The sequence below is a fragment of the Dromiciops gliroides genome, chromosome 4 (assembly GCF_019393635.1).
Source record: "Dromiciops gliroides isolate mDroGli1 chromosome 4, mDroGli1.pri, whole genome shotgun sequence".
Lineage (NCBI taxonomy): Eukaryota > Metazoa > Chordata > Mammalia > Microbiotheria > Microbiotheriidae > Dromiciops > Dromiciops gliroides.
Genome location: NC_057864.1, coordinates 99085736 through 99229451, shown reverse-complemented (window position 1 = coordinate 99229451; position 143716 = coordinate 99085736). Strand labels below are relative to the sequence as shown.

At 43.9% G+C, this 143716-nt stretch overlaps 4 protein-coding genes across 8 annotated transcripts; all 4 read left to right on the top strand.

Moving 5' to 3' along the window:
• The first annotated feature begins 49111 nt into the window (after positions 1 to 49111).
• TNNI1 (troponin I1, slow skeletal type) lies at positions 49112 to 57679 on the top strand. Its single transcript, XM_044004711.1, has 6 exons — positions 49112 to 49199; positions 50325 to 50456; positions 51273 to 51362; positions 52965 to 53141; positions 53807 to 53917; positions 57147 to 57679. Exons 1-5 carry the CDS (start codon positions 49191 to 49193, stop codon positions 53912 to 53914), a joined length of 516 nt encoding a protein of 171 aa, XP_043860646.1. The 5' UTR covers positions 49112 to 49190; the 3' UTR covers positions 53915 to 53917; positions 57147 to 57679.
• Positions 57680 to 70171: 12492 nt separating this feature from the next.
• LOC122726721 (ladinin-1-like) lies at positions 70172 to 93987 on the top strand. The gene is made up of 3 exons (XM_043964626.1): positions 70172 to 70674; positions 92063 to 92200; positions 93549 to 93987. Exons 1-3 carry the CDS (start codon positions 70637 to 70639, stop codon positions 93985 to 93987), a joined length of 615 nt encoding a protein of 204 aa, XP_043820561.1. The 5' UTR covers positions 70172 to 70636.
• Positions 93988 to 94016: 29 nt separating this feature from the next.
• LAD1 (ladinin 1) lies at positions 94017 to 104134 on the top strand. Its single transcript, XM_044003145.1, is given in 9 exon segments — positions 94017 to 94306; positions 94308 to 94448; positions 94450 to 94511; positions 94514 to 94689; positions 95936 to 96038; positions 98876 to 98915; positions 101459 to 101531; positions 101797 to 101934; positions 104012 to 104134. Coding segments are annotated over 9 exon segments (1146 nt in total).
• TNNT2 (troponin T2, cardiac type) lies at positions 104036 to 141143 on the top strand. 5 transcript variants are annotated; one of them, XM_043964620.1, is made up of 20 exons: positions 104036 to 104101; positions 104255 to 104321; positions 105199 to 105886; positions 108904 to 108956; positions 114202 to 114252; positions 117130 to 117140; positions 117238 to 117252; positions 119652 to 119681; positions 122406 to 122468; positions 122822 to 122857; positions 126667 to 126700; positions 129372 to 129432; positions 129981 to 130097; positions 132815 to 132892; positions 133992 to 134102; positions 135050 to 135058; positions 136031 to 136140; positions 136831 to 136921; positions 140529 to 140569; positions 140861 to 141143. In XM_043964620.1, exons 3-20 carry the CDS (start codon positions 105884 to 105886, stop codon positions 140904 to 140906), a joined length of 960 nt encoding a protein of 319 aa, XP_043820555.1. In that variant the 5' UTR covers positions 104036 to 104101; positions 104255 to 104321; positions 105199 to 105883; the 3' UTR covers positions 140907 to 141143. The 5 variants fall into 5 exon arrangements, with proteins under 5 accessions (XP_043820555.1, XP_043820556.1, XP_043820557.1 ...); XM_043964621.1 differs by lacking the exons at positions 104036 to 104101; positions 104255 to 104321; positions 105199 to 105886 and having other exon boundaries at positions 108735 to 108956; positions 114207 to 114252; XM_043964622.1 differs by lacking the exons at positions 104036 to 104101; positions 104255 to 104321; positions 105199 to 105886; positions 119652 to 119681 and having other exon boundaries at positions 108735 to 108956; positions 114207 to 114252.
• Positions 141144 to 143716: the final 2573 nt, after the last annotated feature.

Here is a 143716-nt window from a genome sequence, read left to right as displayed (position 1 = left end):
TAGTGAGTTTGAGAAGTCATTATCCCCAAGAAGGTCGGACTTTACAAAAGACTTCATTGTGTGACATTGGTGTAAACCAGATTCTAAGTCTGATGTTAGCACCAAAGAAATTCAAAGGATGTTTGGCTGTTGAGCTTTCAGCTCAGCTCTGTTGGACATACTGAGGTGGAAAGAGGGAAGGCAGTGGAGTCAGATGACATAGTCTCAAATCCCTGCTGCTCTGATATTTCCTAGCTGTAACAATAAGATTTGCCCTTCCCACCTCAGAGAGCTGTACTTTGTAAACTTCAAAATGCTGTATAAACATCAGTCATTGTTATTACATTAACTTTGGGCGAGTCACGTAGCCTGGCCGGGCATTGGTTAAGACCAAATAATACTAGGAACCTCTAGGGTTCCTTTCAGTTCAAGATTTATGTCCTACAACTCTGGACACTCCTGACCTTGCTTGACTTCCTGGGATATTCTGAGAGTAGAATGAAGTCAAGAATAAAGTGCTTTTTAAACAATCAAAATTGTCATACAGGTGGGAGAAGGAGAGAGAGTAGAGGGGACTCCCTATTAGGATACCAGTGGTCTAAAAGAATCCAACGATTGTCCCATGCTCCTCAGGATCAAACTCCTTCTCAATTCCATTTCTCTAGAAGGAGATACTGAGGCATGGAGGAGAATACCAACACGATGGTCAAGGATGGAACCCAGGAGTTTGCACCACACAGGCCTTCCTGCTTATTCTGAGTCTGAGAGAGGCAGGGGCATCTGACCAGGTCGAGTTCTCCTCCCACCCAGGTTTCCTGGATCCTGCTCAGCCCCCTTCCTGGCTCCCCCTCCCCACTCTAGGCGCCTGTGTGGGAGGCCCTGGCTGAAGGACAGGGGAATCTGGCTTTGGCAAGAAGGATAAACTTCCCCCCACCCCAGCAGGAGCCTCACTCTCCCACACAGGGCTCAGCAGCTCCATTGGGCTGCAGGATAACTGTAAATCCACCGCCCACGGAGACAGCTGGGTCCAGGGTGCCTCTTGCAGACTTAACCCTTTCCAGGGCTGCTGACCTGTCTCTGCACTGGGTCTTGTGGATCTGGGTCTGTTATCTTCACCACACGTAGAGCAACTGCGAGCTAGAAAGGGCGGGGCATTCAGTGGGCCAACAGGGTGCTTCTGCCCCGATGCACAATGTTTCCCAAACAGTCTAGAGTCCTTGGAAGGAAGCGCGGGTATTGTTTATTGTGGGGCTGCTGGGAAGATGGCCAGACTCTAGCTAACCCTTTGTGAGGCTTGTGGGGAGGATCCTTTTGCAGCAAAGAGGTTATTAAGGTTGTAAGCCTCCTCCACCATAACAAGTATCCCAAAGGCCTTTACTCAACACGAAAGAGGGATGGATGCCAGTATGAGAATATGCCCACAGTCCTGGTGGACAACTAGTCATTTGAAGAGTATTGAAGGACTTGGGCTGAAGCATCTTCCTTTCTGGCCTGTCATGGAGAGAGCCTCGGCTTTTCCTGAAATTGCCACCATGAAAATCACTAAGGCATTAGCTAAAGGAAGTTGAGGCAGAGACATTGTCTCCAGAAGATCACCCTTAAAAATATAACTTGGTTCTCTCATTTATTTATTTTGTTTTTTTAGGGCATTAATGATCGGAATGCTTTTATGCTCTGATGAAGCATGATTCTATCTGGTATTGTGGAAACGACATCAGGCCTGAAATCAAGAGATCTGGCTTTGATTCCTTGATCTGACCTTTGAGGCTTCAGTTCCTCAGCTGTAAAATGGGCATAATAATGCTTCCATTGCCTAGTTGTTGTGGGGTGGATCTTAAAGCACCATAGAGGTTTGTGTTATTTAGTAAATTGTAAACTCCTTGAGGGCAGGAAGTCTGATATTTTTCAACTTCACATTCCCAGTGCTAGTTGGATTAGCAGTAGGTACCTCATCACCCTTTGTTGAGCCCGTGAGGGCTCTCCCTTCACCAGCGAAAACTACAACTTCTCCACATCTTAGTAGACAGTCTTCTGGTATTGCTTCTGTTGAAAAAACAACCATCCCCAGGTGGCCACATGTCTGGGAGTGAGCCTTTCCAGAATTAACTATGATGAAGCCACAGTCCATCCATCACCAGGCTGATAATGGAAACTTTTCCAATTTGATTGGGTTGGCCAAAACTTGTGAACCCCCATCCAAGCTAAGAGAAGCCAGAATCAATACTGTGGCATGATGAGGGATCAGAGGAGGATGGTGAAGGAAGCAATAGCTGAAACAATTGTACTTTCATATAGTACTTTGGAAACTCAGTGTAGAAAGTGCCCGATCTATATTCTCTCATGTGACCCTCACAACAACCCTATAAAGTAGGAGGAGCAGGTACTATTCTTCACATTTTATAGATGAAGGGGTTGAGGCTCAGAAAGGCTCGTCATTTGACCAAGGTTATACAGCTGGTCTTTGGTCAGATTCATTCACTAAGACAGAGAACAGATGAGTTCGGTGGGGATGAGATCCAGGGCAAGGACATTCCAGTGAGATAATGACCTAGGCAAGTCCTAGCAGGTGGGGGAGTAGGAAATAGCATGATGGGTCCAGTCAAAAAAGGCAAAATGAGGGCATGGCATGGGAGATAGCATGTGTATGTATGTGTTCTTGTGTATATGTATGTGTGTATGCATGTGTGTGTGCATGCACATGTGTGAGTTGCCCCAAAGATGAATTTTTCCTGCTTCATAGTTTGGCCTAGGACTATGCCAGGCCCTGTTCTTTAGAAAATTATCATTCAAAACAGTCCATTAATCAGCAAACATTTAAAAGTGGCTTTATTTTTATTTTGAATTTAACAAATGGCAAATAAAATGGACACTTGCATATATTTAGTAGAATAGAAAGACAAGGATTGTACATGAAACTATTTAAGTTTTAGTCCTTTGGGTTAAATGCTGCTCTCACCCCCCATCCTTCAATGGACTAGCAAGAGAATTGGATTGGGAATCAGTAACCTGGGTTTAAATCCCAGGTCTTCAATGGTCTACCTGCAGGTTCTTAAGGAGTTCACTTCATTTCCCAGAGCCTCAGTTTTCTTATCTGCAAAATGGGAATGATAATGCCTTCTCTTCCCATCACTATGATTGGTCATCAGAATTTAATGAGATTATTTCTATGAAAACTTTTTGAAAATGATAAAGGGCTACAAAAATACAGGAATTTTAAATTGTCTTCTTTTCAAATACAAATGGGAGAAGTGACTCATTCATTCTTTTTTTTTTTTTTTTGGCAGGGCAATGAGGGTTAAGTGACTTGCCCATGGTCACACAGCTAGTTAAGTGTCAAGTGTCTGAAGCTGGATTTGAACTCAGGTCCTGCTGAATCCAAGGCCAGTGCTTTATCCACTGTGCCACCTAGCTGCCCCCACTCATTCATTCTTTATGAAAGAGTTTCTCAAATCCCTTCTCTTCCTTGGACCAGGTGTCTTGGCTGCCAGTTCAGTGTTCTTTCCATATTCTCATACTCTGGGAATCACATTGTAGAAGGATATTGACAAGCTTGGGCATGGAGAGGGGAAGGTGACCAGGATTGTGAGGGGCCTGGAGGCCCTCCCATAAACAGAAACACTGAAATAAGTTGAATTCATTTCAGTTCAGCAAATACTTACTAAGCTCTTAAGATGTGCAAAACACCGTCTAGGAAGTAAAGATCTAAGACAATAATAATAATTGCTAGCACTTAAAGTTTGCAAGATACTTTACAAATATTATATCTCATTTGATCCTTACAACATCCCTGGGAGGTGGGTGTGATTATTACGTCCATTTTATAGATGAGGAAACTGAGGAACAGAGCGTCATTCATCTTGTGTATGAAGCTATATTCGAACTCAGGTCTTTTTGCTTTGAGGTCTAGCACCCTATCCATAGTACCACCTACTTGCCTTAAAAGAAAAATAAAAAAAGAAATAATCCATGTCTGCAAAGGCCTTAATTCTACTAGGGGATGTAACAAGTAGGCAAATACAGGGTAATCTGAAGACTGTCACAATTGGAGGGGAACAGGAAAACTTCAGGGAGGAGACAATAGGGATGCCTTGATCGTTGTCCCCAAATATTTGAAAGACTGTCCCCATGGAAGAGGGATAAGATTTATTCCACTTGGCTCCATAGAGAAGAATGAGGCAAAATGGGTGGAAACTGAAGAGAATCAAATTTAGGTTTGATGTAAGAAAAAAACTTCCAATAATTACAGATATCCAAAAAACCATAAAAGGAATAAATTACCTTAACAAATAATGAAGTTGGGGCAGCTAGGTGGCACAGTGGATAAAGCACTGGCCTTGGATTCAGGAGGATCTGAGTTCAAATCCAGCTTCAGACACTTGACACTAGCTGTGTGACCCTGGGCAAGTCACTTAACCCTCATTGCCTCGCAAAAAACAAAACAAAACAAAACAAAACACAATTAATGAAGTCCCCATCACTGGAACAAGGTTGGGTGATCAAGTGTCAGGGATGTAGATCAAATTCATGAGCAGAGATTGAACTAGATGAGTTCTCTTCCAATTCTGAGATTCTATTATTCCCTGATGAGGTTGTTTTACCTCATCATTTACCAATGATTACTCAGTGCAGTTCCTCTCTGCTCAGGTCAGGAAGTTCTCCTTGATGTCCAATATCTGTCTGCCCTGCTGCAACAGAAAGTCAATATCCTTTTTCCAAGTTTTTTTAATAAACCTGAGGCTAGAAGGAAGGGATTGGGATGAGCGTTTTACCCACTAATATCCACAGGAACAAGTAAAGTGTCCAAGGCCTGCCTGGTATGGGACTTAACAGGCAAGGCAAAATTCTTGGTTTCCTGGAGCTGATGGAGGAGATGAGAGATTCACGGAGTCTTAGTGGTTTGCAGAGAATGGAAAAAGTTCTTGGCAAAGAGCTAGGCCAAGAAAATCTGAGAAGAAAGAACAATGCCCAAAGCTATAGCCATCTGGTTGCTCATTTGAGGTATGAGAGAAATGGCTGTACAGAACTCAGGACAATGCACAAGAGAATGATGGACACATCAAATTAGTTTCTCCGTTTGGCCAAGCAGTACACACTCCCTTTGCTTGGGGTCTGGACATCTTTGGCTGGAGTAGCAGAGAAAACCCTGTGCCCTCCAGTTTTCCTTTCTGGGCCTCAGTTTCTTCGACTGTAAAATGAGGGAGTTAAATTAGATGATCCATAGCTCCCAGATCCTATGATTCTGTGGAAAAGAAGCTAGGCTTTCATTGTTTGTCAGCCTCTGTACTTGCATGAAGTAAACACTGGTTTCTTCCATTCTGGATATCTACACTCTCCTCAGTAGGATCCAGGCAGGGGTCGGTCTTCCCTACCCACTGGGTAGACAGTAACACAGGCTCCCCTTCTCTTCCAATCAATCCCCAGAGGGAAAACAGCCCCATAGAGACAGACTTCTCCAGGGGCACGTCATCTCCCTCAGCTAGACAATGGCTCTCTTGTGAACAGCTCTGAGTTCAGATCCTGCCCCACCCTAGCTGCTGGAGGTTGTCGGAAGTTCAGATTCTGGGAACCGGGGTGGGGAGATGGGGCGGGGGGAGAGCTCAGAGATTCTGTGCCCAGGAGCTGCAGGCATTGTACTGGGCTCCAGTTTTTAATTTTTTTGGAGGGGGTGGAGTTTCAACAGAAGTGGGGCAGAGCCTTGTGGCTTCCGGAGGCCAGAGGTAAGGGATGTGGGGGCGAAGGAAACTCAGGGAGACCAATAGGAACAGCAATGCAGTATAGCCTGGCACAGAAGGGATTACTAGCAGGATCATAGGATTTAAAGCTGGAAAGTATCTGAGGGATAATTGAGTTTAACTCCCTCATTCCATTGATGTAGAAACTGGGAGAGTGTGGGGGGCAATAGATAAAATGGTTCCATCTGGAATCAGAGGACTTGGAATCACATCTTGGTTGATTTTTGGACAAGTAATTTAGCCACTGTGAGGCCCAAATGTCCTTCTCAGTAAATGAGGGGATTGACAATAATAAAAAGGAAAGCAGTATTAGAATTCTGACCTTTACCTGTGTCTAATCCTGACTTCATGCCTTGCTGTCCTTTGTAGAAAAAAAGTTGAACATAAGTATGGAATGAAACAGACATCAGGCCATTGTATTGATTTATTTTTCTTAATAACATTTTTCTATTACAAAGGAGAGTTCATTGAGGATGGGGGGGAGGGATAATCCCTGGGAAATGATGGTGATTAAAAAAAATCAGTGAAATATGAAAATAAAAGATTAAATGAGATGATTAGCTTACTTCCAACTTTAAATCTATGGTCCAATAAGACTTTAGGTGTGTGAGGTGCTTTACTTAGATCCACAAAGCTATTGGTAACAGAGCCAGAAGAACCAGGTCTCCCCATTTCCCACCACCACCACCGCCGCCAGTCATATCCCACTTCCTCTATCCCAGTGTGGAGAGCTGGGGGAATGGGAGTGGGCACCAAAGATGGGTGGGCTCATTGAAGAGTGGGTGCACACAGAGATTATGATTTCTGCCCATTCCATAGGGTAGGAGACTCCCCTGGGGATCCTGATGGTTGGATAGCTGGTTTCATAGCTGTAAAACTAAGGTTGCCCTCTTAACTCTTGGCCAAGCTGCCTTTCACCAGGACCTCTAGAGCCCAGTGTAAGGGAGAATGGCCAGGGCAGGGAGTCAGGTCAGGGAGGTGGAAAGTCCCATCTGAACAGACCAAACCCAGCCATCTTTTCCCTGAAATTCCACACACCCTGGGCGTTTGGCAGGAGCCAGGGAATGTGCATCATCTGAACAATTTGTCTTTCATGGGATGTTTGCATCAATTGCCTTATTGTTTCTTTTCTTTGAGACTGATGTGGTTAGTGCTCTGTGGGCTTGCTGAGGCATTGGGGTGTGTGTGTGTGTGTGTGTGTGTGTGTGTGTGTGAGAGAGAGAGAGAGAGAGAGAGAGAGAGAGAGAGAGAGAGAGAGAGAGAGAGAGAGAGAGAAAGAGAGAGAGAGAGAATATGCATATGTGTGTATGGAAGAGAAAGAGGGGAAGAAAAGGGAGGGTGGTGCTGCCCCCTGGTGGACAAATTTCCCCCCTCCACACTCATTCCCCGTCACAGATTTATATCTAGAAGGGACCCAGAGAGTTCTAGTCTAATCCTCCTCATTTAACAGATAAGGAAACTGAGGTTTCCATATACTAACTTGCCTAGGTTCTCACAGACAGTAAGGAGTAAAGCCAGAATTTGAATCCCTATCCTCTGACTCCAAATTGATTGCTTTTTTGTACCAATCTTGTTAAGGCAACAAGGACAAGTAGAGAAAAGAATGAGTAAAGAAGGCCCCTTTTTCTATCTGGGGCCAAATGTCCGGCCGTAATTCCCTAATGCTGTTTCCGAGGTCCTAAGGAGCGGGAGAGCGAGATCTTGAGAATTTAGAGTAACACTACTAGGAAACTATGACCCTTGGCTTCTGGGAAAGAAACGATTAAAATGTTGAAGCTCCAGCAAAATAATAATAATAATAATAATAATAATACTTATTGTTTTGAGGAGTATTCAGTACTAATATAGTACAAAGAAGGTATCAGATTTCACTCTGTCTCTGTCTCTTTCTTCCATGCTCCATGCTACTTTACAGATGAGGAAACTGAGCCCCAGAAAGGTTAAATAGCTCGTCCAACATCACAAAGGTTAAAAAGACCAGGGTTTGAGCCACATCCTTGTACTCCAGAACCAACGCTTGTCCTACTGTACCACAGTCCCTGCCACTGACCATGTTGAAGGCCTTCCTGAGGCATTTAATATTGTGTAGACATGAATGTAATACTTATAGGCTATCTGTTGTCCCTCATGTTCATTACATTTCTATTTGGCAGTGTGACCATGGGAAATTTGATTAACCGTGCCATACCCCATGAGGTTCATATCCCATAGTCCACCTATAAAATGGAAATAATACCAAGTGCACAACCTATTTTGCTGGAGACTAAGTGGTATGGTGGATAGTGTGCTGGACCCAGAGTCAGGAAGACCTAGGTTCAAATCTGGACTCAGGCACTTAGTAGCTATGTGACCCTGGGCAAGTCACTTAACACTGTTTGTCTCAGTTTCCTCATCTGTGAAATGAGCTGGAGAAGGAAATGGCAAACCACTCTTGGATCTTTGCCTAGAAAACCTCAAAAGGGGTCACGAAAAATCAGACATGACTAAAAAAAATGACTAAACAACAATACCTATTTCATAAGTCTGTTGTAAAGAAAGTACTTTATAAACTTTACGCTATAAAATGTGAGCTATTCTGTATAATCCTATGAACGAATCTTAGGTATCTACTATGTGCCATATGCTGTGCTAAACCCTAGGTATACAATGACAAGAATAAAATATCCCTTTCCCTCAAGGGGTTTACATTTGACCAAATTACTGAAAAACAGCAAGCTGGCACAGTGGGTAGAACTCAGGAAGAACTGAGTTCAATTCTCAACCTCAGATACTTGTTAGCTGTGTGACCATAGGTAAGTCATTTTGCCTCTGTTAGCCTCAGTTTTCCATAAAATGGAGATAATAATAATACCTACCTCCTGGGATTATTGTAATGAGATCAAATTATTTTATAAATATATAAATAAATGTATAAATATATAAATAAATGAGATCAAATTATTTTATAAAACCTTAAAACACTATATAAATGCTAATTATTATTATTATATTATACATATTATAATGTATATCATATGTATAGTTACAAATGTATTATTGTTATTACTATATATGTGATAATATCTAGAGCATCTTCAGACTATCTGAAATTCCACCAGGGCCCATTATATTACAAACACTTTGAGCATAGGGACCACATGGTATTTACCTTTGCATCTCTCTGGTACTTAGCACAACACCAGACATCCACATCCTTACATACTCCCATGGATAATGAATCTCTTTATCGTGGGCATTCCTTCCAATGATTCAGATTACAGCACATCCATGCTTATCCATGTGATGTTATTCTTTTTCAGAGCTCGACCATAAGACCAACCCAGGGGGTTCCCTCATTGCACGGGGAACTTTTGTCAAGCTCTCTTGACTTTAGGAGATTATCAGCAAGACACATGGGCATGTCTATCCATTTCCCCTAGTTCTTGCCACTTAACCAGCCCATCTTCCTTTTTGCTCACAGATGACATCCTTTACACTGCTTGATAGCTGTCAACATCATTTTCCTAAAGCAAAAATCAGACCGTGTTATCTCCCTTTCCCACCCGCACCTTCCCTTCCAATAGACGTTAGTGGTTCTTTGTCTCCTCTAGGATCAAACAGAAAATTCTCTTTTGGGAGTTCAAAGCCCTTCATAATCCGATGCCTTCCTACCTTTCCAGTCTTCTTCCACCTTACTCTCCATGTATTCTGTGATCTAGTGACATTGTTCTCTTTGTTATTCCTGGTACAAGACACTCCACCATCTGACTCTAGACATTTCTACTGGCTGTTCCCCATGCCTGGAACTCCCTCCCTCCTGGCTTCTTTCAAGTCTCTGCTAAAATTCCACTTTCTGCAATAAGCCTTTCCTGTCCTTAATCTCTTAAAAAAATAAAGTAAGCTTTTATTAATATCTTTTGTTGTAATTTAAAAATACTTCAAGGGACCAAGCTGTGTTAGCATGCGTAGGAAGCAAATATTTATTTCAAAGTAAAATTATAATATCTGTTTATGATTATTTGTATTTAAAGTTTACATACACAGATAAGAGAAAGCAAATATTTCTCATCAAATATATTTCCTTGTCAATTGATGTGCCTGGTTCTTGTAGTGTTAAAAGCACTTCAGAATTTCCCAAAGGCTGTTGAGCCATTGAGCCTCCTCCTCCTGCTTAATTCTGAGCTCTACTTACTGGGGCTCTTAATAATCAGTCATTTAATTAAATTTGGTGGTAAATGCTAGATTTGCTGGTCATACTTGTTTGCCTGGTTCAGGTTCAAGTTCTAATACATGAGCCTCGCTGATGCTGCAGAAATGGAGCCCAGTTACATTTCTTCAAGCCACCAGGGGCCATGCCAGACTCTTGGGAATCAAGAAAGCAGTTAGGCTAGCCATGGGTGGAGCCACCACCCTTTGGGCAGAATGTGCTATAAATAACCAGCAGAAAGATTTTTCATACAGGTCATTATCTCCAATATCCCATCCTCCCCTTCCTCTCCTCCTACCCCGTTATATGCTATATCTTTCAAGAGCAAGAACTCTATGCTCCAGTCATATTTGGGTTATCTCTGGCAACAACTTTCTCAGAATTGTCTGATATCTTATCCTGTGTCCCCTGTAGGTCTGAGTGTTTTGTGTTTCACTGGGGCTTGAGGATTGTATCAACCCAGTCAGGAATGTCCAATAATGCCTTGGGGGAGAGGGGAGAGTTCTTATTGAACCATATAAGGAAGTGGAAATAGGGATGCAAAAGAGTCAGTCACCATACTATAGGTATGGGTGGAAGCTTATACTGCCAATTACAATCTGTTGTCAATTCTCATCATTTCTACCTTCCCATCTCTCCTAGTTGTCTTATTCTCTCCACTTCCACAACCACCTTTTAGTTCAGGCTCTTACCACTTTTCATTATGATAATTGTATTTTCCTTCTATCCCATTTCCTACTCTCCTTTTTCCCATTTCCAATCCATTCCCCACTGGGCTGCCAAAGTGATTCTCCTAAAGTGCAGGTCTACTCATGTCTCCTCTCCCCCACACACGCAATAAACTCCCTAATATTCCTGGGATCAACTATGAAATACTCTGTTTGGTATTTAAAACTCTTCATAAACTGGCCCCTTGTCTTGTTGCCCTTTGCTTCCCTACCCATACTCTATGATCCAGCTACATAACGCTCTATGCCCTTGTGCCTGGGATAGTCTCTGTGTCATGGTACTGGCTGTCTGCCATGTTTAGAATGTTCTCCTTCCTTGCCCCAACATTTTAGAATCCCTGGCTTCTTTTAAGACTGAGGTCAACTCTCACCTTTTTAGGAGGCCCTTGCTAGTCCCCTTGCTACTCATGCCTTCCCTTCTGAGCTTACCTTATTTTATCTTTCCATTTACTCTGTACATAAATAACATATCTCATTATTTACCACTTTCTCTCCCTATTAAAATGTGATCTCCTCGAGCATAGGGACAGGGCCTTGCCTTTTTTGTATCCCCAGAATTTAGCACGGTGCTTGACACCTTGCAAGTGCTTAATAAATGCCTGTTGAATGACTGATACAGTAACTTTGGAAATACTATGTGCCCTCTAGTGGCAAGAAACCAATGGAAGGTGTCAGGAAACCACTACCAGGGACACTTTGGACTAACACTGTCTATATAATTGATTCTGATGAACTGGCAAGTAGTGGAATTTGAGGTCTTCATATTTGGTGCATCAGAACTCATGTTACATTAATGATCTCCTGCACCGTGAAAGGTAGAACAGTACAGTCATCATAAAGGCTTTGGAATCAGAGGAATTAGGTTCAATTCCTTACCCTGTTACTTTGTGACGTTGGGCAAATTACTGAACTTCTCTGGGACTCAACTTCTTCATCTGTGAAATGAGAGATCAGACTATGTGGCATCTAAGGTCCTTCCCAGGACTAAATCTTCGTCCCTGTGATCTTTCCATCATCATCCTGAACACTGGCATTCAAAGGCTTTCACAATATGCCTCCTCACCTTCCCAGTATTCTTCCACCTTACGATCGCCCTCCTCCCACCCCCATATAATCTTCCATCCAATGACTCTGGCCTCCTGGATGTTCCTTGAATAAGATACTCCATCTCCTGATTCTGTGGATTTTCCCTGGCTGTGCCCTAAGCTTGGGATACTTTCTCTTCTCATTTCTGACTCCTGGCTTCCTTCAAGTCTCAGCTTACATTCTACCTTCTATGGGAACCCTTTTCTGATCCTCCTTAATTCTAATCCCCCGCCCCACACCCCCACATTGGTTACTTCCAACTGATCCCATATGTGGCTTGTTTGTACATACTTGTTTGTGCGTTGTCTTCCTCAATAGATTGGGAGCTCCTGTAGGTCAGGGACTGTCTGGTGCCTTTCTTTGTATCCCCAATGCTTTAACACAGTGCCTAACACATAGTAGGTGCTTAATAGATGTCTATTGACACACTAAATGATTCGGCCACACATCTATTGGGGAGTGAAGTGTAAGCACTATTGACCTAATTTTATAGCTAAAGAGACCGATCGATGATCCAAGAAGTAATTTGCTCAGAGCGGCAGGGCCCAGACTCGGCCTGGTGTAGTCAAAAAAGCCCTAAATTTGGAGTCTGAAGCTCTGGGTCCAAATCTTGCCTCTGTCACTACCTGTGCATCCTTGGGCAAGTTACATCACCTCACAAAGGGGGTTGGCCTGCATGGCCTGCAAGGTCTTGGCTGATTCTAAGTCCCCGACTCCATGAGGCAACATCCTCTCTGTGCCTTTAGGCAAGTCATTTAACATCTCTGGTCCTTGGAATATAAATGGATCTATAAAGTAGGAGGCCGGACTGGGTGGTCTCTGATATTTCTTCTATCTGTAAGTATGTACTCGTAGGTAGTGGCCCAGTCATCGGAAGTTCTCAGAATTACAATGGATTTCTGTCTATGGTAATAACATTAACAATTCTCCAAATCGATGTTCTTTCCATTCTACCTGAATAGTTATATTATCAAAAGATCAAAAAACAGATGGATTTTAAGGCTGGAAGAGACCTTAGAGAACATGTAGTCCAACCTCATCATTGAACAGATGATGAAACTGATGTCAGAGGGCTTAAAGTGACTTGCTTCCAAAGGATCCAGTATAACTCAGAATACTCTAAGTAGGAGGGAGTGTACCACCATTGGGATAGGATGGCATAGACCTGTCATTAATTAACACAAAGAATCTGAAAAATCCCCTAAAACTTTGTTCCAAGAATCTGAAAATAATTCCCCTCAAATTTGACTTTTTCCTTACTCCACATTGCCCCCTAGTGGCAGCAACCTTTGCTCAAACTGCGCCCTTTTTTTAATCATCTTAGGTCAGGATATTGAATATCAGTTAGCCTCCAAACACATGTAAAAGATGTGGCTAGGCATTGGTTCTTGAGGCTTCAGGATTATAGCTCAGTATGAGTCAGCAGTGTATCCTGCAGGCCCCTAAAGTTAATTTGATCTTAGGCTGCATTAGTAAAGGTACCAGTGTCCATCACCTTGGTCAGATTACATGTGGAGAACTATGCCCAGTTCTGAGCACCACATTTTAGGAAGGAGGTTAATATCAGAGGTGTCAAACTTGCAGAAGTTTCTGAATACATCAGGAACTGGATCGCAATTTCACTGGGAAAATGTTTAACAAAATAAAAATACAATTGTTGTTCAATCTTTTCAGATTTTTTGTGACCCCATTTGGGATTTTCTTGGCAAAGATAGTGGAGTGGTTTGACACTTCACCAGATCATTTTACAGATGAGGAAACTAAGGCAAACAGGACTAAGTGATTTAGTCAGGGTCACATAGCTAGTAAGTGTCTGTGGCCAGATTTGAAATTAGGAAGCCTTCCTGACTTGATGCCCAGTACTCTGTCCACTGTGCCACCTACCTGACAATATAATGTTAATTTGTGGTTTTCTAAGTCAATGTGAGCTATAGGGATCCATTTCTACTTGAGTTTGACACACTGAACTAGATCATGTCTAGGGGAGGCTTACCAGGATGGTGAGAGCATTTGAAAACATGCCATGTAAAAACTGATGGAAGGAAATGAGGATTTTTAACCCAGAGAACAGAAAACATGGGAGGCACTAATTCTGCACATCCTCAGTACTGAGGACCAAGGTAGAAATTAGAGGGGGATAGACTAGCTCAATGTTGGGGAAAAACTCTCTGTGCTCCACGACTGGCTAGGTGACAACTTGCTGGAGATGTTTTTATGTTTCTAGGTTTGATTGAAAATGAGGAGGTCTCTCCCAACTCTGGGTTTCTGTGATTCTTTATGTAAAAGAGGGTTCCCCAATGAGATTTCCTCAAAAGCTGTAAGTCTGCAAAGGCAGAAATGTTTCAGTGAAAGCCTTTAAGTTCAAAATAGACATTCCCAGAAGCTCAGCTGGGCTAATTCCCAGAGGAGTATGGGAGGAGAAACTGACCAAAATTGAAACAACATTGATGCCATGAAGTTCTGGAGTTGTCAATGTCCTTGACCACGTGTGTTACTTCTAGTTGTTTCTCCCTACCTTGTACTTTAAGACCATGCCCACTCTTTCTACAAGACTCTGGGTATATTTGTGAGAAGGTCTGTCTTTGGAGGAAATGCTTTGTAACTACTCTTCTTGCTAGGTCATTTGAGTAAATAGTTTTGCTAAAAATAACTATTTGGGGCGGTGGATAGAGTGTCAAGCTTGGAGTCAGGAAGACCTGAGTTCAAATCCAGCCTCAGACACTCACTTAGCTGTGTGACCCTGGGCAAGTCACTTAACCCTGCTTGCCTCAGCTTCCTTATCTGTAAAATGAGCTAGAGAAGGAAATGGCAAACTACTCCGGTATCTTTTCTGAGAAAAACCCAAATGGGGTCACAAAGGGTAAGACGTGACTGAAATGAGAATAAAAAGTTTAGGGGAAAAGTAGGGGAATCAAATGGTGAAGTCTGACCCTTGATATTTAGACTGTGCACTGAGGGATGCCTTTAAGAGAACACCCAAATACAAAATAATCCACATTTGAAAAACAGATCAAAGGATCATGAAATTGGAGTTGGAAAAGACCTTGGAGGTCATCTGGTCATAGGATCATATAGCAATAGAAGGGAACTTAAAAACCATCCAGGGGGCAGCTAGGTGGAGTCGGGAGGACCTGAGTTCAAATCCAGACACTTGACACATACTAGCTGTGTGACCCTGGGCAAGTCACTTAATGCCAATTGCCTCAAAAAAAAACAAACAACCCACAGTCCGACTGAGGAAACTGAATCACAGAAGGGTTAAATTTAGTGATTTGCCTGGTATTAACTAGTAAGCACCTTAGGTAGGATTTGGACACTGGTCTTCCTGACTCTTCAGTCTAATACTCCATATTGCCTCACATGGAGAGTTCATTCCCTTAATTTACAGCTGAGTAAACTGAGGCCCCAAAAGATGAAGTGATTTGCCCAGGGTCTTGAAGTTAGTCAGTGGAAGGGCTAGAATTTAAAATTTAAAACCTGGACCACTGAATCCAAAGTCTGAATTCTTTCCACAGAATTGTTCCTACCACAGTAAGAGCACTGGACTGGGGAATGAGAACTGGATTCTAGCCTTGGCTTTTCTACTACTAACAAGCCTTTCATGTCCTGACTCCTCCCCTCCCACTTCTCCAGTTTTCTAACTCCCCAGTTCTCCAAAATGTTCTGTAATCCAGTGACACTGGTCTCTTGCTCTTCCTCCAACATAATAGTCCATCTTCTGACTTCAGGTCCTGTCACCAGCTGTCCCTCCATGCTTGGAAAGCTCTTCCTCCTTGTCACCTCCTCCTGGCTGCCCTGGCCTTCTTAAATTTCACCTTCTGCAAGTAGTTTTTTCCCAATCCCCCTTAATGTTAGTGCCTTCCTTCTTCCTCCTTAGAAGGGCATAATAAATGCCCATTGGTTGATTATTGTATTGGAACTTACCAAATATTCATAATAATAAAAATGTGGGATGGTGGCTAAGCATGAGGTTGACTATGAAAATGATTGATCTTTCATGACTGATGTGAGATGGACCCTGTGACTGTCAGTAAATTTCCTTTCCTCCCATTCTAGACTTCTCTCTTGGTTCCACCCACCCAGCTGATAAGGTATCAAAAGGGCTTTCCTGTCTGACAGCCTTCCTTGTCTCTGCTCTGACTTTCCCCTGCTCTGAATATCTTTTTCAGAGTTGGATAAGTGAGGCAAGTTTCTGGCTTGAAGCGAGGACCAGGACAAGTACAATGTGACCTAAAGAATCACAGACTGTTGAAGCTGAAAAGGAATGTAGAGATCATCTAGGTCTGTGACCAGCCAATCATTTAACAGATGAAGAAAACAGACCAGGAAAATAAAGCAGTGACTTGCCGCAAGTCGTGAAACTTGTCAAAGCACTGTGCTGAGATCTGAGGATACAGATAAAGGCATATATATATATACACACACACACATACACATATACATATATACATATATATATATACACATATATACACACACATATATATATACATACATATATTCCCTGATCTCAAAAAGGTTATAATCTAATGGGGAAGACAATAAGCAAAAAACACCACAAAAAACAAAACCCAACAACTATCAACAAATAATAGATACAGGATAAATTGTAGATAATCTTAGAAGGAAGTCTTTCAAAGTTATTTTTTTCTTTAATATTGTTGTTATTGCATACATTGTTTTGTTCTACTCATTCCACTCTTCATCATCTTATTTTATTTTTGTTGTTCTTGTTGTTCAGTTGTCTCTTACTCTTCATGACCCATTTGGGGTTTTCTTGTCAAAAATACCAGAATGGTTTGCCATTTCCTTCTCCAGTTCATTTCACAGATGAAGAAACTAAAGTAAACAAGGTTAAGTGACTTGTCTAGGGTTACACAGCTAATAGGTATCTGAGGTTGGATTTGAACTCAGATCTTACTGACTTCAGGACCTGTCCTCTGTCCACTGTACCACCTAGATGCCCTGGTCATCAATTTATACAAGGTATCTCTGAAACCATACCCTTCCCCATTTTGACATAATAGTATTCCATTAAATTCATAAATCTTTTCTTCAGCCATGCCCCAAATTATGTGTATCTCTTCAGTTTCCTGTTCTTTGCCACCACAAAAAGAACTGGATTAAATATCTTTAGGACCCTTTCCTCTTTCTTTGGTCTCTTGGGGGTGTAGACCTAACATAGATCATATCAACTGGCCATGGATGTCCATTCCACAGAGCTCTCTCCAGGGCCCTTATTTCTTCTCCTTCTATGCTATTTTACTTGGTGATCACATCAGCTCCCAGGGATTCATTATCATCTGCATGCAGATAATTTTCAAATCTGCCTATTCAGCCCTAACCACTCTCCTAACCTTCAATCTCTTGTCTCTAGACGTCTCAAGCTAGATGTTCTGTAGATATAGCTCAACACATCCAAAACAAAACTTATCATCTTTCCCCCAAACCCTCTGGTCTTCCTAACTCCCTGAGATATTTAAGGGTATCACCATTCTTCCAGTCAGCCTAGGTATCATCCATGACTCCCTGATCTTCTTAGCCAATCTGTTGTCAAAGCCTGCTGACTCTACTTTCATGATGTTTCTTCCTCATAGTTGTTTATATCTTGGCTCCCTCAATAGACTGAGAGCTCCTTCAGAGAATCTTTTGCCTTTTTTTGTATCTCCGTCAAGTAGCATGAGCACATAGCAGAGGCTTCAAGAATGTTAATTGACTTACTGACTTTGTATTTCTCTTTGAGCCCAGAATATTGGTTTGTACACAGTGGGTGCTCAATAAAGGCTTATCCAATTATAATTGATGAATCCTTCATGTAGCATTCTGCAGTAACCAGGGGATTTCCCCATATTTTAGCTTCTTAAATCCTTATAACAACACTGGGAGGTAGGTATGTGATAATCCTCCCCAGTGTACTGACAGAGCTTAAGAAATGTGCATTTAATATTTAGCCAATAGATCCCCATTTGCTGATGATCAGAGCGGCCCAAGGGGACAGCTAGGTATCTCAGTGGATAGAGTGCCTAGCCTATCAGGAAGAACTGAGTTCAAATCCTGCCTCAGACAATTACTAGCTATGTGACTTTAGGCAAGTCACTTAACCCTGTTTGCCTCAGTTTCCTCATCTATAAAATGAGCTGGAGAAGAAAATGGCAAGCCACTCCAGTATCTTTGCCAAGAAAACCCTAAATGGGATCACAAAGACTAGGACACAAGTGAAATGACTCAACAAACAAAAATAAGAGCAGTCTAGTTCATAGTTCCACAACTAGTAAGTGGCAGGATTAGGAGTTGACTCTAGGGGGCAGCTAGGTGGCACAGTGGATAAAGCACCAGCTCTGGATTCAGGAGGACCCGAGTTCAAATCCAGCCTCAGACACTTGATACTTACTAGCTGTGTGACCCTGGGCAAGTCACTTAACCCTCATTGCTCTGCCCAAAAAAAAAAAAAAAAGAGTTGACCCTAAGTCTTCCTGATTTCAAGTCTAGCACTCCTATTCACTGCAGCACCCAGCTGCCTCCAAGGAGCTATGGCTCCCTCTGGGGCCCTAAATCTTGGCTTCTGAAATGCTCTAAATAAGATAAAGCAGTTTGTTCTAAAAGAGAGCTTCAGGACTTTTCCATGAGAAGATAGAGGTCAAGCCCGTGTCTACTCCAGGCAAATGCCCTGGCTTTCTCAGGAGCAGGGGGGAAGGGAGAAGAGGCAAGAAGAAATCAAACAGTTTATTAATCTCCTTTTCCATTTGGCTTTTCAAACTGTTGACTTTTTTATCACGACTCTCCTGCATTGCTCTCATTTCCCTTTCCATTCTTTCCTCCTTTTCTCTACATCTTCTTTCTATTTCTCCTACTTTCTCTTCAAAGTCCCTTTTGAGAGCTTCCATGGCCTGAGACCACTTCAAATTTTTCTTGGAAGCTTTGGATGTTGGAGCTTTGACCCTGTTATTATCTTCTTCTTCTGAGGTTATATTGTGGTCTACCTTACCCCCAAAGAAGTTTTCAATGGTCTTCTGCTTTCTCTGTCTGTTCATCCTGGCTTACTATTTCTTGGCTTTTAACTCCTTTTTTTTCTGTTCTTTTCTCTTTTTTAGTGAGGCAATTGGGGTTAAGTGACTTGCCCAGGGTCACACAGCTAGTGTTAAGTGTCTGAGGCCGGATTTGAACTCAGGTACTCCTGACTCCAGGGCTGGTGCTCTATCCACTGTGCCACCTAGCTGCCCCTTTAACTCCTTCTTAAAGTGTGGCGCTGCTTCCAGGACACACTGTTCAAGCTACAGTGTGGCCGGGGGACGGTTGGGCTTCTTCTTCTTCTTCTGCGTGGCCTTGCTTTCATTTGATTTTAAACTCTCTACTGGGGAGTGGGGGAGGCTGCTTCTCAGCTCCACTCCTGTTCTCAGCTTCAGAGGGTCCCAGGTGTTTTGGGTTGAGGGAGGGCAGGCTTTAATCTCACCTGGCCTGTTCTGAGGTCTGGAGATAGCCTCAGGCCTATTTACTAAGCAACCAACCAGCCAAGCTTTCTGTGGTGTGGTTCTCAGCTTCCGATGAGACTGCTCCCCTGCTCCTCTCCCCTACCTGGGGCTCCCGCTGCTCAGGATTTCTTCCTGGTTCCCCGCCAGGGTGGGACAGTCGAATCCTTCCCCCCAGTGCACTGGTAGCCCTGCCCTTACCCCCTGGGCCAGCCTAAAGTCTTCCTGACTTTGGGGTTAGCACTCTATCTACTAGGCCACCAAGCTGCCTCTCAAATGAAGGTTTGGAATCAATGGATTTTGAGGTCCTTTCATCTCTAAATTTATGATTCTCTAATGTTCCAGCTTGAAATCCTTAATCCTTTGACTCTCCTAGGATAAATCTTATTCTTGCAGGGCTGGGCTCTACGGTATCTATTCCACCCTCAAAACCATTTTAGAGTGGGCTGTTGACTAAACCTAAAAGAAGGGTGGGAGGAAAGGAGGGAGCTCTTCCCACACTTCCCATGGAGTATTTTGCTTCCTGAATCTGGAATAAGTTGGAGGTGAAAAAGAGTAACTATGAGACCAAGAAAGGAAAGAGAGCTGGTGGTGGGGAGATGAATGGTTTGGGAGGTGAAGCTGCATTAGGAGGGAGCAGGAGCAGAGAGGAGCCTATGACCCCATGAAGAGGGTTGGAAAAGGGGCCAGACGGAGCCTTGCAGGGGAAGGCAGGGCTGCTTTGGCTCTCAGCCTGCCCACCAGACAAAAGGCCCCAACACCCTTTGTCTGAGTTGGCATTGTACTCTCTCCTAACATTACATGGCCCCCAGATTGGGCAGGGGCTGGGGGTGGAGTGAGATGCAGGCATATTTCAGGGGTGACCTCTGAGGGGCTATGTTTAAAACCAACAAAAGCTCAGCTGTTGTTTCTATGTCTGTCTCCAGTGGCTTTTATTGGAAGGGAGGAAGTGGGGGGGAGGGAGAAATATCACCTATTTCAAGGTCGATGAGGGAAACAATGGCAACTTTCTCCTGGGATGGGAATACTACTGATAGGACTTACGGGCTCCTATTGGCCCCAGGAGCTTCATAAAATAGATTGCTTCTCACCTAGCCCCTAGTAGTGTTGGCAAGGGATCCAGATCCATCTCCCTAGCATCTTAGACCTCTCCACAACCAGAGAAGAAATCAATTAATTAACCTATAAGCCTTTAATAAATATTTGCTATGTGCCAGGCACTGTGCTAGGGTCTGGGAATAGAAGTACAAAAAAAATGAAACACTCACTACTCACAAGGTATTTGCATCATTATAATTGTAAAATAATAATAGCTTTCATTTCTGTAGTGCTTGAAGGCTTACAGAGCACTTTGTATGTATCATCTGATTTTCTCCTCATGACAATGCTGTTAGATAGGAGTTATTATTATCCCTGGTTTACATATGAGGAAACTGAGGTTGAGAGAGCAGTTAAGTGACTTGCTCAGAGTCACGTAGTTAGTAAGTGTCTGGTGATGAATTTGAGCTCAGCTCTTTCTATCTATAACACCAGAACCTAGCTGTTCCATGGGAGAGACAAGTGTATATAAAATAGGTGATACATAAATATGAAGTTAATAAATACAACTATATAAAAATAGTAAAACCATAAAATATGGAATATGTGCAATTCTAACTTCTAATGGTGTGAATTTGCAGGATTTATTATTTTCCCTAATCAGGCCAACCTGTATCTCTAGAGTATTTCTTATTTCCTTATTCTTTCTCCCCACCCCCCCTTTTAGCCCTAGCAACCACTTAACAAATTGAAGGAGACTCAGTCTGAATATGATATCCACACTAGAAATACCATTCCCTGCACATAAGAATACTTCAAAAATATCTGTGACCTATTAGCTAAGAAGACAGAGAAGGAAAATGATAAATGCTGAAGAGGATGTGGAAAAATAGAGACACTAATGCACTGTTGGTAGAGTTGTGAACTGGTCCAATAATTCTGGAGAACAATTTGGAACTATGTCCACAGGGATATAAAACCAGCAATATCACTACTGGGTTTGTATCCCAAGGAGATTAAAGAAAAAGGAAAAGGATCTATATGGATAAAAACAATTTTATCAGCTCTCTTTGTGGTGGCAAAGAATTGGAAGTTGAGGAAATGCCCATCAATTGGTGAATGACTGAACAAGTTGTGGTATATGATTGTGATGGATTACTAGTGTGCTATAAGAAATGAATGAGCAGGATGCAGGATGCTTTCAGAAAAAAACACTAGCAAAACATATTAGAACTAATGCAAAGTGAAATGAGCAGAACCAGGAAAACATTGTACACAGTAACAGCAATATTGTAATGGTGATCAACTGTGAAAGACTTAGCTACACTAATTAAGACAACAATCCAAGACAATTCCAAAGGACCCATGATGAAAAATGCTCTCCACCTATGGAAAGAGAACTGATGAAATGCAGAGTGAAGCATGCTTTTTTCACTTTCTTTGTATTTCTTGATTTTTACTGATTTTTTCAACATGGCTAATAGGGAAATATGTTTTGCCTGACTTCCCATCTATAATTGATATCATATTGCTTGCCTTCTCAATGGGTAGGCTAGGTGTGAGATGGAGGGAAAAATTGAGAACTAAGGGTTGTGTTGTTGTTTTTTTCAAATGAATGCTAAAAATAAATAAATAAGCAATTTAAACTCTCACCCCATGTAGAGTCTGTCCCAGTCCCCTCTACCTCCATGTCTTTGAAACATAGATTTTTTTTTTAGGGGAATGAGGGTTAAGTGACTTGCCCAGGGTCACACAGTTAGTGAGTGTCAAGTGTCTCAGGCTTCAGGCCAGATTTTAACTCAGGTCCTGCTGAATCCAGGGCCAGTGCTTTATCCACTGTGCCACCTAGCTGCCCCTGAATCATAGATCTCCATGAGTTTCCCTGGGCAAAACCTCCATTCATCCTCTGGTGGCCACCCGCTGGTAGTGAATGTGTCTCTCTGAGCTGAGGCAGCCTGGTGCTTACATGACAGATACACAGTGCACCCCAGACAGGAAACAAATACTCTTCTAAGCTTGATCAGACCTGCTAGAGCTTGTGCTTCATTGGTAGAGGTTTCCAGAAGTCGGGCTTACCTTATGTCATGATGAGGCATCAAAAGAAGACTTGAGGATAAGCCACATCATAACAGTTCAGATTTATATCAGCTTTACAGTTGACATATACTTTCTTCAGAAGAGGTGGTAAAAGCACTATTAGCACCATTTTACAGATGAAAACACTGAGACTCCGAGAAGGAAAATGATTTGCCCAAGATCATAAAATGACAGATTTTTTGAACAGAAAAAGATCTTCACTAGAATCTAGTCCAACCCATACCCAAAAGGAATCCCCACCATAGCATATAGGACAGGTGTGCATTTACCCTCTACTTGAAGATCTCTACGAAGGGGAATCCACAACCTCCTGACTCAGCTTTTTTTTTAATACTTTGAGACATTTCTAATCTAATAGCTTTTCCATTGACTTCTAGTTTAAATTTATCCCCTTACCTTACAACTTCTATCCCATTGTTCCTGGTTCTGCTCCCTGGGATCAAACAGAACAAGGATAATCTCCTTTTCATAAGAAAGTTCTCCAAATACTAGAACAGAGCTAGGATTTCCATTGCCATCTCTGAGTCTTCTCTTCTCCAGACTAGGCATTCCCAGTGCCCTCAATTTATCTTCATATGACATGGAGTCAAGGTCCTTCATCATCATCCTGGGTACCCTCTAGCTTATCAATGTCCTTCTTAAAATGTAGCAACAAGAACTGAACATGATAATCCAGGTATAGTCTTCCCAGGGCAGAGTATGACATTTTTATAACTTCTTTATTTCTGGAATTATGTCTATCAATGCAACCTAAGAACACACAAGCTTTGGGGACTTCCCCATTACACTCTTGACACTTAGTGAGCTTGAAGTCTCTTAAACTCGTCCAGATCTTTCTCAGACAAATTAATATCTAATTATGCCTTCCCTATTTTGTACTTGGAAAGCTGATTCTTTGAACCCAAGTTTAAGACTTCATCTTTATCTGTATTGCCTTTCATATTAGATTCAGTCCAATGCTCGACCTTGTCAAGGTCTTTTCATATCCTATCACCCTATGTCTTAACTATCCCTCCCAAGTTGGTGTCATCTGCAGATGTGATGTCCATGTCATTTCTTTTTTTTTAATCTAAATTACTGGTAATTATGTTAAGCTACTCAGGCTTACTTGTTAAATTGAAACTGAGGGAAGCTAGCTAGGTGGCACAGTGGATAAAGCACTGGCCCTGGATTCAAGAAGACCTGAGTTCAAATCTGGCATCAGACACTTGACACTTACTAGCCGTGTGACCCTGGGCAAGCCACTTAACCCCAATTGCCCCTCAAAAAAACCAAATTGAAACTGAACCATTAATGATTACTCTTTGAGCTAAGCTATTCAACCAGTTCCAAATCCATCTATGTTATTGTCTTGCTTATATCCCTCCACCTTTTTGACAAGAATAGATACTTTATAAAAAAACATTTCACTAAAATCTAGGTTAGATGTATTTATAGCTTTCTCACAACCTACAAAGTTAGTAGAACTGTCAAAAAAGGAAATAGTGTTCTTCTGTCATGACTTGTTTTTGATAAAGCCAGGTTGGCTCTGTAATAACTTATTCCTTCTTTAGATGTTTATAACCATTTTTTGAATGATCTCCTCTACAATTGTCCCAGGAATTGAAGTCAAACCCACTGGCCTGTAGTTAGCTATTAAGATCTAGCTTGGTTGTTAAATTAACTGTGAATCCAATTTGATCTCTTCAGACCACTTGTTTTTACTCATTAGGGCTGTTCCCATTTGTATCTTCAAAATATTACTCTTGATTATCCCTTAAGAGTTGACTCTCTGGGGCAGCTAGATGGAGCAGTGGATAGAGCACTGGCCCTGGAGTCAGGAGTAGCTGAGTTCAAATCCGGCCTCAGACACTTGACACTTACTAGCTGTGTGACCCTGGGCAAGTCACTTAACCCCAATTGCCTCACTAAAAAAAAAAAAATTAAAAAAAAAAGAGAGTTGACTCTCTCTAGAATTTTAGGTCATCGGATAGTTACGGTAGCCAACGCATATAGCATGTTAACATTTGCAAAACTCTACCTCCCTCACTCCCTCTATATAGATATATCTATATTTATACAAAATCTGTGTTCTGGAGCTTATCTCTCAACTCCTGGCTCTCACTGACAGGTTGGGTCCTCAAAGAGAAGCTGCTACATCTCCCATAAGGGTCCTAGGGATTGCCCTGAGATATTTGGTGTGTTTAAACTATTACTTTGCTTTTTAAAGTTTTGAACGTGGTAAATCAATAGATTGACCAATTGAAATATCAAGTGAGAGCGATTGGAAATGTCCTACAAGGGTACAGAGATAGATTTAAAAATGGTACATTTTGCCAAAGTGAGATTTCAGGCTGGGGGCTCAAAGCTCAAAAAAAAAATATTGATTCATTTTTATAATTTCCCAAGACAAAGAGAATTAATTCATGGGGATCTTAGGGCAAATGAGTCAGCAACAGTTGCTGTTGCCCGAAGACCCCCATGAATGAATTCTCACATTGAAAGGAAAAATAATCCTCCAGAGGGGAGGAGGCAGAGGGAAAAATTAGAGGCATACCCCAAGGGGAAGAGAAACTTGGCCCACAAAGGGGGAAGGGTGGGGTTGGGTGCAGGGGAACAGTGAGTAAGAGTGATTGACAGTCCAACTCAGCATCCAGCCACCATGACTGTTAGACATTTTTAATGTCATGATCCAGAAATCTAAATATCTTTCTGAGCCAACTGTTTACTGACCCAGTCATCTTCTTTTTGACAGAGGGTGGCAGTGAGAAAGATAGAATTGGTACTCCTACAGCGTTCTGTTTTTTGCCCAAAGCTTTGCACCCATTAGCAATACATTTTAAGTTCCTTCTGGCAGTGTCATTTGAGTCCATATGATTCATCAAAATTGCATTAGCAAGTCATCTTCATCTGTTTTGACTAGTCTTGGGAGGTGTTCTACTTTATCTTGGATGTATATTTTGGGAAGACCTACAGCTGTAAATAGCAGAGCTAAGGGAAGGAACCCGTGTCTTCTGTCTCCAATGTCCTTTGCTTTTCCTACCCCATAATGCCTTTGCTGGGCACCATGAAAAATCATAAGCTCATAGCTATCATTGACCAAAAGCAGGAAGGGACCTCAGAGGTCATCTTGAGGAGCCTCCTCCTTTTACAGAAAAAGAAACTCGGGCCCAGGGAGGTGAAGTAGTTTGTTTGTATCAATAGTAAGCATCATAAGTAGGTAGTGTTTGTTGTTGTTGTTTGTCCTTCGTTCTCAAAGAGGACCATGACATTGGGGTGATGTCATGACTTGCACTGAATTGAATTTAAGTGAGGGAGGACTGTGCAAAGTCACCAACCTCACTTTCTCCTCCAGAGCCAGTGGTGAGATATACGTCAGGATGGCTGGAGATGAATTCTCCGTGTGTTTGAAGCAATTGGGGTTAAGTGACTTGCCCATAGTCACACAGCTAGTAAGTGTCTTAGGTGAGATTTGAATTCAGTTCCTCCCAATTTCAGGGCCAGTACTCTATTCACTGTACCACCTAGCTGCCCTATTTATTTTGTATAGTATTCTAAGGTTCGCAAAAGCACTTTACAAATATTGTTTCATTTGATCCTCACAACAACCCTGAGAAGTAGGTGCTATTATTATCCCAAATTTACAGATGTGGAAATTGGGGTGAACAGAAGTAAAGTGACTTGTCCAGAGTCACACAGCTAGTAAGTTCTGAGGCTAGATTTGAACTCATCTCTTCCTCACTCCAGGAACAGTGCTCTAAACATTGGAAAACCCAGCTTTAGAGCAATGATCTCAAATTATTTAACTTTAAGCCTTCTCATCTGGTAAATGGAAATAATAAAACCTGTAGCACTCACCTTCCAGGCTCACTGTGAAGGTCAAATGAGATACTGTATTTAAAATTCTTTGTGAACCTTAAAATACTATAGGAAATCATCCAGACCCCTCATTTCATAGATGACTTGTCAATGCTCACTGAATCATGATTTGAACCCAGGCCCTCAGACCCCAAATTCAGTAGTATTTTCACTCTATCATACTGTCTCTCCAAGTGTAGAATGCTATAGGGGTTCAGGGGAGGGAGAGATCACCACAGGCTGGAATGTTCAAAGAAGGCTTCGTGGAGGAGGAGGGTTGTAAGATGAGCCTACAACAGTGAACAAATAGAATTCAGGTAAAGAGAGAAGAGTGAGGGGGAAGGCATCTAAGTAAGAGAAATGAGCTGAAGATGGGCAATCAGAAGGATTCATAGAATTACAGATTTCAAGTCACAAGAGACCTTAGATTAGAAGTCTTCTGTCCAACTCCCTCATTTACAAATAGGAAAACTGAGGCCCAGGGAGGTGAGGTGATATTTTGAGGTCCATATAGGGGAGTAGTGGGAAATAAGGCTGGGAAGGTCAAATGATGGCAATTAATGGTATTTGGGGCAGAGGGTGGGTCCAGTGCATAATTGGGGTGGCCAGCCAGCAGCCCTCCTTATTGAAATAGATCTCCCATGACCTACTACCCCAATTCCCACCAATGAAGGTCTGCACATATAAAGCAGATTTGTGAGAACTTTGGTTTCAAGGGTGGGGTCCACTTCCTGACTTGTTACTCTCCCGATCCACACCCCAGCCCACACACTCTCAAGTCTCACAGGGTCGGCCCCATACATCACCTGCTTATTACCTGGATTTGTTGAAAGGCCCGTGCAGCAGGGAACATGCCAAGACATGGTCCTTAGACCCTTGGCTCACCATCTGAGAGGAACAAGCTACCAACACAGCAGCAGCAGCAGCAGCAGCAGCAGCAGCACGAGAAGGAAGCCATAAGGAGGTCATGGCTTCCCCACCCCCAACTAGAAGGCTTCACCCTAGTAAGTGGGTGGGGGAAGGAGATACACCTGGGAGATGAAGCGTTTTAAGGAGGGTCAGGCCAGGCTGAGCCTTCTGGCCTAGTGTTGTAGGAGGAGCTGCCTTGGGATGGGTTGGGGAAGAAGGGAAACCAAGGGAGAGGTTAAGTTACAGGTTTGGGCAGGGCCAGCAAATAGGGAGAGAGGAAGGGAGGAAATCGAAGCTTAAGATGAGAAAGGGTGGAGGGTGGAGAGAAGCTCAAATCTGATGCTGAAGGCAAAGGGGGGAGCCAGTTCCCCAAGAAAGGCAAAGAGTGAGGAGACAACCGGCCTATCAGTCATCATCTTGTCCTCACTGACTTGGGCATCCTTATCCACTATGAGTCACATAACCCACCTGTCCTGCTTCCACTGGACCTTGAAGGGTGGCTCATCTCCTTTCCCTCCCCCAAGGAGGGGTGGGGCACTTTGGTAGCTATTTGCTTACCTGGAGTCTGACCCCTTGACAGGTCCTGTCAAGGCAATGTCTAAGACCAGCCCAAGTGACCCCCTACCCTTAATCCTTAGCCCCACCCTTGAGACTATGGAAAAAAAAGGTTTTTCCATTGAGCATTCCACAAGAATGTTTCAGAAGAAATCCTATCAAGTTTCCTCACACCCCAGTGCTCCCCAGAACCACCCCTGGGGAGCTGAAATCAGAGCACTCTGTAGAAGCCCTTTGGGGTGGAGCAGGGAGGTGGTTCTCTTGGGCAGTGACTCAGCTCTGCCATTTGCTTCTAGAAAAGACCGAAGGCCCCTGTGGATACAGTTGGGCCATGGATTTCTTGCCCTCTCTGTCCTCCCCAAGGTAAAGCAGATTGGTTTCTTTCTTTCACATTCCACCCCTGACTTCCTCTGTTTTATGGTCTCCTTGGCACAGTGTGGTAGATAATAGGGTCACTGGATTGGAGTTCATAAGACCAGAGTTCAAATGCAGGCTATGCTAATACTTATCTCTGTAACTGAACCTTAGTTTCCTCATTTGGAAGATGAAGCAATTGGACAAGATGTTTTTAGAAGACCCATCTAGCTTCAAATCCTAAGATCCTATGATCTATTTCCTCCCTCTCAAGACTGTCCTAGATGTTAGGAGCCAGCTGACAGAGGGGAAAGAGCATTAGGCTTACTATGAAAAAACCTGGGTTCAGAGCCCAACTCTGCCACTCACTAGCTCTGTGACAGAGTCAACTAGGTAGTACAGTGGATAAAGCATTGGCCCTGGAGTTAGGAGAACCTGGGTTCAAATGTCATCTCAGACACTTACTAGCTGTGTGACCCTGGACAAGTCACTTAACCCCAATTGCCTTAAAAAACATCCTTCTCCAGTCATCCTAATATCTATCTTGCCACTGGACCCAGATGGCTCTGGATAAGAGAGTGAGGCTGGTGACCTTGCACAGCCCTCCTTCACTTAAATCCAATTCAGAGCAAGTCATGGCATCACCCTGATGTCATGATCCTCCTTGAGAATGAAGGACAAACAACAGCTCTGTGACCATAGACAAGTCATGGTACTTTTCTGTACCTCAGTTTCTTTGTCTGTGAAATGGTCTTAATCATACGCATACTACTAACAACTTGTAATGTTGTAGGAAACATGTTTTGTTAAGTAGTTCAGAATCCAGCACACTTCCTTCCACATGATAGGTGCTAATTAAATATTTGTGGAGTTAAAATGGATTAAAGCTCTTGTAGGTAGTTGTGCTAGGAAGGGGAGGGTTAATACACAATGTCTTCTCTTCCTCTATCCCTCTAAAATTGGTTGGATGCTTTGACACCTGTGTATGATGGGGCATGTTACCTTCCCTTGTTCCCCACCTCCATCAAGAATAACCAAGTTGAAGGCCTTACCTATGGCAGTGAAGAAGGGGCCAGTATGGCCCAGGGAGGCTTAAACCCTGTAATGTTAGCTAGCGCTTTCTTTGCTTTCTTTTCTTCCTTCCTTCCTTGCATCCTTCCTTCCTTCCTTTCTTCCTTCCTCCCTCCCTCCCTCCCTCCTTTCTTTCTTTCTTTCTTTCTTCTTCTTTCTTTCTTTCTTCTTTCTTTCTTTCTTTCTTTCTTTCTTTCTTTCTTTCTTTCTTTCTTTCTTTCTTTCTTTCTTTCTTCCTTCCTTCCTTCCTTCCTTCCTTCCTTCCTTCCTTCCTTCCTTTCTTTCTGCCAGCACTTTCTAATGCAGAGCCCTCTCTCTTCAAGCTGCTACAGCAACACTGGAGGTCCCCACAGAATGACTGGAGGGGTCAGAGAGTGCCTCTGCTGATGAAAATCCTGGACATTGTCACGTCCTACTTTGGAATGTAGTTTTTGTGGCCTTGTCTTATCTCCTCCACGAGATATTTATGGGTCAAAAAAAGAGTTGGATTCCAGCTTCCCATCAGTCAATGCAGTCAGCAGCCCCTCAAATACTATAAGCTCTCATTCAGTGTCACATGGGAGATGATAGCTATTGTCGTTTTACTGAGAATTTCAAAATCTCAGTTTAATCAAGCAAACATTCATTGAGCACCTGCTGTCTCCTGGAGATGTGCTAGGTGCCGAGGAAACAGAAACAACGCTGAAACAGTCCTTGCCCTCAGAGAGCTTACAGTCTACTGAGGGTTGACACAAATACACTAATTGATAGCTTAAGTGGTCCCTCCACTAAATTCCTACTCCATTCCATTGTGTGGCAGAAGTAACTGTGGCATTTGAAGACCAAAAGCACTGGGAGGTTCCTTATCAAACTAGAAAGGCGTTAGATATGACCTGGTCATGGACTGTATATTGATTGTCCAAGGATGGGTCTGGCTTAGTCCAGAAAGGTGGTCATCAGATTTCAGGGTGGGGAGAATTGGGAAGTAGCACAGCAACTCAGGAAAGTGACCTATTAACAGGAGAGGCAGTACCCACTGGTGAAGTAACAGATCTTTTGATGTCTTTAAATAGTCATTTATAGGGTTTGGCTTAGAGGCGACCGTCATATCTTTTCATTTAATCGAGGCTTGTAAATTTAGCTTAACATAAATAATCTGGACTGTAAATATGCCAGTTGGTATGTAAAATGTTTAGGGACACTGAATAGCATATTTGTCTGGCACATTTTTAAAATAAAAAGGACAATCTTTGTAAGGAATAGAGCAACAGCTTTGACATCAAGAAGACCTGAGCTCAAGACCCACCTCTGACACATTCTACCCACGTGACCCTGATTAAATTACCTGACTCCTCATCCTCCCTCCCTCTCCTGCCCCCTAACTATCTGAAACTACTAGTTAGAGACAAGTTGCCAATCTGTATCAGTGAAAGAAGTTTTTATGCAGGGAGTTCCCACAAACTCTCCCATTCAGACAAAAAAAGACATTCTTTTAAAATTTAAAAAAAAACCATGTTTTATTGATTCCCTTTATCTCTATATTGGTCATTTCACATTCCCCACTCCCAGAATGACATATCCTTTGTGACAAAGAAAAATAATTAAGTAAAAACATCTGAGAGTGACTACATCTGACAGTGTGTCCTAGGAAGTCCCCATTTCTCTGCTTTGAGGGAGAGTGTGAGCTTTCTTAACCATTTTTCACCCTCTATTAGTTTTCCAATTATTGTGAGTTCTAAGTTCTACATGCAACAGAACTTTGGAGCATACACACACACACACACACACACATATATTTGTATATATATGTGTATATATATTTCTATACACATATTTATGATTTTATGTGTCTATATATGTATGTGTATAAATGTGTGTATATGTATATGTGTGTATACATATGCATAAATGACATCTATCCATTTTGGGTAGGAGGGAATCAGGAGAAACTAATGGAGAATTAGGAAAGCCTCAGCATGTCACAGAGTCAACAATGATATAGATTTTACTGAGCAAATGATCTTTTCTTTGTTCCTTTTCTACCCACTGGGCCCCACCCACCTCCCCCCCCTTCCCCCAAGCCCCCACTCTTATTCTGAGCCCCCACCCCCAGCTCAGAAAGTCAGCGGGGGAGGAAACCTGAGCCTAGAACAACTGATGGAGCTCGGAAAAGTAGAACCTTTTGTCTGCTGGCTGTTACATCCCGCTGGGGCGAGGGAGGGTTGGGCAGCGATGGGGGCTGGGGAATGTTGGGGAAATTGACCACAGCCCATAGTTGTCACCTGCTAAATTTGGATCCTCTGTGCTCCGAAAACAATCCCTGAGGAGGCACAGGCTGACAGCTGTCATCAGGCCAGATGCTTGGGGCCTTCTCCCCTGGACCCTGGCCTTATAAAGGTTTAACTGCATCTGTTTAAAGACTTCCCTCCTCCCAGCCCTCTGGCTTCATGAAAGCTATGGGGAGGGGATAAAGGTGTCAGCTGAAACTGGAGAACTTGGAGCCTGGAAATTCTCCAGTCCCCAAACCCTCTTTTCTTCTGTTCTCCTCCTCTTGCCCACCGCCTCTGACCCTTTCCCTTCTTCCTCTTTCACTGTTTTCTTGCCTCAGTTCTTCCAGATCCATTATCAACTTGTGCCAGCTCTGGAAAATGGCAAAAAAGGGAAGAGTCCCTGGAGGCAGGAGACCTTGGTCTGAACCCTGGATCTGCCCGCTCCTACTGGGGTGACCTTGGGCCAAAGTGTCCTATTCTTTCTTTCTTTTTTTTTGAGGGGCAATGACAGTTAAGTGATTTACCCAGGGTCACACAGCTAGTAAGTGTCAAGTGTCTGAGGCTGGATTTGAACTCAGGTCCTCCTGAATCCAGGGCCAGTGCTTTATCCACTGTGCCACCTGGCTGCCCCATGCCCTATTCTTTCTATACCTCATTTTCCTCATCTATAAAGTGAAGGGCTTGGACTAGGTGGCCTTTAGTGTTCCTTCTAGATGTAATGATCCAGTTCCATGATCTCCTTGTGCATATGTGTATGCACATGTGTACATGCAACAACACACACGTATATGTATACACACACGTGTACACACATGCACATGTATGTACTACTTTCACTTTCTTTGTTTTTTTGTCCCCCTCCCCACTTTTTTTATCTATAAATATAAACAACATGTTCATCTTTCTGTCTCTCTGTTTCTGTCCCTGGCTCTGTATCTGTCTGTCTGTCTGTCTCTCTTCTCTTTCGGTTTTTCTCTTTCTTTAGTACCATAGAATATAAGAGCCCAGAGCTGGAAGGGGTCATGCCTAGTTCCGTGATTCCAGGGAAGGTTAGGTCTCAGCACACCCCTGGGCACTTTAAGCCAACGTAGTCATTATACAGCTTTTTACAACCTGGCCCTAGTGGACCTTTCTAGCCTTAGACATCACTACCTGCTGTCTAGTCATACTCACCTTTCCCCCCCTTCTCTTGATGTTCAACTCTCTGTCTCCCAACTCAGGGTCTTTGCATGGGCTACTTCCAACCCTAGAATACAATCAATCAATTATGAAGTCCTCTCTCCTCATTGATGAGTCTTAGAATCCCTTCTTTCCTTCAAATATTGCCTTCTATGTGACTTCTTCCTGACTTCTCATCATCCCCTCATTTCCTAGTGCCCTCTCATCCAAAATTACCTTGTTCTTATTTAGCATATAAGATGTATATACTTCTGTGACCAAACTGACCACAGAGGTTGGCAGCAGGCAGAGCTCCCCGGTTCATGTTGTAAAGACTAGACCTTTATTAGCTAGTCCCCCTTCACATTTATCTACATGTGTCTCCCCCTATACAATGCACTCTCCTTGAAGGCACAGGTTGTCTCTCTTTTTCATTTGTGTCCTCCAGTGCCTAGCATGGTGCTTGGTGCTTGGAAGGAGCTAAATACATTCTTGTAATTTGATTGATTTATTAAGTGAATACTGTGCTAGGGTTTGGGGGAGCTACAAAATATAGATAATAATCATGCATACATCAGTAATTCTTTTTTCTTTGGTGGGGCAATGAGGGTTAAGTGACTTGTCCAGGGTCACACAGCTGGTAAGTGTTAAGTGTCTGATGCTGGATTTGAACTCAGGTACTCCTGAATCTAGGGCCGGTGCTCTATCCACTGCGCCACCTAGCTGCCCCTACATGAGTAATTCTTAAACAAAGTAATCCCAATATTTGTTGTTGTTCAGTCATTTTAGTTGTATCTGACTCTTTGTGACCCCATTTGGGGTTTCCTTGCCAAAGATACTGGAGTGGTTTGCCATTTCATCCTCCAGATCATTTTACAGATGAGAAAACTGAGGTAGATGGAGTTAAGTGACTTGTTCAAAGTCACACAGCTAGTATGTGTCTGAGGCCAGATTTAAACTCAGGTCTTCCAGACTCCAAGCCCAGCATTCTACCCACTGCCCCATCTAGCTGCCCAAATAAGGGTATTATAGAGGTACAAAATAAAATTATATGGGGAAAGGTTGTTCAAGACAGAGAGGTCAGGGAAGACTTCCAGGAAGAGGTAGCTTTGGATGTAGCTTTAAAAGTTGAATGAGAATTCAAAATGCTGAAGGAGGGCATTTCCAGCATAGGAAACAGTGTGAACAAAAGTATGGAGCTAGGAAAGGTCAGGGGCTGGACAGACAATTAATTTGGGGTAGAATGTGGAGTATGTGATGTGGAAGACGGGGAGAGAAGGTTGGAAATGGAGAGCACCACCAGCTTGTACAGGGCTTTAAAAGCCAGGCTACAGAATCTTAACTCTGCTCAGGAGTTTTCACAGACTTGGGGCAGGGGAATCACAAGACTAGATCCAGGCATAAGGAGCATGAGCCAGAGGTGATAGGAAGAAAAGTTGGATCGAGGGAAGGTAGAAACTTGATTAAGAGGCTATTGCACTTGTTTAGGTGAGTGACAAGAAGGGTCTATACATCGGAGTAGAAATGAGGGGATAATTCTGAAGGGGTGTTACTGATGTAGAAATAAAAAGGCTTAGGAACATACCATAGCATAGTAGATAGAGCACCGGGCTTCAATGCAGGAAGAGTTGGGTTTCAGCCTTGTCCAAGCCACTTCGTGGTTTTATGCAAATGATTGAACATCTCTGAGCCTCAGTTTCCATAATTGTAAAATGAGGGATAATATATATCTCACATTGTTTTAAGGGTCAGATGAGATAATGAGTAAAAGCACTCTGTACCTGTTATTATTTGGGGAGAGACAATCAGGATTAAGTGACTTGCCCAGGCTCACACAGCTAGTAAGTGTCTGAGGCTAGATTTGAACTCAGGTCCTCTTGACTCCAAGGCCAGTGCTTTATCCATTTCATCGAATAGCTGCCTCTGTGCCTATTATTAACTAATTAGATTTGGGAGGTAAGGAATATTGGATACTCAAATATGGGGCAGGTAGGTGGCACAGTAGATAAAGCACCAGTCCTGGAGTCAGGGAGACCTGAGTTCAAGTTTGACCTCAGACATGTATGACTCTGGGCAAGTCACTTAATCATGTTTGCCTCAGTTTCTTCATCTGTAAAATGAGTTGGAGAAGGAAATGGCAAACTCTTCCAGTATCTTTGCCAAGAAAATGCCAAATGAGGTCATGAAGAGTCAGACATGGTGGGAAAAAACTAAACAACCACAACAACATAGTCAAATACAACACCAAGATTTCTAACCTGGAAACTAGGTGACAGAAATAGTGAAATCAGAAGCAGAAGAAGTTTAAAGAGAAAGATCCATAAAAGATCCACATTCTACCCCAAATTGATTGTCTGTCCAGCCCCTGACCTTTCCTAGCTCCATACTTTTGTTTTTTTTTGTTTTGTTTTTGTTTTTGTTTTTTTCATTTTTAGGGATACTTTTTGTAACATTCAGGTAGAAATGAAGAGCTAAAGCTCAGATATTGGAGACACATAATCTCTCTGAGCTTCAATGTTCTTGTCTGTAAAATGGGGGTAATAATACCTGTTGTGACCCATTCCAAATTACTTTGCATTTACTTTGAGTAGATTTAGTCTATTATTTCCTCCAGGTAAGATCCTTGAAGTCAAGAACTATTTCCTTTTTCTCTGGATACTCAGGACCTCAAACCATGCCTGGCACATAATAGATGCTTAGTAAGTACTTGCTGAATTGAATTAAGTTGAGATATATGTGTGAGTCATCTGCTTGAGTGTGATATTTGAGTCCACAGGAATAAATGAAACTGAAAAGGGAGAAGAGAGGAAGACTTAGGGCAGAATCCTGGAATCTCAATCAATCTCTCTCTCTCTCTCTCTCTCTCTCTCTCTCTCTCTCTCTCTCTCTCTCTCTCTCTCCTGTGAAAGAAGAAACAGAACAAAAGTGGGGGGGACACAAAAAAAAACAAAGAAAGTGAAAATAGTATACTTTGATCTGCATTCAGACTCCATTAGTTCTTTCTCTAAATGAGGACAGTATTTCTGGAGAGTAGTCTTTAAGAAATTAGTAAGAGAATGAAGAGTAAGTGAGAAAGAGAAGGCGCAAATAAAGAAATAGGAGACCCATGGAATGTAGTACCCCTGAAAAGAGAGAATATCTAGAAGGAAGGGATGGTTGACAGTTCATCAAGAGGTATGCCTTTATGTCCATGGTGCTGATTGAAATTTCCTTGTTTTCTGGGGGCAAAGGAGAAAAAATGGAAGCTGCAGCCCGGAATAACATTGTACTCAGTAACAGCAATATTGTAGCAATGATCAACTGTTAAAGACTTAGCCGCTCTAATCAAAACAATGATCCACCACCATTCCAAAGGACTCATGATGAAAAATACCATCTCCGGAGACAGAAATGCTGAACTTTGAGTAAAGATTAAAGCAGATTTGGGGTTCACTTTATTTTCTTACCTATTTTTGCCACATGACTAATATTGGAAATATGTTTTGCATGACTTCACACATATAATAGGTATCATATTTCTTGCTTTCTCAATAGGTTGGGGCAAGGCTGGAGGGAAGCAGAAAATCAAATTCAAAATACAAAAATTAATATTAAAAATAAAACTAAATAAGTGGATAAATGAATAAATAGATAAATAAACAAAATAAAGTGAGACAAACGGAAACTGTCTTTTCTGGCTCAGCCTGGAGTTTAGATTAGAATTAGGATGAAGGTTAGATAGGGTGTTGATCTTGATGTCAGAAAGACCTGGGTTTAAATCTCACTTTAGCTATAATCTTGCTGTGTAATTCTGAGCAAGTCACTTTACGTTTCTGGGTCTCTGTTCCTCACCTGTGGAATGAAGGGGGGAGGGTGGGCCACCAAGTCTCTGAGGTCCCTTCAAGCTCTAAATCTATAATCCCATGATATTAGCATGCTCATACAGATTCACATAATTGGACTCTGTTTCTGACTAGATATTTAAGGTGTCCAATGAAGTGTCACAGGATCATAGATTTAGGGCTAGAAGGAACCTTGAATGGCAGGTAGTCCTTCTCCCCCATTTTACAGATCAGGAAACTGAGTTCCACTGAGTTTAAGTGACTTTATCTACTGAGCTACCTAGCTGCCTCATCCCCCTTAGTAGATTGTAAACTCCTTGAGGATAGGAACTATGTCATTTCTCTTCCCCATCCCATCATTGTATTTTCAGTACCTGACAAGGTACTTTGCAATTAGTAATTACCTAATAAAGTGCTTGTCGAATTGAATTCATTGGATTTGAATTGAAGAGAAAAGAGAGAAGCAGGAGGTCCCTATGAAGAATCCAATCCTGTTGACACAGCAGACATGATTCCCCAGCTCCAGAAATGAATGTGTGGTCCCTGCCCTGAGGCCAGAAAACAAAGGTGGCTGTAGCATGGAGCAGGATCTGTGCAGAAGGGGGATGACAGCTTTATGGTGGTGAAGCAATTGCAAGAAGAGAAGACTGCAGAAAGACAGCCTCCGCACCCATGCCAGATGACTCTGCTGCTGTCCCAGCAAAGAATCAAAACGGTGGCGACCTGGGGCGGGGGTGGGGGGTGGTGTAAACAGGGACAAGCCGCTCTCCCCAAACATATTGTTTCCAAGGCCAAAGGCATCGGTGCACTTCCAAAGGGGGGCGGGGGAGAAACTCTAGCTAGAAATGAAGAGCAGACTGAATATGGTTGTTCATTTATAGGACTTAGGATTGCAAATGAATTTGGAGATCACCTAAGCCGCTTCTTTCACAGAGGAGTAAACTGAAGCCCAAGGAAAGGAAATACAGGTCAGACAGATAGGTCCTGTTTAGTTCTACTGATGAATCTCATGAAGTGGTTCCATGTATTTGCATTCACCCTATTTGAAGTTATATTTATGTCAAAGAGAGTATTTTGTTCCAGCGCAATGGAAACCATGCACTGTGAATGCAACGGCGTCCCAGGATTCATCAGTTGCACTTATTGGGACCTGATTGTATCAGAACTAGGAATCCAAGCCATGTGCTTTAGCTCCAGACCCAACACTTAGCCCACGATGGATTTGTAGGTATTAGGACACATCTCTAAGTTCAGTCACAGGTCTTGCAAGCCACTCTCAGTGTGTCCTGAACTTCCTAAATTACTCTGTATTTTTTTGTATGAATCCTGTATATACTCATCTACGAACATGTCTCCTGGAAGAAGGTTTTTTTTTTATATTTTTTTTTGTTTTTTTTGTGGGATAATGAGGGTTAAGTGACTTGCCCAGGGTCACACAGCTAGTAAGTGTCAAGTGTCTGAGGCCAGATTTGAACTCAGGTCCTCCTGAATCCAGGGCCAGTGCTCTATCCACTGTGCCACTTCCTGGAAGAATGTAAGTTCCTTGAGGGAAGGACTATCTCATTTTTTATATTTGTATTCTCAGTGCCCAACACATCTATTAGTACTTAATAGATATTTATTGATCATCAGGTACTTAATAAATGCTTGTTGATTGCCACCTTTGAAGAGACGGTAAGAGAGCTAGGGAGAGAACTGTATTCCACTGGTTCACAAAACCACCAACCTGTTTTTCTATCACAGAGAAAAATTATTTAAGTAAATAATGAACCAGGGTATTGAGAACACCCGAATTCTGGTAAAGCCCCCATGGACCTTGTAGGCCTCATTCCTGTCTATGAGGAGGATACATGCATCGAAGGGGCCTGAGCTATCCTTAAAATCCCTCCTTTACCTGACTCCCTTACATAGAATGGATGCTCTTTGAGGGCAAAAAATAATAATTACTTTTTTCTTTTTATCTCCAGTGCTTAGTGCAATACCTTACACATAGTAGGTGCTTAATAAATGTTTGCTGAGGAATTGATGTTGATCCTGTTCTTCTCTTCTCAATCTTGCCTGTCCTCATTCTTCATGCTTGGCTATCCCTCCTACCTTAACACTGCCCAGCTCCCTCCCCACGCCTCTTTCAGTAAAGCCTCCCTGGATTGAGTTAAGGAAATTTGTGCTACCAGCAAACTTGAGTGCTTCTGAAGATCAGAGAAGAAATTCACAAGTAGGAGGAGAGGAATCAGTCTTGTCTCCAAAGAATTTAAGCTGTTGAAAATTAGGAGGCAAGCTTCTGAACATCATAAACCTTGGCACACTATAGGTGTTTCTGTTGATTGATGATAGATTTCTTATCTAGGTCTCCTAGCCCATTGGTGTCAAACCCAAATTATTTATTGCATATTGACAGTTTTAAAATGTAATATTATCTATGTTTTTTATATTTTTATTTATTTTGCTAGATATTTCCCGATTACATTTGGAGGAGGGAGGGGCAGTGGGGGAGTGGGGGTTAAGTGACTTGCCCAGGGTCACACAGCTAGAAAGTATCAAGTGTCTGAGGCCAGATTTGAACTCAGGTCTTCCTGAATCCAAGGCCGGTGTTTTATCCTAGCTGCCTCCCCAATTACATTTTAATCTTGTTCAGGCTGTGTGCCATTGTATTGTGAATCTGCTGCCACGTGTTTGATTCCTGTCTTGGAATGTATACCTGCTCTCCCTTGAGCACATTGTGAGGAGGTGGGGGAAAGAGACAATGAAAGCCAAAAAAAGTTCTTAAGGGGATATTGGATGATAAAGGGTCTCTCCCTTAGCTCTTCTGTAGAGAGAACAGTCCCCCTGTCCATCACCAACGGCTCCCTCTGCCCCAACCCTGGGGATTCCAGCCCCATGCCCAGCTAGCAACTTCACTATAATAACCTTGAGGATTAACATAACCGGTATTGTCTTTCCATGACTATAGGACTGGTATTATGTGTTCAAACCCTCTCCTAAAAATACCCAAAGAACAGGTGCAGTCCACAAGGTTCAGGTCATGTCAGAGTCCCACTTGTGGTTTAGCTAGAAACAAAGCGGTGAAGGGCCCCTCAGATGTGGCTTGTTCTGAATTCAGTGAACTGAATTCCTGGAAACCCACCTTTCTAAGATTTCAGAGCAGCTCTGGACCTTCACACCCATCAGGCAAGGAGAGCAGGATTCACCCATTTTACACCCACCCCATTGGGCATACTAAGCCTACTATTTATTGCCAGTGAACATAGTAAGCACTCAAATGCTTGTTGACTGACTGAGTGCGGCTCCTCATCCCCACCTCCATCCCTCCTTGCTGCTCCCATCATTAGCCCCATACAACTCAAGCATCTCTACCATCCCAGATACACCCAAGGCTCTCCTGTAAACCACCAGAGTCTGGGAAACTTACTAAGAAGGAGAGGCAGAGCTGACCATGGGTCTTGGAGGATTTCAGTCCTATTCCTTCTAGGCCCTGCCTGACTTCATTGAGTCCCTGATCTCATGGGCTTTGGGAGCTTATTTTCATTTCTGCCCTTAAAGACAAAGAGCTGAGGAATAAATCCATAGCTTAGCAGCAACATGCTGCTTCCCCCTGAAAAGCAGTCCCCTGCCATGCACACATACACTCATACACACACATCTCCGGATCTTTTAATGCCTTCCACTCTCATCTCACTGTCTACTTGTATGGATCCTGCCCAGTCCCTCATTTCTCTCTGTCCTCCATAGCTTTTAGCCTCCTTCTTCTGTCCAAGGATGGTCTCACATTAGTCTTAGGACTGTGACCACAAAATGTGTGTGTGTGTGTGTGTGTGTGTGTGACTGTGTGTACTGGGGGAGTGTGTGTATGGGCAGCATGAAGAGTGTTTGGCCCGACTCTGTGTGTATCTATAGTGTATGTCTATAGTGTAGGGGGTGGAGAGAGGGTGGGGGTGCTCAGAAGGGTAGCAGAGCTTGTTCTATTTTTACTGGCCAGTTGCTGTGGACCATAGATTTCATAGTCTCCACCAGCCTTCAGCCCCTTGCAGTCTGCAGCCCTCCGGCAGCCACAGATCATCTCAACTCTGCTAGTAGGTAAGTGTCTGAAGCCTGGCTCCTGATCTTGGAAAGTGAATCCTAGATTGGCTGGGGTTCCAGTCTAGGGAAGACGAGAACAAGGGATCCCAGAAAGACTAGGAAAGAAGAAGTGGCTATTCTGTACCCATCTGATTAGGGTTTGACACTCTAACATACCACCTGAAAAAACACCCAGAAAATTTCTTGTGGTGGAAAGAATGTCATTTTCTCCAAAGCAATCATCAAAGGAGAAAGATGCATCTCCAAACAGAGAGAGAGACTGAGTCTTTTTTTTTTCAGGCTGGGTTACCTCCACCTGGGCTGAGAGGTTGTGGGTTTCAATGCTTGCAAACTCTTCCAGAGCATGAGCTGATTGCAAACGAACAAAAATAGGGAAGCCATATAGGGAAATTTGTGGAGAATGGAATTTGAGAACTTTGAGAATAGGGGTGGGAGGAGGAACTGAGAAATCCCAAAGACATCACTAGGAAATTTTTCTTGCTCCTTTTTTTCTGTGTCCTGGAGGGAAGACTAGGATATATATGTTTCTCATCTGTGCCCCTGGAGAAAGGAGCTGATAGGAAAGCTAAGGATCGAGTGCCACCACAGAATGGCATGGAATCCCCACACCTCTGCTCCCCACCAAATGCACCACTTTCGCCACTAAGGGACGGAGAGCAGTGGCTAAAGGGGCAGTGACAGGGGAGGGCAGGGCTGCATGGAGAACAGCAAGAGCATCACTCAATGCTGCTCAGAGTTGGGGTCCATGAATCAATGCATCCAATGCAATATGAGTGTGATCTTATCTGCAGGTGGTTGGAGAATGTCTGGGGTCTCTAGGAACAATGGAGGCTGTTTTTTTAACTGGAATGACAGATATTGCTGGAATGTGACACCCAGGCAGTTCAGCTCTAGAGAGGGAAAGAGATAAGAGTTTCTTATTGACAGCTATAGGAAAGGAGAGGTGATCCAGAACCCGGAGTGATAAGCACAGGAATACTGTTCTCATTGGCCCTTCCATCAGGGAGGAGAGGATGCTTTGAGCTCGGGACACAGTGCCTGGGGTCAGCAGGGGTGGTGGGTAGGTAGGTAAAGTAATAGGAGAGAAGTAGAAATAATATTAAGATATGATTTAATATCCCTGTTTGTTTTACATACACACAAATCCCTCTGCCTAATTTTTAACCCAATGTTCATTTGAAAAATCTTTCTCCAATGCCTTGATTTTTTGTTTTTTGTTTTTTGTTTTTTTTGCGGGGCAATGGGGGTTAAGTGGCTTGCCCAGGGTCACACAGCTAGTAAGTGTCAAGTGTCTGAGACCGGATTTGAACTCAAGTACTCCTGAATCCAGGGCCGGTGCTTTATCCACTGCGCCACCTAGCTGCCCCCAATGCCTTGATTTTTGTAAGGTGGAGACACTGGCTTGTTTTTGTAGCTCTCTCTGTGCATTTCCTGAAGGACTCCACTCATCTGAGCTTGGGAATATGAGACCACCGACACTGTAAAGACTTAATGCTCCCCCCACCACCACTTCCATCAACCTTCTTTATCTCAAGACTCAACCCTTGTTTATATTCAAAAGACAGTACCAGATAGTCACATCAAGCCCAAACCTGTCAGTTGATGAGAGGCCCTCTCTGCAGAATGGGAGTGCCTGGGTCCAGATTTACTTTGTAGGGAGTTACCAGTGGCTCCTTTGAGAGAAGGGGCCCCAGGAGCTCAATAGTAGGGAACAAAGACATTCCCAGGATAGATGAGGGGGAGTTCAAATCTGGTTCATATTAGTACAAGGAGATGTGGGCACCAGCCAGGAAAGTCCATAGAGATGGCAGTATTGGTGACCACTTGGTGAAGTCTGTATTTACATGTGGACATTAGCATATGCCTACTGAAATGCTGACCCACCTCAGGGAAGTAGATGTAAAAACTGTCCATCTGAGAACTGACTTTTGGATACTGAGATTATGAGAGCATGAGAAATAGTGATAAACTGATCTGGGGAGTGCATCTTGTGGCACCCTATTAGCTCCTATTTCTCTCTGGACTTGCCCAGAGTCTTGGGATGAGTGGGAATAGCAGATTAAGTAGCCGGCCATAAAAGGTCTAATTTCAGCTAAGCATTTCAGGAATTTATAAGATGTCTCCCAGCTTCTGAGCCTGGCTCTGCCTCTCTCCCTCTGAATAAGGGGAAGACAGCTGGGACTGTGGGGTCAGAACCTTAGCAGGTTCAGGGACAGTAGCAGAAGCAAAGGTGGTGGGGGAGAGAGGTCTTCCTGAGATAGATAATAAAGTCAGGCAGAGTGAAGACTAACTAAAACCTCCTCCTCTTGGGGGCTTGGAAGTAAACATTTCATAAAGGATAGAAATAGGAAGGAAAGAGATAGATAGGAAGAGGAGGGAAGGAATAAGAAAGGAAGCAAGTGTACAATGAATTATTTATACATCTCTCTATCATGTATATGTATATCTGAATCTATATGTCTGTATCTGTATCTATATCTACATTGCTACATCTACATCTAACCTATATCTATATCTAACTATCCATCTATCTATCCATCCATCTATCCATCTATCCATCCATCTATCCATCTATCCATCCATCCATCCATCCATCCATCCATCCATCCATCCATCCATCCATCCATCCATCCATCCATCCATCCATCCATCCATCCATCCATCCATCCATCCATCCATCCATCCATCTATCTATCTATCTATCTATCTATCTATCTATCTATCTATCTATCTATCTATCTATCTATCTATCTCACACTCTTCTCTTCAGAAATGGCTTCCTGGAGCAGGTCCTAATTCTTAATCTTGGATTTCAAGGACTCTCCTCCAGATTCTCTGGCACCTCATGCAGGTCTGCACGATAACAGGATGCTGGAGCTAGAGGAGATCTCCAAGATGTACTTGGTCAAGCTCCTCATTTTGCAGATGGGCAAACAGTCTCTTCCTTAAGGTCACACAGTTAATTAGTGGCGGATGATTCAGTCCCAGGCCCTCTGATTCTAAGTCCAGGGCTGTTTCCCTTACCCAATACCTCACTTTATCGAGGCATACATAATTCAGATTTCCCATTCTAACGAAGCACTCCCATCTCCCCACCCCCCACATCCCATATACATTATCTTCCCCCACCTCTGGGCCTTCACAGAATCCTAGCATTTTTAGAAATGGAAGAATTCTGAGAGCTCTCTTAGACCATACATACTCCCTTACTTTAAACATGAGAAAGCCAAGGCCCTGAGTCCAAGGTCAAAGAGATGGCCCTTTTAAATCCAAGTTCGATGTTCTTCATATTCCCCACTTCTTTCCTTGCACAGGCTATTTCCCATCTCCCAATAAACGCATTCCCTTCAGGCCCCAGACAACCCAGATGGTCAGGGCGTCACTGCCCTCCAAGCCCACATACAGCTTCCATCACCCAGAGCTAACTTTTACCATAATTCCCCCTGTATCCCCTCTCCATCCCTCACCCCCCAGGGCCCAATGCATCATTGAGATGATCTGAGAAGCCTGAGCTCATGCAACAATAAAAGAGGTCTGGGGCTCCCCTCTCCTCCATCCCCAGGTAACATGTGCTTGAAAACTGTGCCTTTCTGGCAACACTAACAATCTGTTATCAGACTCCTTACTGAATTCATGACTGAAGATTTCAGAAGAGGTAGGAGAGGACCAGCAGCATCCTGGAATTCTTCCTATCATACTATTTTACAGATGCTCACTCTACCCAGAAATGTAGTTGTCCTTCCTTCTTGCCAATCCCGGCTCAAAATTCTCCTCCTCCAGGAAGTCTTCCCAGAGTAGCACGATTTGGTTCAGGCCACTGAATTTGGTTGAGGACCTGCTTGTGTCCTTTCACCCAGTTCCCATCAGCTGGGTCCTAATTCCTCTGTCCCTGCTATTTCCCTCTCATACTCAAGCTAAAGAGACCAAACCTGTTTCAGTGTGCAACCAGGCTGGTGGCTGGTGGTGGCTAGAGTGTGAATTGGGCTGGGGGGAGGGGACATGGCAATACCACTGATGCTCAAGTTAGAAGACCTGGGTTCAAATCCTATCTCTGACACTTACCTATGTGACCTTGGTCAAGTCACTTCTCTGAGCCTCAATTTTCTCACGTGTAAAATAAGACTGTTGGACTACATGGCCTCTGAGGTCCTCACAACCCCCCAACCTCTAGATCTATGATTTCCCCTTGCTAATGAGCCTGTATCTGTGTTGGTTATAGGTGTTGCTCTCCTTGACACCATGCCTGAACCGTAAGTAATTCTGAAATGCATTCTTTCCTCCCGAGAGAAAATATGAATGTACCTCTGTGTGTGTGTGTGTGTGTGTGTGTGTGTGTGTGTGTGTGTGCGTGCGTGCGCGCGCGCGCGTGCGCATGTGCACACACAAGCACTTGAGGGGCTGGATGGATATGGGTATGTGGGTGAGGGGTTCGAGTCTTGGAATCAATGTACAGCCCAGGTGATCTGCCGTTCAAGGCAAGTTGCTTTTTTGGGAGAGGCTCCACATTTATGAAAACCAAACTCTTTCATTGGTGACTGCTCCAAATTCCTCAATGCAGCTGCTATTAGACACCAACTTCGGCCAATAATGAGCCCTTGGGACAGCTAGGTGGTGCAGTGGAAAGAGCGCCGGGCCTGGATTCAGGAGGACCTGAGTTCAAATGCGGCCTCAGACACTTAACACTTACTAGTTGGGAAATAGTAGGGACAGAGGAATTAGGACCCAGCTGATGGGAACTGGGTGAAAGGTAAAAGGACACAAGCAGGTCCTCAACCAAATTCAGCTGGGCAAGTCGCTTGACCCCAATTGCCTTTACCAAAAAAAACAGCTATTGTGTTCCCTCCAAGTTTTCTCCTTAGCTCAGGTGAAATATACTCCATTCCTTCAAACAATTCACATCTGACATAAACTAAAGACCCTTCTCCAACCCGGCTGGCCTCCTCTGGATGCTCTTGAGTTTCTCATTGGCTTTCCCAAAATGTGACTCTCAGAACTGAAAAAAAATAAAACAGTATGCCAGAAATGACTTGATCAGGGTCTTTTAAAAAATATTTATTTACTTATTTAATTTTTTCTCAATTACATGTAAAGATATTTTTTGAGTTCCAAATTTTTCTCCCACCCTCCCTTCCCTCCCCTCTCCTGAAGCCAGTAAGCAATTTGATATAGGTTATATATTACAATCATGTTAAACATATTTCCACATTAATCAGAACAAAAGGGAAAAAATGAAGAAAAAATAAACAAGAACAATAACAAAAAAGCAACCACAAAAGTGAAAATAGTATTTTTCATTGACCAGGGTCTTATATCAAGGTGGAGAAAAATTTCCAATAAGGAATGAGGCATCTTACTCTAAGAAGCCTAAGAACTGAGGGTGGTGGTTTACAGAAGGAAGTATCACTTTTTATTCCATTTTAATTAAAATTAAAATGTATTTCCTTTTAATTTAATTCTATTTTAATTTTAATTCCTTTCCTGCTCCTCTCTTCCTTCCCTGTCTCTCCCCCCCCCCCCCAGTCCTCACATTGGCCCCATTGCCTGATTTCTTTTAGGCCAGCCATTCTTTCTTTTTTTTCTTTTTCTTTTTTTGCGGGGCAATGAGGGTTAAGTGACTTACCTAGGGTCACACATCTAGTAAGTGTCATATGTCTAAGGCCGGATTTGAACTCAGGTCCTTCTGAATCCAGGGCCGATGCTTTATCCACTGTGCCACCTCAGTCTTTATTTCTTTCAGGTGGTTTTCCCCACTGAGTCTGCATGCCTTTGTTATAGTATACATTTATGCTTCATATTCACTCTGTGTTCCAATCTTTTTCTCTCCTTGCCTCTCCTGGGATGGCTGCTTGAAGGGAGGTAAGATATATTTGGGATGCCTAAGTTGAATCTCCAGCCTGGTGAATGTGGGGTGGGCATTTGAGGAAAGGAGTAGAATTAGAGTCAAGGCAGCCCCTATTGCATCCTTTCCCCATACTCACAGCTGTCAAGCTCTTCTGGCTCTCTGAGACTGGTCATCTCCAAGCCTGACAGCCAAATCAGTTGATGAGTCAGTCAACAACACCATCTGACCCCCTTTTGTTTTTGAGAGCCCTGTAATAGACACTGTTACAGGATCCAGAGGGAAGAGATAGATGTGGTCTTTGTTCCCAGTGTGATAAGGGAGTAGTTCCTAACCTTGGAGAGCTTCCAGTCTGATGGAGCAAATGCTGTCTCTGTCCTTGAGGATCTCCCAGTCTAATGGGATAAAAATAGTCTCTGCCCTCAAGGGGCTCTCCATCTGATGAAGGGGAGCCTCAGTCCTTACCTTCAGAGAGTTCTCAGTTTGCACAGGTGATCTAGAACCAGGAGGGCAGATGAATGTGACTGGCTGTGTAATCCCCAGATTTGATATCGAGGGGGAAGATTTCCTAAGGCAGGGGCCATGGGGATTGGTGACATTTTGTATCATGTCACTAAGAAGGAGAGGCTAGGGACAGAGAAGAAGCAGAGTTTGGGAGTCAAGTCTTACTCCCCCCCCTCTCTCTCTGTGCTCTCTAGCAAGTGTAAAAATGCCCTTTGGATCTTGTCAGCTCCTGGAGTGATACCCATGTTCTTGCAAAGGTGAACCAGAGCAAATTCCTTTATGAAAGAACATTGGAGCAGGATCCTGGGTCCTTTTACCCAAGTCCACAGTAGGCCAATGATGGTGTAGGCTTAGACCAACAGGGAATCCTGGGACAGAGTCTTAAGTAGCCTGGGAAACCCTGATCTTGGTGGTTCAGTTTGACCTGGACAACCTTAGCGCTATGGAGCTGTTGAACTCTTGGCCGTTGTGGTTTCACCAGGGCTTATGGTTTGGGGGAGACTCTGAGCACCTCATAGCCCTGAGGCTCAGGATTGTGGTAGGGAGGCCTCAGAGCTAAGCAAGGTTGGAATAGTTGCAGTGTTTGTACTAAATGAAGGGAGCATTGACATATAATTCAAAACAGCCTGAGGATCCCTTGAGGGATATTTGAGGGACTATAGATTTACACGCTGTTTTCCTGGGTCTCATATTTAAAAAGACCTGCTATCCCTGAGACCACATTGATAGGTGATGAAAGGAAGGGGCCCACAGATGTCTTGGGTGGCAGGGAAATTCTATGTAAGAAAATGCCCTGGGGATACAAGGAATTAACATTACCAGACAGAGCCCAGCCTCATTCTCCGTGTACTTTGGAAAATTACCTTGTAGCTACCACCAGCCCCTCTTTCTTGGATTCTTTTAGGGTTCCTGCCACCCTCCAGTTCCTCAGACCAATGCAACACAACCCCCTTCATCCCCTAATTTATCTTAATAGAAAACAAATGGATCGAAGTAAAACTTTACTCAATAATTCAAGGAAGAAGTAAACAGAAAATAAGGGGTATGCAACTTAGGTAGAACTTTTGAAGTAATAAAATGGTTAATTCAAAGAAGTGGCTCTCAATCTAGTTCTGCCTCCCCTGCCCTTTCCAAGTTTTCACATGCAGTATCATAGTCTGAAATTAAATAATTTTGGAGAATTCACAGGGGATAATTTAGCCATGGCTATTTTTATAGTTACAAGTCACTTCACTTATCTGGCAAACTCACCTGTCTGGAGTATAAGGGAGAACCAGGAAATGAGCAAAACTGGTCTCTGGGCTGCCAAGGTAGATCATAGGATCTAAAGCTGGAAAAGGTCATCTAGAGCCCACCCCCTTTTACAGATGAGGAAACTGAGTCCCAGAGTGGGAAAGTGACTTATCCAAGGTCAAATTGTAAGTAGCAAAGCCAGGATTCAAACTTATTTCCTTTTATATCAAATCCAAGCCTCTTCCAACAATATCCCATTGCTCTTTATGTCATCAAGTCCATACATTAAAGCTTATTTATTTTACTCAAAGGAAAACCCCTCACTCAGAGTATATTTACTTTTATTTTAGATACAATTCTAACAAATTCTTTATCTGGTTTCCGGCTCTACAGCAGATTAGTCGTTTCAATTAGAATAATAGGGCAGGATGAATGCTGATAATAGCAAGACGTGACAGCAGACAGACTCACATAGGGGGAGGAGACAGGAAAATTATAAAAAAGCAGGAAACAAAACACAAAAAATACAGAAGCCTGGGACTGTTTAATGTCCGGTCATATAGTCCCACCCACCTCAATGACCGCCAAGGGTATCTGGTCTTAGGATAGCCTCTGATATCCATAAAGAAAAGAAAATGAAAATTGTGTTTAAAAGTTCTGTTTAAGAAACCAGGAGAGTGAGTCTTATGTTTTAGAAAGATTTTAATCCCAAATGATTAAAATAAAATAAAAATTATGTCATTTCTAATTTTCAGTTACATGGAAAAATTACTTGTGGGGTTCAACTCATTCCTAAATGGTGATGTGTGACTGTTACCAGCATCATTCATCATTATAATAACTTGAATCATCATAACACTATCTATGCATTTCAAGGTCATTTCATATTCAATATTTTATTTTGTCTTTACAACATCCCTGGAGATAGGTGAGGAAGTGGTTATTATTTTCATTTTACAAATGAGGAAACTAAGGTTCAGGAAGATGAGCAGGAATGATTTGCTGATGGTCACACAGTCTGGACTAGAACCTAGCCAGGTCTCTTGTCTTCTAAGCAAACTTATAGTCACTTTTCCTAAATTCAGGGCTCTCAAATCAATCCAACAGAGGAGCTTTCTAAGGGGAGATTCTGGCTATTAATAGGCAAATTGCCCTCCAAATCTCACCCCACTTCAGAATTCCAGGCCCGCAATATTTCTCTTGTCTGCCTCTCCCATTTTTTTCTTTTTCCTTCTCAGAGAAAATCCAAGATCACTGCTTCCCGCAAACTCATGCTAAAGGTGAGTCTGAACCCACAGCTTCTCTGGGTACTTCCAAATGGGAAGAGTTGAGGATGGAGTTCAGTCCTGGAGGATGAACAGAAGGTATATGGCTTACCTGGCTATGAGAGTTCCTGTCCCTTCCTGTCCCCATATCCTGCAATCATATAGTTTCTCTGCTAGCCTGAGATGTTCATTTCCAAGCCCAGTGTTCTAATCAGCAGATGGGTCCATCAGCTAACAGCACTGACATCCGTGTTCACGTGTACAGAACCTTGTACTGTGATAGAATCCACAGGAAGGAGAGATAGGGTCTTTAACCTTAAGAAGTTCCCAATCTGTGGGGAAGAAATAGTTCCTACCTTTGGTGAGCTCCTTGCCCGATGGAGGAAACATAGTCCCCGCCCCTAAGAATCTTCCAAGATGGAAGGGAAATAGTCCCTTCCCTCAAGAAGGTCTCCATCTGATAGTGGAGACTCAGGCCTTTTGGTCAGGGAGCTCCCCAGAACCCAGGTGAGCCAGGACCAGTAGAGAACGTGCATGTGTCTAGATAAAGTCCCTAAGCCTTGCCACAGGGTGCAAAAGATGATAGGAGCCTGGCTCCCTCAGAACCTACCCTCTCTCTCCCATAATGCACCAGTGCACAAAGGGTGGGCCGACAATTCATCCTGGGTGCCTGAGAAGTGTTCTGATTAGTCCCTGGGATGGAGGAGGTGTAGATGGTGGTGAGAGGCAGGAGGCACATTACTCTAGAGCTCAGTGAGTCTGGAGGAGTCAGGGTTAAAAGAAGGGAAGGAGGAGGTATGATGGAAAGTGACTTGGGCACATGCATCACCCTGGCTCGTGGCCTTCTCAGTCTATCCACATCTGCACAAGTGCCATGGAAGAACCTCTCATGCATATACTCCCTGCAATTCATTACGCCTGTTCTGTCCTGCGTATGGAAGTGCAGGAAGCCCCCGTGACAGACACACTCAGACATACACACTCGGCACCAGCTTTGTCCAAGCAGCCTAGTGCAGCATGGTAGGTGTCCTTTCCCTTCAAATGCGACAGCTGGCTACAGGGGAAGGGACCAAGGGGAGAATGAGAAGGGCTAAAGGCCCCAGGCCCTGTGCTTCCCCTCACATCCCTGTGCTCCTGTAGAGCTTGATGCTGGCCAAAGCCAAGGAATGCTGGGAGCAAGAGCACGAGGAGAAGGAAGCGGAGAAGGCCAGATACCTGGCTGAAAGGATTCCTACGCTCCAGACCCGAGGCCTGTCACTCAGCGCCCTGCAGGTGAGCTTGGCAGAGTGGGGAATGGAGGAGACATTTGCTTATAATAAGCTTTTATTAAGCCTTTGCTGTGTGCAGAGCTCTGTGCTAGGCATCTGGAAAGAGGCAACGTTTAGATGGGACCTTACCCTAAGGGAGCTCACAGTGGTGGGTGGAGAAGACTCCAATGTGGATAATTAGAATATATAATAGCATGCAATAACGACATTAGAGGGGGACACAGGAAAGCATTATAAGAGGTCTGAGGAGGAAAGATTGGCAGCAGGGGGCATGGAGGAGGTGAGATATTTACAGCAATTGAGCATCGAAGGTTGAATAGGAATGTAATAGGTGAAAAATTAGAGTGAGGACATGCCAGGCTTAGGAATGAAAGCAGGAGAGTGTGGTGTAATATCAGTGGGTAGAGAACTGGAGGGTGAATGGGTGAGGGAGAAACAATTGATTATTCAGAAGAAGGGCCATTTGGATCCCACCTAGCAGTGCAGTAATTTCATACTAGGTACTAGGAAAGTCCCTTCTGTCCCCAGGAAAACTTCCCAATCTAGCTGGCCTGAAATTCCACTGATAAAAATTCATCCCTTTGACTTAAGACTCAGGGCCTTGTTAAGATGCAAATGTCCCTGGGAAGGAGCAGACTTTAAGCCTCATTAGCCATATGTACCTTAGTGTGAATAAGTTTATTAACTTCTTTCTGGAACACATAATTTGAGGGGGGAAGCAAAAAAAAGATGATGAGGCAAAGGGACTAGGTCTTGAATTTTGCCTCCCAGGGCCTTGTGGGCTAATTTCATTGTTTCTCTCAATCTGTGTTTCTCTCAGGACCTGTGCAGGGAGCTGCATGCTAAGGTGGAGGTTGTGGATGAAGAGAGGTACGACATTGAAGCCAAGTGCAATCATAACACTCGGGAGGTGAGGATTTCCATAGACTATGGGGAGTTCTAATCCTGGAGGAAAGCTGTAATACTGTGAATGCCTAACAATGATCTCTAGAACTCATTTAAAGTTTAAAACCTGTCTTCCTTGCAAAAATCCTCAGAGGAAGGTAGCACTTTTTTTTTTTTAAAGATTCATTTTATGCATGAGGACACTGAAATTCAGAGAGGTGACTCATGGCTCACAGACTCATCACCTGTTAGACCCCAGACCTGATCCTGGTTCTCCTGACTCCAAATCTAATGTCCTTTTCACTACAACAAGTGATAGGGAAATTAAGGACTCTGAATAGAGCATCACCATCCATGGCCAAGGACCCCCGTTACCCAGTATCCCATTAAGAAGTGAGAGATTAGGGGCGGCTAGGTGGTGCAGTGGATAAAGCACTGGCCCTGGATTCAGGAGTACCTGAGTTCAAATCCAACCTCAGACACTTGACACTTACTAGCTGTGTGACCCTGGGCAAGTCACTTAACCCCCATTGCCTCACCAAAAAATAAGTGAGAGATTTCTGGGTTTGTCTTCTGAACAGCACGACATTTGCAGCCTGGGTCTTGGAGTAAGAAGACCTGGTTTTGAAGTGCAGTTCTAACACCTGGCTTTGTGTCCATGGACAGCTCTCTTGTTTCATGTCCATGGACAAGTCTTGCTCTGAGTGTTTCTTAGTACACCGTCTGAAACAGGAAACAAGGGCTGCATCTGAAAGGAACTAGGGGGAAAACCAAGTCCACAACTCTCTATCTTAGAGAGAGCATGGTATTGTGAGTCCAAGGTTTTCTGTTCCTTACTACCTATGTCAACTCGCTCAAATCACTTTCCCCAATGGGCAACCATTTCTTCATTTATAAATCGTAGTAACTGATGTGTACAGTGTTTTGATGTGCACTGGTGGAGGTAGATACTACCTGTATCATTGTCCCTATTTTGTTAGTAAGGACTGGAAGCTCAGAGAGTTTATCATTCGCCTGTGGTCACATAGCTAAACAAGTGTTGGATGCAGGATTTGAACCCAGGTCTTCCTGACATGGATCCAGGGCTTTATCTGTTGTACCATGCTGTCCATCAGACATATAAAATGAGGAGATTAGGCCAGATGATCATTGAGATCATTTCCAGCTCTAATCCTGTTCTCCACCTGGACATGCCCTAAGTAAGTCTTATAATGGTACTTCCCTCTTTGTGGATGTTACAGCATCACTGCGCAGGGGGGCAGAGATGAGGCATCTCACTGAGGGCTGCCTTCCTTAGCTTGACAGGTCTGGTAATTAGGCTCACCTTTTGGCCCTGGTGAATAGTTAGGTGTAATCTGCAAAGTCTTTTATCTCTGGGATCCTGGGAGGACTGGCCCAAGGGTTGGTGGAGTCCATAGATTCCTGGAATCAGAATTAGAAGGCATGTCTAAGGCCACCTAACTTTAGCCACCACATGTGTTGGGACCTTGATCACATCTCACAAATCATCTTCTGGGGAGTAGTGGTGGGGGTTCCCTTTGACCCTACTCCTAAAGCTCCATGGGTAGAAGAGTCCTTCTGAAGTTTCCCCCTCTTAATGAGCTACTTTCTCCATCCTTCCTACCAGATCAAGGACTTGAAGCTGAAAGTGCTTGATCTTCGAGGAAAGTTCAAACGCCCACCCCTGCGAAGGGTCCGTGTCTCTGCAGATGCCATGCTCCGGGCCCTGCTGGGCTCAAAGCACAAGGTGTCCATGGATCTGCGGGCCAACCTCAAGTCTGTGAAGAAGGAGGACACAGAGAAGGTGGGGCCCCCCCTCTCCCCAAACCCATCCCTTCAACCACCAACTGTTTCTTCCTCTTGCAGCTATAGGAGTAATCCTGGATCTCCTGTTGGACAGCAATTGTCTCAGACTAGAGTCTGATTGTTTATTTATGTCTTTCTAAAGGAGAAGCTATAAACTTATTCGAGATGTTTGGGGTGTAAGTAATCACCAAACTCCACCATCCTGTGGGGTCCCTCTCTTACTTGCTTGGTTAGGGCTGGGATTGAGAGGAAGTTGTGCTTCTCTCAGTGGTAAAGCAGTGGACTAAGGAGAATAAGAGTGAGACATCACCCTTCCACTGAAACATTTACATCTGAAATAAAGTGTCCTTGGGGCTGAAATAATGACAAAGGGCATAGCTGACTATCTCATAACAACCACTGATAAACCATCCCCCCCACCCCCCAATATACATGCTGCTTCCTTCTTCCCATAAGGTCTAATCAGTGCCTTGACATTTGAACCTCAGTATTTCTTCTTTCAACTGGGACCAAAAGGGAAGGGAAGCAGGAGAGGGGACTTTGTGTTTGTTGAACGAGTTGATTTTTTTCCCTAGCCTGTTTTCCTTCATGGTTGGTAGGTCTGGGCTAACTCCCGGCACTGTCATTCCTCCTACGACTCTGGCCTATGTCTCTGCCTTACAGGAGCGGCCTGTGGAGGTGGGTGACTGGCGTAAGAACGTGGAGGCCATGTCTGGCATGGAGGGACGGAAGAAGATGTTTGATGCAGCCAAGTCTCCGACCACCCAGTGAAAGGTACTGGGGCTGCCCCAACCTCACCTTCACTCCAGTTCTTTGACACCTACCTCTTCACCCTTTATCTCTCTTATCCTCGTCTTATGTGGGGCTAGGTCTGTGGCTTGGAGGAGAATCACAAGAAATGTTAGGATCAGGGTAGACAGCTCATGCTTAGGGCAACTTAGAAGATGTCTGGTGTGATAGAAAGAATATTGGATTTGGAAGCAGAAGGCAAGAGACTAGGTGTTGGCTTCTAAGCTGTGTGACCTTGGATAAGTCACATTATTTCTCTAGGTCTTTGTTGCCTCATCTGTAAAATGAGCATCTTGGGCTATATGGTCTCTTAAGTTCCTTACAGTCCTAACAATATCAACTCTATGTTGTAATGAAGGAGAAGGGGGTTGAGTCTTAGAGAGAAATCTGTCTACCTAAGGGGGTCAGGGGCCCTTCCTGATGGCTGGCTGGGTCTGAGAGAAGAATGGAATGGCATGGTTTCTGGGGATCAGAAATTGTGGTGATGTCACCAAATTTCACCCAATAGAAAAAAGGTATGGGGCTAGAGCTGGCTGTGACAGAGAAGACGGGCACAGCCAATGATGTTAGGGGAGAGAGGGAGGGTTGAAGAGGGAAAGTAGACAAGGCTATGGATAAAGTGTGATGCCAGGGAATAGGGATTGGGCTTAATCAAGGATGTGAGCACATCATTTTACTTGGCTCAGTTTTCTCACCTGTGGATAGGCAGCTAGGTGGCACAGTGGAAAGAGTACTAGATCTGGAATCAGGAAGACCTGAGTTCAAATCCAGCCTCAGACACTGACTAGCTGTGTGACCCTGGATAAGTCATTTACCCCTGTTTGCATTAATCCACTGGAGAAGGAAATGTCAAACCACTCCAATATCTTTGCCAAGAAACCCCTATGGACAGTATTGTCCATGGGGTCATGGAGAGTTGGACCTGACTGAACAACAACAATCTGCTATTAGAGAATAGTCAGGATATGAATGATCTCTTGTAATTTTTTTTGCAGGACAGTGAGGGTTAAGTGACTTGCCCGGGGTCACACAGCTAGTAAGTGTCAAGTGTCTGAGGCCAGACTTGAACTCAGGTCCTCCTGAATCTAGGGGTGCTGCTTTATCTACTGTGCCACCTAACTGCCCCCAATATATATGATCTAAAGCAGTGAATCCAGGATTTGGTGATATCCTCTCATGACTATGCTTGTCTTAGATAAATATTAATTTGTCCATGGACTCATCCATGCTACCAGCACCATTCCCAGCCAGTGGAATGAAGACTAGAAGATGCAGTCATTGCTCTCCAGTGACAGAGTCCAACTGGAAAGATAAATCACACACACACAAAATGAGCACAGGGTTGAAACTATCATAGAAGCTTTGAGCTGGAAGGGACCCCAGAGGTGATGCAGTCCAGCCTAAACCTGGACAATGAATCCCTTGTGTAAAATCCTTGAAAGTTTTCCGGTGCCTACAGACTTCAGTCGATGCAGAGCCCACTGCCTCCCGAGGCAGCCCTTGCCTCTTTGGACAGCTCCACATTGAAGTTAAGAGTTAGAAACCAAGGGAGGAAACAAGCATTTATTAAGTGGTTACTATGGGCCAGGCATTGTGCTAAGTGCTTTACAAGTACTCTATCATTTGATCCTCACAAGAATCCTGGGAGGTAGGTGTTATTATTATCCCCATTTTATAGTCGAGGAAACTGAGGCAGAGATTAGGTGAATTGTCCAGGATCACACAGCTAGCAGGGCTAGATTTGAACTCAGGTCTTTCCAATTTGGGGCCCAGAGGGTTATCCACTGCCCTACCTGTAGGACTTGAGGTAGGTCACTGCAGCTCAGTGGGCCTCAGTTTTTTCATCTGTAAAATCAGAGGATGTGTTAGCTGATTTGCAAGTCCCCTTCCAGAAATGAATTCTATGATTCAGTGAGGCTAATAGTTAAAGTGGTTTTTCTAGCGACTTCTGCTCTTTCTGGTTCTGCCTTCGGGGCCAAGGGGGAAAGATTTTATCTATCCATGTGACACTCATGCTATACACATCCTGTACACGAGGGAATGCTGAAGAAACATAGAGTAAGGGAGTGACCATTTGGGTGGGGTGAGCAGGGAACAACTTCTTAGGGGAGGAGAAGAGAATTTAAAGCCAACTTGGAGGAAGTGAATTAGCCAAGAAGAGAGAAGGGTTTTTCAGGAGACAACAAAAGTAGCAAGCCATGTTTGATACAACAAATTTAAACATTTGTTAAATGCCCCCTGTGTGCATTGTACTTTGCACGTGGGGTGCTAAGATGAATAAGGCCCAGTTCCTGTTCTCAAAGAGCTTGGAATCCAATTGAGACAGGAGCAAAAAGGATGGCTTTGTTGGAGCCCAAAGGCCATACTGAGGTGCAACAAATGATGGGGCCAGAAAAGTGGGTGGGGTCAAGTGGTTAGAGTCATACTGCAGTTCGATAATATATGGATATGAAGGCATTTGAAAACTTTAAAGTACTATATCAGTGCCTCATTATTATCATCATCATCATTATTATTACCGCCTGCATTTTTAAGGTGTTACAGTAAATGTAGGGAACCCGTGTAGTTTGTGTGGAAGTTACAGGGAAGCAAATATAAGACATAACTTTCTTATAATTAGGATTATAGATTTAGAGCTAGAAGGGTCCTTATCTAGACCAATCTCCTCATTTTTCCAGATGAAGAAACTGAGGCTGAAAGGCAGGTAAATGACTTGCTGGGGTTTGCATTCTGGACCCCTGACTGCAAATCTAGTATTCTTTTTAGTTACTTCTGCCTCCCCTCTCCCCGCTAAGGAGTCACCTTGGGGGATAATGAGGTTTTTTTGTCATGGGAGGTCTTCATGCACCAGCTGAATGACCACCACTTAGATGAGATGAACCTCTGTGTTCCTTTCAAATGCTAAGATTTTATGATTCTGTGAAAATTCATTTGCCCTCCCCCAAGTATACACCAATGGCCTGAGAAAGGCAACCTAAGTGTGCTATGGGGGTGGCTAGGTGGTGCAGTGAATAAAGCACCAGCACTGGATTCAGGAGGACCTGAGTTCAAATCCAGCCTCAGACACTTGACACTTACTAGCTGAGTGACCCTGGGCAAGTCAATTAACCCCCATTGCCCTGGGGATAAAAAACAAATTGTGTATAAAAAGTGTGCTATGGCTAATTCGGGAACAATGGGGAACTGACCATCTTCTCTTTCTTTGTCTTCACAGGTTACTTTCCCAAGCTTTGCAGGATCTCCTTGTCACCTGTTAACTTTCCATCTCACCCTCTGCTCTTTCTACCTTCCACATCCCCTTCCAACCCTGTCCAGGTCCCCACAGCCTGTCCTCAGAGCTGTCACCTGAGTTTGGGACAGGGGACCTCCACAGCCTTATCATAGCCCAATCACTCCCAACTCCCAACTCCTAACACAGCCTGGTCTGTCCTCAACCCAACTCCCGAACTGGGAACTGAATAAACACCAGAGGGTGGAGAAAAATGGAAACATCCCAGAAGCAAGGAAGTAAAAACCTTTGGTCCAGACCACACCCACCTAAGTGGATCTCCTTAGCTCATTTTTAGGCACTGAGGCATCCTGAGTCATTTGTCCCTCACTCTTACTGCCCTTGGGCCCCAGAGCACTCATCTTGCCACTGAAGGGCTGATGTGGATCCTGGAACCCTCCCCACTGGCTTCGCTTTTCCCTTCTTTTATGACGCATGGACTCAGTGAGTTGTGTGCTATCCATTAAATGTTGCAGTTTCCTGTTCATTTTGGGGACTCTAATGGTTTATATGGGGGTGAGTAGTCTTTGAGCTGAGGGTGGGAAGACATTTGATGGAGCTGTGGGGTTAAGGCTACCTCTCTCTATCTTCCACCCAGAAGTCGAGGAGTTTGTGATCTACGGCCTGGAGGGGGAGTGTCACTTTTCTGGGAAGGAACTGAAACAGTAACTAGCTTCTGAAGTCATCCCTCATCATCATCACCCCCATTATCAAGTTACATTTTCTAGGAATGAATACTGGAAGGCTCTTTGATTCTGTGGAGGGCTTTTCAGTTAAAAGGTATTTATGATACAGTGACTAGGGGAACCTCGGATGGGAGGAGACTTTTTGTCATTTCTAACTCCCCAGCAACTTATACTGTCACAGTTTCCTCAGGTAAGCTTCCCCGGAGAATCTGCTTGGCTAGAAGCAGTGTAGGATCTTTTCTATAGAAAGGACCGGAGTTAGGAGTCATGGGTTCTAGTATCACCTCTACTTCTAGGTAGCTATGTTACCTCTGGAAACTTCAGTTTCCTCATCTGTGAAATGGGAACAATAACACCATAAATGGGTAGCTAGGTGGTGCAATGGATAAAGCACCAGCCCTGGATTCAGGAGGACCTGAGTTCAAATCTGGCTTCATACACATGACACTTATTAGCTGTGTGACCCTGGGCAAGTCACTTAACCCTCATTGCCTCGACCCCCAAAAGTATACATAAAGATATATATAAAAAATAACACCATAAATACCACATCTGGAGTGTAGAGTTCAGATCTGGGTGCCAAAATTTAGGAAGAACAGTAATAAGCAGAGGATGACAATCATGGTGGTAAGGGGTATTGAATATGTGGTTTGGTTGAAGAAGCTGGGGATATTTGACCTGAAGATGGCACAAGAAAACTGTATTCAATGATTTGAAGGGCTGGCTATCTACATGGTTCTTCAACAAGATTAGACTTGCTCCACTTAGTCCAAGACCACAGAACTAGAAACAATGGGTGGCAATTGCAGAGTCAATTTTGGCTAAATGTTAGGGAAAATCATTTAGCATTTAGAACTGTCCAGAAGTGGAACGGGAGTGATACTTTTCCTTTTACTAGAGGTCTTCACAAAAAAAGTCTGAAGGACCCTTTGTTGGGGATGTTGTTGAGGGCATGTTGGTTCAAGAGTCGGCTGGATTGGGTGGCCTTGCAGATCTTTTGAACCCTGTGTGTCTGTGATCATCCACCTCCTATCCACTCCCTGCCCCATTTTTATAGATGAGAAAACTGAGAGCCATAAAGATTGGCTGACTTATGTGTTTACAAATCACTTGGCCCACTGTGGTAGGATAATCAACCTCATTTTGTGGATAAGGAATTAAGAGTGGTGCTGTGATTTGCCTAAGGTTACAAAACAATTAAATATTCAAGGTGGCATTGGAAGCCAGGTCTCTGTACTCCTGACTTGGAGATTGGTATTCTCTGTACTACTATACCATACTTAGCCACCTATTGACATCACTTAGAATATCCCCCTATATTATCAAACTGTTAATGGTATTCTTGATCCCAGAAGCTCTGCCCAGTGATGAGTATGATGAGAAGTGATCTTCCAGAACTGTTGGTATGCAGGGCTCCCTCTCCTTCCCCATGATTTTATACCTCTCCATAAACTGACCTGGAACCCATTTCCCCCAAGTCTGGTCATCCAGACAATCTATCAAAGTCCTTCTATCCCCATTTGCTTCTTTTCTTTATCCTCTCCTTCAGGGATGGGAAAATCCAACCCAAATTCCAAGATCTATCTGGTGGTTCTGGGGCAGTTCAGTTGTAACTTCAGTTTCTCTGTGGGTAGTCCTACTTTGAGATTATATTTGGAGGATGAAAATTAGATAGGAGACCACTGAAGAAGACCCAGGAAATGTCTGTCCTTACTGTCCTTTATTCTGAGTCCTATTCCCTGTTTCTGTCTCATGGAAGAAGGATTAGACATGCTCTGCTTGGCCCAAGACCACAGAACTAGAAACAATGGGTGGCAATTTCAGAGAGATGGATATTGGCTAAGCATTAGGAAAAATTACTTGGCATTTAGAACTGGCTATAGGTGGAAAGGGGGTAATGATTTCCCTACCCAGTCTCCATTTCTGCCTTTCCCCTTCCTGGTGCCAACCTTCTGTAGTGAAGCCACCTGGTCTAATCTCTACATGTGGAAAAATCTCTGAACAATTTGGGCTGTCCCATTGTGGAATGAGCTACCTCAGTAGGCTATGGGCCCCTTATCAATGGACATCTTCAGCCAGTGACTGGATGCCCACTTAGCATTGTATGTTTTGAAGCGCATTCCTATTCAGGTATAAATTCACTAGATTGCCCATGAAGTCCCTGTCAACTCTTCCATTCCGTAAATCTGAGGATCTTGAACCCCTGTTTAGGCAAGAGGAGATGTTGCAATTCTCATTGTTGCCACCAGGTGGCTCCTTCCATAATTCACAACAGGTCAAGGTATATTTCCCACTCTGAATATTAAGCTTTTTTCTTCCTTTTTAAAACCACCTTTCCTCAATCTCCTTAGCTGCTGCTCTCATCTGTACCCTCTCTCTGGTCCTTACTCTTTCCCCTTCATGTGATATTCCCTGTTCCAACTTCCTGAGACCCCAAGGCCTGACCATTTTCACTAGAAGACCTGAGAAGTGTGGAGTTTCCACCTATGGGCAAAGACCCCCCCCACCAACCAGCTGCCACCAGAGCACAACCCCTCTTCTCCCTGTAACCCAGGCTAGCTAGTTGGCTAAGGCCTCCTTTCCCCATGCCAGGGAGAGAGTTGGCAAGGAGAGATGAAAGAGGACAAGCAGACCCACCAGGACAAAAGTGGGACAGCTGATTGGAGGGACCAAAGGTTACAGGCACCAGATGAAGTCTGGGTAGGATGTGACAACTCTTGACACTGGCCCCAGGTGGAAGTGGCTATTCCCTGATCTGTGACTGCCTTCTGAAGCTCATTGTCCTTCCCCAGGTTCCATGGACAGTGGTAGCTATGGGAGACTATACCACCTAAGGGGGCTTGACTTCTCACTCCCTCTCCTGAAACTAAAAATGTACAGGCCCCAGCTCTGCTCTCTGTTCTCCCTAGAGCATTATCAGTTATTAATGCCAGGAGAGAATGAAGGTACAAAGGGCAGGGGCCAGGCTCCTCAGGGCAGAACCTGCCACCCAAGACAGTTAAGTCTAAACTCCTGTGAAGGCTGTTGGCTGAACAGGATCAGGCTCCCCTGGTGGGAGTATGTACCCTCAGAGCCTGAAGGACAATCTTTCCTCATTTAGTGGTGGAGGGATCAGCAATTCCTGGACAATTTCCATTATGGCCTAGTCCCTGAGGATGGGACTAGACTGTTGTAGGAAAGTCATGTCACTCTCTTGAGACTGGCAACTTGACACAAGCAACTTAATGGGATGGGCATGGGATCTATGTGTGTGTATGTATATGTATATATGTGTATATAGATAGATGTCTCTCCCAGAATATTCTCTCTCTCTCCCACTCCACCCTCTCTGCCTATCTCTCTGCACAATTCTGTCTCTGTCTCTCTTTCTTTGTCTCTGTCTCTGTCTCTCTCTCTCTCTCTCTCTCTCTCTCTCTCTCTCACACACACACACACACACACACACACATACACAGAGGAAGAAGCCAGAGAACCTGTTGCGCTTGGTAAAACCTACAGAGGATGGGGTTTGGGCCCTATGCCCAACTAGCCACAGAAACCCACCCCTCCCCACTTGGACCCACCCTGCTGGCCTGGATCCAGGGAATAGCCTTGTCCTACCTTACCTTTGCTTTTTCCCTAGGTCCTGCCCTTTTTTATAGGGCCCAGCCCCAAACACAAAAGCCAAATCTCGGCCTTGCCAGTGTAGCCCATTAATTGGGGGACCCTGGCAGATTAGAGCCTCCACCCTGCCATACAAAGGCTGTGAGGCCAACCCGTGGGTTGGAGTTAAGGCAAACACCTGGTAAACACAGGGCCCCGGGCCCTGGGCTGTGGGAGGCAGGGAGGGACTGAGGGAGAAGCCAACTCAAACAGACAGATGGAAACAGTTCTCTCAGCCTAACCCCCTGAGAATCTCAACCAGCAGGGCCCCATCGAAAGGTATTCCTGAGGTCATCTGCTCTCACTTCCTGTCTTCCCAAAGGATTGTTCTAAATCTGTCATTTGAATGTAAGCTCCTTGAGGGCAGAGAGACTGCTTTTTCTGTTTTGTTTCTGTATCCCTAGTGCCTAGCACAGTGCCTGGCAAGGAAGTAATAGGTACTTGACAAATGTTTGTAAAATCGAATATGTTGTTGAGTGTCCTCCAAGGAAGGAGAAGAATGGTCAGATGAGTTTTAGCTACATTGAGAGCAATGAGAGCTAGACAATCAATCCATCAACATTTATTTATGAAGGAACCAGGAACCAGGAATTCCGCTAGGCACTGGAGACATAAAGGCAAAATTAAAATATCTTCTGCCTTCAAAGTACTTTGATTCTATTGACAAAGAATGTGTAATGCTCTGAAAATGATGTGAGGAGAAAGGAGAGAATTGCTATCCAAGAGTTCCTTAGGAGTAGAATTAATAGCTTTATGGGGTGATTTACATGGGACCCTGGGTGGAGACAGTTGTGGTGGTGGAGGGGACACTGGACTGGATGACCTCTGAGTGCATATCTGTTCTCTTTTATACATTACTCACTAGTAGAGTCACCAAGCATCCGCTTAGGAATCAAATCTAATCATGAATACAAAGCAGAGAGCTGGCCCCTTCCTGGCAAGAAATCTTTTATGATACCAGGACTGAGCAAACCTGGGCATGAAAGGCAGGGCCCAGACTTCAGTCAGTAGCTTTTCTTTTTCTTTTCTTTTTTTTTTGGCAGGGCAATGAGGGTTAATTGACTTGTCCAGGGTCACACTGCTAGTAAGTGTCAAGTGTCTGAGGTAAGATTTGAACTCAGGTCCCCCTGAATCCAGGGCCAGTGCTCTATCCACTGTGCCATCTAGCTGCCCCAGTCAGTAGATTTTCTAGGCAAAACAAAGTAGAACCACAAATCTAGAGTTGGTAAGGACTTGAGAGAGTCCAGTTTAATTCCTGGGAGAGTTGACTTGTCCACGTACTTGCCCAAGTACCACCAAAGTGATAAGTGGCAGCAACAGGATTCAGATCAAGGAACAGTTGGTTCCAAATCCAACACCCTTTCCACTGCACCATGAACCTCTTGAGGAGCTAGGAAGAGAGGAAGGGAGGGTTCTAGGGGCTAGGGAATCCTGTACCTTGGGAGAAAGGCAATGTGTAAGTGAGTCAAGCTTGTGTCTTTACTCCTTGGGACTAAAAGTTGCAGAGCCCGGGTGGAGGCTGCTCTGAGAGTTTGCTCTCTTGTTGACAATGGCTCACCAGGCAGGGTGCCATCTTTGCTGGTGGGTGGAGCATACTTGCAGTGCTTTTCATTGGCAGGGCCAGAATAGGACCGTCACCCCAGGGCAGACTGGGTCTATATCACTCCAGAAGCTAAGCCCTTGGGGAGAGTGTCTAGGGTTTGGGATGATGGCTGCCACTTCTCCCTTCTGCATAGAGTCTCCTGTAAGGGCCCATACTCCACGATTATGTGGGGGAGTCTCACCCTGGGTAGTATAGTGTATAGAAGGGCAGGGCTGGGTACGGCTGATCTCCGGAAACCGGGGCTAAAGTGCTGAGCCAGATGAGGGAGTGGGGAGTTAAACATTAGCTCTGATGGCCCCCCAGGGAGGGAGCTAGATTCCCTGCATGGCTCTGTTCAGGTCAGCCTGAGGGTCAACCTTGTTCCAGGTGGGTGACCAGACTGCAGAGGCCTGGGGACCAGTTCATGCAGCAGCTTCCCCTCCCACCCCCAGCAGAGCACTTTCCCCCAGAGGATTCCAAAACACCTTTAATCATTAGACTTTCTTTGAGGAGGTGGGGGATGGCAGGGAGTATTCTAAGACTAGTAAAATTTTACAGCTGGAAGGGACCCTAGAGAGTGTCTGGTCCAACTTCCTTCATCTTACAGATGAGGAAACTGGCACTCGGAGAATGTAAGTGATTTGACCAATGACACATGGAGAATTGAATTAGTAGCATAGCTGGAGTCTGGAACCTCGTTCTCTTGAGTGCCAGCCCAGTGCTCTTTTCTTACTTCATTACAAGGACTAATTGAGGGCTCCTAACAGGGAAAGTGGGATACAGGTTGGAGAACTGACCTGGAATCCTCAGCCAAGGGGATAGGTAGCTGGACCCCTAGCCCATTGTTCAGAATGTCCAACCCCTGATGCTTGTGCAGCCTCTCCACCTGGCATGAGTTATATAAACTGGGCTCCCTACCAGCTACTCCAGACAGCACGGACCTTGCTGGCCCTTTCCCCCTGACCTCACCTGTGTTGGTCCAGACCTCTAGCACACTGCCACTGAAGAAAGTCTCTATAGACATCTTTGTGTATATTTATATGGAGCTCCATGTTGCTCACATCCACAAGATTTGGAGGAGGAAAATGATTTGAGATCAGTTTGAGTTTGGGAATCTGTATAACTATCAGTCCAACCAGTAAGAGATCTTTTCCCTGAGCTGTGTCTTCTCTATTCACCCAAGTCTTTCTACCCGTTGTTAATGTAGCCAAGCCTGGCTCTGTGTAAGATAGAGAATTTATTTATCCACATTTTCATCTATTTATTAATTTATCTATTTTGATATTTATCCATCTATCTATTCGTTCATTCATTCATTTCTTTTATTTGTTGTGGGGCAATGAGGGTTAAGTGACTTGCCCAGGGTCACACAGCTAGTAAGTGTCAAGTGTCTGAGGTCAGATTTGAATTCAGGTCCTCCTGAATCCAGGGCCAGTGCTTTACCCGCTGCCCCACCTAGCTGCCCCCAAGATAGAGCATTTAAATGTGAATGAGTGTGCTCATACATATTTATCCCTATATGTTCTGGAAATATATATACCCATATACAAACCACTATGTATATGGTACTATCTATATATGCATACACACACATATATATGTATACATATGTATATATATGAGTTGTTAAATTTATCTGTGGACAGATTTATAGACGCATATGTGTCTCTCTGTGTCTGTGTGTGTACATTAGTTTGGTTTGGATATGACATCAGGTGGGATCTCCCTAGCTCTCCATTCCAGCTCATTTCCTGGCAGGCCTAGGAGAAAAGAGAACTGTCCCCTTGCCTGTCTAGGAGGTGGGGGGAGGGAAGTCCAGAACCCAGGATCTCAATAGAGCACCTGAATCTCAAATCAGTAAGATAGGTAGAGAAAGATAAATAGGTCAATATAGACATCTTGATATAGCCAGATAGAGACAGACAAATAGCTACCTAGCTAGATGGTAGAAAGCACTTTTATCAGGCACTTCTTACCTTCTAGGCACTGTACCAAGGGGTGGAAATTCAAATATAAGCAAGCAAGTCTCTACCCTCAAGCTGCTTACATTCTAAAGTTGGAAGACAAGACAAAAAATGGTGATGGAAAAAGGAGGGGCAACTACAAGGTGTGGCTATCACTGCCAAGGGTCTTGGAATGTTCTGGACAACATAAAGTAAAAGCTCACCTATCTTACTTCAGCATCTCAGAGACTGTCTAAAGTTCTGGGGAAAGAGGGCAAAGGGGAGAAGATGGGAACAATGACAAGAGGGGAGGTGGCATGGAGGGGATAAGGCCCCTAAGGCTTGACTCAGACCTTCCTTGTGGACAAATGTACTGACTATGACTCTTTAAAACATAGATCACAGAAGGAAGATGACCCCAGGTTATGTCAAACATCTCAAAAGCCCCTAGATTTGGCTTGGAAATTCCCAGTAATAAATGCCACCCCCTTTGACCCTTTGTAGGAATTTCCCATCTGATTTCACATCCAGTGGCATTATCACTGAAAAGGAGGGGACCTCGGGGGTCCTCTCTTGCAGGAGGGAGCTGAGCCCCAGCTGGGATGCCCCTTGGCTTGGGCTCCAGGCAAGTGTGTGGCCAGAGGGCTCCCGCTGTGACATGGTCTACAGGAAAATCAGGTAGCCCAAAGAAGAGCTTGGGCTAAAAAATTCTTTAATTCCTCCATATCCAGAGTGGATTAGGCCTTCAGATCATGCTTATGTCCATATGGAATGGAACCCACCACCCAGTATCTCTCCCTGGCCCAGATTCCTCTCCTTGTACAAAGCTGCCAACTTTGGGGAGGAGCGAGGGGTCTCACTGTGTCTTCTCTCCATTCTCAATTCCAATCACTCACAAGTATTCATTGAGTAACTGTATGTGCCTAGCTTTCGGATGGATTGTTTGACAGATACAGAAGCATCAAGTATGCTTATATGCCTCTCAGCCACATGGATTTAAGACTTGGAAAATAAAGCTGTCACCTTCCAAGTCTTTGTCACCCTCACATCAATGGGTATGGCTTTAGCAATGGAAGAAGATTCACTGGCACCTGTCTGGCTACTGTCCCCTAAGGCAAAGCTTCTTAAACTGTGGATCGTGACCCCATATGAGTTGTATAAGTGAATGGGGGGGTAGTGAAAAATCTGGCAGAGTAAGTGTTTGATTTGTATACCTATTTTATATACCTCTATGCCCGGGGTCATGGAAAAATTTCTCTGGTGAAGAGGGGTCTCCAGTGGAAAAAATTTAAGAAACCCTGCCCTAAGGAATACCATGCCCTTCTGTCTGATTTGCAGCTGAATCCTCCAATCTGTCTCTAAACCATATTAGAATGTGAGCTCCTTGAGAGCAGGGACTGCCACTCTTTTCAATTTGTACACCAGGTTTCCCACTCCAAATGTTCATATGAACTATTTGTGTCCAATCTGTGGCAGAGCCTTTCAAGCTCACATTGGTCTGATCAGGCACAGTGGGACACACTGTGTGTCAACCCTAATATAGTGGTGTCATTTTGGTTTTCTTCCACTATGAAGGACAACCACTACAACCACCACCTGGGACTTAGGACTTGGCTTTGAACAACGTAAGCATGTAATAAATACTTTTTAAAAAATTCATTCATTGCACTCAAGTGGGAATCCTATAATCAGGATGGGATCATCCACTGAGTAGGAATCAGGCACATTACTAAGATATTTCACTTGGGCAGAGTAGTGAGAGGGTCCAGCACCCCAAACTCTCCTTAAAGGACAAAAAAGGTCCAGATTCTTCTGAAGGTCATGTCCATGAAGGTACCCACATGTCCTTTTAATGATGTCGCACACTGCCCACTGCTCCCTCTACCCCACACTAGCTCACCAAGTAAACCCAAGTAACCCCAAACCTTAGCATGCTTGACTCTATTACCTCCACCAATGAGAGGTGAACAGAGCTCTGGCTCTATGTTGTCCGTTGTCTACTGCCCTTCAACATACCTGCAGGGCCACTCCCTTCAGGGTGACTTTCCTGATCCTTCTACTTATTTGTACTATCCTTCCAAAATTATTACATGTATTTATATTATTAAATTTAAGTATTTAAACCATATGTATATATAGCACATTATAGTATACATAATATATATTTATTGACTATATATTTCTATGCTAGGTATATGTATCTACATAGTAAGTGTATTGGAATTTTCATCTTTTCCCCATGATGTAAGCTCTTTGAGTGTAGGGACTATTTTGTTTGTCTTTATATAGCCTGAATCTAGCTCAGGGTATGAGATGGAGTAGCCAGCTGAATTGCATTGAAGTGCTTCCCTGTGTGACTTTGGACACGTCACTTAATCCAGACCTCAGTTTCCTCTTTAGTAAAATGAAGGGATTGGATAAAATAATCAATAAGGTCCCTTTCAGTTTTGGATCTTCTACAAATCAGGTCCCAGAACATTACATTCAGGCCAAAATTAATCACCTTTTAGGTAACTAAGTAATCAACAAGTATTCACTTAAGAATCTACTATATTTCTGGCCCTGTCCCAGGTGCTAGAGATGCAAAGACAAAAATGAAAGCATCTTTCACTTTAAGGAGATAAACAGGGGAGGCACCATCAGTGAGGGGGGGTCAGGAAAGACTTTAGGGAGGAGTTGGCACTTGAGTTAACCTTTGAATGAAGCTAGGGATCCTGAGAAATGGAGGTGGGGAAGGAAGAACATTCCATGGGTGAGTAACAGACAGCTTGTGCAAAGGAAGAGACAGAGGAAGGAATCCCATGTGTAAGGAACAGCAAGTAAGACAGTTTCATTGGAATGTAGTGATTAAGGGAGAGTATTAATATTTAATCAACTTAGAAAGTTGGGCTCCAGCTGGCCTGTCCAGCCCTATTGCATGTTTCTCTAAATAAACAGAATTCTCATTTATAAATCTATTTTTCAAATGTGTATAGTGGTGTATATGGTGAATAAAATACAAAAACTCATAGTAGCTTTCTCTCATCATGGACCATCTCCATCTATGTCTGCCAACAGAACAGTTGCTATCATGAGGGGCAGGGGTGCTGTGAAAATTTTTGCCATTGAAAAGAGATTTTTATTTTATTTCATTTTATTTAAAAAACAAAACAACTAGAAATCACTGACTTAATCCAAACCTTTCTTTTGACAAAAAAGGGAGCAGAAGCCCAGAGAAAGGAAGTGAGTCAATCTTAACAGTACAGGGAGATTTCTTTTTTTCTCTTCTCTTTTTCTCAATTACATGTAAAATTTTTTTGACATTAAAAAAATTTGAGTTCCAAATTCTTTCTCTTCCTCCTTTTCCTCCTTTAGAATACAAGCAATTTGATCTTTATCAAATTATACATGTGAAGTCATGCAAAACATATTTCCATATTAGCCATGTCCCAAAAGAAAACACACAACAACAAAAAACCCTCAAGAAATAAAGTTTTAAAAATTATGCTTTGATCTGCATTCAGACTCCATCAGTTCTTCCTCTGGAAGTGGATCTCATTTTTCATCATAAGTCATTCAGAATTATCTTGAATCATGGTATTGCTGAGAAGAGCCAATTCATTGTACATTATTGCTGTTATTGTGTACAATGTTGTCCTGGTTTTGCTCACTTCACTTTGCATCAATTCATAGAAATCTTAAAGCAAGATTTCTTGATGGAGCTGAGATTTTGGATACTCCTTGGAGAAGAAGGTGGTGGAGCAAGATTTTGTGAATTTATGCACTGCTTATTTAGAAGTCAATTTGTATCCATGTCAGTGTCTCTGTCTTATACAAAAGTTTCTAGACTAGGTCTATGTAACCTGATGTGCAAAGAACCCAGCCAGTAGTCCCCAGTAGAACGTAAGCTTTTTTGCGGACAGAAATTAATTCACTTTTATTTTTGCATTCCTAGCTCTTAGTTGGGCTAGCTCCTAGCAGAATGCCTGGTGTAATTAATTCTTGTTGATTGGTTGGTGGTAATTGGGCCATGGGTATGAGTACCTACCTACTCATCTTATTTTGGGACGCAATTCTGTTTTTCAGAAAATCACAGAACACTAAAACCTGAATGGATTATCTGTTCCAATTCCAACTCCCTCATTTTACAGATGAGGAAACTGAGGCCCAGAGAGCCATCACGGATCCACAGCTCCCCTCTTTTTGCTACTTCCTGCCTCACAGAGAGCACAGGAAGTTCATCAGTACTTGCTGGATCTGAGTCATTAGGGGAAGATAAGACTTCCCTGACTCTCAGCCTCCAGACCCTCCCTAATCCCACGCTGAGGCTGCTCCAAAGCAGAAAGTAGCTGGCACCTCATCAGGTGCAGAATACTGTCACAGACATGTAGATGTTGAATACAAGCTGGATGGTAATAGAGATGGCACGGATGGCTCAAAAAGAAAGCTGAATTTGGAGCCAGAAGCCCTGGGTTTAAGTGTTTACTCTTTCACTTGTTTTTGGCTTTGGAAAAGACACTTCCTGTTGGAATATGATCATGTCTTAAGGGTCCTTTTAGCTCTAATATTCATTCTGTGTTCTTACTCTGACTCCAGGACTCCAGACTCAAATGCCTGTTTTAAATACTTGTCCCAGTTACCTCTTCCCTACTGGGAAAAAGGTGTTGACTCCATCATACAACTTCCTCCGACTTCCATTTCCATTCTTACCTTAGTGCTCTTGTCATTTTCAGCCAAAATCACTTAGAGCAGAAAAAAATATTTTAGGGGACCCCATGCTCTCTCCCTGGGGTGTGACTTATATGCATTAAGTTTGATAAGCCAACGTTGCAGCTAAATGGAGGCTGCGGGAGCTGCCTGCATGCTCCGCTCAATGAAAGGGTTCGAAAGCCAAGGAGTAGGGTGTGTCGGGGTTGGGGGGGGGTGAACGGGGAGGGGGTGTGCTTCTGCGTGCTTTAGACATGACATTACGGTACCTACTCTACCTTTTCCGCTTCGCTTCCTGCTCTTGGGTTTCTCTGGGCTAAGTCGGTTTACCGGCAGCAGAGCTGAGAGGGTGAGATCAGCTTGACCCCGATCCTCGGGTTACTTGTCCCCCAGCCCGGCTCCCCTGGCACCCCCATTAGGCCGCACCACCTGTAGGGGGAGGCAGCTCTGAGCCCCAGCTGGTCGGACTGGTTCTGAGCAGGAAGTCGCCCTCCCTCGCCCGGGGCAGCCAACCAGCCCCAGCTCGGTCCCCAGCGTCTGTCTGCACCGTCCCGGCTGGGAACCTCCCGACACGGGAGCCAAGAGCCCAAGACAGCTCCTCCGGTCCGAAGGAGCCCAGCGCTGCTCTGCGTAGGGAGTCCACTCCGCAGGAAGCGTGAGCTGGGCGCCGGACTCCTTGTGCCAGAGAGAGGGGGTGTTTGAGAGTGCTGGGGGGGGGGCAGATAAGGGACCATGTGATTCACCTGGGCACTGGGCTGGTGCAAGGAGGAGGGACCCAGGGGCAGGTGAGGGGAGGCACAGAGTGGATACCTGTAGGAGGTGGTTGGAGCCAAATAGGAGGAAGAGGAGGAGGAGAGTGCTGCTGCTGGGACGAAGCTCCCCAACTCCCCAGAGACAATGTCTGTTAAGAGGAAGAACTGGTCAGCACTGTCAAGGTGAGTGGAACTGGAGAGAGGGAGACATTTGAGGGGGGCCGGGGCAGGGAATCCTGGCTCTCTGAAAGGCCAAAGTTTCCAGGGTGTAGAAGAAGCCCGCGGCACTTTGTCTCTTCTTATTTATTCCTTTCTCTTGACCAGAGTTCAGGATGGGGAATTAGGAGCTGGACAAAAGACTCCCTCTCCCACGTTGGTGGATCCAGCAGACAGGATCAGGTGTTTCCTCTCCCTGGGGGCCCGTGTTGTCCTGCCTGAGTAGCCAGTAAGAAAAACCCTTGGATGTCAGTGCTGGAAAGATATTAAAAGATCTCATCCAAAGCCTTCATTCGAAAGAGGTGAAATGTAAAGTGATTTGCCTTAAGAGGAGTAGACAGACCTCCAACACAGCCCCTGTAGCTTCCTTCTCCTAGTCTCTGCAGACTGACATCTGCAAGACAGAGCTGGGATTTATCCAAACTTTAGGTCCTCCGGACATGAGTATGTGTTTTCTTCAAGTAGCCTGTTTCCTCTCCCATTGTGGGTCTGACCCCAGGGGCTGGGAGCTGCAGGGTTAGGGCCCATCTCTCCATCCTCCTGTGTAGCCGTCTACATGTTTTCTAATAAGGATGCGAGCGAGGGGGACATCTGCGGAAGAAGGTTGGAGGGCCATATCCCTAATCCTTATACTTCATGGCCTCTGATTTCTTCAGGGTGGTACTTCATTACATTACAAGGAGTAGAACCCCATTCATTTTCACATTTCCTGGGCAGAACACAGTGAGGCTAGGAACATTTTAAATCCAGGCAGCTAGTCAAGGGCCATTGTTTGGGACACATGATGGCCAAAAGGAGAAACTCTGTCTCTGTCTGTCTCTGTCTGTCTCTGTCTGTCTCTGTCTCTGTCTGTCTCTGTCTCTGTCTCTCTGTCTCTGTGTGTGTGTGTGTGTGTGTGTGTGTGTGTGTGTGTGTTTGAAGACAGATGTTTTGTCCCTCAACCTCTGCTGAAGAGAACTTAGCTTTGGCACATATTTGGAATCTTATCCATGCCTCAAGTTAGGCTTGAGTCTAACAGGAGAAAGGGCAAGAGGACTCAGCACCTTAACCATTTGATTATGAAAGTCATGCCAAGGTCAGAGTGAACTCAGATGAATTTCTAACCAGAAAGGGCATGGACAATAGAGTCCCTAACCTCCCTTAGTTCTGTACCCTACCTCATTGCTATGGTGGGTACCTTCAGTTCAATTATATCTACATGTTCCCTCCCATTTCAAGGCTGAGAAAACTAAGACCCACATATTGTAAATGACTTGCCCAAGGTTACACAGTGATATAGGATCAGAGGTGGAACTGGGGTCCTCCAGATCCCTGGACTATAGCCAGAGTTAGACTGATGGGAGTTGATGTGTGTGTCGAGGGTGTAGGGGACAGTGTAGGTCCAACTCAGTTAGTGAAGATGGCAGGGTGGTTCTGTCTGGTTCTCAGTTCCCTTCCCCAATCAAGTCTGATTTTTTTTCATTTCTTCCAGAAATTTATCATTATATTCTTTGTTTCTCCATCCCCATACCACAAGGTCTTAGGGAAGGAGTGGTCAAGACCCAGAAAGGAGCAGGACCTTCCTTCCAAATAACACAGATAATTCAAAGGTGATCAAATCCCTCAGAGGGGCTGGAGACCAGTTCCAACCCCCCAACCCTCATTAACCTTACTGGGCAGAAGCTCTTAATGTCTAATACAGAGGGTGCTGCATGGTGGGCTCTAGAAAGTGGGAGAGCAGGAGTTCCCAGCCTAATTCTGGCAGTGAGCCCAAAAGGAGGGAAGGTGGCTCTCTGGAAAAGGGGCCCTGCCTGCCAGGGCTGGTGGAGATGCCCCAGGAAAGGGCTGTGCTCAGGGTGTGGCCAATGGGACTATGGCCTTGGACTCTCTGTGTATGTCAGCATATGACTCTCTCTATATGCCTGCCTCTATTTGTTGATGTGTCTGAGAGAGGAGTGGCCCAATGTACACATACATAGAAAAGGAAAGCTGGAAGTTTGAAGTCAGAAAGGGTCCTTAAAGGTCATTTAGTGCAAACTCCTCATTTTTCAAATGAGGAACCTGAGGCCCAGAGAGGTAAAGGGATTTATCCAAGCTCACACAGCTAATTAATGGCACTTTCAGGACTAGCACCCAGGTCTGCTGACTCCCAGTTCAATGTCCCTTCCATTATGCTATGTTACGTGTGGGAATATATTTATAAAAATACTAATAACTTCCATTTAGATGGTACTTTAAGGTTTTTTAAAAGCATTTTCTACTCGACAAAACTCAGAGGTAGGCAGTGGATATATTGTTACTCCCATTTTACAGTTGAGGAAACTGATGATCTAAGAGGTAAAATGACTTTAATTTTTAGTATTTGAAGCTGGAAGAAACCTTGAAAGTTATTTAGTATAACTCTTTTATTCTACAGATGGAGTAACTGAGGCCCAGAGAAGTTCAGTCACTTGCCCCAAGGTCATACAGGCTAGTTAGTAGCAGAATCCTGACAAGAACCCCAGTGCTGGGACTCTGAGTCCAGTACTCTCCTGCTACCATGTAGCCCTTGTGTATGGACTTATGGGCACTTTTAGAGGTTGGGGGTGAGGCTTAGAATTGTTCTCAGACTTCCATTTATTTCAGTGAAGGTCCCATGCCCCAGAATGTGGCTAATGCTCAGGAATTCCTGACTTCATTTTTTTTTTTTTTTGCAGGGGAATAAGGGTTAAGTGACTTGCCCAGGGTCACACAGCTAGTGTCAAGTGTCTGAGGCTAGATTTGAACTCAGATCCTCCTGAATCCAGGGCCGGTGCTTTATCCATTGCGACACCTAGCTGCCCCCAATCCCTGACTTCTAACAAGTTTAGTAGTCCCTATGCTTGACCCTGCCTTGTTCTGCCCTAAGGAATTAGGCCCCTCCTGAGCCAGCCCACTTGGGGCAGTGGCAGTTGCCAGTGGACCGTTGTCACCCTGATGAGACACCTTAGGGCAGAGAGAAGCTTCATGGTATATTACAAAACAAGCAGTGGGAAGCATCTGTGAGTCACCCATCACTGTAATCTGAGCCTCTTGTTCTCCAGGGCCCCCAGCTCTCTGCTGGGTGGGGCTGGGTTGAGGGTGGGGCAAGTGTGGCCCCAGCCCAGGCCTATTTGGGAAGAGGACAAGGGGAGGGGGCTGGGAGCCACGCAGAGCTGGGCAAAGGTCTTAAGTGCATCTTCAGATAATAATTGCTGATAGGATCATATAGATTTAGAGATACAAGGGACCTTAATAAAAAGTATTTTTAAATTGAATGAGAGAGATTGACTCCCTCTTTCTACAGATGAGAAAAGTGAGCTTCATAAACACTAGATGACTTACCCAGATTTACGTAGGCATTAGTAAGTAGCAAAGTCAGGATTTGAACCCAGGTCCTCTGATTCCCAGACCAGTATTCTTATCACGATCTTATGCCAGCTCCTGGGAAGCCTAAGCAGGACCCTGTGGGAATGGCCTCAGAAGACAGAGTCCTTGGGACTGAATGGAGCAGGAAGGGCTTGGGAGGGGAGGGAGAGCATTCAGTGTTCTTGGGAAAGTGACTTCAGGGAGGAGAGCCCAGCCTCATGTTCCATCAAAGTCTGGCTGTGGATGGAGGGGACATTTTCTCCCTGGCCCTGCTTGTTGCCCCCTCTGCTGCCCTATTGCTCTCTTCCTGCTCCTCCTTCCCTTCTTCCCTTGGCAGAAGAAGGCAAGGCTGGGCCGTGGGGGGCAATAAAAAGGAAACTGAGAGAGGTTGGCACAGAGTAGTCCAAGCCCTGGGTTAATAATTTGCCTTAACATTGTGATGGGAGCTCAGGTCTTGCCCTGATTTATTTCTCAGACTGGGTCCTGCCCAGACCTCTTAATTTGCTAACCAGATGTGTCTGGTCTCCTGCTACTTCACTCCCATTAGAGGCAGTCTTCGCATATTCTAGCCTTAATATCATGACGTTGGTGGTGAAGAGGAGGAGGAGGAAAATAGCAATTATATAGTGCTTTAAGGTTTGCAAAGCACCTGACAAATATTTCATTTGATCCTTAAAGTGAACCTGGAGAGTAGGTGCTATTATTGTTCCCATCGTAAAATGGAAATTGAAGCAGATGGAGGTTAAGTGATTTGCCCAAGATCCCAGATCTAATAAATGTCTGAGATAGGACTTGAACTCAGGTCTTCTTGACTCCAGTCCCAGCACTCTATCCACTAAGCCAGTTGCATAACACTTGAGGATCATCTCATCCAGTGTCCCCACTTAACCTAACTGAGACACAGAGAGGGATAGGGGGACTTACCATGGCCACACACCTAGAAAATGGCAGAGGCAGAGCCTGCCAACCCTCTCAGTTAATCTCTGAGGCCCCTTTTCTTTCTAAGTCTTGTGTCTTGTCCAAGGTTGCGTCCCACTCAGAGAAGGGATGAGAACCCAGAACTCTTGACTCTGTGAGCAGTGCCTTTCCTCAGAACAACTGCCTGTCTGTCTGTTCATGCTGCCCCCACACAGCAAACTGGTTTCTTTCTTTTTAAATTTAAAAGAATATGCCCCAATCATGAGAAAACGATTCCTTGCCACTGTGAGGCACTTACGCATACAGACAGAAGAACCCCCCCCCCCCGGCCATTTAAAGGTGAGGACGTTGATTTTTTTCTCAGATCTGTAGAATGATTCTTTTCCAACCTCTTAGAGAATCTCTAAGGACCCATTTCTCTCTAACTAAGAGGAAGCAGCCAGCTATAGTGGGACCAGGAAGGAGGTCTGGATCCCAACTCTGACACCACTTATTGGCTCCTGTGATCCTGAGAAAGTCATTTAACTGCTGAGTTCTCTTGTCTGTGAGGAAACTGGATTTAGATTATATATCCCCTAAGGTCCTTTCAGCTCAGAAGCTATTATCACAGGATCTTATTTTAAAGCTCTGTGACCCAGGCTGGATCACTTCACCTTTACAAGATTCATTTTTCTCATCTATAAAAAAAAAATCAGAAACTTTTTTGATGGGATGGATGATGGTCTATTGGGCTAATTGGCTTCTGGGTTCCCTTCCAGCCCTAGGGTGATGGTATTTATGGTCTAGCAACACCAACAGAATAGACCTCAGGAAGAGCTTCCTATTGGGTGAGATGGGAATTGACTTGATAGTTACAGCAAGGGGATGAAATCTTCCCTGGCAGTATCTAAGAGAAGGGAATATCCACATTTTCCTTTGCTTCCTTTCCTACCACTTAACTCTCAGAGGGGTAGCCCTGCCTTGAGCAGAATTTCAGGAAGAATTAAAGGGGATCAACAGAAGAGGAGTCCAATTATTGGGAGGGGATCGATGATAGAGCAATTTGTCTGAGCTGGTGAGACAAAGGCAGGAACTTTTTGTTATTTTTTAAAAAATACCAAAGGTGTAAGTTCATAGTCTTATAGAAGTGCTTGGTGGTATTGAGAAGTTAAGTAACTTGCCTAAGGTCCTACACCATGCTAAGCTTGAAACTAGGCCTTCCTAACTCTGAGGCCAGCTTTCAATCCATCGTATCTCTTGGTATCAGGTTTTGTTGTTGCTGTTGTTTGATTGTTTGTTTGAAGTTCTGTTTTTCTCATTTCCTCCTGGAGAGTTTAGGTCTTTTTTTTCTTCTTCTTTTTTCTTTTAAAATTTTCTTTAAATTATTTTTCTAATTAGATGTAAATATATTTTTGAGTTCCAATTTTTTCTCCCACCCTCCCTCCCCTCCCCACTCTGGAAGCCAGCAAACAATCCGATATAGGTTATACATTACAATCATGTTAAATATATTTCCACATTAGTCATATTGTAAGAGAAGAATCAAAATAAAAGGAAAAATGCAAGAATCATCACCATCAACAACAGCAACAACAAAAGTGAAAATAGTATGCTTCAATCTCCATTCAGATTCCATAGTTATTTTTCTAAATATGGAGAGCATTTTCCACCATGAGTCTTTTGGCATTGTCTTGGATTATTATATTGCTGAGAAGAGTTAAGCCTATCACAGTTGATCATCATACAATGTTGTTGATATTGTGTACAATGTTCTCTTGGTTCTGCTTATTTTACTCAGCATCAATTCATGTAAGTCTTTCCAGGTTTTTCTGAAATCCATCTGCTTATCATTTCTTACAGCACAATAGTATTCTGTTACATTCATATACCACAAGTTGTTTAGCCAGTCCCCAATTGATGGGCATCCCCTCAGTTTCCAATTCTTTTCCACCACAAAAAGATCAGCTATAAATATTTTTATACATGTGGGTCATTTTCTCTTTTTTATGATCTCTTTGGGATATAGACCTAGTAGTGGTATTTCTGGGTCAAAGGTTATACACAGTTTTATATCCTTTTGGGCATGGTTCCAAATTATTCTCCAGAATGGTTGGATCAGTTCACAGCTCCACCAACAGTGCATTAGTGTTCTGAGTTTAGGTCTGTTCTAGGGCAGGAAGCTCACAGGCACTCAGAGATCAGTGAGTTATTCTACAGAACCAAGTCAGTGGAAGTGTCTCTTGTCACTCATGATATCCTGTGTCACTCTTTCTGAGATTTCATAGTCATCAATATCTGGAAATCTCTCCTACTATAGTGGATCCTACCTCCATATCTACCAAGGATACCTCCAACAATAACTTTGACTGTCCCAAGATCCCAAAACCATATCTTCTAAAGGTTTTTAGAGTTTTAGCCATTTTCCTTTATTCACAGGTCTATAGCCATTTGCTCCTTGGCATTACACTTTTCTCTGGGGTTGGCATTTTACTAGGAAGGAGAGAGCAGAAAAAGGGAGCCAGTGATTTCAGAGTTGGACATAGGAGGGATGAATGGATTTAATTAAAAAACAACAACAACATATTGAGTACTAACCATGTGTCAACCTTTGTGCTACGTGCTGGAAATACTAATAAAAGATCAAAGACTGTTCCTACCCTGGAGGTTCTCATAATTAATTAATCAATTTTAACAGTATTTATTTTTTCCCAATTATATGTAAAAACAATTTTTAGCATTCATTTTTACAAAATTTTGAATTTCACATTTTCTCCTTCTCTCTCCTCAATTTCCTTTTTTTGTCACCACAAAAAGCTACTATGAATATTTTTGTACATGTAGGTCCTTTTCCTTTTTTAATTTCTTATTGAGGGGAGCAGTACTTGTCAGCCTGCAAATGCCCCTGGATGGGGCAAAGCAAAGACAAGGGATATGGAGATTGGAGCTGGGGATGTCTTGGATCTGGATGACTAGCACTAGCCTGACGGAGTGATTCATTTGCAGGCTCTGATCAGCAAGAAGCTAATACCATATAAGGCTCTGGGGGAGGCTGGATAAATAAGCTACTTCATCTAGGGAGGAGAGCTTGTGGGAAGTGTGGCTTTTCTAGGGCCTAGGAACCTCGAAGACTCCACTCCCAGCTCAGCCTTGGGAAAGGTGACTCCCTGGACCATGGTACGGTTTTCCCTTGACCTAACTAGCTCTATTTCAGAGGGGAAGTGTCTTTTCAGAATCTTAGTCAAAAGGAACCTGAAAGGCCATCCAGAGCTACTGAAATTTGAGTAGAAATTCCCTCCAGTGAGGAGAAACCTATCATTGCCTACTGCCACTTTCAGATACCTTTAACTTTTAGGACAATTTTCCTTACGTGGAGCCAAAATCTGCCTCCTTGCTCCTTTCGTTTGTTCATTGCCCCTCTGGGCTCTCCCCCCTTTCCATCTCCTCAGGTCCTTTGACTATAGCTCTCACATCCTCCCAACTCTTCTCTTCTCCATGTTAAATATGACAGGTTCCTAAAGCCCATCTTCATGTGATATGTTCTCTGGTCCTCTCACTGTGCCAGTCTCTCCCTTCTCTCCTGCTTGTCAGTGCCCTTCCTAGAATGAGCACCGACCCCTGGCCTGACGTCTTAGCAGGGATTGGCCAGAGAAGGGGGCCTGATTTGCTGAGAAAGAAGCCTCAGGGAGCAAGTTCAGGGAGCTAAAGAGCTACTTAGTCTGGAGAAAAGAAGGTGGGTAATGAAGATTCTCCCCAGGTGTGTACTGATTTGCAGGTTCTGGTTTGGTTTGGAAAGCTGTATTAATAGCTTTGAGGATAGATTGAAACATCATTAGTGGAATGTTTCTGTTGAACATTTAGCCCTGAGCTTGGTCTGTACAGAAAGAGATAGGTAGAGCTGGTCCTTGCTTCGGTGGGAATTAATGGTCCAAGGGAGGCAACAGCTCATAATTTCCCAACATTAGGGCCTAGCACTTATTAGCTGTGTGACCCTGAGCTAGTCGCTTAAACTTGTTAGCTTCAATTTCCTCATTTTACAAATGAATTGGAGAAAAAAATGGTAATCTACTCCAGTGTCTTTTCCAAGAAAACCCCAAGTGGGGTCACAAAGAGTTAGACAAGACTGAAAAATGACTCAACAACAGGGTCTCGCTGAACCATACCTAATTCCCATCTTTCAAGATATAGAGAGAGATGACTTGATCAAACAAGGATAGTTGTGGTATAATAAATAGAGTCCTGAACTAGGAGACAGAAAACTTGCTCAGACACTTAATACCTGGACATATCACAATCTCACTGAGCCTCAGTTTTCTCCTCTGTAAAGTGGGATTTACAGTAACATATGTGTTGCTTTACTGCAGAGACCACTTGACAAAATCAGGAAGAGCTGGGTTCAAGTTCTTCCTCTGATACTTAGCAGGGTGCCCATATGTATATCATTTTAACCTCTCAGTGCTTCCAGGAAACATTCTGAGATTATAAAAATAGCACTAATATAATGCTTTAAAGGTTGAAAAGTGCTTTACATATATATCATCTCATATGATCCTTTGAGATAGATGGTATTGTTAATCACCCTGATTTTACAATGGAAGCAACTGAGACCAAAAGAGGAGAAATGACTTGCCCAAGGTCACACGGTGAATAAGTGTCTGAGGCAGGATTCAAACTCAGGTCTTCCTGACTCCAGGCCTGGCATTCTATCCACTGATAAACCTACCTTTGCAGAGAAGTTAGCAGGAGGAATTTCCTCACCAAGGAGTTCCCTACACCAATAATATCACAGGCCAAAGCCCAAAGTAAATAAGTGCTTACCTCACAGGGTTGATGTAAGGAAGCAGTGAGAGCTAATGGGGAAGAAAGTATATGACCCAGAGTCAGGCAGCTGCTTTTAAGGAAGGATCCTTAGTGGTCCTCCACTCCAACCCTCTTTTTTTCCAGATGAGGAAACTGGAGTGTAGAAAGGGAATATGACTGTCTGCTAAAAATGAGTTCAGTACAGTACTGGAATTAGAACTCTACTCTCCAAACAATGTGTTGCGCTCTCTCTGTCTCTGTGTCTGTCTTTTTGCCTCTGTCTCTATCTCTCCATTTCTCTCTCTCCCCTACCACCTCCTGTAGCCTGAATTTGAAGAAAGATTCTTTACTTTATAAAAGATACACCTTCAGCATTCTTTTATTTCTATTTTTTTTGCTCTTAGGGTTTTTATTTTTTGTTCTTCTAATTTGAAAATAAGACCGATAAATATGAGCCCTTCTATATACAAAGGAATATATAAGTAACTATCTCTGTTATATACAGTTTGTTTTAAAATCTACAATAAATTCAACATCTTTATTTCTTTTTCCTTTTTTTTTTTTTTTTTTTTGGTGAGGCAATTGGGGTTAAGTGACTTGCCCAGGGTCACACAGCTAGTAAGTGTCAAAGGTCTGAAGCCGGATTTGAACTCAGGTCCTCCTGAATCCAGGGCCAGTGCTCTATCCACTACGCCACCTAGCCCTCAACATCTTTATTTCAAAGCTATCCCACTTGTCTTTCTTTTCTGTGAATTAAAAACTCTCCACTACTTCAATGACTCCTTCATCTTCTTTTTTGTATCACTATCTCTATCCTCTTTTCCCCATCAATTCCCGGCTAAAATTTTATTTTTAAGATGCCTTCCCTTGTAACAAATAAGCAGAGTCAAGCAAAACAAACCCATACATTGGCCATTACTGCAAGTGTTGATGGGTCGGACCCCAAGTCCCTCACTTCTTTGTCGGGAGCTGGGAGGCGTGCTTTATCACTGACACGGCCCCCTCCCAGGAAATCATAAGCTTCCCTATTGCGTTTTATAGGTGATTCGGCTGACAGAAATGTGATTTATATTTACATTTTCAGCAACATGGCTAGTGACAACCAGAACTGAGGAGGAGAAGGAAGCTCAGGACATAGCAATGGAAATGTGGGCATCCTGACTAAGGAGATGACATGAGATGAGAGACATGGGATGGAGAACAGGGCTGAGGGAAGGCAGCAGGGGAAGAGTCTTAGAATAGACTCTAAATACCCAAGAGGAAAGAAAGTCTCTCTCCCCACTTCCAAGTCAGGGACTTGTGAAACATTGGGGTGAGGTTATTGGAAGAACAAGGATCTCCAGAGTCAGGCTTCCCTTTGCAAGCCTTATCTCTCATCTGAGCATGCCCCGGAAAGTTGTGTCCCTGTCCCTTTGCCCACATCTCTGATTTCCCCAGAGCACTCTCTTCACCTCCATGCTCTCATCTCTGCTTCTCCAAGTCCCATCTCCCATCCTTCCTTCCTCACTACGGCCCCAAACCTCCCTTGAGCCTGCTCAGCCCCCACTGGACTCCTGCAGCCTTTCTTGGCAGCGAGCACAGCTCAAGAAGTTACTTGTTTTTTGGCTTTCTCCACTTTCTCTACATCAGAGGCAGCACACAGCAGTGGAAAAGCACTGGCCTTCACCGGTGACAAATCCATGGCATACGATCTTAGCTGGCACGTTGCAGGTACCAGACAGGCCTCCTACTATTCCCTTATCAGTCCCTTAGCTCATGGCCCACAGGGGCTCTTCCAGATCTTTTCTTCTCATTTCTTACACTCAACTAGTGCGCCCCTCCCTAATGCACAGCCACCTGCAACAAATGACCTAACCTTTTATTTCACTGAGATTGAGGCTAGAAAGGAAGAAAGAAAGAGAGACACAGAGAGAGACAGAGACAGAGAGAAAGAGAGAAAGAGAAAGAAAGAAAAAAGAATGAAATAAAGGAGGGAGGGCATACAGAAAGAAAGAGAAGAAAGGAAAGAAGGAAGATAAAGAGAAGAGAGTAAAGAAGGGAGAGAATAAAAATGAGAAGAGAAAAAAGAGAAGGAAGGATGGAAATGTTAATAAAACATTCCTAAAATACATGGGGGAGAAAAAATTCAGAACATGGAACAAGCTATGTAATTTTGTTACTATTGTGTTAAATTTAATATACAATAAGCAAAGTATATAACCATAGATTCTGGTTTCATATAATAACTAGCATTTAATAAAAGCTAGCATTTGTATAGTACTTTACAGTTTGCAAAACTCTTTAATATATAATCTTATTTTATCCTCACAATAACCCTAGAAAGTAGATGCTATTATTATCACCCCCATTTTATAGAAAAGAAAAATTGAATCAAAAGGTTATTGTGGGGCAGCTAGGTGGTGCAGTGGATAGAGCACCGGCCCTGGATTCAGGAGGACCTGAGTTCAAATCAGACCTCAGACACTTAACACTTACTAGCTGTGTGACCCTGGGCAAATCACTTAACCCCAATTGCCTCACACACACACACACACACACACACACACACACACACACAAAAAAGTTTATTGTGACTTTTTTTAGTTCTTTGCATACTAAAAATGTTTCTCTGTGTTGAAGATTGCTAAATTCATAATAAAAATGAAAATTCAAAAAGAAAAAAAAAAAGATTTATGCCATCTGCTTGTGGTTTCCTCAGTCTCTGAGCCTTCATTCCTTCAATTTTCTTGACATTATTTACTATGTTCTCTTCTCGTTTTGTCAAACGAGCAACTATCACTACTCTATTCAAGTTAGTTCCTGTACCTGTTCCCTTGATAATATTCCTTCCTAGTTCCTCTAGGACCTCATTCCTATCATCTTCCCCTCTCCCTCCATGTATTTTAAGTCTTTCCTGCACTGATTGCAGTGTCTTATCCTATCTGTCTTCAAATATGTTCCGGTCTCCCTAGCCTTTTAAAAAAACAGCCTTCCCTTTAGTCCTTGTAGGTATTGTTCTGTTTCTAGCTCCTTCTTTCCTTAACTTCTTGAAAAAAATTTTGTTTTGTTGTTTTTATCTCACTACCTACAACTTTGGCTCCTACTCCCTAGCAAAGCTGCTCTCTTTTAAATCACCAATGACCTTCTAATTGCCAATTGCATTGGCCTTCCCCTGCCCAGTCCACATCTTTTCTAACTTCTCTCCAACTTTAAATGCTTTTGACCACCCCTGCTGGGTAATCACTCTCTCCAGCTTCAAATACATCATATCTTCCTACTTGCCCCTTCTCCCTTCTCTGTGCCTACTTTCTTCCTTGGGGAATTTCATTCACTTTCAGGATTTCAACTACAAACCTGAATATACGACTTCCAAATCTAAATCCTGACCACTTTTCTCAATTCCACACCCATATCCTGAACTGACTACAAGATATTTCTACTGGGATGTCTCATCAGCTCCTCAAACTCAACATATTCCCAAATGAGTTTATTATTTCCCCCTCAAACCGGCTCCTCCTTTGAAATCACAATTCCAGCCTATGGCTTTCATCCACATGAACTCTCTCCATCTACTATCTCATGTTTATGAACTTTGAATTGTCTAAAATCAGGATCTGGAACTTGGAAGGACCTTCAGACTTGACCTAGGACAACATGAAGGAGAATCATTCCTATACCATTCCCAATAATTGTTCATTAAGTTAATGCTTGGAAATCAGCAGTGAGGTCTCAACTTTTATCCTGGCAAAATGCCAGAATACCTTATTAAAGGGATGGGTTTTGAGCAGTTAGAAGGGGAAGCTATTAGTATTAAAACCCTAGGACAGGGGCATCTAGGTTGCACAGTGGCCCTGGAGTCAGGAGGACCTGAATTCAAATCCAGCCTCAGACACTAGACACTTACTAGCTGTATGACCCTGGGCAAGTCACTTAACCCTAATTGCCTCACCAAAACCAAAAACCAAAAAACCTATGACAGGTCATGTCAGAATAACCTTATTTCCTTTTTTGGACAGGAATTGGGTTGATTACTGGGGAAATGCTTATAGACATGGAATACTTAGATCTCAGCAAAGCTTTTGGCTTAGCCTGTTATGTTATCATTGTGGATAGTGTGAAGAGATGTGGAACCCACAAGTGCCAAAGCAACAGTCCATTCTGCTCTTGGACAACTGATTCTTAGAAAGGTTTTTCTTACATAGAGACAAAAACCTGAGTTTCTGAAATTCTGCCCGTTCTTCCTAGTTCTGCCTTCTGGAGGCAAATGGGAAAAAAATCAATCCAGCTTCTGCCATTTGACAAACCTAATCGATGATAATCATCAGGATAGTTACAGAGTATAGTGGTTAGATTGTGGGACTTGGGGTTAGGAAGAACTAAGTTTTGAAGGTGGCTAGGTGGCGCAGTGGATAAGCCCTAGCCCTGGATTCAGAAGGACCTGAGTTCAAATCTAGTCTCAGACACTTGACATTTACTAGCTGTATGACCCTGGGCAAGTCACTTAACCCTTATTGACCAGCAAAAAAAAAAAAAAAAAAAGGAAGAACTAAGTTAAAATCTTAGACACTTATTAGCTGTGTGACCCTGAGCTAGCAATATAAGGTTTGCAAAGCACTTTACAAATATTATCTCATTTTATCCTTATAATAATCTTGGGAATATTATCCCCATTTTATAGATAAAGAAGCTAAGGCAGATGGATGTTAAGAAACTTGCCCAGGGTCACCATCTAGTAAGTTTATGAAGAAAGATTTGAGCTCAGCTCTTCCTGACTCTAGGTCAATTACCCTATTCACTTCTTGAATTAACTGCCAATAAATGCTAACAATTAATATCAATTCTCCACCCCCAAATCTTGGATTTTCTAGGCTAAACACTCCCTCTTCCTTCAGCTGATCATCTTATGTGTTAAGGGCTAAAATTCTAGCTAAACTGTCTAAAATATCTAATGAGTGGTCGCCAATAAATTATAAGCTTTAGCAAGAGTTAGACTTTTAAGCGTTTAATAAGGAAAATAAGAATTTGGTAAAGAGAGAGAGAAAGGCCTAGATTCCTATCTATTAAAGGGAGAGCACATTTCTAGCTCCGCTCTCCACCAGAGTCCAGAGGAAAGAGACTGAGACTGAGCACCAGTCTCTTCCTTCTTCCTCCCACTAGCCCACGTCACTTCCTCACGCCAAAGAAAAGACTCCTGGTCTTGCCCTCAAAGACCTTCACTTCATGGGCAGAACTCTTCTACAGTAAGTCTCCAGCAGGTGGCGTCATTCCAATTGTTACATATGGCACGATCAACTATCAATGTCCTCACCTTGTTCTGCATTCACTTCAGGTTTTCAGTGTCTTTCCTTCTTTCTCTCCTCTACCCAGTCTCATATACCAGGTCAATTCTATTCTAGAAACATTTCTTTAACCTGCCTCCTCCTCTCTAGCCTTTCTCCTCCAGTCCAACCCATTAATACAACCCACCTGGATAATGCAATAGCCTTCTTTTTTTTGTGGGGCAATGAGGGTTAAGTGACTTGCCTAAGGTTACACAGCTAATAAGTATCAAGTGTCTCAGTCTGGATTTGAACTCAGGTCCTCCTGAATCCAGGGTCAGTGCTTTATCCACTGCACTACCTAGCTGCCCCTGCAATAACCCCATGCATCTTGATCCCTCTCCTGAATCCATTCTTCATTCTGATGCTAGAATAATCTTTCTTATGAAAAATTCTGGTCATGTTACTTTTCTGTTCAAAAAATGTTATAAATGGCTTCCAACTGATCCCCAGATAAAGTTTAGATTATTTTGCCTAACTTTCAATGCCCTTCATCACCTGCGCCTACCATACCTTTCCAGTGTTTCTCATGTAATTGAATCCCCATTCTATTCCAGTCAAACTGGACAACTCCCTGCCCCCATGAAGTCATAGACTGCACTCTTACACCTCCATGCCTTTACTCAGGTTGTTTCCAATAACTAGGATGACCTCCCTTCCCTCTATGCCAGGTGAATTCCTGCATCTTCTCTAAACCCCACATCAAAGGCCATCTTGTTCAGGAAACCTCCCTTTGTCCCTCTGGTAATTACCTCCTCCACTGCCACCACAGCTTTTTCTTTTGTAGCTCTCTAATGCAACTAATGGGTATTATTGTGTGCAGCTGTGGGACCTTGGAAATATCACTAAACCTCTCTAAACCTCAGTGTCCTATTTGTAAAAAATGGTGATTCATTCAACAAGTGTTTATTTGTTTTTTGGTTTTGGTTTTGGTTTTTTGGGTGTTTTTTTGTTTGTTTGTTTTGTTTTTGCAGGGCAATGAGGGTTAAGTGACTTGCCCAGGGTCACACAGCTAGTAAGTGTCCAATGTCTGAGGTCAGATTTGAACTCAGGTCCTCCTGAATCCACTACACCACCTAGCTGCCCCCTAACAAGTGTTTATTAATCATGTACTTAGGCACTGGGGATACAAAGACAAAAACAAAGCAGTCCCTGTCCCTGGGGAGCTTGTGTTCTATTGGGGGAGGTTGTGAAATAATAATACTGTAGTCTTACCTCTTAGGATTTTCTTATGAAGTGAAATAACGCATATAAAATTCTTTGCAAACCTTGAAGTGCTTTATAAATATCACATATTGGGGCAGCTAGGTGGCACAGTGGATAGAGCACCGGCCCTGGAGTCAGGAGTACCTGAGTTCAGATCCGGCCTCTGACGCTTAACACTTACCAGCTGTGTGACCCTGGGCAAGTCACTTAACCCCAATTGCCTGATAAAGAAAGAAAGAAAGAAAGAAAGAAAGAAAGAAAGACAGAAAGAAAGAAAGAAAGAAAGAAAGAAAGAAAGAAAGAAATAAGAAAGAAAGAAAAGAAAGAAAGAAAGAAAGAAGAAAGAAAGGAGAAAGAAAGAAAAGAAAGAAAGAGAGAAAGAAAGAAGAGAAAGAAAGAGAGAAAGATAGAGAGAAAAGAAAGAGAGAAAGAAAGAGAGAAAGAGAGAAAGAGAGAGATGAGAGAAAGAGAAGAGAGAAAGGAAAGAAAGAGAGAGAGAAGAAAGAAGAAAGAGAGAAAGAAAGAGAGAAAGAAAGAAAGAGAGAAAAGAGAGAAAGAAAGAAGCGAGAGAGAAAGAAAGAAGAGAGAAAGAAAGAGTTGAGAAAGAAGAGAGAAAGAAGAAAGAAGAAAGAGAGAAAGAGAGAAAGAAAGAACACATATCCTCCTCCCCCTCTCCTTTCCCTTCTCCCTTCCCTCCTTCCCCTCTCCCTCCCTGATCCTTCCTTCCCCTCCTCCCCTGCCTCTCTTCCTTCTATTTTACTGTAAACTCTTAGAAAGCAAACACCACAACTTAGCTAAACTTTGTATCTTTCCTGGTACCTAGTCTAGTGTTTTGCACGTGGGAGATGCTTGAAAAATATTTGTTGATGTGACTTGGAAACCAATGACCTGGGTTCAAGTCCTAGTTCTGCTACTTACTAGTCATGTAATCTTGGAGAAGTCATTTCTGGAGTTATTGGATCACAGACCTAGAGCTGGATGAGACCTCAAAGTCATAAAGTCCAACCCTATCATTTCCAGATAAGAAATTTGAAACAGAGAGAATTTAAAGGACTGTTCAGGGTCATACAGCTAGAAAATATCCAACATGGATTTGAACTCAGGTCTTCCTGACTCCAAGTCCAATCCACATCCCCATAATGTCTCAAGTTATAAGCAATGAATTTGTCATCTATTCCTGGCAAAAATTTCAGAATACATAATCAAAGACATTTGTGAGCATTTAGAAAGGGGAAGCAAGAGAGGAAAAGGACCTATAGGTACAACATTATTTCTAGTGGCTCATTTAGTGGTATCAAAGAAGTGAAAAGTAAGGGAATGATCATCATCTGGAGGAATAGTTAAAAAATACTTATGTGAATGCAATAGAATATTATTGTCTTTAAGAAATGACAAAGTGGACATTTTTAGAGAAACCTGGGAAAACTTGTGTCAACGGATGCAGAGTGAAGTGAGTTGAATCAGAAGAATTTGTATAATACCAGTATTATAAAAAAAACCAAACAACTTCAAAGACTTGAGAATTCTGATTATTGCACAGACCAACTGTTATTCCAGAGATGATGACATCTCCCTTTTGACCAAGAGATGATAGATTCAACATATCAAATATAAGAACAAGTTGTGGCATATGATTGTGCTGTAAGACTGTGGTATGCTATTGTGCTATAAGAAATTTTAAAAAAAGAAAAGAAATGATGAGTACTATTAAGTTTAGGGGAAAAAAAGAAATGAACTAGATGCTTTAAGAAAAAAGCTGGGAAGGCATATGAGATGATGCATAGTAAAGTGATCACAACCAAGAGAACATTTTACACAGAAATAGCAATACTGTACAATGATCAACTGTGAATGACTTAGCTATTCTCATCAATTGAACAATCCAAGGCAATTCTTAAGGACTTATAGTGAAGAGTGCTGTCCATCTCCAGAGAAAAAAGACTGATGGAATTTGAGTGCAAATAAAAGCATACTTTAGGGGGCAGCTAGGTGGAGAAGTGGATAAAACACCGGCCCTGGATTCAGGAGGTCTTGAGTTCAAATCTGTCCTCAGACACTTGACAATACTAGCTGTGTGACCCTGGGCAAGTCACTTAACCCTCATTGCCACCCCCCCACATACACACACACACACACACACACACACACACACACACACACACACAAACTTTCTTCATTTTTCTTTCTTTTTTCAGTCTTTTTTTTTTGCAATGTATCTAATATGGAAATATGTTTTGCATGACTGCACATGTATAATCTATACCAAATTGCTTTTCTTCTAAAGGAGGGGGGAGAGGAGAGGGATGGAGAGAATTTGGAACTTAAAATTTTTAAAAACAAATGTTGGGGCAGCTAGATGGCGCAGTGGTTAAAGCGCTGGCCCTGAATTCAAGAGGACCTGAGTTCAAATCCGGCCTCAGACACTGGACACTTACTAGCTGTGTGATCCTGGGCAAGTCACTTAACCCTCATTGCCCCACCAAAAAAATCCCCAAAACAACAAATGTTGATCATTTTTATGTGTAAGAAAAATAAAATTAAAGAAAGATACAGAATATGATATACATTTTCAGACAGGGCCAATTTGGGGATTTGTTTTACTTGACTATAATATTGTTTATAAGGGCTTTATTTTTGTTTTTGTTTTACCTAATGGGGGTGGGATGGGGTGAGAGAGTTGAGGAGTGATAAGGATAGCAAAAAAAGGTAGAAGGGGTAGGAAAAAAATAATTAAATAATTGATGAGGCATCTTTTTTTTTTTTTTTGATGAGGCATCTTTTTAAAAAATTAAAGAGAACAAAAGGAATGCCAGAGAGAAGCACAGACAAGAAGGATAGCTTTGGAAAACCAGGGATTGAACTTAAATACTTAGAAAGAAAAGCAAGTTGTACAGAAGAGAAATCTGTAGTTTTCATGTACAATCCTTTTTTTTTTTCTGTTTTACTTTGAACTTGGAAATACCCATTTTATTTGGCATTTAAGTTCAGAATTAAAATAAGATTTAAAAATGAAAGAGGAAACCGTGGTCATTAAAACCGAGTAGATTCAATCAAGAACAGGCCATGTCAGACTAAGCTAATTTTTCCCTTTTTGGCATAGGGTTACTGGACTAGTAAATAAGGGGAATTCTCTAAGTTGAGTGTACTTAGACATCAGCAGAGCATTTGATAAATACTTATAGGGTGTCACAATAGACAAAATGTGATGTTCTGGGTTAGATTGTAGTAAATCTTTGGTGACAAGATTCAAAAAGAAATCATCAATGGGTCAATGTCAGCTTGGAGGAATGCCTCCAGGGGAATCTTTCCTTGGTCCAATGCTGTTTGACATTTTTATTAATAACTTGGATAAAGGTAGAGATGGCACACTTGCTCAAGTTTTAGATGACAAAAAGATAACATGCTGAATGACCAAGCCAGTATACAAAAAGATCTTGACAAAAAAGCTCTAACAATAGGGTGATTCTTTTTTTTTTTTGGTGGGGCAGTGAGGTTTAAGTGACTTGTCCAAGGTCACACAGCTAGTAAGTGTCAAATGTCTGAGGACGGATTTGAACTCAGGTCCTCCTGAATCCAGGACTGGTGCTTTATCCACTGTGCCACCTAGCTGCCCCTACAATAGGGTGATTCTAATCAGGTTAAGTTTTAATAAGAATGAATTTAAAGTTCCAGACTTTGATTTAAGAAAAATAACTTCACAAATACAAGATGCTAGATGATAATTCTAGTGAAAATTCTCCTAAGGGAATTGGATAGTCTCCTTCTGGAGGAGACTTTCCTTCTGAGGAAATTCCTCCCAGATGCAACATCAAGGTCCACTCATCCCCACTATCATCTGTGTTAGAGATGATTATTGTAAAATCACAGAGTAAAAAGAAAGTTGATTAGAGAGGTACCAAGAGGGGGAAAAAAGCCTAGGGTCAGAGTCACAAGAACAGATTGCAAGTGCCTTCTCTCTCAGATTACCTTCCATCTACTCTGTATTTGGTCTCCCCTAGGGCATCTGGGTGGCTCAGAGACTTAATAGCTGGGTGACCCCAGGCAAGTCACTTTACCCTGTTTGCCTCAGTTTCCTCACCTGTAAATTGAGCTGGAGAAGGAAATGGTAAACCACTCCAATATGTTTGCCAAGAAAATCCCAAATGGGGTCATGAATAGTGGGTCATAACTGAAATGACTCAACAAAAATTGTCTCTTGCATTAGAACATGAACTCTTTGAGCATCAGTACCATGTTTTTGCCTTTCTTTGTAACTCTGTCTCTTAGCACAGTGTCTGGCACATGATAAACACTTACTAAATGCTTCTTGACAGGCTAAATAACTGTTCTGCTACTTACCAGTTGTGTGATGCCGGGCAATATTGAACTTCTAAGAAACTTAGTCCCTTCTTCTATAATATGGGGTATTATACTTCCCTTCACAGGGGTACTGCACATTTTTTATATATATTTGGTGAGGCAATAGGGGTTAAGTGACTTGCCCAGGGTCACACAGCTAGTAAGTGTTAAATGTCTGAGGCTGGATTTGAACTCAGGTCCTCCTGAATCCAGGGCTGGTGCTCTATCCACTGAGCCATCTAGCTGCTCCCTGTACTGCGCATTTGTGTAAGCAAAGTGCTTTAAAATCTGTAAAGTACTATATAAGCATAAACTAAATTAAATTATTTCTTACCCATACACAAACACATAAACATACACTACTGCATGATTCTTACATCATTTTACAAGGATCTAGGGATATTAGGCTGGAGAAGAGAAGACTTATGGTGAGGGGTTGGAGTGGGATATGATAGCCTCCTTCAACTATTTGAAAGATTATCATAAGGAAGAAGGATTAGGCTTGTCATACTCATTCCAGAAGGGTACGACTTCCAGACTTACATGTGAAAGTTATGGGAAGGGGAGACTTTGAGAGAATAGAAGACAAACCTGATAGTGAAAGCAATCTACAATTAGAATGGACTACTACCTTGGGAGTTAGTGGTTTCCTCGTTGTTGGAGGCTTCAGACAGGGACCTGAGGATTATTTCTCTAGACTGTTAGAGAGTGGCTTCCCCCACTCTGTACAATGTCTGCCCTAGAAGACCTCAGAGGTTTCTTCTAATTCCAGGGTTCTGGGATTCCATGATTGGCAGAGAAGTCAATTACTTTAAACTGTGCTGAACCTAAGTCCCCATACTGCAGCTGCAACACTGACTTCTCATGGGTAGAGATGCTTGCAGAGGCCTAGAGAACATTTTTATCTTTATTCACCACCCTAGAGCCAAAAATGTAGTCACAGATTACTCGAAAGGTGGTGGGGAGAGTGGACCTAGCACTGGACTTGAGGTCGGGAAGACCTAGGTCTGAAACTTCCCTTAGACACTTACTAGCTATATGACCCTGGGAACACCACTCAACCTTTCTCTCCTCGACTTCTTCATATGTAAAATGCAATTATAATATTTGCCTCTTGGGATCACTGGGAAGCGCAAATAGAAAAAATCCTTGGCTTTGGATTCAAAGAATCTGGGATCAAATTCTGGTTTTGCCACTGTCTTTTAATTTGGCAAGACCTTTAACCTTTCTGGGCCTCAGTTTCCTGATCTGTCAAATTAAGGGCTGGGTTAGAAGTTCCCTTTTGGCTCCAGATAAAATTAAAACAAACAAACAAACATGTGTTTAAAGAGTTTTGTAAAATTTTCAATCATTACATGTGAGTTATTGCTATTAGTGGGGCTCCTGCTGGGCTCCCCTGAAAACCTACAGCCCCAGCGTCTCATGTGGTCTAGAGGCCTCTTTCATCTCCCTTGATTCCCTCTTCTCAATTGCAGCTTGGCAAGGCAAAGGACATTGGAGGATGAGGAAGAACAGGAGCGAGAACGGCGGCGGCGGCACCGAAACCTGAGTTCAACCTCGAGTGAAGAAGCCCCCAAGGTCACCCACAATGGAGACCAGCCAGCAGTGGAGAGGTACAGAGCCTCTTGTGCTCCTGGGGATGGAGCTGGGGGCGGGGCAGGAAGTGAGTTTCCCTTTGAATCCTAGTGGAGGGAAGACAGGTTCTGGAGTCCAAAGGCTGGGGTCTGTATCCTTCTCTGACATTCACCACCTTATGTGATCTAAGGCAATTGACCTCTATGATCCTCAGTTTCTTCATCGAGGGTTAGACCAGATGCCTCTGAGGCCCCTTCTGGCCCTAGCTCTATGAGATTAAAAATCTATGATCTAGGGGCAGCTACGTGGCACAGTGGGATAGAGCACCAGCCCTGGATTCAGGAGGACCTGAGTTCAAATCCGGTCTCGAGACCCTTGACACTTACTAGCTGTGTGAGACCCTGGGCAAGTCACTTAACTCTAATTGCCTCACCAAAAAAAAAATCTATGATCTAGCTGAGGCCAGACCTCTTCCTCATCCAAATCCAATACAACCTTTCTCTTCAATAATTGAAAATGAAGAGTAAGACAAAAAGTAATCCTAGTGTTTGGAGCAGCCAGGTGACTCATCCTACGAGTTCAAATCCGGGGCTCAGGACACTTATTAGCTCTGTGACCCTGAGCAAGTTGCTTAAGGAAATGGCAAATCATTTGAGTATCTTTGCCAAGAAAACCCCAAATGGGGTCTTGAAGAGTTAGACACAACTGAAAACGACCTAACACCAACAAAGATCTCGATGTAGTGGAAAGAGTACAGGACTGAGGATCAGGAGCCCTGCATTCTGGGCCTGACTATGTCACTGTGTGACTTTGGACAAGTCACTTTACCCCTCCATCCTTAGTTTTATAATTTCATCTGTAAAAATTGGAACTGGGTGCTCTTTGAGATCCTCCCAGTGGTAAGTCTACAGCTGTCAGTCTCCTATGGGATCATGGAGCTCCTATTCCACATAAGTCTCATCCCAAACCACTTTATTAAATTCAAGAATTTACTGAGTCCTTACCATGCACCAAACACTGTACAAGGGTCTTGGGATACAAAGGGGAGAGGGAACAGTTCTACCCTCAAGGAGCTCATATTCTACTGGGGAGAAACCTGTACATAGATAAGTATATACAAAATATCTACTGAGTAAAACAAAGTAATTTGGGGTGGTAGGAGTAAGAAGAAAACTAACAATTGAGGTGATCAGGGAAGGTGCCCTATGAGAGGGAACATCCAAACTGTGCTTTGAATCCAAGGAAGGCTCCAGCTTGATAGAGAAGTGGAAGGTGAGCTTTCTAGACATAGGGAATGAAGACACATAGGCAAGAGAGAGAAGTTCATATATAGGGAACAAGAAGTAGACCTGGTTGTCTGTAATACCCTCCCCTCCTCTCTTACAGGCTCCCAAGCCTGGGGGAAGCTGAGGCTCCCAAGCGTCATTCCTTCATCAAAGATGAAGAGGATGAGAATTTCCAAGAAGTTCTAAGAACGAGGCAGGAACGACGGCTCCGGCGGCAGGCCCTGGAAGCTTCCCAGTCCTCCGTCAAGGAGCACTTAGAGGCAGAGAAGAAAGAAGATAGCCCAAGCACGGAGTTGGCCACACAGGAGCCCCCAGCGCCCCGGAAGGACATCGTTCCTCCACCCAGACGAAGATTGAGCCAGAAGCAGAGGGGACCTTGGGCCAGAGATGAGAAGGGTTTAGAGGGAGGAGAGACAAAGGAGGTGAAGACATTGGACCAAAGGACGGTATCAGACCCAGAAAAAACACCAACCCAGGACCAGAACAGCTCCAGGAGAGAAAAAGAGGTTCAGAGAAGACACCAGGCCATGACCAGATAGATCCAGAGAAAAAAACAACTTCAGAGAAGATGCCAGGCCAGGACCAAACAACTCAGAGAGAAAAAGAGGTTCAGAAAAGACTCCAGACCAGGGGCCAGGTAGATCTGGAGAAAAAAACAGCTTCAGAGAAGATGCCTAGTCAAGACCAAAGAGCTCCAGAGAAAAAAATAACTTCAGAGAAAACACCAGGCCAGGGCCAGATGATCCCAGAGAAAAAAATAATTTCAGAGAAATCTGCTTCTGAGAAAGCATCATCCCCAGAAAAGAACATGGTCCCTGAGGAAACGTTGGCCCCAAAGAAGATATTAGCTGGGAGAAGGCATTGATTCAGGGAAGACATTAGGACAGGAGAAGGGATTAGTTTCAGAAAAAGGGTCAGTCTCTGAGGAATACTTGACCCCCAAGAAGTTATCAACTCGGGAGAGGGCATTGGCTTTTGAGAGGACAGCGGCTCAGGAGAAGCATTGACCCAGAGAAGGGGTCAGTTCGGGAAAAAGTAATGGTCCTCAAGGAAGCCAGACCTGGAGCAACCCCCCAGTTCAGGCTCAAGAGCAGAAGGACTCTGAGAGGGATGTGCTAGAAAAGAAAGAGCAAAAAAGAAGGGAGGCCTCAGAAAAGTCAACCTCTTCAGAGGGACCTGGACAGGAGAGGAAGTCAGAACCTCAGGCAGTGGCTTCTCGCTTCCAGCCCTTCACCCTCCAGGTGGGTAATACCTCTGTTCTCGTCTCCATTCTCTCTCCTCCACCTTCACCCTATAACTTCTTGTCTTATCTCCACGTCAACCAGTATTACTATTCTTTGTACATAGCAAGCGCTAAGTAGGTGCTTTTTCATTCTTCCATCTATCCATCCATCCATCCATCCATCCATCCATCCATCCATCCATCCATCCATCCATCCATCCATCCATCCATCCATCCATCCATCCATCCATCCATCCATCCCACCCATCCATCCATCCCATCCATCCATCCATCCATCCATCCATCCATCCATCCATCCATCCATCCACCCATCCATCCATCCATCCATCCATCCATCCATCCATCCATCCATCCAGCCCATCCATCCCTCATCCATCCATCCACCCATCCATCCATCCACCATCCATCCATCCATCCATCCATCCATCCATTGATTCATTCAGCCTTCCTCGGAAGCTTTTGGAAGCCTTAAAAAGCCCTTAAGACATCACTGACAGGGTCTGGTCTTTGAGAACTCCCTTCCTTGCATGTTTCTTAGAGCAGAGGTGTCAAATATGGCACTGGCATTCAGCCCCTGGACTAGATTAAAATGTAAATTGGGAAATATTAAACAAAATAAACAAAATATAGATTACATTGCATCTTAAACTAAGTCAATACGAGGATTCCAGGGATCCTTATGGACTGAGAGTATCCCCAGATGGAAAAGGCACAGAACAATTCAGGGGGGGGGCTGAGTGTAGAGCAGGACCTACTTCAGAGTTTGCTGCTCCCCTCCCCTCTTCTGGGACCTTTCTATAGTGACTCCATCTGGGACATCAACAGTTGCCCTGTGGCCAGAAGCCCTGCCCTCTGACCTAGAAGCATCTTCCACTACAGCTCTTCTTAATGGCTTGATATTATTGGCATTTACCCTTGCACTGAAGGCTGGTCAACCCATAGTGGCTCACTGTCCTCTCAGGGGAGTATTGGGCTGGGGATGAGGGTGGGAGCACCCCGTACTTTTCACCTCCACTATGTCATTCTCCCTAAAGAATTCCTCCCCTTTACCACATAACTAGGAAATCAAAGGGGAATAAACTCTACTCCCTTCCAGCTCCAACCCCTTGCTTCCTTATTTTCCTCCCCAGAAAGGGATTTAGGTAAGTCTGGGGGCCCTCTTGAACACACAATAAGGCTCCCAAGAGCTGATTGGTGCTCAGGAGGGTTCCAGGACCAGATAAATCTCCTGTCCTCTCCTCCAGGTGAAGATCCCAAGCAAAGAGGAAGAAACAGAATTGACCTCTCCAAGCCAGGTCACCTACAGCAGTTCCCTCAGACGCTCCAGTCCCGGACCACTCTCCTTCGGTAAGAGTCAGAGGAGAGAGAAGGGTCTCTATACCAGAGAGTTGTCTTGTACCACTCCATATGCATGGCAGTCAGTGCTGGATAAAATGGGTACTTTTAATAACATGAAGAAGTTAGGTTAGACTCAAAAAAGACCTTCCTGATGGGCAGAGATTGGTGGACATAGAAGGTGACTCCTGGAAGGACTCCAGTCCCTTTAAAATAAGATAATAGAATATGAGCAATCCGGTGGCTCCCAGAGGTCCTAAATGACCAAACTGGTGCTTGGGTAATAAGTACAGGGTTTTATTTTTCTCTTTTGTTTTTGTGAGGCAGTTGGGGTTAATGTGACTTGCCCAGGGTCACACAGCTAGTAAGTGTCAAGTGTCTGAGGCCGGATTTGAACTCAGGTCTCCTGAATCCAGGGTCAGTGCTTTATCCACTGCACCACCTAGCTGCCCAGTACAGGGTTTTCTAAAACAGGCGGTCATGCTTGGTGAGGAAGGTTAGAGGCGCTAGGCAGATCACTCGTTTGGGGTGGCATCTGTTTATCACACAACTACCACCCCTCATCACCTAACCCTCCCCACCCCATTCTCAACTCCCCACATCACAGATCTTCCAGCCTCAAAATCATTTTGTTTCTCTGGGTTTCAGTTTGCTCACCTATAAAATGAGGGGTTAGCCTAATGGTCTCTAAATCTAGAGTCAGGTGAAGACTTGCCTGGCGGAATGAGTGGATGAGAACAATCTGTTCTGACGGCTATGAAGGCGGCTGAAGCAGGCTTGGGCAGACACTGAAAACACCAAGGATCTCCCTTGCATCCTGGGCCATCTTGACTGCAACTTTTGTCTTGCCGCTGGACTTGGGTAACTCTGGAAGAGAGAGTGAGGCTGATGACTTTAAGCAGCTCTGCCTTACTTCAATCCAATTCATATGCAAGTCAAGACATGGCCCCATGATGTCACTGGTCTTCTCTGAGAATGAAGGATGAACAACAAGTCCCATGTTCCTACCCAAAATTCCCACTGTATGCTACATAACTCCCCTACGCAAACCAGACATTGTGGTAGAGTGCAGGTCTTTTTTTGTGTGTGTGAGGCAATTGAGGTTAAGTGACTTGCCCAGGGTCACACAACTAGTAAGTGTTAAGTGTCTGAGGCCGGATTTGAACTCAGGTACTCCTTACTCCAGGGCCGGTGCTCTATCCACTGCACCACCTAGCTGCCCCGAGTGCAGGGCTTCTTAAACTTTTCCCAGCAGCAACCCCTTTTCACCAGAGAATTTTATATGACCCCAGGTATATAGGTATATAAAATAGGTATACATCACTTTTTACTGTTGCCAAATTTTTTGGGACCCCCACATTCAGTTACATGACCCTATATGGGGTCACACAGTTTAAGAAGCTTTGGTAGAATAGAGTTCTGGCTTCTGTCAGAAAGACCTGGGTTCAAATCCTATCTCTGACATTCATTGTTTATATGAGTCTGTCACTTCTCAATTTCCTTTTCTATGAAATGACGGAGTTAGACTGGATGTCCTTTGAAAGTCGCTTTCAACTCTAGGGGCAACTAGGTGGTGCAGTAGATAGAGCATTGGTCCTGAAGTTGGGAGGACCTGAGTTCAAATCTCACCTCAGACACTTATTAGCTGTGTGACCTGGGCAAGTCACTTAACCCCAATTGCCTCAAACATTCGGAGCTATCTCTAATCATCCTAATAGATACCTTGCCCCTGGACCCAGATGACTCTAGAGGAGAGAGTGAGGTTGCACAGCCTTTCCTCACTTAAAAATCCAGTGCAAGCCATGACATCACCCCAATGTCATGGTCCTTTTGGAGAAACAAAAGACAAACATCAACAACAACTCTAAATCTATGATCCTTTAATTCTAGGAACCATAATTCCCTGAGGGTGCTCCTACCACACAATTCCCACCCTCACTATATAACTCCCAACCTGGACCATGCAATCATATAATTGCTCAGCCGTGACTCCCTCTCCCCGATACTGTAGAAACTTCATCATATAACTCATGTCTATTACCATATATTTCTCAACTTGTACCTTATGAGAAAGTGCATGGAAATACAAAGACTATTAGACCTGGAATGAAGGGAGACCCAGATTAAAATCCCACCTGCTGTGTGATCATGAGAATGTCACTTAATCTCTTTAAGACTCAATTTTCTCATCTGTAAAATTATACCTATGGTGACTCCCTTACCGGTTTATTGAGGGGCTATCCTGAGATTATGTAATGTGTTCTTCAAACTTCAGAGTAGTGTCTGAATGTCAAGTATTATCCATTAATAATTTTTATCATTTAGTAATATATTTTATAATTTATAATCACACTTAATAATTCAATCGGTAATTGGATTGATTCTTTAATTACTTATAGCTAATAATAAACTCCCACCCTCTATCCTCTAAATTTCTCATCCTTTCCATGAGTTATAACCTCATCACAGAATACCCCTTCCCCCAACATACCCAGAGCTATGTCCTGGTACCAGAGAACTGTCTCTGGTGCACAGGAAGGGAAGGAGCAAGGGCAGCAGCATCCTTTCACCAACACTACCTTATTCCTTGAGCAATATCAGCAATCAAGGCTCATAGCCTCACTCTCTAATTAGACCAGTATTTCTGGTATAGACAAGGAAAGCTGCTCCTCCCACTGAGTTTTGTGAACACTAGGCCAGCCTTTTCTTTCTTTCCCACAAAGAGGTAATATGCATAGGTATGGGGTTAAGAGGTAGGCTGACGGGAATAGAAAGGTTTGAGACACAACAATTAAGGTGAGTCTTCTGTGGGCTCCTTCCTCACCAACATGGTTTCTTTCTCTTTTCAGATGAACACCAGGAAAGAAAACCCAGAGACAACGTTTACCCGTAGGTAAGGGTTTGGAGAGGGTCTTCCCCTCTCTTTTATTCAATCCAATGCAATGGGAATCTACTAAACACTTACTTTGTGCCCAACTCTGAGACTGTGAGAGAAATCCAGGATGTGGTCCCTTTACTCAGGGACCTTACAGTGTATCTAGAAAGACAAAGTTCACAGTAATGAAAGAAGAGATTCTGAGAATAAACCTTAAAGGAAACCACAGAAGGTAAGAGGTCAGTGTGGGTTGGGATAGTCTAGGAGGTCTTCATGGAAATGGGTGAAACATGAGCTGGACCTTCAAAGTTGGAGAGGATTTGAGAAAAGTGAGGGCAGCCCAGATAGGGACACAGCATAAGCATGGGGAGGAAGGGGGAGAGAAAAACGATGGTTCCTTGAGAATACCATGGAAGGTAACAACACAAGAATAACCACACTGGATCTGAGCAGTGGTCCCATGTGGGCCAGGATGTGGAGGGGGAGGGCCTGGTTATTCTCTTTGATGTCATTCTGAAGGAAAAGTATATTTCTTAGGCACTCTCTCTGATTTTCTCACTAATGTAATATGGGTGAAATGGGAATTCCAGAAAAGAGAACAAATGCATTTGGGACTGTGCAATCAATACTTAGAGGGACCCTGGCTTGTAGCCAGAGTGTGTAGGGGAATAGTCTGAAATAAAACCGGAAAGGTAGGGTGGTGCCAGCTTATAGAAGGCCTTGAAAAAAAAAAAGAAATTTGGACTTTATGATAATTTTATTGTTCAGTCGTTTCAGTCATGTCTGACTCCTTGACCATATTTGGGGTTTTCTTGGCAAAGATACTGGAGAAGTTTGCCATTTCCTTTTCCAGCTCATTTTACAGATGAGTAAACTGAGGCAAACAAGGATAAGTTGCTTATCCAAGGTCACAGAGCTAGTAAGTGTCTGAAGCTAGAATTGAACTCAGGAAGATGAATCTTTCTGACTTCAGGGCCTGGTATTCTATGCACTATGCCACCACCTAGTGGCCCATTTATAATAATAGTCCATATTTATACAGCCTTCCATGTTTCACAATACAATTTCTTCACAATTCTGTGAGTCATGTAGTTTTTCATTTTGTCATCTGAGGATAAGAGCTGTTAAGTTGAATTGTTAGAACCAAGGCTCAAACCCAGTCTTTAGACTCTATGGCACTCTTTCCTCTATTCTAGATGACTTCTCATTTCTATTGGAAGGTGGGAGTCATGAAAAGTTTTTGAGCAGAGGAGTGATACAATCACAGATCTGTGAATAAGGAAAACTAGTCTGTTTATATGCCTATGGCACCTGATGCACCTCTTGAACCAATGAATTCTCAGAGTTTATTGCCATTTATATTCCTTTTGTTCCTTGGCCTTTATTTTCTTCACCCAGGGACCTTCTTGCCCTATCTGGAAAAGAATCCTTGCTCCTTTCTTTAGCGAAGGGTTTGACAAGTTGTGTCTTGAAGGTGGGGTTGTGGTTCTGCCTTGAGGAATATAGGTTGGCTGCCCAGCAGTCCTTAGGGCCAATGGATGGGAGGAGATTGGGAGGGCTGTAGATTTGGTCAGTAAGGAGGTCGACCTAAAAGGAAATTTTGAAGAGGGCTAGACAGAAATGAGAAGAAGAGAGCACTTGTTTAAAGGAGGACTTTGAGGGGAACGAGGCAGCGATGGAACAGGAAGTTGGAAGGTTTGTAATGCCTCAGAGACAGTTAAGGAAAGACCCTTCCATAGGCTACCTGGATTCTTCCAAGGCATATTCACTTCTAGCTTCCATCCCTCTGCCCCAAGGAGATGCATTCTGGGCAGCTGTGGGTTTGGGATTTTTGGTGAGGGACAGATCAGTGTCAGTTACTCTGCCATACCCAGAACTGTCTATATGCTGAGTTAATGGATGGAAAGTTGTGGAAGCTAAATAAGGAGGGAGTGTGACCCTTTGTTCTTAGACAATTCCCAGTTTGAGGGAAGCTTTCCTGCTCCTGTCCTTAGGAAGCTCCCTGTCTGAAGCTGGAAATGCAGCCCCCACTTTCAAAGAGTTCCCAATCTGATGGACACATACATAAGGGAAAATCTAAAGACACATTGTTCCCTGTATCCCTCTATCTCCCCCACTCTTAAAGTACAAGTAGAACAGATTCCTCTACAGTCGACTGAGCACAGCTAGCTTTGCTTGGGGCGGGGGGGGGTGGGAAGAGGGGGGCTCCTGCTCCAAGAATGTCCCTTGTTCTCAATGTTGTTGTTTTTTTTCCTATGTAGTCATTGTTCTCAGAGTAGATTTGCTTGGGCAGAGCAAGAACCAACCAAGAGAAGCTGAGCCAGATACTATCTCCAGGTTCAGGAGGGAGTATAAATCAAGAGAATCACTGAAGTGCCCATCTCTGGCACCAGGTGGCAGGCTGGGTGCACAACTGCCCTCTTAATGTTTCCAGCCCTTTGGGGAGATGAAGGGGAGAGATTAGTTGATGCACCCACCATTACTCAGGACAGAGGCTTGGTCTTGGTGGGGCTTCTAACCAACTCCTCTCTTCTGCTATATCTCCTCCTCCTCCCAGTGCCAGCGTGAGGCTTCCAAGCAACACAGTCAAGTTAGGGGAGAAGTTGGAGAGATACCATACAGCTATACAGGTGAGTGGGCACAAACGGGCTCAGATATGTGGCGAAAGGGAAGGGCCTTCTCCTAGAGATGCTGGTGGAGGGGCTCAAGAGCAATCTGGGTAGAAGAGGAACTGGAGGACTAAGGGGGGGGAATCCCTTATGCCAACATCCCTGGCACCTCTAGAGCTTATTTTCCTTTCCCTTCTCCCTTCCATCCCTCCTCATCCTTTGATCCATCTCCCATTCCACCCTGGCTTCAGGGTGACTGAGTGGTTTCTGTTTTCTCTGTTCCCAGAGATCAGAATCTGTCAAGTCTCCAGGCTCTTCCCGGGCTGAGTTTTTTGTGGCTCCTGTTGGGGTGGCCAGCAAGAGGAGCCTCTTTGAGAAGGAGCAGGTCAGGAACAGCAGGGCTGAGCCAGCTCTGAGCAGGAAGGTAAGGAAAGGCCATGCTGTCTTCTCTGGCTGGATTTCTCCTCTATCTGGGCTCCTTCCTGGAGTGGGGGAGGGGGGCAGGGGAAGAGATGCCTTCATTCTGCAACTCCAGAAGTGGGGTGCTATGCCTATGGTGACCAAACCATATATTCTGAAACAATACTGATTCCAAGGCAGGAGTAGAGGGGGAGAGGATATATATATATATATTTGGTAAGGCAATTGGGGTTAAGTGACTTGCCCAGGGTCACACAGCTAGTAAGTGTCAAGTGTCTGAGTTCAGATTTGAACTCAGGTATTCCTGAAACCAGGGCTGGTGCTTTATCCACTGCGCCACCTAGCGGCCCCAAGGAGGTATACTTTTAACAAGGGATATCCTTTATCAGACCAAGTGTTCCAATTATTGGTACACAAAGTATAGTCCCCTTAGGTATATATTTGTAGGCATCCTTCTGATCCTAACCAGACCCCACATCGCAGGCCCAACACCTAGAGCCCTGTCGACACTCAGCACCATGGCTGCCCCAAATAGAATCATTTTTGAATACCAATGCGATGTAGGGACAGGTTATACCTCACTCTTGCCACCTCGCAGGGGCAGCATGCTATAATCAGTCATCCAGTCAGCATTTATTAAGTGCTTACTATATGTAGGCACTGCTCTAAGCTATAGTGAATAGAGGATTGGACTTGGAGTCAAGAAGATCTGAATTAGAATCCTGACACAAACCTCAGATAAGTCATTTAACTTCTGTGTTCCTCAGTTTCCTCATCCATAATATGAAGTTGGATTTCCATTATCTCTAAGGTTCCTTCCATCTCTAGATCCAGGCTCCTATGATCCTAACTTTTCCACTTTCTTCTTTGGGCTAAGTCTCCTATTAGATCCTACCCATCCCCACCGTGTGCCCCTTCATCGACATTTAGGTGAATTTCATTTTTCTGAGACTGTGCTACTTCAAGACTCTCAGTCACCTAGCAGCACAAGAAGACTGCTCAGATACTCAGGAGGAACATCAATGTTAAAAAAAAATAGGCGTTTGTCTCAGGGAACAGCTTGGTAGTTATTAAAAGTTCTGCATAAATTCCCAAAGGCAATCCATCCCAATCTCCTCCTATTTCAGTCTGGCCCCAGCTTATCCATCTGTACTATTTGTCTGAGCTGTGGCTATTGATGGAGGGCATCTGGCTGGTGCAGTGGATAGAGTACTGGCCCTGAAGTTGGAAGGACATGAGGTCAAATATCACCTCTAACACTTGCTAGCTGTGTGACCCTGGGAAAGTCACTCTACCCCAATTGCCTCAAACATCTGGGGCCATCTCTAGTCATCATGAGATCTTGGCACTGGACCCAGATGGCTCTGGAGGAGAGAGTGAGGTTGGTGACCTTGCACAGCCCTCCCTCACTTAAATCCAATTCAGTGCAAGTCATGACATCACCCCAATGTCATGGTCCTCTTTAGCAATGAAGGACAATCAACAGTTACTGATGGGCCAGCTCTGTGACCTATTTATCCAACTTTGTTTTCACTATCTGTCCCCCATGCCTGAAATGCTCCCCATCCTCATCTCCACCGACTGACTTGCTCCAAGTCTCAGCTTAAATTCTATAAGAAACCTTTCCCAGACCTCCTGTGACATACAGTATCACACAGGTTTACTAGAGGGTAAAAGCAAGTGCTATATGAGACCTGAGACAAGGAAAAGGCCTTGTTTACATCAGGGATCAATTCACTCTACGAGGTCCCTGAAAAGTAGTCATCCTTTCTCTCCTTAGACATGCAGGTGTGGCTTGGGCCTGGGCCAGGGGGAAAGAGAGAGCCCAGGCTCAGGTGCTCAGGAGGAAGAGGAGAGCCTGTAGCAATCTGGTTTTCTTTTGAAAGTGCCTGGCTACGTTGTCTCCAGTATCCCTAAACCTCAGACTCTTTGGTGCCCTGTGACCTAGAAAACCAACACCCCCCTCCCCCCCTCTCTCTGTCTCTCTTTCCATCTTCTCCCTGCCCCCCTTTGTCTCTCTTTCTCTCCTCTCTGTCTCTGTCTCCCTCCCTCCCTCATTCTCTCCCTCTCCCTATTTCTAGGAGGACCTGAGACTCTCAGGTGTGGTGACCTCCCGGCTCAACCTGTGGATCAGCAGAACCCAGGAAGCTGGAGGAGACCAGGACTCCCAGGTAATGGACTCCTCCCTGTTCACCCTGAGCTAAAGGGGGTACATTTGTTCCCAATAAGCTTGAAGCCCAGGCACACACTGGGAAAACAAGGCCCGTGTCAGGTCCAGAATCCTTCCCCTTCACCCAGTCACTGTTCTCTTATCAGGACATAAGGAAGGAGGCAGCATCTACTAAGAGGACCTCGTGGGGAAAGCAAGTCACCTCTCCCACAGATACCCAGGTGAGGGGGAGCAGGAAGGATTCCTAGGGCTGCTTGAATTTGGGATCTCACTGGCTTCAGTTGGAGATTTCTCCTTTGCCTGGGTGTGTTCTTAGCAAAGCAGGTGCCTGCCTAGACCCACCCCCTTTCCCTTTCTCAGTAGTGAAACAGCAGGGCGGGAGTGGGGGAGCATCTGTCTGTGTTTATCTGTATTTGTGTGTGTGTGTGTGTGTGTGTGTGTGTGTGTGTGTGTGTGTGTGTGTGTGTGTGTGTGTTGGAGAGCTACCAAGAGAAAGCTTGATATAATGGATAGAGTAGAGGCTGGACTTGGAGTCGGGATATTTTTAATATGATCCATTTACTGTTTGTGTCACCCTGGGCAAGTCACTTAATCGTTCTCTGCCTCAGGTTCCTTATCTAAAAAATAGGGACAATAATACCACAGGGTTGCTTCCTAGGGTTGTTGAAAGGATCAGATGAGGCAATATATGCACAGAACTTTGCAAACCTTAAAGCACCATCTAAATGTTAGCTATTATTACCACTACTCCCCCCCCCATTATGCTTATCTGCATAATATAGGGAATCTGGAAATCTTCCCTCTCTTGCTGTATCGGGGTGATTTGGGCCAGCCTAGAGAAATGGTTGGTTGAGTTCCTCAGTGTTCCCAGCCTCAGTCAGAACCCCACAATTCCCCTTCACATCTTCCCAACAGACACTTTCGTTCTAGACCACTGTGTCTTTGGGTGTTGAACTGAAGGTGGAGTGATACCTCCTCCTGGCCCTGAAGTTCATGTGTCCCCACCCCGATCCCCACAGCAGCAGGACCAACTGATTTTTCTTCAGAGCCTTCCTTCCCTTCCTCATTTCTAATGCACTAACACTTTTGTCCCCACAGCTATGACAGGATGTGCCCATATAGGAGGGGCTAGATCTACAGCCCATGTGCCAGGCCTGGGGATTTGGTCCGTGTTGGTCTCACTTCTCACTGCTCCCTGCGAAGCTTCCTTTCTAGTCCCTGAACCTCAAGACTGACTGGGTCTCAGTCCCTGGAACACCCAAGAAAACCTGAGAGAACTATCCCTGCCAAAAGGGGTGCAAAGGGAGAGAGAGCTGGGCACTCTGCGTGAATCTCACCCAGTTCCTTCTTTGCTGAAGCCATTGGGCCCAGGAAGACATTAAATTCTTTACATCCTACCATTGGGGACACTGGAAGGGGCCAAAGGCCTGGTCACTCCACTCAAACCATCTCCAGCAGGGGCAGAGATTCCTGCTCATCACTGTGGGAGCCTCTTACAGGGAAAGAGGGGGAGTAGATATAACCAGAACAGCCCCAACAGGGGTCAGATGAGTTGTGGCACCTTCAGAGTCCTGTCTGAAAAGACTATCTCAGTCCTGCTCATCACTGATGTCCCCAGCAGGGGTATCCCTCTGGAAGGTCTGCCTCTCATTTCTGCAAGTAGCTCCATCTGCCTCTGATTGACCTCTCTACCTACATCCCCCACAAACAACCCTCCCCCCTTCCCTCGATGGCTCCCAAGACCAGCTATCCTGTCTGCTAACTCTTATCTACCCAGGGCCAAATGGTAAGGGAGGAGAGCTTGACACTGATGTGCCCAGATACCCCTTCTTTGGGTTCTTCACCACATCCAAGGCAGACCCTAGACTCCTTTCCAGCTGCCCATTCTCTGTCTGTTCTTTCCTTAATCTTCTCTGCCAAAATCTGCTTTTAGGAAAGGACCTGATAAATGCATTCATGTGAAGGTATAAGTGACTGATAGCAGCTTCAACTCTTCTCCCTCCCAGGGAATTTGGTTTTAAATCAGGACCAAAGCTTTAAACTATGAAGATGAAAGAAGGTGTGGGAGTCTTATCAATGCCCTTGGAATTACTGCCCATTTCTGGTTCTCTCTTTACTTTTATTTTTATTTTATTTTATTTTTTTGGTTCTCTCTTTAGTCAAATGTAGGTGGGGTCCTTTGGCTTCCATTCTCTGCTGTGAGGAGACTTAGGGGCCAGAGTTCCCCTCTAGGGTTACTCTCGCCTGCTCAGGATACAAAGATGATGTGATTTAATGCCAGATCTCTCTTTGTGATGCTTGCTCACTTTATGGATTCTGCAGAGCTGGCGTTCTCTGCCAACCAACAAACTCCTATTAACCCAATACATTAACCCCTGTGTGCTCAGAGAATGTAAAATCATTTAGAAGCCTCATTTCAACTACTAATTTACGGCTTTCTACAAATCCCACTGCATCTTCCAATTGCTTTGCCATCAGTCTGGGGATTATCTGTTGTTTTAGAGTATCCAGGGTCATGTTCCTCTCTCCTCTGGAAAATCAAGAGTTAACTAATAACTCTTGGATGTCTTGAGGGAGATTGGGTTGGCACAAATCAAACAGGTGCTCATGCTGGGTTAGGTAACTGGCCAGGGTCCTGTGTAACTCCTGGGAGTAGCTCACAGCCCTGACAGAAACAGTCAATAAACATTTATTAAGCACCCCCTGTGTGATGGGGACTGTGCCAAGTGGGGGCAGAATGGACCCTCCTTCAATCATTCAGTCCATCGCCAGATATGTCTTTAGTGCCCTTTGTATGCCAGGACTGTCTGGGGTATAGGAGGGGGGAGAGTTTATTTAGACCCAGAGGGATTCCTGCCCAGCTGGGCTAGATTTCCATATCTCGCTCTCAGAACTGACCTGGATTACTAGGGGACATCTGAACCCTCCACACCCCAAATCAGGATGCACCTGGGGACTTTAGGAGAGATCAGGGAATCCTGTATTGTGAACTAGAGAGGCCCTTAGAAGCCACCTAGTCGAATTTCCTCATCTATAGAACCAGAGATTGTGACTTGTCCAGACCCAACATTCCTATGCCATTGTAGCACAATGCAGTGAAGGTCCCTGCTTTCAGCTGGCTTCCAAGGCCCTCGTAAGTGTTCACAGGTCCTTGATCTACTGACACAGGTAGAAAGAGCACTGAATCAGGCATGGGAACCCTTACAATGATGGCCAAGCCCTGCTCCTCCCTCCAGAAGCATTTTCCCTGTGGGGAGGAGATGAGCCATTGTCATGATGAAAATTGGAATATGATCAAAGCGTAAAAGAATACCAGGGGCTATAAGGCGGCGGGGGGGGGGGGGGGGGGGGGGATGTCTCTTCCAGCCGGGATCCCGATCAGGGAAGCCTTCATGGAGGAGGCAGCATTTGAAGTAGACCCCCAAGTTTGAGCTGGGCTCATGAGCCCTCTCTAGTCTATTCACCTCGATCCTTCTCTCCCCTCACTTGGCAGACCTTGATGGAAACTGCCCCGTTCTTTCTTCCAGTCATCCCAGAATTCCTCTTTGAGTCTCTTTTCAGGGCTGAAATAAAATCATTTCTGACTCCCCAATATATATATATATATACCCGGTTCCCTTTGAGTTAGGTACCTTTCATGCCAGCAATGGAGGCATGTAGGTGCTGGGAGGCGAGTTGCGCTTGTTTTCTCTGGCATTCTGGGCTCTGGCAGAGAGCAGCCAGGGAGATGGGCCAGGATGCAGAGGAAAGCTGGGCTCCGGCAGCCCCTCATTCAAAAGGCCCCGGCCCATACACCTGTCCTTGCCTCTCTCCACAAAAGAGTTCTTGTTCAGCCCCATCAATGTTCCTGACAACCACAATCCTGGATCTTTCTTTGTAGAGACCTTCAGGGAGACAGGTGGTGAGACCCCGCCCCTTCTCACCCCAGCTGTCTGTTCTGCCTGTGGTCCAACTGCTTCCACTAGTCAAAAATTCTTCCCTGTGTCCAAACCCTGATCCCTTTCATCAGGGTCCACTTCCCACCCACTCCTCTTTTCTCCGGGGCCCCCACTCCTTCCTACCACATCATAGATCCCCGGAGAAGAGTCAGACCATCTAATCCTGCTTTGCAAATGGAGAAACTCAGTTGCCTCCTCTGTGAATGAGATGTCAAAAGAGATGATCTTTGTGGACCCTTCCAACCCATCAATTAGAACACAGCTCTAAACCCTCTAAGTTGAGGCCTTAGAAAGTAAGCAGATTGCTCAAGGTCACAGGCCAGTTATGGGGGAGCTGAGATTACCAGCCGACATAATATCATTTCAAGTATGATGCAGAACTCGGGAATGTCACCTTGCTCGTGCCCCTCCCCCCAACAGAGGACAGGCGCCTGGGCCAGCTATGTCCACAATTAACTGAGGTTTAAGGAAGGCTGAAATCTCTCCATCCCCACTATCCTGCTCCCATTCCGACTCTCCAGATTTCTGGGGCCCCAGCCCTCAGCATCTGCTTATCAGACTTCTCAAGAGAGACAGCTGGCTTATGTCACATCCCTCTCCCCTCCACCCACCTCCCCACCGGGTGCCCCCATATCTGCCCTAGTTTAAAATAGCCTGTCTCAGCAGCTGGACAATAGCTTGGGCATATAAGGCATGGGGGACGAATACCTCCAGCCCCGTCCTCGGCACCTGCCAAAATAGCAGCTAGCCATTCCCCGCCCCACTGCCTGTGTTGACACATTCCTTTCACTGCGGGACTTGGCTCCTGAGACCAGGGTCTCTCACGATCACCCACTTAAAACCTTGTCCTTCTCCCCGCCTGCAGCTAGTTCCCAACGAGCAGACACTTACCAGGATCTCTGCTGAGCCGGGCCCAAGGTAAGCCTCCAGCCTGAGTCTCCAGAAAGGGGAAGGCAGAACCAGGGATGGGAGGAGCGGAGGGAAGTCCTTGACTTTGCCCGGACAAAGGCTCTTCTTGGTCTGTCTGGGTCCTGGGATGGGGAAATTAGAGTTCCATATCTGGGTGACTTAGCAAAGTCCAGGTCACCCTATTCAGGTGAGAAACCACAAACAGAAGCTCTCAAAGGAGGGTTGAGATCTGATTTTAGGACTTGGCAAGGGACCTCCAGGACTCCCCAGGTCCATTTCCCTGCCTCTGGGCAAGGATATGCCAAAACCTTTCCAGGTTCTGTGGGGAGAAAAGGGATGGAGGAAGTGATGGGCGGAGGGAAATTTCGATTCTAAAAGCCTTAATCTCAGCATTGAGACTACAGTTTGAGAGTTCTCATCTCAGTCCCTGTGTGCCAAGCCTCTTCCTGGAGACCTGGAAAATTTCTTGGGGACTCAAGAAAGACAAAATTCCGTTGGCAAAAAGATTGGCAGTGAAGCTTCCCTCCATGCTGACACTTTGAGGAAACTGGATTTCAGATTAGTCCTCCAGCTCCTTCCCTTCTGTGGATTTAGGGAATGAGTTTAGTAGGTAAGGAGGCAGACTAGGGAGACCTTTCAATAAGGTCTGTTGGAGGTTTGGTCCTCGCTCATTAATCAGAAGGGGTTAACACTGAGTTCAGCTGTTCCACAACTATTTCCTGATGTCTATGCTATCTATGATAGGCAGTTGGTGAGACCCGACCCTCCCTCTTCTCCAGGGTATCTACTTTATTAGTTTAGACAAGTGTCTTCCCCCACCCCACCCAACCCCACTTCAGAGTCCTCCCAGAGGACTGATGAAACATTTGGGGGGGTCTGGGGATCGGAAGGGATTCAGAATGTTAGTGTCCCATAAAACCCTCAGAGGGGCTGAGCTCTCTGCTTAGATTATCCTTGTTCAACCCCTTACCTGATTAGGAATTCTCTCTACAACATCCAAGGAAAATGGTCAGTCAGTTCTGCTTACCCTATCACCAATCAACAAGCATCTATTAAGCACCTACTATGTGCCAGGTAACTATTAAGTGTAGCCAGGGTATTTCTGCTTCTCTGGGCATCCCTTGTTGTCGTCGTCGAGTCATTTCAGTCAACTCTTCATGAGCTCATTGTGGGTATTCTTGGCAGAGATACTGCAGTGGTTTGCCATTTCCTTCTCCAGCTAATTTTACATATGAGGAAACTGAGACAAACAGGGTTAAGTGACTTGCTTAGGGTCAAACCAGCTAGTAAATGTCTGAGGCCAGATTTGAACTCTGGTCTTCTTGATTCCAGGACAGCGCTCTGTCCACTGCACCACCAGTAGCTCATCTAACTAGGGATCCTAACACTTCAAAATATCTTTACCTTCCACTCTTTCTGGATAGTTATGGTGCCTTGCTGGCTACTCTTTCCTTGCCCCTCTCACTGGACCATTTCTCTGTTCAGAGAAAGAACAGAAAAGGAATTAGGGAGTATGAAGGTATCGAAAGGGTCAGATATTAAGCTTCAGCCTTGATCCTGCCCCTTCTCCCCCTCCTTAATCACTCCCCACCCCAAGATCACAGCAGGTAGGATGGAAGAGCAGCTATAGACTTAGGAGAGACAAGGAAGTACAGCAGATAATGTTGGACTTGAAGTTAGGAAGATCTGAGTTCAAATCCTGACACAGAAACTTAGGTGTGTAGCCCTGGGCAAGACACTTGACCTCTCTCAGTCTCAGTTTCCTTATCAATAAAATGAGGATAACGAGAGCACTTACCTCAAAGGTTCCTTAAGAGAATCAGATGAGATAACATTTGGTAAACTCTTTGTCAGCTTAAAGCTCCGTTTAAATGCTAGTTTCTCTGCTCCCCCATTAGATTGTGGGCTCTTGGAGTGGGGGCAGGGACTGTTTTTCATTTTCTTTGTATCCCTAGTGCTTAGCACAGTGCCTGACATAGCAGAGACTTAAATGCTTGTTGAGACAGAAAAAGGGGCTTAAGTCCTTTTTCTGATGCACCTTTCTCTTGTAACCATACAGAGCTAGAAGGGGTTTAAAGATCATCTAGTTGGAACACCCTCATTTCACAGAAGAAACAGAGGCCTAGGGAAGAAAAGTGACTTGCCCAAGGTCACACAAATAATGCTTCTTGGGCACATTTGGATCCCTCTCCCAAACCTCCTTCAAATGCACTCCCTTTAATCGTTCTCCACTTGGATTGTCCCCACCAAATAACCTTTTTTTGGGGGGGCAGGGCAATGAGGGTTAAGTGACTTGCCCAGGGCCACACAGCTAGTAAGTGTCAAGTGTCTGAGGCTGATTTTGAACTCAGGTCCTTCTGAATCCAGGGCCAGTGCTTTATCCACTGCACCACCTAGCTGTCCCAGCAAATAACCTTTTAAGAGCAATTTTTAAAAAATGAACATTACACAGTATCTTACAGTTGGAAAGAACCTTGGAAGCTACTTTGAACAGTGAAAAAAAATATTGGATTAAGAGTCCTGAGAAGTGAGTTCTTATCCTAGGATTAACACTAACTCACTGTTCCCACCCCTCCAATGAGGAGTTCTCCTGCCAATATGTGGTAGGGGAAAGTGCACCAGGATAACCGGATTCCAGTCCCAGCTCTGACACTTACTAGTTGCATGACTATGGACAAGTCTCAGTTTCTGCCTGAAAATGGGGATAATAATACTTGAGCCACTGACCTTTCAAAGTTGTGAGGAAAGGACTTTATAAACCTCAAAGTGCCATCACAATGTGGAGTTCTAGATCATCCAGTCCAGCGGATAATGATGGCCACCATAGTCACTGCTTCCTTGGCACATAGTAGGTACTTGATAAATGCTTATTGACTGACTGACTGAGTGATGGGAGGACTTTCGTTTGGGGTGGCCTTTAGTAGCCGCAGGAGGAATCTGGAGAGGATGGTGGCTTGAGGGCTAGGAATGGAGGCACTTTAGGATATCTTGGCTTGCCTCTATCAGGTCGTTATCTAAGCCATAAGGAGGTCAGAACTCCCAGCTTCTGGGGACTGCCTAGCCCCACTCCCCTCCCTTTGGTCTTGTCCCTCAGTGAGAGATTAGCTTGGCTGTGATCTGGGGACTGTCAGAACCCCGTTATCCACTTCACATCCTGCCTGCTATTTCCGGAGATGGATGGCGGTGCCAGGGTACATGGAGAAGGGCCTAACTTACCCTTATCTGTCCCACAGCCCTCATGCTTTTATGGGGGATAGAGTCAGACAGAACAGAGGGAACATGATGGCCTGTGGGGGTGCGGCAGGAGGCTGTTGACTTAAGAGAACATTTCAGAGGCCCAAACAAGCTCACTTTTCCTGAGGAGACTTCTCTCTAGCCCACCCTGGAGGGGTCATGGAGCACCCTGTGGGGATGGGCCCCTTACAGGACCAAATGCCTATAGATGTATAGATGATTGTATCACTAAATTCCCAAGGCTAGGCTCATTTCTCTGTGCTTGTTTGGATGGGGGTAGGATTGGTCTAGGGTAGGGACCAGAACTTCCTCAGAGTCCAATGGACTCTATTCTTGTACATACATGCACATACCACAAGCACAGCAGGGGAACCTCAACCAGTCAAGTGCCACCCAGAAGTGTGGCCCATTATGAATCAGTCTCTCTTGGAACCACTTTGGATCAAATGAGACTTCCACAAAAGGGGTGGGTCTGGATGGGTGACTCATGAATGTTTCTTCAGGATCACCCAAGTAGCTCACAAATTTGTGAGAGGAGGGGTGGGTGGGGAGAGAGAGAGAGAGAGAGAGAGAGAGGGAGGGAGGGAGAGAGAAACAGACAGACACACATAGAAAGACAGACAGAGAGACACACACACAGACACACACACAGACACACACAGAGACAGACAGACAGAAAGAGAAAGACAGACAGAAAGAGAAAGAAAGACGGACAAAGACAGAGAGATAGACTGAGAGACAGACAGAGAGAAGAAAAGAAAGAAGGAAGGAAGGAAGAGAGGGGGAAAGGAGGGAGAAAGGCATAAGATAACAAGCATTTATTAAGCACTTACAATGTGTCAGACATTGTGTGCTTTACAAATATTATCTCATTTGATCCTCACAACAACCCCAGTATGCAGGTGCTTTTATGAATCCTATATTATAGTTGAGGAAACTGAGGCAGATGAGGGCTAAGTGATTTGCCCAAAGTCAAACATAGCTAATAAGTGTTTAAAGCTAGATTTCAATTCAAATCTTCCTGATTCCAGGTCTAGCGCTCTTATTATCACACCACCTAGCTAGAGGGAGAGAAAGGGTATCTCCTATTTGCTCTGAGGGACATGACTTTGAGAAACTCTTGAAAAGCTGCTTTTATCAGACTCAGATTATTAGTGTTTACCTACTACCTACTATTCTTGGAAAGGGCATGCCAACTAATTGTCTTATGACTCCACTCACCATCCTTATATTTCTCTTACAAAGTTAGGTGTTACCTTCTTCCATATGAATATAAACTCCTTGAGGGCAGGACTGGCTCCATTTTTGCATTTATATCAATAGGGTTTAGCCCAGTGCTTGGTATTGGCACCTTCTTAATAAACACTTCTACATTCATTTATTTTTAATTTTTTAGACTTTATATTTCTGTTTATTTTCATTTGGGGGCGGGGATAAGGAGACAACTAAGCCTGTGATTCTTTTTTCTTTTTTAAATTTTATTTATTTTATTCTGAACTTAAGAAATAAAATAAGCATTTCCATAACATAGTATCTTCATTCATTTATGAATTCATTCAGCCAACTCAACCTCCTCATTTTACAGATGGGGAAATCAAGACCCAGATAGGTTAAGTGGCTTGTACTTACTACTCAGGTAGTAAATAGCAAAGCTACTCAGGATTTGAACACAAATCTACTGACTTACACAAAACCACAAACACACACACAACACACACACACAGATCAAATTATTGGAGGAAGCAGGACTAGAACCCAGATCACCTCACTCCTACTGCCATGAGTGGAGCTTGCCAATGGGCAGTGTTCCAAGGGTGTTTGACTTGGAGAGTGCAATGAGCAGAGCCTGAAGAATGGTGAGAAACCCCCATTTGAGGCTCCCAAGAGAACCTTCAAAGAGCCCTGCCTTTGCCCCTTCCCAAGCCCCATCCAGCACTGTAGTCCTTCCCACAGAACCGAGAAAGGAAAATGGATTGTGTTTGATTCTTTTCCAGCTATTGACTTTATTTCTCTTTGGAAGGGCAGCAGACACCATGTCGGACACAGAAGAAGTTGTGGAGGAGTATGAAGAGTAAGTGGTGGCTCCCTCCCCTTCCCTGCCCTCCCTGGTCTGCTGTGGTCTTTGTCCTTTTTGTTCCCAGTCTCTGGTCATCTGCCACTTGGGCGTGACCATTTTTACCTCTGGGGTCCTTGGAGAGGCTCACCTAGAAATAACACTTCATTTTCAACACTGTCGGGGTGGGGGCGGGGCGCGGTGTTCATATCAAGCCACTACCTTAGGACTGGAGATGGATTCGGAAGTTTGGCAGGATTCGATTTCAGGATCATGGTAGGTTTGGGTGGGGTGGAGAGGAAAGGATAAAAGCATTCTACCTGTGCGAGAGGCTGGTGAATGATCCAAGGAATCAAGTCATCTGGAAAGGTGATTCCGTTGAGAAACTGGGTCTGGGAAAGGTTAAATGAGTCACCCTAGTCTACATAGGCAATGCCATCCCCAAAGAGCCTAGACTGACAATTTAGGCTCTAGAACCTCCTCATCAAGAAAAGGCTTGGCTTAACGAATAATGATCTGACTTTGGGAACAAAGAAGACTGTGCCTCAGTGTCCTAGGCAATTCTCAGTGACAATAAATTACAGGGGAATCCCTGATCTGGATCAGGGGAGGGAAGAAAATAAGCACTTGTTAAGCACCTGCTATGTGCCAGGCACTTTATTAAGCACTTTACAAATATTATTATTTCATTTGATCCTCACAACATCCCTGAGACACAGGTGATGATGATGACGACTATAGCTAACATTTACATAGTGCTTATTATGGCACTGTATAAAAGAATATTATCTCATTTGATCATCACAGCAACCCTGGGAGATAGATGCTTATTTTACATTCTCTCTCTTTTTTTCTTTTTTTTGGGTGGGGCAATGAGGGTTAAATAACTTGCCCAGGGTCACACAGCTAGTAAGTGTCAAGTATCTGAGGTCAAATTTGAACTCAGGTCCTCCTGAATCCAGGGCCAGTTCTTTATCCACTGGGCCACCTGGCTACCCCCACCTTATTTTACAGATGAGGAAACTGAGGTTAAGTGACTTACTCATGGCCACTTGGTTAGTAAGTATATGAAGCTAGATTTGAACTCAGGTCTTCCTGGCTCCTGGCTCAATACTCTGTGTACTGTACCACCTAGCTGCCTCTCTCAGGGGAAAAGAGTTTCCTCACTAGGAGAACCTCACATAGATAAATTCACAAGTCAGAGGGGGGGAAAACCCCTCTTCAACAGGAAAGTCCTTTGTGAACCTGAAAGTGTTGTATAAATGTGTTATCAATATCATTATCCATCTTTCCTTTTTTGATTGAGTTCAGATAGAAATGGTCCCAGGACATGTCACTTGCCTGTTATTATTCTTTCATATTTAATGTCAGTCAGCCAATCAACATGAGTTAAATGCCTATAATGTGCCGAATACTGTGCTAGGGCATACCAATAAAGGCACAAGACAATCCCTGCTCTGATGTTCTGTGAGCTATTATGCAGGTGGACAAATGACTTGTAATTAGATTGGAGTACTGGGATGTAAGCTCATCCGAGGATTCGCTGAAGTATAGAGTATTATTGTTAACTTCCTAATTCATCTTCAATACTCATGACATACCTGTAGTAGAAATTAATCAAAAACTTACTAGACGGGCAGCTAGGTAGAGCACCCACCCTGGATTCAGGAGGACCTGAGTTCAAATCTGGCCTCAGACACTTAACAATTACTAGCTGTGTGACCCTTGGCAAGTCATTTAACGCCAATTGCCTCACAAAAAGCCCCAAACAAACAAACAAACAAACAAAAAAAAAAACCTTACTAGACACCTACAATGTACTAGGTATTTGGGGAGAAAAAGAAGAAGGAGACATAGTCCCTATCTTCAAGAAAATTGAATGACCCTGACTATAAAACTAATAATAACTGTAGCAATAACAACAATAATACTTGCTAGCATGGATATTTTACTTTAAAGTTTGCAAAGTACTTTACAAATATCATCTCATTTTATTCTCTCTCTCTCTCTCTCTCTCTTTTTTGAGGGGCAATGAGGGTTAAGAGACTTGCCCAGGGTCACACAGCTAATAAGTGTCAAGTGTCTGAGGCCAGATTTTTTTTAACTCAGGTCCTCATGATAATCTGAGATGATGTGGTACTAATAATAGACATTTTAAGAAAAGGTTAAATGAGGAGACCCAGTACTTCAAGTATATATCACAGTTTTTTATTCACTGTGCCACCTAGCTGCCCATCTCATTTTATTCTCACAACAACCCTGGGAGGCACGTGCTATAATTATTGCAATTTTACAAATGAAGAAACTGAGGCATAAATACTCTCGGAGGATAGGCAGAAGGCAGAAATCACTGTGGGTAGGAATAACCAGGGAAGGCTTTATGGTGCCTGCAGAATGCTTGGGATTTGGACAGGGACAGGGTTTGGTCATTTCCTGTGTGATGACACCAGGAGTGGGTCAAAGGTGAAAATTAGGTTAGGGGGTGGAGCATAGGTGGGAAATAACATGAATGAAATGACACCAAGTTGGGAATGAGGAAGGCATTCCTGGGAGCTGTGTATATAGTTAGGGGAGAGAATACGTTTGGGGAAGTGGTGGGAGATAACATTGTAGAGGCAGGTTGGAACAGGTCATGGAAGGGCTCGAATGGCAGATTAAGGAATTTGGACTTGATGTCAGCAAAATAAAGACTCCAATAAAGTTGATCACATGGAAAGTTCAGGCAGGGCATGTTTGTGTGCATATATGCTCATGTGTGTGTTTGTGTATCCATGTGTTGTGTGTGTGTGTGTGTGTGTGTGTGTGTGTGTGTGTGTGTGTGTGTGTGTAGGAATAAAGGTTGTGAAGGATTATCTGTTGGTTCCCCATGGAATAGCATTTTGTTTTTCTTTTCAGGGAACAGGAAGGTAAGAGCAGGAGATTTGCCATCATTTGGATCAGAAGACGTTATGTCTTGAAACTCACTCATCTCTCCTTTTTTCTCTTCTCTCTTCCTCCACATAGAAGAGGCTGAGGAAGGTAAGTGTCTAGGGTCATTTCAGTGTATATGATGGGGAGAGGGGAGATGAGTCCATGGAATCAAAAACAGCATCTCTGAACCATCGGATTCTTCATCCTAACTTTTCCCACCAAGTAGATTCCAATCAGAAAGCCACAACTGATCATCATTCTTAACAGGGCAATCGAAAGCCCTCTTCCCCCTTGCATAGGGTCTAGGGACTGGACCTGTGTCTCTCCACTTAATCTTACACAGTTGTCTTCCCCAGGGGCCTTGCTAAAACATTTCAACCTCTCTCCTTTTGTTTAAAGAAACTGTCCATTTCTTTCTGCCATTTTCCCATCACTGGTCCCTAACATATTAGCTATTCTCTTTCCAGTTCCCTTGGTGAGTCAGTAGTCAGCAAGCATTTATTAAACACTTACTGTATGCCAAGGAAGTGTGCCAAGTGCAGGGCAAATACATTATCTCCAGCCCTCAAGGAGTTAGCATTTATTGGGGGGGGGGGGGGCGGGACAAGGCAATGAGCCTTAAGTGACTTGTCCAAGATCACACAGCTAGTAAGTGTCAAGTGTCTGAGGCTGGATTTGAACTCAGGTCCTCCTGAATCCAAGGCTGGTGCTTTATCTACTGTGGCACCTAGCCGCCCCCAGGAGTTAGCATTCTAATGGTAGAAAGCAGGGGAAAGAATTGTAACTACAAGATATAGACAGTGTAAATGGATATGACTATGTCTCATTGGATGACCCCAGGACTTAACATTTCAGTTTCCTTAAAATGCTAAAATGATAGAAATCTTTAAGAGATAAGACGGTCTTGCTCCACCACATCCCCCAAATGACAAGCAGGACCCAAAGGCATCAGAATATCCAAAGAAAAAAAGCATTTCTATGGTTCTCATAAATCAAGTCAGACAACTTTCCTTTTATAGGGCAAGCTAATTCTCTGCTCAAGTCATTACATGTAACTTCTAAAGTCAGGAAATGAGTTTTCTATGGAGAGATCATTCTTCAGGGTTTGGTCATCTCCTGTGTGATGACACCAGGAGTGGGTCAAAGGTGAAAATTAGCAAGTGTCCTTCCTTTCCAGATGCATAGTCTATTCCCTTATCCAGGTAATCTCACAGGGCAAATGGCTTTTGGGATAATACATATACATACATACATACATATTTATATGTATGTATACACACACACACACACATATATATATATACACACATATGTATATATTTATACACACACACACATATAGCTAGGTAGTGCAGTGGATAGAGCGCTGACCCTGGAGTCAGGAGGATGTGAGTTCAAATCTGGCTTCAGACACTTGACACTAGCTGAGTGACCCTGGGCAAGTCACTTAACTGTGATTGCCTGAGACATACGGGGCCATCTCCAGTCATCCTAATGTATATCTTGCCAATGGACACAGATGGCTCTGGAGGAGAGAGTGAGGCTGGTAACTTTGCACAGCCCTCCCTCACTTAAATCCAATTCATTCAAGTCATGACATCACCTCCCAATGTCATGATCCTCTTTGAGAATGGACAAACAACAATATATACATATATATTCACACAAATATATATATACATACACATATATATTCTCATACATACATATATTGTCACATACACATATACATATACATATATATATCTTCATATATATGCTTGTGGGAGAAACCAAATTGGGGAAAACAGGGAGAAAAGAGGAGGGGAGAGGAGAAGAGGAAGGGAAGAGCAAGAGGGTTATTTTGAAGACCAACAAGTGCTTTGGAAGCTGCTTGGGGTATTTCTTGCATAGCCATAGCTGGACTCAGACCTGCACTGGTATTCCAGGAAATATTTGTGTAAGGTGGGTCATCCTTGGGGCTTGGTTCCTGGGAGATGTGCCAATTTTTTACAACAGGGTCTTGCGTGGGGCTTAGGTTTCTTGGCTTTGGGATCAATGTGTCTGCTGTGTGTACTGGGATTTGGCTTTAATGCTTTCCTGTTTGGTGGCGTCCTGAGCTCAAAGAGGCATCAAAGAACCTTGTGATTTAATGGGTTCTTCCTTAGCAGCTACATTGCTATGTTGGCCATGAAGGGATTTCCAATCCAACCTACAGAGGCTCAGAGAAACAAAATTATTCACCCCTGGCCACATGTCTGGTTGAGGACCAGGTCTCCTGATTCCAAGTTCAAGGCTCTTCCTACCCTACCACATAAGCTGTTTCTTACAAGGCCTAACATATTTTCTATAGCTCTACTAATGTTTATGCCTGAAATGGGGTGGGACAGTCATGACTTTGAGCTTCTAGCTGGTAAAAGAGATAATGGAAGATAAGGGAACAATGTCCCCTATGATCCTTGGCTTTCTGCTGCCAAACTAACCTTTCTTACTTTTCCCCTTTGCTGCTGCTACTCCCCGTGTCTCAGAAGAGGAAGATTGGCTAGAGGAAGAGGACGGTAGTACAATGTTTCATTTTACCATGTTTCCTACAACTTGCCACAATGATATAGCCCAGACTTTTTTTGGGGGGTGGAGAGATAACCATATATGTTACCTGTAATGGGGAGGAGGAGAGGGCTGGATCAGAGTGTTCCTGTCTTTCCGTCTCTGCTTTTTTACTGTCAGCCTTTCCATGGTTTCTGATAATGGCCCTAGAATTCTGCCTTCTTCAGAGCAATTTACTCTTTTTTTATTTGTCCTACATTCTTTTTCTTGGGGAACTAGACACTTGGGGTCCAACTAACCTCTTTACTTCTTAGCTGTTTCACCTCCCCACTTTCTCCATCCATCTACAAGGTCTAAAACAAAAGGTCACCACCTACTGGAGGCAGACATGCTACTACAGAAGCTTGCCCTCTTCTTGTTATTGGAGAAAGTCAGAGAGGACTAGCTCCACAGTCAGGGAAAGTCAGAGGAGCTAGAAGCTCCTAAAATACTGGGCCATGGCCACATAATGATGCATTGCAAAGAATACTGGATTGGTTGGGTTTTAGTCCCAGCTCCATCACTAACTGACCTGACCATACATACATCACTTCACTTCCCTTAGCCTCAGTTTCTTTGCTTGTAAAATGAGGCTTTGGACTAAATGCACTTAAGTCCCCTTATAGTTCCAATATCGTGTCTAAGCCTCCTAACCAGTCTTTTTCAGTCACCAAGACTTTCCTTTCTACCCAATGAAGATGCCATCCCTTTATCAATCGGTAACTAACAAGTATGTTTCCATGGTTCTGTGCTATATTACAAACTGAGTAGAAGGAGTAGCATTGAAGGATGTCATCAGATATATTACTAGATAAAAAGATAGGCAAGTCACTTAGGGAGAGTGAGAGATAACTGATGAACATCTCTTATCAAATACTCTATTGTTAACTATACGATGGCAAGAAACCTAGAGGAAAATCCTTAGCATGTTGGGTGGCTCTGGTGGTACGTTTATGGCAATATGTGGGCAAGAGTCACCCAGGATGAACAGATGGAAGGGCTGAGATCTCCATCATTGCTGATAAGATCATAGATTCTTTGAACTTACAGGAGTCCTGCCCCTAGTAGATCCACCTGTCTACTCCAAGGTGGATGGACTATTTTTATACAAACATGAGGGTGAAGACAGGAGCATTTGGCTAACTTTCTGGATACTTACAAACATGGAGATATTTTGAGCATAGTGTAGACTCACAGCCTCCTCATAGCTGCTCTAATATGAACAAGTCTCTCCAGACTTAAGAAATTTACTATCAAAGATGGTACCAACTTCATACAGGAAATGGATAAGATTCCAAGGTGGAACAACTCCCTCTTTCCTCCTTATATTCCCACCCCTGCAAGAGTGGACATAGTCTCATATGGTATCAGGTCAATGGGTAGAACTTTCATGACAAGAATCCAGAGGATTTGTTAATTCAATGTCACAAACATTTGTTCATTATCTACTATGCTCAAGGCCTGCACTTGTCCTTGGGGATAGTAAGGCAAAAAAGAAACAGTCCTGCCCTCAGGGTACTTACATTTTACTGGTAACATCCTTTCCTGGCATTGAGGAAGGGCACGGGAGGAAAGGTCAAATTAGCTTCTGCCCCCTTACCTTCCTGGAATATTGTGAACTGGCCCAGTCCAAGCCAACCCATTGAAGATGTTGGGGTCATTTCTCTCCACTGTCTTCTACTCAGAGTCTGGATGCATTATACTTTTGTGGTGTTGACCAGACTACCTTCCTGTTCCAGTTTTTGTATACTTTTAGAAAAGTCCCCCAATTCAAAAAAGTTCAGATTGCACCCTCTCCCCCAACATGCTAGAATCATGAAATTTTAGAGTTGGAAAGAACACCAGTAGAACGCAAGCTCTTTGAGAACAGTGAATGTTTCATTTTGTCACTGTACCCTCAGTGTCTAGTGAGTGCCTTGCAGATAGCTGAAGCTTAACAAATGTATGGTGAATTGCATTGCATCAGACCTGGTCCAAATTTTACTTGAATAGAAATTTCTTCTCAACATCTCTGACAAGCAGTCATACAGTCTCTGCTTAAAAACCTACAGTAATAGAAAACCCAGTCTAATGAGACAGCCCATTACACTTTGGTATGGGTCCAAGTGTTAAGTTTTTCTTAACTTGGAACCAACATTTGCCTCTCTGCAACTTCTACTCATTGTCTCTCCTCAAGGACCATATGAACGAAGTCAAATCCCTTTTCTACCTGATAACTCTTCAAATGTTTGAATAGAACAATCATTTATCCTTAAGCCTTCCCTTCCCTTCCCTTCCTTTCTCTTTCTCAAGTTAAACATCTGCTTTTCCTTTGTTAGATCTTTATATAGCATTTTCCTAACCATTTTGACTGCCTTCTTTGGATTAATCTTCCATGCTACAGTTCATTAATGCCTTACCCCACAGAATTGTGGTGATTGTAACTGAATATAATGAATGAAATGGAAATTCACTTCAAAGTGTTCCTTCTTAAATTCCTGCTTATTTCATGAGTTTGAGTTTAGGGGAAAATATGAATAACTTCTTTTATCCAGAACAGGTTCTCCTATTTCAGTCTGTGTCCTGATTGTAACCACAGTATGTGCCTCTCTGAGTCTATTTCCAAGGTCCTTTCTCTGTCCTTGTCTACTTTAGAATCTGTGTGATCAAGGAAAGTAGAAATCCCAGTTATTCACTGACCTTTTCCCATCATCCAGAACAAGAGCCAGCAGCTGAAGAGGAGGAGGCTGAGCCAGAGGTCGAGGAGACCAAAGTAGAAGGTAGGACAGTGGGATGGGGTAGGTGGGATTGAGGTCAAGATGAGGGCAGTGAAAGTTAGACACCAAGATGAACCTAAGGGTCTTGTTGGAATACCCTGGCTACTTTTGAAGGTTCCCTTTTTATTTTTCTTTCAAAGAGAATTCCACCATGGGCTAATGACCTTTAGGATCAGAGTGAATGGAGCTGCTCCTTTTGTCTCTCATTCAGAACCTACCACAGCTTGACATAGCCCAGTGAACAGGTTGGAACTCTCTCAGACCTGTAGCAAGGGAAGGATTATATTCATATGGGTCTCTGGGAGCTCAGGACTGTATTCTTTACCTGACTTTTCTTTTGTTCTTTTGTTCTTTAGAAACAGAACAAGGAGAAGAAGTTAAAGAAGTGGAAGGTAATTTGGGGATGGTGTCAATCTGGGTGGAGTGGAACAGGACCATGGGAGCCATGGGGTATAGGGAGGAGGAGGAGGAGGTTTCTAAGGGCTAGGAAAGGAAGGAGAAGGAGAAGTTTGCTCCTATTTCTCCTTCTGGTGGAGATGCTCTAGACTCCAAAATGGAATGATTGAGGTGAGTGGGTGAATGGGACCAAACTCTCCCCGGCAGACACATGATTTGGATTTGAGATCTCAGCTTTTGCACCTTCCAAATCCCTTACGATTTGCCCAGGTTACACATAGATAAATTTAATCTGGGGAAGATAAAAAAAAACCCATATAGTATCCCAATTACCCTATTGTAGATCTCACATTTGTTGTTTAGTCATTTTCAGTTGTGTCTGACTCTTCCTGACCCCTTCTGTGATTTTCTTAGCAAAAAATGCCAGGATGATTTGCCATTTCCTTCTCCAGCTCATTTGACAAATGAGGAAACAGAGGCAGATAGTGTTAAGTGACTTGTGCAGGGTCACACAGTTAGTAAGTATCTGAGGCCAGATTTGAACCCAGGAAGATGAGTCTTCCTGACTCTAGACTGGGACTGTAACCAGTGCACCATCTAGCTGGCCCAGATCTCACACAACAGCACTTAAACCAGTGGAGTCCTGAGGTGTAGTCAGCATTTGGCCATTCAGCTGAGGATAGAAGAAGAATGGGAGGGTGGAGATGCATACAGAGGAAGAAATGTCTCCCCAGGTACACTCAACCCTTGCTGTTCTAAGATTCTGTTGAGTACAGACAATCCCAAATAGCTGATGACCCAAAATAGCAGATAATGAAAAAGTCACTTGTATGCAGCTTTGATATACAAGATGATTTGGGTGGTGCAGGTAGGGGGTGGGGCTGAGGAGGTGTGGGGAGACTGAGTATTTTTGTGGATTCATATTCCTTTAAGCTAAATCACTCAAATTACTTTGTACTCTTTAGAGAGGGTGAAGTAGCTGACTCCCACTGAATATAATCTATAGGCAGATGAATACAACATGGCTTCATTGTTCATTTTAGTGGTCCTTGGGCATATACAATGATTGGGTTAGCAGAAAAAGCATGTGTTGGGGATAGTTTGGAAAGAAGGGAGGCCAGAGGCTTACTGTGGGCTTGAAACACCATCAGCAGCTGCCCTGACTTTGGGTGACTCACCTTGTGGGCCTGCATAGAGTCCATGGGGAGTAATCTGAGAGGGATAGGGGATGTGGGAGGGGAGGAATTCTGGGGTAGCAGCTTTGGAAGACTATTTATCAAAGATCTCTTTTACTCAGAGGTGGGGGTAGGGAGTCATGTAGTAGAGACAATGCTATATCTGCCCAGGGGGGTTGGGGGATCTTATTTATTTATTTGTTTGTTTGTTTGTTTATTTATTTAATTTTTCGGGGCAATGAGGGTTAAGTGACTTGCCCTGGGTCACACAGCTCGTAAGTGTCAAGTGTCTGAGGTTGGATTTGAACTCAGGTCTTCCTGAATTCAGAGCCAGTGCTTTATCCACTGTGCCACCTAGCTGCCCCTATTTGGGGATCTTAGTATCAAATACACATAATATGATACAGGAGAAAGGACACTGCATTGGGAGTTAGAAGACTCGGTTCAAATCCTGGTTTTGCTACGGACTAGCTTTGGGACCTTGAACAAGTCATTTCACTTCTCTATGCTCCAATTTCCCCATCTGTAATATGAGAGGGTTGAAGAGAATTTCTTTTTATTTTTTGTTTTTATATTTTAAATGTAATAGTATTTTATTTTTTCCAGTAGCATGTAAAGACAATTTTCAACATTCATTTTTGTAAGATTTTGAGTTTCGAATTTTTCTCCCTCCCTCTCCTCTATCCTCGCTCCCTAAGACAACATGCAATCTGATTTAGACTATACATTACTATCATCTTAAACATATTTCCGCTTTAGTCACATTGTAAAAGAAGAAAGAGAACAGAAGGAAAACCACCACCACAAAAAAGTGAAAATGGTATGCTTCAATCTGCATTCAGACACCGTCAGTTCTTTCTCTGGATGTAAAGAGTTTTTCATCATGAACCTTTTGGAATTTTCTTGGTAGATCAGGAGTTCTTAACCTAGGGTCCACAGGCCAGCCCACTCCCTCAACGGGTTCATGGATAGATTTCAGGGATTCTATGAACTTGGATAGGAAAAAAAATATTTATTTTAACTAATCTTTAACTAAAATTTGTCATTTCCTTCAATTATCTAATTTTTTTTTTGGTGCAGGCCAATGAAGGTTAAGTGACTTCCCCAGGGTCACACAGCTAAGAAGTGTCAAGTGTCTGAGGTCAGATTTGAACTCAGGTCCTCCTGAATCCAGGGCCGGCTCTTTATCCACTCTACCACCTAGCTGTCCCCTCCTTCAATTATCTAAAAGCATTATTCTGAGAAGGGGAGCCCTTGCTTCCCCAGATTGCTCAAAGGATCAGTTGATGATACAAAAACCCTGTGAACTAGATGAGTTCTGAAGTTTCTTTAGCTCATGTGATCCTCTGACTCCTCAAACCCAACCTACCTACAGCATTTCCTAGGGGAACCTAGTCTTACCTTTCCCTTTTAGGTATGAGCAGGTAATAAAGGGGATGGAGACAGGGGACCTAATTTTCCATTGCTTCTCCTCTTCTAGGAATGTTCTAATTGATTAGAGGAGAAAGAGATTTTATCCTCACAATTGCCCTGTGAGGTAGGTGCTTTTATTCCCATTTTACAGATGAGGAAACTGAGGCTGAGGATGATAAAATGACTTATGGTAAGATTTGAACTCAGGTCTTCTTGATTCTAGGGCAGCTAGGTGACATATTGGATAGAGCTCAGGACCTGGACTTAAGAAGATGGTTCTTTGTGAGTTCAAATCTGGCTTCAGGTACTTACTAGCTGGGTGACCCTGGGCAAGGCACTTAACCCTGTTGGCCCCAGTTTCCTCATCTGAAAAATGAAGGAAACTGCCAGATCACTCCAGTATCTTTGCAAAGAAAACTCCAAATGGGGTCACAACGAGTTGGACACACCCGAAACAACTGAACACACACACACTTCCTGACTGATTCCTTGCTGCTTTATAGTCTGGGTATGGGAGAAGCTGAAGCTGTGCTTGAATGTATTCTGATTTTACTCATAATCTATTTTCCTGTCATATATTTATTGTATTCCTTTGATTCTACAGTTGTAAGTAAAGACCATTTACAGTTAGATAATATTTGTGTCACTGATTCCATTAGCCAGGGTTCATATGATTAAAGTGCAATGCCTATCTGGCTCAAAGGTTGGAGGGCAGAGTTCTTCCACTGGGTGGTAGTTGAGCCATATCAAGACAGTAATTGGATACACAGGATAATCACTGCCACCCATAAGTGGAGAGGATCTAGGAGATAGAGATTGCCTACCCTTTGAGATCTATAGAGTTTGGCATCTTCCCTCAGCGCCCTCTGCTGGTGAGTGGAGTGTATAACCACTGAGGTGACTGAGAGATGGCCAAAAACTGAACCCTCATCACTGAAAAAGGATAAAGTGACTGGCTCACAGTGGCCCCTGTTTGCTAAAGAACCATGGTAATGAAAGGAAACATAAATTGGGCCCAACCCCTTCATTTTACACAGGAGTCAACTGAGGCCCACAGAGATGATATTGCTTGCCTGTCATCATAGTTGATAACTGAGCTTTACTCAGAGAGTTTAAGCAACTTTCCAAAGATCGTACAGGTGGTAAGAGTCTGATGCAGGTCAGGACTAGAACCCAAGTCTCCTGACTCATAAGTGTTTTTCCTCTCTCTTCTCTAGATGGCCCAGTGGAAGAATCTAAACCGAAGCCCAAGTGAGTATGAAACCCTTTTGATTGGGTGATACAAGATAGAAGATCGAAGGTCCTGCCCTAAAGATCGGGGAGAGAAAATGTAGATAATTATGACTAGGACTGGTGCAGGGGAGACCAGACAGTGGGAGAAGGGAAAGACTAGATAGTTCTTTCCTGTACCAAGGAAGAGTTAGATCAGGGACCTGCCCTGAAGCTGAGGCTAGAATAGGGAAGAGAGAGCACCTAGGTCAAGCTCAACTAGTATTTCCTTTTTAAAAATAGATTTTATTTTGTTTTTACATAAGCCTAAATCGTCTCCTGTGTCCTTTCTCTCTCCCTCTCATGGATCAAAGAAGTTTTTAATAGAAAAAAGTCAGCAAAACTGATCAATACATTGAAAAAGTTTGACAATATATGTAATGCTCCACACCTATGTCCCCTTCACCCCCTCTTCCAAAACACCACCCTACAAAGAATGGGAGGATGTGTCTTCTCTTATCTCTTCTCTGGGGACAAGCTTGTGTTTTGTCATTCCACAACATCCTTTTTTGTTTTGCGATGATTGTTCTTTCCATTTACATCAATGTAGACATTGTGTATATTGGTTTTTGACTTTAACTCCCTCAGCATCAGTTCATGTAAGTCTTTTCATGTTTCTCTGTATTCATCATTTCTTACAGTACCATAATACTCCATCACATTCATGTACCAAAATTTATTCAATCCATTCCTCAATCAATAGGCATTTACTTTGTTCCCAGTTCTCTGCTACTACAAAAAGTGTAAATGTTTTGCGGTAGATGGAATCTTTCTTTCTTTCTTTCTTTCTTTCTTTCTTTCTTTCTTTTTTTTTTTGCCAATGAGCACCTTTGAGTATATGCCTAGCAGTGGAACTTCTGGATGGAGGATATGAATAGTCATATGAATGAGCATCTTCTCCAGGCTATGTTAGCCTGGATCACAGGGAGGCACACCTGGAGTGGCAGAAGGAGAAGGAGTTATTTGAACACTTCCTAGTGTGAGGATGATATGCAGCAGTGGGGTTCTGCATTAGCCTTCATTCAGTGAGATCAGAGGCTCCACTCTCATTCATCTTTAGAGTTACCTAGAGATGGAATGGAGAGAAGGGAGATAAGGGAGAGAACACATCAGGACAGCTGGAATCTCAACAGCTCCCTAAGTTTCTTTCCATTTCAATGAGATCTTCTGAAAAATCAGTAGAGATTAGTCCTAATTACAATCCTCATTCTTTATAGGGACATTTAGAGCCAGAGGGGGTCTTAGAGATTAGATTCTAGTCCAATCCTATCATTTCACAGATAAAGAAACTGAGGCTCATATAGGTCAAATTCACACAACTAGTAAGTAGCAGAGCTAGGATCTGAACCCACATCTTCTGACTTGAAATCCACTGCTCTTTCCATCATGTCATCCTGCCTTCCTTATGTCTGTGTAACACCATTTTGCTTCCATAAACCTATAATACAGTATCTCTGAGTCCAGCTTGGTTCCTTTACCTCTAAATTGAATTTTTTCTAACTTGATGGCCTCTGAGGTCCCTTTTGGTTCTAACTCTATGAGTTTACGATATTATGACTCTTTCCATTTGTGGTAGTTATGGGGTCTTCTTGGCAAAGATACTGGAGTGGTTTTCTAGTTCCTTCTCCAGCTCATTTTACAGATGGGGAAACTGAGGCAAACGGGGTAAAGTGACTTGTCCAGGGTCACAAAATTTGTAAGTATCTGAGGCTGGATTTGAACTCAGGTCTTCCAGAGTTCAGACCTGGCAGTCTATCCTCTGTGCTACAAGAACACCTTTAAGAAACCTCAAAGTCCTAACTAAGATCTCACTTCCTACAAGAAGCTTTCCTCATCCCCTTATAATTCTGTGCCTTCCCTCTGTTAATTATTGCCTATTTATCTTTATTTATTCTGCTTTGTATATATTTGTTTGTTTGTTGTTTCCCCCATTATACTGTGAGGGCAGGGGTTGTCTTTGCCTCTTTTTGTATTCTCAGCCCTTATCATGGTACCTGGAATATAGTAAGTAGGCACTCAGTAAATCCTTAGTGATTGAGTGATGTCAGAGAACCCTAAACCTCTTCCCTACACTTTGCTTCTGTCACCCCCATTCCATTCCCTTCATCAGAGCTGACCGTAAAGAGCTTATCTAAAAATGAGAGAATTGGACTAAGGTATGTGAGGTCAGTTAATAGGCGTTCATTAAGCACCCCACTGTATGTATGCCAGGCACTGTGCTAAGTACTAGGGAGACAAAAAATGTAAAAAGATGGTCCCTGCTCTCAAAGAGCTCACAATCTAAAGGGGTCTTTTCTAGATCTAAGTCTATGAGCATCTTGGACAGCCTTGCATCCCCCTGATCTCATTGTCCCATCCTCTAAACAAGCAGAAAAATGTCCTGAAGGCTGGGGTCGGAGACACTCCAACCCACATAACTGTCCTGCGGGTAACTAAGAGTTGACCATGGGGGAGGCTTGAGTTTTGGAGAAAGGAAATAGGTCATCTATGCTTCAGGCTCATTCCACCTTCTTTGCTCCTTATTTCCTCAGACTTTAGAGAAATCACACACAGCCCTCTTCTGGCCTTAATTTCTTCATCTATCCTCCTGCTATAAACCCTATGATCCAGATGAGGTTGATCTCCATTAACCCTGTTTCCCTCTTCCTTACAGGCCATTCATGCCCAACCTGATACCGCCAAAGATCCCTGATGGGGAGAGAGTGGATTTTGATGTAAGTATTGAGTCTGCAGAGAGCAGGCCAGAAAGTGAAGTGGACTCTTCTCCATCTGGAAGGAAGGGGCCCTGTATGGGCTGTCCATTTGGGATGATTTCCATGTTCCTCCTCAGAACAGGCAGACCCATGCCCAGACCAGTGAATAGCATCAGGGCTCCTGGCCAACAGCTGTTCTGGACTGTTCTGGGAAAAGGCAGGTTCTTTCATAGGCTACCATCATGCCTGACTGTCTCTTTGGGAGATGTTTCACTCCCCACCATTTCCTGTCCCTGCTACAGACTTGGGAATCCTCACTTAGGACTAGAGGCCCTGTTAGATGGATGTCTGGTGAATTGCATCGAGTGCTGGAGTTGGAGTCAGGAAGACCTGAGTTCAAATCCTCTCTCAAATATTTACCAGCTTTGTGACCCTGAACAAGTCATTTAACCTCTATTGACCTCATCCAACCCATCTACAAAATTGAGGGTTTGGATTGATGATCTTCAAGTTCCCTTCCAACTGTAAATCCCTGAGGCTGTGAGCATGTGGGACATCTCCTCTGACAGGACATCCACCGGAAGCGCATGGAGAAGGACCTGAATGAGCTACAGACGCTGATCGAGGCTCACTTTGAGAATCGAAAGAAGGAAGAGGAGGAGCTGATCTCCTTGAAGGATAGAATCGTAAGTAGAAAATCTCCAGCCCCTAAAGGCTGGGCTTCCAGGCTAGAGCCTTCTTCCTCTGGGTAATCTGTTCAAGTTGTAACAGCCTGCAGCCTAGTATTAGTCATAACACGGCCATGTATGTAAAGCTCTTTATTGTTTACAAAACACTTTCCCCAGAACAACCCAGTGAAGAGGGTGGTCTAAGCATTGCTATTGCCATTTGATGGCCAAGGAAGCTGACTCAGAGAGATTAGGGGACCTGGGTAGTGAGTGTTCACAAATAATAATGAGAGATAGCATTTATATAGAGCCTTAAGGGTTTACAAAGCACTATATATTATATAGAGTATTAGAATATTTAATTATCATTTCATATCACATTATATATTATATAATACCATATGATATTATGTGATAAACAAATATAACATAAATATATAAATACTATGTGACATTATATAATAATATGTGATTATATTGTGTTGTATTATATTTAATAATCTGTATAAATATTCTATATTTTTCCTTTGATCCTTATAACAATCCTATTAGGTAGGTACTATTATTATGCCCATGGTTCATATGAGGAAATTGAGGCAGATCAAGGTTTAAGTGCTATTATGATCTCCATTTTACAGATGAGGAAACTTAAGTGACTTATAGACAGAGAAAGTATAAGCAACGTATCTAGAGACACACAGCTAATAAGCATCCGAGAGGAGATTTGAACCCAGGTTTTCCTACCTCCAAGTCTACCATTCTATCCACCATTCCACCCAGTTGCTAATTAGTAATAGGGACCATCTTTCTGACTCTAAGTCTAGTGTACTTTGTACTCAAATCCAATGACCTGTCAAGGCAAACCTTAAAGTGCTATCTAATTATTAGCTATTACTATTATTTCTCCTCTCTTTGTAGAATCCCCTCCTTGCCCCCACCTCAAAGCTCTCTGCCCATCTCAATCCCATTCTCCCAATGAGTCAATTCTGGAACCTCCCAGACTGACATAAAGGGTAGCCATAACCTAGTCATGATATATAAAGCACAACTTATCGTTTTGTTTTGTTTTTACATGCCTGTAATTTTGCTGATGCAGGGAATGCCTGGTGAGGAAACTCCCTCTACTAGTATAGATCACCAATTGCTCTGCCCCATTTTGTCTTAGAGAGTTTGCTAGGACACAGAGACACCAGAGAACTGGCCCAGGATCACACAAACCAGCAATATTTGACCCAGGCCTTCTGACTCAAAGGATTATTCTCTCTGCTGTTGTATAGATCACATCCAAATTGATTAATTCACACACACACACACACACACACACATACACATAGGCACATGAAAACATGCATGCATGCACATGCATATTATCTATGCTTATAGAATCAATACACTTAGGCTCAGAGATCTAGAAACGACAAGACCCCAGAAGTCATCTTGTACAATTCTCTTGTTTTGCAGATGAGGAAAGTGAGACCTGGTGAGACTAAATGACTTTGCCCAGGTTGCCCACATAGTACTGAGTCAGGATTCAAACTCAAGCCCTGCTAATTTCAAATCTATTATTCTTTCTATGACATCACTTCTATGATTATTTACTGCATAAAGGTCTACCTGGGAATAGCCAAACCTGTGTCTATATGGCTGTCTTTGACTAGTTGTCATGTGTACTGTGCAGCTATTGTTTCTGAGGTCAATTATCAATCTGGAGCTCGGGAGTCTGGAACAAAACTTCAGTAACTTCAACAAGCATTTATTAAGTGTCTGCTGTATACAGAACACTGTGTTTAGGATAGGGGAAGACACAAAGATTAAGGAGGCTAGAGTATCTATTTCATGGCATACACAATCCAGAAGAAGGATGGGATGTTTCTATCAATAATTACCATGCAAAATAGAACATGGGTAATGAACGAGAGAAGTACAAGCCGAGTGTTAGATGAGGCCCAAGATGAGGATTGTTACTGATTGGGGCAGAGATGGGGAATGTGGGGGGAGAATCTAGGAAGGATTCTTGGAGGATCTGGGATTTGAAATGGGTCTTCAAGGATAGCCAAGGTTTCAGCAGGTATGGATGGTGGGTGGAGGGCATTCCAGACATAGAGAACATCATAAGAAAAGGCAACCAGTGTTAGGGACATACATGATCACAGATCAAGAGCTAAAAGGGATCCTTGAGATCATCCATTCCAACCCTCTCATTTTACAAATAAGGAAACCAAGGCCCATAAAGTATTGCCCAAGGTCAAACGAGCATTCAAATGCCAGTAGCAGAGCTGGGATTTGAACCCATGTCTTCTGGGTCCAAATCCAGTGTGCTTTTAGCATGTATGAGAGGCAATGGGTTTTCTAGTTTGGCTGGAGTGGAGTGTATGTGGAGGAGAAATAATAATAATAATAATAATGAGAATGACGTAAAGCTAGAAAGATGACACCAGCTTATGAAGATAATGAATTCTAGGAGAAGGACCTTGGATTTTATGGGCAATAGTGAACGTGAAAGGTTTTTGAGCAGAGGAGTGACACATAAGATCATACATAAAGAAGATGAATTATCAGGCAGTTTGGTCAAGAATTTATTGGAAAGGTGAAAATGAAAGTGAGATCAGACAGAAGCTGTATTGGATTTGCTCCTAGTGTCTTTTTCCAGTGGTTGGTAGTGTTGAGAAGACTGACTCCTCCTCCTTCTCTCTCTCTCCCTCTTTCCACACTGGTCACAATTCTTTTCCTTGCAGGAGAACAGGAGGGCTGAGCGAGCAGAACAGCAGCGCATCCGGAGTGAACGGGAGAAGGAGAGGCAGAACCGTTTGGCAGTGAGTGACCAATAGTTCGCTCATTCATGGTGTTCCTACCACTCATTGCCACCCCCCATTCTCTTTTTGTTTTGTTTTGTCTTGTTTAGTTTTGTGGGGCAATGAGGGTTAAGTGACTTGCCCAAGGTCACACAGGTAGTAAGTGTCAAGTGTCTGAGGCTGGATTTGAACTCAGGTCCTCCTGAATCCAGGGCCGGTGCTTTCTCCACTGTGCCACCTAGCTGCCCCTTCCACGGCTCCCCATTCTACCATCACCCAACCCACAGCAACAACAGAAGGCACACCTTTAATTCATTGTTCCCGATCAGGCCACAATCTTCCATATACAAACACCAATGTCCAAACTCCCTCCTGACTCCAGACAGAAGGAAAATTGGTTATTCCTGATTCTTTCAGGTTTGGGAAAGGAATGAAGCCTCATACCTCCTAGAAGTGAAAGGGGGCCTTAGTCATAATGATGTACTCAAGCTCACACAGTTAGTTAGTAGCAGAGCTGAAACTAGAATCCAGGTCTCCTCACTCTACATCAAGCAATATTTCTACTATATCCCACTAGAAATCAATCAAGTTAGACATTTACTATGTGCCAAGCACTGTACTGGGGACACAAAGAAAGGCAAAAAATCATCTCTGTCCCTGCAGAGCTCACATTCTGATGAGAGAGACAATATGTATTAACTGGGTACATGCATTGCATATGTATGTATGTGTGTATGTATGCATGTGTATATCAGGATGTATGGGTAAAATGACTTAGTTGGAGATTATGTTTTAGAGATAAGGGGTGAACACGGTGGGATAACATAGCTCTTTCCACTGTACTATGTTTGAAAGATTAATGGGATTGGAGTCAGAAGTTACTTACTAATAATATGGCATTGGGCGACTGGTTTAACTAGAATAAATGTGAACATTTGTATTGGTGTTCAAAAATAAATGTTCAGGAACTCCCCCAAACCAGCTGTGGTATTCTGTAAACCATCTCCCCTCCCACCCCATGACAAATGATTCCCCCAAGGACAATGGCTGGTTTCTTCTCCCTGGATTCTCTATTAACTCCTTATTCCACTCCATTCCCTCTAACCATACAACACCACAGGAAGAAAAGGCCCGACGAGAGGAGGAAGAGAACAGAAGGAAGGCTGAAGATGATGCTCGGAAAAAAAAAGCTCTCTCCAACATGATGCACTTTGGTGGTTACATTCAGAAGGTAGGAAGAGCTTGACATGAAGATAGGGGCCCAGTACCTGAGCAGAGCATTAGGAATAAGTGAGGGTATGTCAGCAGCATCCATGAGGAAAGAAGTTTCCATTACACTAGATGGGGTTTAGGTTGGATCCCCAAGAAAAACCTCCCATTTACTGGTTATAAACCTCACACTTTCAAAACCTCTAGGTCTGAGACATCTCCTAAGCATAGAGATCCCTCTCTCAACCCTACAGTGTGTCCAGCCTCCCCAATTCTCTTATAAGCTACTTCTGGCATCTCCTGGGATACTTCTCCCTGTCCAATAGTAGCAAACCAAGACTTCCTCATTGCCCCAAGGATCCCCACCCTCATCATTGGTAGGATGGATAGTAAGACATACTGAAACGCACTGAATAAGACCTCAAATTATACCCCAGCAATAGCACTGCCTCCCCTAAATGGCCACCCAAGGTACCCTCACTTTTTGCTCACTCTTTAATAGGATCTTTAATAACATCTGCTACAGGGCTATGTTTAGGTGCTCCAGGGATTGGGGCAGGTCTTTATCCTGAGTCCCTGATTGATTTGGAACTTGTCCCAATATTCCAACCTATGTGTCTAAGGGAGGGAGAGGCAGTTACCTGTTTTCCACAATGCAATGAAAGGTGTAGGAAAAATTGTCTCTCAAAATTTCAATGCCCACAGCCCCCCAGGGTTAACCCCATCTTGTTCCCCATGCCCCAGTTATAATTCTACTCATTCTCTCTGGAACAGAGAATCCCTGCTCCTGTCCTCCAGAGACTTATGCCATAATAGACAGACAACAGTTAACATTTGCTGCTTTTTCCTTTCCTTCTCTCCCTCTCCTTGTTTCTCTTTTTCTGTTTCTCTCCCCTCCCCCACTCCCCACATCTCCCTTGGGTCTCTGTCTATATGTCTGTCCTTCTCTCTCTTGGTTTCCTGGTCTAGCAAGCTCAGGTAGGTATCAATATTTGATACCATTGAGACTATTGCATAAATCTGGGAAGGTTCCTGTAAGAGGATTCGACGCTGCTGAAGGACCCCACAAGGAGACTAGCAGACAGGGACAGGGTTAGGAATACAAGCGAAGGACTGATGCTTTAGCTTGCTATTGCATTCGATGACCCCTGAGGACCCCTTCTCCTGGAGGGAATGGCTTTCCCATCACTAGACTTCAAGCAGGAGCTGGCTGACCACTTGTCAGAGATACTGTAGAGAAGACCCTTGTTTAGGTACAGGTTGGACAAGGAAATATCTGAGGCTACTTGAAGTTCTGATATTCTGTGATTTAAGGGTTCCAATGCCAATGGGTTATTAAAAGAAAAAGATCGGGGGCAGCTAGGTGGCACAGTGGATAAAGCACCGGCCCTGGATTCAGGAATACCTGAGTTCAAATCTGGCCTCGGACACTTGACACTTACTAGCTGTGTGACCCTGAGCAAGTCACTTAACCCCCATTGCCCCGCAAAAAAAAAAGAAAAAGATCGGGGAGGGTGTGTGTGTGTGTAAAGAGAGAACAGGAGAAGAGAGAAATCTGAGATACAAGAGGGAAGCGGTGGTAATGTCATCATAGATGAAGAGCTGGAAGCATCCTCATCTGATCCAAGCCTCGTTTTACAGAAGAGGAAATGGGGGCTTAGAGCTGTTAAGTGATTTGCCGCCAGCTATACAGGTGGCAGAGGTGGGATTTCAACTCAGGTGCTCTGATTTGAAATCCAGTACTCTTTCCATCCACTGTCCCACACCCCCTCCCTATTCCTCAGGAGGGCCCGCCCTCAGTAACAACTTTCCAGAAAGTACAAGCATCTCCAAGAAGTCCAGGTGTCAACTAGGTCCCGGGGCCTAAGAAAGGGATTAGTGGGGGGGAGGGGAAGACAGTTTCTCCCTTCCCTGACTTCCTCCCTTGGTCTCCCTTCTTCCTCACTCTAGACAGAACGAAAGACTGGGAAAAGGCAGACAGAAAGGGAAAAGAAAAAGAAGATCTTGGCAGAGAGAAGGAAGGTGTTGGCTATTGACCACCTGAATGAAGATCAGCTGAGGTGAGAGGGAGAGGGGACCTGTCTTCAAGGGGAGTCCAAAGCTGGACACTTAGCTAGGGAGGCGCCATTCTCAACAATTACCACTAGAGGGAAGCAGCATCCCATGGATGGCCAAGTATAATCTGTCGAGTGCCCAGTTTGAGGGTTATTTGAGGGTCCATTGACCATTTGAGGTGAAAATATTGACCCCTGCTGATAGTGAAGGTGATCCGAGTGAAGGAGACATGGTGACCCGATGAGCTGAAAAGTTTTCCAAGGTACCACTGGTCACCACAACCAGCTTATGGCAGGTGCTTCCTCCTGGGAGCCTTTCCCTGTTACCCTGCCCCACTCCTAAAGATCCCTAAGAGACATTTTAGAGTTAGCCCAAACCTGGGAGCAGTGGAAGCCATGAGATTCTTAGATTCTTTAATGAGTGCGCCTTTGGACCTTGCTCCCAAAGGACTGGCTCAGCCTTCTGTGATCTCCCAGCAAACCCCCTTGTTGGGCAATGGAGCCTTAGAACTGGAGAAATTCCCAGTATCTCTAGGGATGGGAGGAGTAGCTGGGGGACCTGAGATCAAGAATACAATTGGGTTAAGGGTTGTGGTGAGAATCTTCTTGGTGGCCTGGAACTTTGGTAATGAATCCACAGGAGTGGGCTCAGGGGCTCCATCACTCTGACCTATCTTCTACTTTCCTCCATCACAGGGAGAAAGCTAAGGATCTATGGAAAACCATCTACAATCTGGAAGCAGAGAAGTTTGACCTACAGGAGAGGTTCAAGCAACAGAAATATGAAGTAAGAGAATTACATTCCTCCCTCTTCTTATCATGTCTTCTGCTGTCCTGACTGATTCTCTTAGTTCCCAATATGCCTCACTCCTTCTAGTTGCTCCTCAACACCTCTCCATTTGGTGACCCCCTAATTACCCCAATCCAGTCCTCCTGTTTCTGCTTGGAAATCCTTGGAAGTCCTTCTGCTTTCCTTCAGTTTCCTAGTCACTCCTTACTATCACTTACAAGAGTGTTGTTGTTGTTTGCCCTTCACTGATAAAGAGGCCCATGACATTGGGAGGTGATGTCATGACTTGATCTGAATTGGATTTAAGTGAGGGAGGGCTGTGCAAGGTCACCAACCTCACTCTCTCCTCCAGAACCATCTGGGTCCAGCAGCAAGATAGAGATCAGGACGACTGGAGATGGCCCAGGATGTTTGAGTAAATTGGGGTTAAGGGACTTTCCCAGGGTCACAAAGTTAGTAAGTGTCTGAGAGGAGATTTAAACTCAGCTCCTCCCTACTTCAGGGTGCGTGCTCTATCTGCTACACTATCTAGCTGTCCCAATAAGAGTGATATAGTGAAAAGAACACTGACCTGCGAGTCAGGAAATGTATTTTTGAGTTTCAACTCTACCAGGAGCTGTAAAGACTTCTCTGGACCTCAGTTTTATTATCTACAAAATGGGGCAAATTATCCTCGTCTTTTCTAATTCCCAGGGTTTTTGTAAGGATCAAGTGAGGTCAGAGTATGTAAAGGATTTGCAAAGTCTAAAGTACAATATATATATAAGGTATTAGTGTCATTCTTTTCTTGCCAAAGCCTTGATTAAATACTTAATTATTCCCTGGGCTGAAGTTGGGTGATACCCAAGAAGAATTCAGTAAATGGGGCCACTGCCCTCTTCAACTGAGGCTTAACTTGCACTGACAGGCACACGTACACACACATGTGATTTCAGAACTTCCACCCAGCAGAAGAGAAAAATTAAGGCAGTGAAGAATGACTAGAAAGTGGCATGTCTCAAATAGGGGATGAAGTCAAATGCATGTTAAAGATGACATGTTGTGAATCACTGCTACTAACTGTGCAAGGAGTTGGAGTTTCCTTCTGGCTATGGCCTTGGGAATATAGTTCTGATCCCCACAACCAGTGGGGGCAGTATAGGCTCAGTTCATCCACTCCTTGGCCGAAATGCCCTCCTCTCTAAAATGGGGAATTGGACTAGTTGACTTGTCAGGCCACTTTGCAGCATTAACATTCTATGTCACTGTCTCCCCTTGAATGCTGGTGAACGCTTTGAATGAACCAGGGTGTTCCCACTGCTCCTATTAATCAACAAATTAACAAGGGTCTACTATGTACCAGTCAGTGTGCTAGCTGACTAGGGTACAAAGACAGAAGTGGGACAGTCTCTTCTCATAAGGAGTTTACATTTTTATCAGAGGAAATATGCACATATAAGTACATACAAATCTATCCAATAATTTTTTTTCAGGGAAAGCCTCTAGAGTTTGGAGGATCAGGAAAGGTTTGATATAGAAGGCAGCCTTTGTGCTAAACTGTGAAAGAAACTAGGGATTCCCAGAAGTCAAAGTAAAGAATAGGCTTTGTGCTGCTGATCTCAAGAAATTTCCCAGACACCCGAGTCCTTCTGAGTTCTTGGGGTCAGACAACCCAAGAACCCACTCCTCTTATCACTCCCCCACACTTCTAACCTCTGAGAACTTTGTGTTGACACACTTAGAAGCTTCTCCATCGAGTAAACCATGTTGGTACAATGGTATATGCTAAAGCCAGCTCCAACTGCTGACATGATTGTTAAATTTTTCTATGTGAACATTCACACTTTGGAAATTGATAAACACTACAAATTTGGGCTTGATTTTTTGATTATCTGGATGTAAGGAAATGATGGAGAAAATGCCAATAATGCAGATTAAATTTAACAGTGTGTCCTACATACCATTATTTTAAATGGACAGCCGATTGTTAAATATTTACCAGTATGCCCCTGATACAGGCTCATCATTAGATCCCTGTTTTGGGGCCTGATGCTATACTGTAATCCTGGAGTATGAAGATGGAAAAAACCAGATACCCTTCCCTGGGCTCAGGGTGGCCCCAGAATCCTACCCTTCATACCTGGTTGAATTCTTGCAGTATAACACAGCACTTAGTAAATGTCCACTGTATACAGAGAACTGCATAATGTTTATTGAGGGAGAAACAAAGTTCATTTAAGATTTGTTCCTTGCCCTCAAGAAACTTAAAGTCTAGAAGGGGGCTTAGATGCCAACTCAGCCAAAATTCACATCACATGATAAGTGTATTACACGGTTACAAAATCAAGGGCTATATAGGTCTGAGGGAAAGGGAGGGAGTGGCATTTAAATGGGAATTTGAAAAAGGGTTTAAAGTTCAGTGGGTAAAGGTGTGCAAGGAGGTTTGACTCTGGCTTCTGCCTAGCTATGTGACCCTGGGCAAGACATCTAAGTAGCTTCTCTAAGCCTAATTTTCCTCATCTGTAAAAGTGAGGATAATAACATGTATTGGACCTACCCTCCTCAATGGAATTGTTGTATGAAATCAGGGAATTTATGTAAATACCACCCCCTTCCCCCAATGGATCTGGGATCGCTTAGATGTAGGAAGATGCATATCCCCTGCAACAAGGTCGATTGTGGCTGAAACTCTATGGTTCTTTTTTTTTTTCTTTTTTTGCAGGGCAATGAGGGTTAAGTGACTTGCCCAGGGTCACACAGCTAGTGAGTGTCAAGTGTCTGAAGCCAGATTTGAACTCAGATCCTCCTGAATCCAGGGTTGGCGCTTTATCCACTGCACCACCTAGCTGCTTCCTCTATGGTTCCTTTTCATGTCCCTTTTAAGTTTGCCAAAACAAATCCACTTAAAATATAACCTGCTTAAACTTTAAAGTACTAATATACCTGTGAACTATTGTTGTCATTCTATTCAATTCAATCAGTATTTATTAATGGACTGTACCAGTAGTGTCAGGGGATGAAAAGACAAAGACTAAATAAAATAGTCCCTGACTTCAAGGAGCTTCCGTTCCATTGGCCCGAAGGAGGACAATTACCCAATGTATACAAAGTAAATCGTTGTGCTAATCTATATGACCCTGGACAAGTTACTTAACTCCTCACATCTTCAGGCAGCTCTCTAGGACTGTCAGTGAAGTTCTCCATTGAGGAAGGGAGTTCCCACTTCAAAGAAATCCTAAGTGCTCCTGGACCTTCAGAACAGACTAAGCAAAAATTTTGAGGCAGAGTAGTGAAGACCAAGTCTGGGGAGTCCAGAGGATTGTTTAAGTTGATGAAGTATAGAGTGCGTTTAGGGAAGTAACATGAGATTAGGTCCAAAAAAAGCAGGATAGTGACAAACTGAGGGTGGCTTTGAATGCCAGGCAGAGGAATCTGAACTTTAATGAGGAGGCAATACAAGACAATGAAGATATGGGCATTCGGGATCACCTTCTAGTCTATTCTCTCTTCCATTGGGCCATGCTCTGTCCTGTTCCTGGGCTTTCCTGGTCCCATGGCTCTGACCTTTGGGCTCAGGCAACCCAGCTCAGGCAACTCCGCTCACCCAACCCTATTTCTCTTACAGATTAATGTTCTCCGAAACAGGATCAATGATAACCAGAAAGTGTAAGTGTCTACTGCCCTGCCTCCCCACCCTTCTGCCTAATCTGCTCTGTATGATTCCTTTCTTCCTTCTTCTTGGTCCACACTCTTCTCTTATTGCCTCCCCCCCTACAAAGCTCTTTCTGGTTTCTTTCACCTTACCCTCTTTCCCCCTCAATGTAGCCTCTCTAACCCTTATTCCCCCTTCCTTAGGACCAATCTTCCTCCTCTGCCTCCCTGCCTCTGCTTCCCAACCACATGTCTGATGAAACTCACTCAAGCTCCTTCTCTGTCTGAGTCTTGCTTTCCTTGCAGCTCCAAGACCCGAGGGAAGGCCAAAGTCACTGGTCGGTGGAAATAGAAGAGGGTCAGAGAATCTCAATGGCATGGATGTTACAAGGGCCCTTGGAGGCCCAGCTTCTTCAGTGATGAATCCGCTAGATGTTTCTCTATTCCTCTGTGGTATCGCAGCCCCACCCACTTTGTCGCCAGTTCCTTTGGTCCACTCTGGAGACCAGAGAGAGCTTTGAACTTGTATGCACAGAGCTAGCCCAAATAAATGGCTATTTCCCCTTCCCCAGATAGACACCCACACATAGGGCCTCCAATAAAAATCATCACACACTAAACAGCATCTTTATCACTTCTGCTGTTTCACAAGGAGAGAAATCGAGTGTAAAAACCCATTCTCTACAATTCTGACACAAGTCAAGTCAATGCAGAACCTCAAATTCAGTAGAAAGTAACAAATGTTTGAAAGCTATTGTTTGCAAGGTAGGTTGATATCATGGATAGAGAGCTGGCCTTAGAGTAAGGAAGAGCTGGGTTCAGATTCTCCCTCTGACTCATATGAACTCTGGGACTCTGGACAGGTCACACAATGTCTTACTGCCTCCACTCAGCTAAGACCATACATTGCAGAGTGATTGCTGATCCGCGTTGGTGTACAGGATTTCCTTACCAGGTATTTTCCTGTACTGATGACATCACAGGTGCGGATTAAAAATAAAAGCAAGGCTCCAGGTACCAGGTACCAGGTCCAGGGGTGACAACGATGAAGAATGACACAATCTCTGCCCTGAAGGAACTTGCAGTCTAATAGAAAGGCATAAATAAGATATGTACACAAATAAACATGATGCAGGGAAAAATGTGAAAGAACCTAAGTACAAAGGGTTTAGACAGAATACTCTGAACAGATTTCAGAGACATAGATCACCTTCAATTGGGAGGATCAGGAAGGACAAGGTGTGTGAGTTGAGTCTTGAAGGCAGAGAAAGATTTCAATAAGCAGAGATGTGCATAGGGGATGGTTTACAGAGAGGCCATTATGATAGTCCAGGCAAAAGGTAATGAAGTAGGGCCTGGTGGCAACTGTAGTGGAAAGACTGGAATCATCAGATGTTGTGGAGATAGTGTCCACAGAACTAGCAGCTGATTGGATATCAGGTCCAAGGGGGAGGGAAGAGTGAAAGGTTTTACCAAGATCTCAAGCCTGCTTAACTGGGAGGATGGTGATGCCATAGGGAGGATACCAGGGAGGAGGCTTAGGGAAGACTCAAAAATCACTTATTAAGCACTTTTTAAAGCGCTTTGTACCTGGGAATGCTCTGGGCTCTGGTGGCACAAAGACAAAAGCAAAACTTTCTCTGTTTTCAGGGAGTTTGTATTCTATAAGAGGAGAAAATGTGAACACATGTGAGCAGACAGTAAATATACATGAAGTCAATGCAAGGTAGTATTGAGCCATGGTTTTTGTTGTGGGCCTGACCTACTGAGCTTGAGGTCCTGGGTGGACATTCAAGGGGGAATGTTTAGTAGTCAGGTAGCTTATAGGGATGGCACTTGGGAAAAAGGTGTAGCCTAGGAAGACACTTTTTCAGCCTCTGGGGACCCTCTATCTCCTCTTCTTTGCTTCTTTCCTCTGTCTCTCTGTCTCTCCTTCTTTCCTTCTTTCCTTCCTTCCTCCCTCCCTCCCTTCCTTTCTTTCTTCCTCCCTTCTTCCCTTTTATTCTTCTTCCCTTCCTCCCTCCTTCCCTTCCTTTCTTGCTACCTCCCTCCATTCTTACTTCCTTTTTTCCTCCCTCCCTTCCTCCCTTCCTTTCTTCCTCCCTCCCTTCCTTTTTTCCCTCCCTCCCTTCCTCCCTTTCTTACTTCCTTTTTTCCTCCCTCCCTCCCTTCCTCCCTCCCTTCCTCCCTTTCTTACTTTTTTCCTCCCTCCCTCCCTTCCTTTCTCCCCCCTTCCCTTCCTCCCTTCCTTCTCTCCTCCTTCCCCCTCCCTTTCTTCCTCCCTCTCTCCCTTCCTTCCTTCTCTCCTTCTTCCCTTCCTTTCCTCCCACCTTCCTTCTCTACCACCCTTTATCCCATACATAACATACACAAAGCCAACACAGGGCTTCAGGGGAAATGAAGTATGTTTTCCCCAGCCTGAAAAGTGATCTAATCTGATATTCTTCCCACCCAGGGCAGAAAAACTAAGGAATAACAAATTCAGCTGCAGGGGATTATCATTTTAGTCTCTCGTGAGTCACTAAGGGTAGCAAACACTATGGAATGGGTTGTAAATTGGGGACTGTGGATTTTCTCAGCAGTGAGTCATGAGAGGGGAACAACGGAGGGCCTCCTTAGTATCAGTCTTGGTTTTCATTCCTGTCCAAGGGCTGCGACTCAGGAATCTCTGGGCAAGTTGGGAGGGGAGGGAAGGAGAGATAATTGTACCAGACAACCTTCCATCTCCTGTCTACAGAAAGTTCTCTGGGCTTTCTCATTTGCCCTCCATTCCCAACTCCTATAGTTCAGTCAGAAGCCCTGGAATCTTTGGGTTGAAGAGGATAAATAGTATGCCTGGGTAGATGCTAAGAGATCAGTTTTTATGGTAAATAGGGTTGATGGAAAGAGAAGTCAGGTAAGGAGGGGAAGAGGAGGCAAGAGGATGAGTATGGTGGTGGTTTAGGAGGGAGACAGCAGGATTGGGTTGAGGGAGAAAAGCTGTCCACCAGTTTCCTTTACTATCAAACCTTGGTGTTGGAGCTGAAAGGGGTGTGAGAAATTATCTTATCCAATCCTCCCACTTTATAGATGAGGAAACTGAGGCCCATGGGTGGGGGAATGGCTTTTCCAAAGGCAAAGCAGGTAATTAACAGAACCAAGTTAGAACCAAGAGTTCATAGA

What these genes read in the sequence shown, in the direction of transcription:
- TNNI1 (XM_044004711.1), top strand. An exon ending in GCAATCATAACACTCGGGAG is followed by an intron (nt 51,363 to 52,964) that starts GTGAGGATTTCC and finishes CCTTCCTACCAG; the next exon opens with ATCAAGGACTTGAAGCTGAA. An exon ending in AGAAGGAGGACACAGAGAAG is followed by an intron (nt 53,142 to 53,806) that starts GTGGGGCCCCCC and finishes TCTGCCTTACAG; the next exon opens with GAGCGGCCTGTGGAGGTGGG.
- LOC122726721 (XM_043964626.1), top strand. Translation starts at nt 70,637, where the DNA reads ATGTCTGTTAAGAGGAAGAACTGGTCAGCACTGTCAAG. An exon ending in AACTGGTCAGCACTGTCAAG is followed by an intron (nt 70,675 to 92,062) that starts GTGAGTGGAACT and finishes TCTCAATTGCAG; the next exon opens with CTTGGCAAGGCAAAGGACAT. An exon ending in GACCAGCCAGCAGTGGAGAG is followed by an intron (nt 92,201 to 93,548) that starts GTACAGAGCCTC and finishes CCTCTCTTACAG; the next exon opens with GCTCCCAAGCCTGGGGGAAG.
- TNNT2 (XM_043964620.1), top strand. An exon ending in TCTCCTTGAAGGATAGAATC is followed by an intron (nt 130,098 to 132,814) that starts GTAAGTAGAAAA and finishes TTTTCCTTGCAG; the next exon opens with GAGAACAGGAGGGCTGAGCG. An exon ending in ATCAATGATAACCAGAAAGT is followed by an intron (nt 140,570 to 140,860) that starts GTAAGTGTCTAC and finishes CTTTCCTTGCAG; the next exon opens with CTCCAAGACCCGAGGGAAGG.